The 116,453-nt window shown below is 39.6% G+C and overlaps 2 protein-coding genes and 1 pseudogene across 5 annotated transcripts; 2 read left to right on the top strand and 1 right to left on the bottom strand.

Moving 5' to 3' along the window:
• The first annotated feature begins 18,686 nt into the window (after positions 1-18,686).
• Positions 18,687-64,214, top strand: LOC101017040 (serine/threonine-protein phosphatase 2A 55 kDa regulatory subunit B alpha isoform). Of its 2 annotated transcripts, none has more exons than XM_009212729.4 (9): positions 18,687-19,698; positions 31,838-31,935; positions 47,292-47,457; positions 52,594-52,706; positions 53,398-53,575; positions 54,909-55,073; positions 55,962-56,131; positions 58,557-58,648; positions 62,167-64,214. In XM_009212729.4, the coding sequence occupies exons 5-9, from the start codon at positions 53,416-53,418 to the stop codon at positions 62,444-62,446; spliced, it is 867 nt and encodes a 288-aa protein (XP_009210993.1). In that variant the 5' UTR covers positions 18,687-19,698; positions 31,838-31,935; positions 47,292-47,457; positions 52,594-52,706; positions 53,398-53,415; the 3' UTR covers positions 62,447-64,214. The 2 variants fall into 2 exon arrangements, with proteins under 2 accessions (XP_009210993.1, XP_031517741.1); XM_031661881.1 differs by lacking the exon at positions 18,687-19,698 and adding an exon at positions 32,848-32,918 and having other exon boundaries at positions 29,914-31,935.
• Positions 64,215-70,168: 5,954 nt separating this feature from the next.
• Positions 70,169-74,022, bottom strand: LOC116272965 (annotated as a pseudogene). Its single transcript, XR_004181483.1, has 4 exons — positions 73,905-74,022; positions 72,856-73,388; positions 71,326-72,784; positions 70,169-71,199 (listed from the first exon to the last, which is right to left on the bottom strand). The product of XR_004181483.1 is annotated as a protein SDA1 homolog (transcript).
• A 400-nt stretch (positions 74,023-74,422) lies between these two features.
• On the top strand, positions 74,423-98,275 carry LOC101017749 (BCL2/adenovirus E1B 19 kDa protein-interacting protein 3-like). Of its 2 annotated transcripts, none has more exons than XM_003902563.5 (6): positions 74,423-74,755; positions 82,706-82,889; positions 86,684-86,756; positions 93,157-93,260; positions 93,382-93,531; positions 95,514-98,274. In XM_003902563.5, exons 1-6 carry the CDS (start codon positions 74,656-74,658, stop codon positions 95,560-95,562), a joined length of 660 nt encoding a protein of 219 aa, XP_003902612.1. In that variant the 5' UTR covers positions 74,423-74,655; the 3' UTR covers positions 95,563-98,274. The 2 variants fall into 2 exon arrangements, with proteins under 2 accessions (XP_003902612.1, XP_009210994.1); XM_009212730.4 differs by lacking the exon at positions 74,423-74,755 and adding an exon at positions 81,723-81,980 and having other exon boundaries at positions 95,514-98,275.
• The last annotated feature ends 18,178 nt before the right edge of the window (positions 98,276-116,453 follow it).

Below are 116,453 nucleotides of genomic sequence, written 5' to 3'. Positions count from 1 at the left end.
TACAGGCGCCCACCACTGCGCCCGGCTAATTTTTTCTATTTTTAGTAGAGACGGGGTTTCACCATGGTCTCGATCTCCTGACCTTGTGATCTGCCCGCCTCGGCCTCCCAAAGTGCTGGGATTACAGGCGTGAGCCACCGCGCCCGGCCTACTGTGGCACTTCTTAATGAGTGCCAAATGAAGTTTGCTGCATCAGTTGACGAAATATTTCTCTGTAGCATGCAATGCTCTTTAATAGCATTTTACCTGCAGTACAAGGTCTTCCAAAATTGGAGACAATTCTTTAACCCTACTGCTGCTTCATCGACTAAGTTTATATAATATTCTAAATTTTGTTTGTTTCATTTCAACAGTGTTCACAGCGTCATCACCAGCAGTAGATTCCATCTCAAGAAACCATTTTGTTTAATTAAAAAGAAACTGGTCATCTATTGATGGTATCATGAAATTGGAACAATATATCTTTAGGTTCCATTTCTAATTCTAGTTCTCTTGCTGTTTCCATTACATCTGCAGTTAACTTCCTACGTGGAAGTCTTGAGCCCCTCAGAGTTATCCATGAGGACTGGAATCAGCTCCTTTCAACTCCTGTTTATGTTGATATTTTGACATCCTGACATGAATCATGGATGTTCTTAATGGCATCTAGAATGTTGAATTCTTTCCAGGAGGTTTTCAGTTGGCTTTGCCCAAATTTAAGAGGAATCACTGTCTATGGCAGTTACAGCCTTACAAAAGGAATCACTGTCTATGGCAGTTATAGCCTTACAAAAATATATTTCTTTTTGTTTGTTTGTTTGTTTGTTTGTTTGTTTTGGAGACAGTGTCTCGCTCTGTTGCCCAGGCTGGAGTACAGTGGTGTGATCATGGCTCACTGCAGTCTTGACCTCCTGGGCTTGGGTGATTCTCCCGCCTCAGCCTTCCAGGTAGTTGGGGCTTTAGGTGTGCACCACTGGCTCATTTTTAAATTTTTTGTAGAGTCGGGGTTTCAACATGTTGCCCAGGCTGGGCTTGAGCTCCTGAGCTCAAACGATCCACTCACCTTGGCCTCCCAAAGTGCTGGGATTACAGGAGTGAGCCACTACGTACAGCCTGTATTTCTTTAATAATGTTCACAGTTGTCTTGTAAGTCAGAATCACACCTTGATCCGTGGGCTGCGGAATGGATATTGTGTTAGCAAGCATGTAAACAACACCTCCTTGTCCCTCTCTATCAGAGTCCTTGGGTGAGCAGCAATATTTGGAAATGAGTCGTCTTTCCGAGCAGTAGGTCTCAACAGTGGGCTTAAAATGTTTAGTAAACAGTGCTGTAAACAGATGTGCTCTCAACTAGGCTTTTTTCTAGAGTGCAGGCAGAGTAGATTTGGGCCCTAGAATTCAGAATGGTCAATGAGCATTGGCCTCAACTTAAAGTCACCCAGTTGCATTAGCCCCTGACAGAAGAGTCAGCCTGTTCTTTGAAGCTTTGCAGCCAGGCATCAGCTTCTCCTTTCCAGCTATGAGAGTCCTAGGTAGTATCTTCTTCAAATACAGGACTGTTTAGTCTACTTTGAAAATCCATTGTTTAGGGTAGTCACCTTTATCAATTAAATTATCTTCCTTTCACTTGAACACTTAGAGGCCCGTAGGGTAATTGGCCTGATTTCAATATTGTATCTCCAGGAGGCCGGAGGAGGGGGAGAGATAGGGATAGGGGAACTGCCAGTAGGTGGAGCAGTCAGAACATACAGCATTTTTAAGAATTACATTTGCTGTCTTATGGAGGTGCTTCATGGCATTCCAAAACAATTACAATAGTAATATCAAAGATCATTGATCACAGATGACCATAACAGCTATAGTAAAGATGGAAAATTTGAAGTTTTGCAAGAATTACGAAAGTGTGACACAGAGACACAAAGTGAGCACGTACTGGAAAAATGGTGCCTTTCGGCCGGGCGCAGTGACTCACGCCTGTAATCCCACCTCTTTGGGAGGCTGAGGCGGGTGGATCACGAGATCAAGAGATCTAGACCATCCTGGCCATCATGATGAAACCCCACCTCTACTAAAAGTACAAAAATTAGCTGGGCATGGTGACACGTGCCCGTAGTCCCAGCTACTCAGGAGGCTGAGGCAGGAGAATCATTTGAACCCGGGAGGGGGAGGTTGCAGTGAGCCGAGATCGCGCCACTGTACTCCAAGCCTGTGTAACAGGGCAAGACACTGTCTCAAAAAAAAAAAAAAAAAAAAAAGTTCCTTTCTAGCAAGGTTGCCTCAAACTGTCTTCTTTTTTTTTTTTTTTTTTTTTTTGAGACATAGTCCCACTGTGTTGCCCAGGCTGTAGTGCTGTGGCACGATCTCGCCTCACTGCAACCTCTGCCTCCGAGGTTCAAGTGATTCTTCTGCCTCAGCCTCCTGAGTAGCTGGGATTACAGGTGCCGACCACCACGCCTGGCAATTTTTTTTATATGTTTAGTAGAGACGGGGCTTCATCATGTTGGCCAGGTTGGCCTCGAACTCCTGATCTCAGGTTATCCGCCCACCTCAGCCTCCCAAAGTGCTAGGATTACAGGCGTGAGCCCCTGTGCCTGACAACAAACTTTCGGTTTATAAGAAACAGTGTCGGCCGGGTGCGGTGGCTCACGCCTGTAATCCCAGCACTTGGGGAGGCCAAGGAGGGTGGATCACGAGGTCAGATTGAGACCATTCTGGCTAACATGATGACACCCTGTCTCTACTAAAAATACAAAAAAAATTAGCCAGGCGTTGTGGCAGGCACCTGTAGTCCCAGCTACTCGGGAGACTGAGGCAGGAGAATGGCGTGAAGCCGGGAGACGGAGCTTGCAGTGAGCCGAGATCGCGCCATTGCACTCCAGCCTGGGCGACTGAGCAAGACTCCATCTCAAAGAAAAAAAAACACAGTGTCTCTGAAGCACAATAAAAGTATGCCTTTATAATCTCACCATTTTTATGTCACATCTGTTAATATTTGGGTATAGATCTTTCCAGCATATAGTTCTTTTTCCACTGCAAATATATATTTTCAAAATTGTTATCAGACATACAGTTTTGTATTATGTTTTTTTGCAGTTAACATATGTGAGAAGAAGATAAATGGCTGTATATTTAATTGGATCTCTAGTGTATTTCATTTAGACATTTTGGTTGTTTATAATGTTTGCTATTATAAAGATCATGATGAACATCCCTGTGAGAATCTTACTGCTTTAGGATACATTTCTGGAAATGGGATTGCTGGGTCGAAAGGTGTGATTTTTTTTTTCTTTTTTTTTTTTAAATGGCTTATGGTATTTATTGCCAAATCACCATAGAAAGTTGGTGTTGATTTTTCACTTCCTCCAATAGTGAATGGGAGTGGCCATTTCCTGACCTCTTGACAATACCTGGCACAATATTCACCATTCAGAAAAATCTTTTCCAGTTATTTGTTTGAGCAAATAACTGTGTTGGAGCCTTTTTGTGTTCTTTGTCTAGTTTTCTTTGGTGATGCTTTTTTAAATTTATTTATTTGTAGTATCACAGCCCTTTTCCCCTTTTGAATCATACATCGTAGTGGAGGAACGTTGGAGGGAAGCTCAAAGAAGAAATAATTTGGATCTGCATTACATGGGGAAGACTTCCTAAATGAAGTGGATTTTTTTCCTTTTTCTTTTTTAGACAAGCAAAGGAAACCAGAGAGTAAGGAAACAAACATTTGAGAATTGCTGTGTTTTAGTTTTCTTATCTGTAAATGGGAATAATAGTACTTGCCTTTTTGTTTAGAGGATTAAATGTACATGAATGCTTAGTTTTGGCACATAGTAAGCCTCAGAAAATTTAATTGATATAGTTATTTTGCTGTCTGATGCCCGATAAACAGAATTAACAGTTTGACAGCAGAAGAATAAAAGCCTGTTCCAGTCCACAAATTGAGATCAACTAGTTTTTGAGGTTTTGGGCACATTTTAGGCACTTCCAATAAATATACGTTACATTAATGACTAACAGTTCAGCTTGGTTGGGTTAGGCATTTGGCAAAAGCTAGGGAGAGATTAGTTTCCCAGCTTCATCAGAATTGGGATTAGTTTAGGGTCTGGTACTTTGACTATTAATTTGACTAATTTAAAATTATTGTGCTGAGCCGGGCACGGTGGTGCGAGCATGTAATCCCAGTTAATTGGGAGGCTGAGGTGGGAGGAGCGCTTGAAACCAAGAGTTCAAAGCTATTGTGCACAGTGATGCCTGTGAACAGCCACTGCACTCCAGTCTGGGCAGCGTAGCATGACCCTGTCTCTGAAACAATGAACGAAAATTAATGTGTGGCAACAGAAGTTCAAGCTTGTTTCTTTTTTTTTTTTTTGTCTTATTTTCCCTTTTTTCTCAAGTTCCTCCAGTGTTTTATTCTTCCCTATAGTTATATATTTTGCATCTTCACCCAAGAGTAATATAATTGGGTGGGGTGGGGTGCACCTAGAACATGCAGGAGGGTCCAAAGCGCCCTTCCCTGGTGGTGTCTGTTTCTCATAGCAGGAGGGATGGAGTTTGAGAACATCTGAAGGGACGGTGTCAGGCACACTGAAGGCTCTAAAGCATCCTGTTATTGGCTACCCTTGCTACCTAGGGCCACGTTGTAAATAGTATATTCTTTATGTTATAAATATTTTCTCTTTCTCCTCGTTCTTTTACTTAGTTGTTTGTATCATGATCTGAGTCTTTTATCAGAGTCTCAGGTAGGCTGACAAATATATTTAGAGCCCTTGGAAAATTCTACAGAAGTCTGAATAGAAATAGAAAGCAAATGTTATTGTACCAGTGAACACGCTTAATTCCCCACAATTCCTTATTCAGAAGTATGCTGTTTTGTTAAAGAAGAGTTGTATTGGCCTGATATCAGCACTTATCTAGCTTTATGTGCATATGAATGTCCTGGGCGTCTGGTTAAAATACAGATGATGATGGTACATTTGGGTCTTGTGGGGGAGCCTGTGATTTTTGCATTTCTGATAAGCTCCCAGTGATGCTAGTGTTGCTGCTGCTGGTCCCCAGACTACACTTTGAGCGGCAAGGCAGCTTATAGCCTCTTTTTAAGGGTAAGAGAGACCTAGTATCTTGATTTTTTTACTCAGCATTTTTGACAGAATAGATAGATCTATTGTGCTGTTGTCACATCAGTTAACGTTTGTTCTGTAAATGAATTAAAACACCTCCTTGGGAGTTTTGCACTAGCTCTTAAAAGAGCAATTTGCGTCATACTGCTACATGTTAGCCCTCTCTAGTTGTTACTTTAAATTTGTATTTGAATTTCAAGTTTGGCTCAGGCTAAGACCTTACCATACTTAGCAAAGGTGTGCTTTTTGCTGGTAATTTGCCTTTAAATTTTTATCTTTGTCATTTTTCTGTTTGGTTCCTTAGCCTTGAGGCACCTGTTCATCTCAGATCAGGATTTCTCTCCCTTACCAGCTATCTAAGTTTAACGTTGTTTTAGGTTGATTTTTATTTTATCCATGTAGCTCATGTATATAGTTTTTTAAAAGTCCGTATTTCAAAATACTTAGAAGGAAAATGAATTTTCTGTTTCTGTCACCTGTCCTCATCTTGAATCCACTTTAGCTATTTCTTCTGGTATTTTTTCATATTTCTTTTTTGAGACGAAGTCTTGCTCTGTCCCCCAGGCTAGAATGCAGTGGCACCATCTCGGCTCACTGCACCTCCTGGGTTCAAGTGATTCTCCTGCCTCAGCCTCCCAAGTAGCTGGGACTACAGCTGTGCGCCACCATACCTGGCTAATTTTTTGTATTTTTAGTAGAGATGTAGTCTCATTATGTTGGCCAGGCTGATCTCGAACTCCTGACCTCAGGCGGCTTGCCCGCCTTGGCCTCCCACAGTGCTGGGATTACAGGGATGAGCCACCGTGCCCGGCCTATTTTCATATTTCTAAACTAAGTGCTCATACAGCTCTTTTTAAAAGCAATCCACAGATGGAAATGGTAGCTAAGAACTAACGTCCCCTAGGCTCTTCCTACTGCTCCTCCCAGCGTTCTCAGTATTGTTACACTGTGTTGATTGTTTAAGCCAGTGTTCAGAGTTGTAGTAGACTGGATAATGGCCCCCAAAAGAAATCCACGTCCTAATCTCTGGAACCTGTGACTGTTACCTTATATGGCAAAAGGACTTGCAGATGTGAGTAAATTAAGGATTTTGAGATAGGGCGATCATCCTAGGTTATCCTGGTAGGCTGTAAATCTGTAAGCACAAGGATGCTATAAAAGGGAGGCAAGAAAATCAAAGGGAGGAAACAAGAGACAGGAGTGATTGCAAGGAAAGGGTCACAAGCCAAGAAGTGCAGGTGGCCTCCAGAAGCGAGGAAAGGCAAGAAAATGGATTCTTCCCTTAAAGCTTCTAGAAGGAACCATCCCAGCTGACAACTTCACCTTAGCCCAGTGAAACTGATTTTTGACTCCTGGCATCCAGAACTGTAAGAAAAAAAAATTAATGATGTTTTAAGCCACCAAATGTGCACTAGTTTGTTACAACAGCGATAGGAAATGAACGCAGGAGTGGACATTGTGCATATGGCTGCTGTATAATAAATTCTGATTTTTTTTCTATTATAACATTGTTTTCTTTAGGGTTAATAATTACTTTATTCATTTGACTTTTAATCTCCCATCACTGTTTTCTTTCTGCACCTTTCAAAAGCCTTCTAATGTAGTTTTCCACATGATCAGGAAGAATCAGATTATGTTCTTCATGGAGTTCTCCATCATGTTTCAGTCTGGAGTACTTCGTTTCGTTTTCTGTGAATCTATCACTAAATCATCCTCAAATCCTCTTCGGAGACTAAATCCCCTCTTAATATATTGAAGCACATCAGATGTTCTATGAGTTTTACTTTTGCCTTAAGCTATATCCCACCAGCCACTTGCTTCAGTCTGGGCAGTCTGTAAGTCTGGTGCACAGCTGTTGTCCTGGGATTTTCCTTCATCATCATCATCGTGATCATCATCATTGCGGGAATTCCTTTTGCCTCTCCTATGTTGGAGCTCCGTGTTCTTGGATCCCACATCTTTTTCTTTCTTGTTTTATGCTGTTATTTTGGGATGGTACACAGTGTCCCGTGCTTTATGGGAAAGATTTCATAGGACGTAAAATTTTTGAGATCTTACCTGACTGGAAAAGATGTCTTTATTCTACTTCACACTTTGAGGTTTGGCTGGTTAACATTTTCCCTTAGAATTTGGGAGGTGTTTCTTTTGTCTGTTAGCTTCCGGTGTTGCATTTGAGAACACTAATGCCCTTCTGTTAACTGATTTTTCCTTTCTGGATGATGTGCTTTGGTGTGGGTCTTTTTTATTAATTGGACTTGTACTCATTGGACCCTTGCAACTTGTAGATTCATTTCCTTCCGTTTTTTTCCTTCTCTGTTTTATTTGTTCTTTCTGGAACTTACCTGGATCTTGAACTTTTTGTGCTGGTCCTCTTCCCCGCCCACCCCTCCCCCACTATTTTCCATTTCCTTTTTGTTTTACTTTCTGGGGGAGTTCCTCAGTTTTGTTCTCAACTCTTTCATTTATTTTTACTATTGTATTTTTAAGAGCTCTTTTGCCCTTTGGAAATAGTGTGGATGGTGGTAGTTTTAAGCAGCCCTGGTTTTATAAATGGAGTATCTTGTCTTTGAGAAGATTAATAGTTTTTTGGGTTTGTTTTCCTTTTCTAATCTGAGCATCTATTTCCTTTGAGTTTCTTTTTTCTTATTCATATTGGTAGACTTTGGTATCTGGTGATCCTTGGTTGTCTGTCTTAGTTCTTAAGAATGAGGTACTAAAAGTAAATTGGAAGCTTTGTGTCCACTGGCAGAGATATTCAGCTTCTCTGTAGGGTGATGAGCCAGGAACCCACAGGTCAATATCTCAAGATGAGAAGGAACTTCTAGTGTCTTATCTCGGGGGAGGTGGGGAGGTGGGATGGGTCACATCTTAAGCCTGGCTGCCGACATTCTGGGAGCCAGTAAGATCACCGAGCAACTCATGGATTAATATGCAGCCTTTCAGTTAATCTTATTTTTAATTTGACCCCTCACCACCAGCTTCCTCTCAAATTGATACCTTTCCTAGGTCAGGTTCAGTTTCTCCAGGAGGTAGTCTTGTTCTCTATTTTAGAGTCTAGCTTCTCTGCATCTTGCATAGATATTTCACCCAATAGCTGTTTTGAATTTCATGCCTCACTGCAGCCCTCCAAGGTGCCTGGTGCTTCTGTGTCCTGACTTGGCAACCCCTTTTGCATGCTCAGAGGTTTCACTTTATTTTGCTGAGTTTTTTGTTTTTCAGCACATTGTTGTTACCTTCCTTCTGCTGTTCCCTTGCATTTTCTTTGTTCTTATTTTAGACTGTTTTTATTAGTTTACTGTCATTTTAGTGCAATTTAGAAGATAAATGCATGTTTTACATCTACATGTTTAACAAGTGTATCAATAAAATGTTTATAGTTTCTTTTCATTCACGTCTAGAACACTCGGTAATCACTTTCTATACAATAGAAAAGGGGAATTCACAGAATTTATGTAAAAGTAGATTTGTTTTCTTAAATCTAAATTCTGATATTGTGTACTTTTCTTTTCTTTTTTTTTTTTGAGACTGAGTCTGGCTGCTGTTGTCCAGGCTGGAGTACAGTGGTATGACCCCGGTTCACTGCAACCTCCGCCTCCTGGATTAAAGCAGTTCTCCTGCCTCAGCCTCCTGAGTAGCTAGGATTGCAGATGGCTGCCACTATGCCTGGCTAATTTTTTTTTTGTATATCTAGTAGAGACGGGGTTTCACCATGTTGGCCAAGGTGGTCTTGAACTCGTGACCTCAGGTGATTGACCCGCCTCAGCCTCTACGCTGGGATTACAGGCTTGAACCACTGTGCCCAGCTTGTGGACTGTTTTTAATGGCCTTTCCTTTCTTCAATTAATAGCAAAAAATGATAAAAATTAAAATAGCTTTTGTCTAAGATACTAACCTGCATTTTTAGACCTAAATTTCAGGCAGGAAGCAGTCAGCCAAAAGCAGTGAGGTTTTAAACAACTTAATATATCAGAGAAAACTTTAGCCTTCTTAGATAAAAATCAGTTTATATTTTTTTACTCCTGAAATAATTTTAATTAATACATACGTTTGTCTTAGAATGAAGACATTTGTCATAGACCTTTTGGGCTGCTGTTAACAGAATACCACAGACTGGGTGGCTTACAAACAAACAACAGACATTTGTTTCTCACAGTTCTGGAGGCTGGGAAGTCCTAGATCAAGGTACCTGCAGATCTGGTGAGGACCTGCTTTCTGGTTCAGAGACAGCTGTATCTTGACATGGCAGAAGGGACAAGGACTTTCTCTTAGGTCTCTTTTATAGGGACACACTTATCCCATTCATGAGGGCTCTACCCTTATTACCGGATCACTTGCCAAAGACCTCCCCTCCAAATACATCATATTAGGTATTAACGTGTGAATTTTGTGGGGGACGAACATTTAGTCCATAGCAACATAAGGTAGAACATAAGATTATAGTCAGTTACTGATTGCAGGGCAACTAAAATATCAATTTTCTATTGGGAAGATCATTTGTCTTGAAACTAAAACACAGGATTAAGGGAGTAAGGGCTTTCTTTGTTTTTCATCAGGAATACTCAGACCCTGTTACTAGTAATATAACATTTGTATTGTAGATTTAGTACTATGCTCCCTCTACCTACCCCGCAGGTCCTTCCTGTCATTCTCCCCTTGCTCGCTGGTAGGTCTAGCCATAGGAGCTTTCTTGAGGGCTTTGAACTTGCCCCTTTTATTCTGAAATAGACCTTCCTTCGTAATCTTGACTACCCTGTGTAAATTAACTCATTTCCATTCCAACCCCAAAAGAGATGTACATTTAATGTTACATGTTTTTAAAATACCTTTACTATTATTTGAAATGATCTTACTTATTGTTTGCTTGCTTATTGTATGTAGGCTTCTTTCTCTCCAGTTTGTGAGTTTCACATATGAGGAAATCCTGATTTTTTGTTCTGAGATTTTCATTCTTAGCATCTGTAACACTTTTAGGCACATGACAGTATCTGGCATTTAGTGGGCATTTGTTGAATGGATAAATTCTGCAGTGTGTCATTTCATTTTAAAATATATGATAACTTAGTTTTTTATTTCACTAAATGTACACTTTGTTGTTTAAAATAGGGAAATGGATTAAGCTAACAATTAGTAGCGCTTCCCAGTTTTTTGAACCAGTAAAAGGAGACCCAGACAAATCCCCACAGTCACACAAGCTAGTATATGTATTATAGACCAAACTACTTTAAAGACCCACATACATAGTGGTTCAAAAAATTAGCTTGTTTCTTTCTCATGTGACCATCAGTGGTAGAGAGAGGTCTGAAGTGGGTAAGCTGGTTTTGCCAGAGATCACCCAGGATTGCTGGTTTGTTCTGCTCAGGGTCTGGGTGTATTGCTCTTGTGTGCATGGTCAGATCTGGCTCAAATCTGTGTTCTAGCCCATGGGGGAGAAAAAAGAGAGAAGGGCAAGTAGCTACTTTTTAAGGATGTGACAGAAATTTTATTCACAACCCATTGTTTAGAACTTGGTATTAAAGAACCATGCAGCCTCTAATTTCCTGTTAAAACTCTGTGTGTGTGTGGTTTTTTGGGTTCTGAGGGTGAAGGTGCCAGGATGTACCATTACTAAAGGAGACAGGGGGAAATGGCCACTCTTAGGGACGATTAGTCTCTGCTACAGCTAATAATTCTTAGAACTTTTACTCAGGACTTTGTTCGATCCTCTTTACTTCCTCCTTCCAATGTTATTGTAAAAGCCTTATAGGATCCTAATTCAAATAGTTTAATGTTTTTTATGACATGAAACAATTGGAAATTTGAACAGTTGCTGGATATTTCATATTAAGGGAGTGCTTTTGAATTTTTCAAGGTATGGTAAGGGTGTTTGGTTATATTGAAAATGGTGGTCTTTTAGAAATCTTTCCTGAAATATTTATGGGTGAAATAATTTGATGTCTGGATGTACATGAAATAATGTGGCATGGGTTTATAGATGAAACAAGACTGGCTATGAATGTATAATTGTGGAAGCTGCATGATAGGTACACAGGAATTCCTATGATGCTCTTCTACCTACTTTTGTGTATGACTGAAATACTCTGTAGTGAAACTTTTAAAATATCAATTTATGCTGATACCTCCAATTTAAATTGATACCGCGGGGTTATTCCTTACTTCCCTCATTCTGTATTTGTGCCTTTTGGCTCTCACAGTGAGAACCTTAGTTCCCAGCCCTGTAACTATTTTTTTGTCGGAATATTAAGATGGACAGAACCTGGATATTTGATAACATTAAGCCAGTGAATTAACTAACCCTGAGTTTATTTGCCATACCTTGGGACTTTTTATGTGAGATGGCAGTTTTTTTTATTGTGGTAAAATACACATAAGGTTTACCATTTTAAAGTGTATAGTTCTGTGTCGTTAAGTGCATACAAATATGTTGTGCAGCCATCACCACCATCTATCTCCAGGACTCTCTTCATCTTCCCATACTAAAACTGTATACCCACCAAAACATTAACTCCTCATTCCTGTCTCCCCAGCACCTAGCAACCCCCATTCTACTTTGTGTCTCTATGAATTTGACTCCTAGATATTTTATATCAGGAGAATCCTATGGTATTTGTCTTTTGTGGCTGTTACAGCGTATGTTAGAATTTTTTTTCTTAAGGCTGCATAATCTTATGTATGTACCACATTTTGTTCACTCATCTGTTGATGGACTTTTGGATTGCTTTCACCTTTTGGCTGTTTGAATAGTGCTGCTATGAACACTGATCCTCAAGTATCTGTTCAAGTCCCTGCTTTGAATTATTTTTGATATATACCTAAGAAGTGCAGTTAGTGTAGCATATAGTATTTCTATGTTTAACTTTTTGGGAACCATCATCCTGCTTTGCATAGTGGCGGCATCATTTTACATTTTCACTAGCAATACACAAGGGTTTTAATTTCTCATTAACACTTTCTACTTTTTTATAAGAATTTTATACTTCTAGGTCTTTAGCTCTTTGATCCACTTTGAGCTAATTTTTAGTATGATGTAAGGCAAGGGTCCATTTTTTTTTTTCTTTTGTGTGTGGATATCCAGTTTTCCTAACACCCATGTTTTGAAAAGACTGCTTTCCCCATTTGTTGGTCTTGGCAGCCTTGTCCAAAATCATTTGACCATATGTGCAGGGGTTTACTGAGCTCTCTATTCCTTTGATAGAACCCATTAGGGGGGATTTTTTTTTCTTTATACAAAAAGTGCTTTAGGGATTTTGTTAGGAATTAAGTCTTCCAATCCATGAACATGGAATGTCTTTTCATTTATTTATGTCTTTATTTTAGCTGTGTTTTATAGTTTTCAGTGTAGAAGTCTTTTGTCTCCTTGGATTAATTTATTCCTTAGTATTTTATTCATTTGAATGCTACTGTAGGTGGAATTGTTCTCTTAATTTCCTTTTTGGATTGTTCATTGTTAGTGTATAGAAACAACCGATTTTTGTGTGTTGATTTTATATCCTGTATCTTTGCCAAGCTAAGTGATTTTATTAAATAAGTGCAGTGCTAAAATGTTTGAAAATCGCCTTTCTTTCAACACCTCACCTGGAAATCTGGTGAGATCAGGTTTGACCCTTAGGCACTGTGTCTTACATGTGCTGTACAGGATAGCTGTTTGTGTTGGTTATATCCTGTACAGTCATATGTGGTAGACGTATGTGTGTGTCAACTCTCTTGTTCTCTTGAGTATTCGTCAGCAGAAGACAAAAAAACAGAATCCTGATTATTTGGCAGAGTCTACACTTTGTACTCCAGGGTATCAGATCAGAAAATATGTTGCTGCCTGATTCAGTTTTGGTTGATTCTTCCGCTGCAATATCATTATATGTTCTCAGGAGATAGAGTGAATAAGCTATTGGGAGACGGTAAAAAAGATACATGATGTAGGGTAAGTTTTTTTAATTGTTAAACCAGAAGTGGGTATATTTTGGTTTGTGAGTTAAAATACTGCTGGTATTCTAACTTATGATTAGTCTTTAAGTATTATGTATGTTCCACAGTGCCAGGTGCCCACTGCTGGGCATGCAGTTGTAGGTACTTCTTTATAACTCTTGTTAGTTTATCCTCTCTGTGCGATTAGTTCCTACTGCTGAGCAGCTGTGTCTCCCTGCCTTTTGAGATTGTAGGTATATTGTTAGTGTTGCTGTGCTTACTAAGTTTTGTAATGTTTTAAACGGTACCAAGTTTGGTGGCATTATTACTTTTTTTTTTTTTTTTTTAAAGAAAGCAGCAGTTACTTAAATTAACATGGTAGAAAATATCCTGGGGTTTGATGGTGTAGATTAAAATATCTTTGTTTTACCCAACAATAGAATTGAATTATATGGCTAGAACGCCAACAAGCACTTCCTGTCACGTTTATCAAACAGTCTTTTAAAGAATGTGTAGAGGGCCTTACTTAAACAAATAGCTTGTATTGACTTTGGGAGGAGGATGGTTACCTAAGCCCATGTGTTAAAACAGACAGATGACACACTGAAATGACCAATGAGCATAATAAGGAGAATTCAGTATCCTTGGAAACCCTGGAAGGGTGCCATAACTAAACTAAAAAAATTTAGCAGGAAACAGTACAAACAAGAAACATTGTGAGGGAGGTCCTTAATGTTCATTTCTGTGGTTGTGAAGCACGGGTAGGAGTAAGTGACAGGACCTACTTTGAATAGCCAGAGTTAGAATTGAAGGGGGAGCCACTGGACAGTTTTTTCATGTATTCTGTACTTCGAAACTGGGATTAAAAACTAAATGACTCTTACCAAGAGAAGTATGACCAGCAGAGAAGGAAGAGACTGGACCATGAAGCACAAAGTTGAAATTCTGCCCCCAAGCTGCCTTCTTTGTCAGGCAGCCTCTTAAGGTGGCCCCAGTGATCCCTGGCTTCTGGTGTTTATGTCTCCGTGTAACCTCCTCTCTCTGAGTGTTTCTGGACCTCTCGTGACTTGCTTCCACAAGTGGGGCAAGATGCTGGGATGCTGCTTCAGAGGTTAGGTTCCAGAAAGGTTTTGGCATCCATGTTGGACTGCCCTGTTTCACTTGCTGAGGGAAGCCAGCTACCATGTTTGTGTGGTTCCCTGTGGAGCTCACGTGTCAAGGATCTGTTGTCTCTGGCCAACAGCTAGTGACCTGACATCTGTCAGCAGCCAGGTGCACGAGCTTGGAAGTAGATTCTCCTCCTCCAGTCAGGCTTTAGGATACCTGCAACTTTGTGAGAGACCTTGAACTCAAGGCCCCCTGGCTGAGTCACACCCAGAGTCCCAACCTGTTGTGAGATAATAAGTGTTTGTTGTTTTAAGCTGCTAACTTTGGGACAATTTTTAAGGCAGCAGTAGAGAACTTATATAGAAAGTAACAATGTCAACATTTCCCCTCCTAGGTCTGAGATTTGAACTTGGTTCTAAATGTGTTTTCTGGTTGAACTCAACACAGTTCCCAATATTACATAAACAGGCCTTTTTCTTTAAAGATGCATACAGAAAATGATAGACACATACAGACTCAGTAGGTACTGTAAAAGAAGTTGACCAGTGTGAGCAATAACTTCCCATGAAATAGACTTAGTGCAGGAAACAAGAGAAACTGTTGAAGTTTAAAGAGCTACTAATTAGTTGCTCTGGGAAACTGATGAGCATTTGAAAGAATCAGAGAGCAGGAAGGAGTTCTTAAGTGAAATCTGTGACTCTTTGGAGTGAAGTAGCAGCAGGGTTTTAGAAATATTCCCTCAATGCAATGGGGAAAAGAAGTTGAAAATTGTAACAAAAATATAAGGAACACAGCATTTGTTTTCATTCATTTTCTCAGTTGCATTGTGCACATTTCAGGTGCTCAGTAGCTGTGTGTGACTAGTGGCTACTGCGCTAGACAGTGCAGAATGGAACATTTCTATCATAGGAAGTTTTGATGGACAGTGCTGTGGTAGAGTGTCTTCCAGAGAACTCTGAGGAAAAAACTGTGATAAACTAAGAATCCTAAATGGATGAAGTTATCCTTTACATAGGCAGTGCAACAAGATGACTTTTTATAGGTGTGCAGGAACTCAAAGTATATCACTCTGACTACTTGAGGGGGAAAAAAAAAGACTTAAACACACCCAGCTGAGTAGTTAGCATCTCAAAAGCATGATAAGTCAACTTCAGCATTGTGTAACTCTGTATCCTGTTTCCCAGAATAACCCAACAGTTACGTATAAAAGTAGGGGAACATCTTCATCTTTGGTATCTGTTGAGAGGATGCCCTTCATAAGCCAAACTTCAGACTGTCAGAACGGTGGTTTCAACTTAGTTCAACTCCAGAGCTTCTCCTCTCCTTTTGACAACGATAAAGCCACAGGAAGCAGCAGTTTTAAAGACATTAATCCATTGAAACCACTTTTGCTGAAATCACTAAAAAGTCTCCAAGTCACCAAAACCAAGTTTCATTCTCAGCCCTCACTTTACTTGATCTTTAAGTACCTTTGGATGCAATTCATCACTGCTTCCTTTTAAAAACACAGTCTTTGCCTAGCTTCCAGAAAACTTCTTCCTACTCACCAGTAGTTCCTGTGCAATCTCCTTTTTTACCTGGGCTCAAGGCTTAATCCTTAGCCCAGACCTCCGGCTTTCTTTATCTATACTTATTCACTAGGAAATCACATTTAAGTGTCATGTGACTTTAAATGTCTTCTCTGAGCTGATGATACCTAATTATATCTCCTTTTCCCTAATCTGCTGTCAGATCAATCTAGCTATGTAGAAAACACAGTTTCTTGCACAACACACTTCTGATAACATATATTAATATGTAAGTTTTTCTCTGTACATGGAGCAAGCAATCAGTTTTGCAGCAGACACTGGCTGGATGTCCTCCAATTCAGTTCCAACACTGTCTACCTGGAAATAGCATCATATTCCCCAGGTTGAGGGGGTTCAGTCCCACAAGACTGCCCCCACTTTTTCCAGTGCCAGTTGGAAGCCCCAGGTTGTTTACCTGTGCTTCTGACCAAGTGGCCATACGTAGAGGTTACCAAGACCTCCTTCTTGGGTTCGATTAATTTGCTAGAGTGGCTCACAGAACTCAGGGCAAACATTTACCACTTTATTATGAAGGGCATTTTAAAGGATGCAAATGAACAGCTACATGAAGAGATATGTAAGACAAGGTCTGGAAGGGTCCTGAATGCAGGAGCTTCCATCCCCGTGGAGTTGGGGTGCGCCACCTACCCAGCTCCTGGATGTGTTCTAGTTTACCTTCCTGGAAGCCCTCCAAACTCCGTGGAGACTTCATTATGATTAAGTCATTGGCCATTTGTGATCTGCTCTGTCTTCAGCCCCACTCCCTTCCGCTTCTCTATGGCTACCACCTGAGTTCTGACTCTACTTTTTCTTAGGCTACTGCAGTAACATAGGAACCATTTCTTCTTTCTTCCAGTTTTCATACAACAGATGTAGAACCTCTTCAGTGACTTCTTACCACATGTTAGGACAAGTCCACTGCCCTTCTACCGTGGCCTACAAGGCCAGTGCCACCATTTTTCTTACAGATTCTACATTAATCTTACTGACTTTCTTGTTTGCATCAAGTTTGCCAGCCTCTTTTCTCATTAGACCAGGCCCTCTGGGATGCTTTCCTTCAACAAGTTTGGATGGCTTATTCCTATATCTTCATTTTGGTTTCTGCCTGAGTCACCACCTCAGAGAGGCTTCTTTGACCACCCTACCTGAAATAGTATTCGCCACTCCATTACTTTTTATTCTCTTTTAGGGCTTTATATTTTTAGACCACTGAGCACCACCAGATATATTTTGTTTATTTGTTTATAGTATATGTTCATCATAAGAATGTAACATCCATGGGGGCAGGGATTTTTGTTTGTCTTACTCTTCTTGTACCTAGAAATAGTGTCTAATACAGCTTCCACATGGTGTTGAGCCTGTGGGTACACAGAAGTCAAGAATTGAAGTTTGGGAACCTCTGCCTAGATGTCTGATGTGTGGAAATGCCTGGATGCCCAGAGAGAAGTTCGCTGCAGGGGCAGGGCCCCCATGGAGAACCTCTGCTAGGACAGTGCCGAAGGGAAATGTGGGGTCGGAGTCCCCACACAGAGTCCCTACTGGGGCACTGCCTCACTGAGCTGTGAGAAGAGGGCTACCGTCCTCCAGACTCCAGAATGGTAGATCCACCAACAGCTTGCACCATGCACCTGGAAAAGCTGCAGACAGTCAACGCCAGCCTGTGAATGCAGCCAGGAGGGAGGCTGTACCCTGCAAAGCCACAGGAGCAGAGCTGCCCAAGACCATGGGAACTCACCTCTTGCATCAGCATGACCTGGATGTGAGATCTGGAGCCAAAGGAGATCATTTCGGAGCTTTAAAATTTGACTGCGCCGCTGGATTTCAGACTTGCACGGGCCCTATAACCCCTTTGTTTTGGCCATTTTATCCCACTTGAAATAGCTATATTTACTCAATACCTGTACCCCCACTGTATCTAGGAAGTAACTAGCTTGCTTTTGATTTTACAGGCGTGTCATAGGCAAGAGGGACTTGCCTTGTCTCAGATGAAACTTTGTACTGTGGACTTTTGAGTGAATGCTGAAATGAGTTAAGACGTTGGGGGACTGTTGGGAAGGCATGATTGGTTTTAAAATGTGAGGACATGAGATTTGGAGGAGTTGGGGCAGAATGATAAATGGTTTTGCTGTGTCCCCATTCAAATCTCAACTCGAATTGTATCTCCCAGAATTCCCGCATGTTGTTGGGGGGTACCCATGGGGAGGTAATTGAATCATGGAGGCTGGTCTTTGCTGTGCTATTCTCGTGATAGTGAATAAGTCTCATGAGATTTGATGGGTTTATCAGGTGTTTCCACTTTTGGTTCTTCCTCATTTTTCTCTTGCCGCCACCATATAAGAAGTAACTTTCACTTCCCACCACGATTCTGAGGCCTTCCCAGCCATGTGGAACTGTAAGTTCAAGTAAACCTCTTTTTCTTCCCAATCTTGGGTCTGTCTGTAACAGCGGCCTGAAAACGGGCTAATACAGTTGTATTCCCTGTTTAGATGCTGTTTAATAATATTTCATGTAAGATAAATATCTGCCTATTAATGATATTATGTGCATTCAGCTGCGTAAGTACCTGGACATTATTCTTGGCTATCGTCTGTAGCTGTCCACACTTTATCAATTATCAAGCCTTGTTTTATGTACTTTGGAAATGTATCTTAAAGTTTGTTCATGTATGACCCCTCTTTGGCCTTGGCACTTTTCTTTATTTATTACATGGGTATATTGATACAGCCAACTTAATAGGTTTGTTGTGATGATTAAATAACTTACATATAGTATGTAAATTTTACTAATTTTTATTTTTATTATTATTTTTTGAGACAGGGCCTCACCTTGTCACCCAGGCTGGAGTGTGGTGGCATGATCTTGGCTCACTGCAGTCTCAGTTTTCTGGGCTCAAGCCATCGTCTCATCTCAGCCCCACAAGTAGCTGAGACTACAGGTGTGCACCACCACGCCTGGCTAATACTTTGTATTTTTTGTAGAGATGGGGTTTCGCCATGTTGCCCAAGCTAGTCTTGAACTTCTGAGCTCAAGTGATCCTCCCGCCTTGGCCCCCCAAAATGCTGGGATTACAGGTGTGAGCCACCATGTTGGCTTGTTATGTAAATGTTACATGTTGCTGTCTAATAATAACCATATTTTACTATTACTGGCTCAGGTCACTATCGTTGCTAAATCGGGATTTCTGGAGTAACTCCAGATTGGTCTCCAGTTTTCCCTTTGCTTACGTTCCTCCCAGTTCTCAGTCTCCTTCACTTCAGTTTGAGCCGTCTAAGGTGTATGTCTGACTGGGTTGCTTTTACTTAAAATTCCCAAGTGGACTCCTTTTTGACATTGGAATAAAATCTGTAAAATGTTTTGTAACATACCTTGAAGACTCCAACCATTTTCTCTAAATATTCTGCCTCTTTGTTTTCAGTTTGTGGGTGCACTGGAACAGTTCTGGTAGGAAATAAACTGTATTGGATGTGACTCTACCAAGACAGATGGACAGTGAAGTGCTTTCTGATTCTTATAGCATGGCCATAATAATCATACTTTGTAACGATTTTAGGGAGATACTAATAGCCAGATACCCATTCTAATTATAAAAATACCTTAATCAGGCATACATAGATGCAAGAGTTTCATGCTCTACTACATGTTTGTATAATCTCCTTGAGAAACTATTTACATTATACTTAATAAGACCACTGAATGAGGTGGTTTGCTTTTGTGAAGTTAGTTAGCCAGTTGGGGAACATCTAATGAAGATGATAACTAATTTGAAGTCCAGAATGCTCAATTTAGAGCTCTTCTTTCTAACGTATATAACAGTTATATACCAAGGCTTATTGTCTGTTTAAAAAACCACAATTCTAGACTAAATGTATTAACAACTGTTTATCTTTCTGTTCTTGGTTACAGTAGGATATGGTTCCCTTCCATTTTATGCAAACAGGATATCAGATTATCCAGGAACAAGTTACAAAGAAGGGAAACTGGTTCCAGTACACGTCTTTGGAAGTTACCTTGTGGACCCTGAGAATGTGTTACAGGTGTGCCAAGATCCCTCAGCCCTTGTTAGCTGGTGCCTGAGTGGGGTCTTAGGTGACTAGAGTGCCTGGGCAGACAAGAGCAGCTCTGTCTTCTCTTTAGAGTGTGTTACGTAAACATGAAATCGAGGGTGTGCCGTGACGTGAGGAAAGTAGAAGCTCACCTGCCTGCTGCACTCACGTAATAAGCAAGAGGGAGCATTTGCTACTCCGTGTCTACTGCCTCCCTGCCCTTCAGCCTCAGGTTACAGAAATAAATAAGTTAATTAATCCCAAGTGGGGAGAGAGCGTTTGAAGAGTATTGAAGGGAGAGGAAGGAATGGTTGGAACCTGTTCAGTCAGGAACAGATGAGTAGGTCAAGCCTTATTCACTTTTAAGGAGGAAGGGATTCCTAAAGGACAAACTGCACTTGCTCTTCAGGGCGTTACAGTGAAACGTTCTTAAATCCTGAATATCTCACATTGCTGGGAGGAGTGTCCTGCCCTTTGGGAAAAATAGCAAGAACTTCAAGCTCCCTCTAGAGGCCAGCGGTGATAAAAGAGCGTCATAGTGGTCTGTAGGGAAATGATCGTACCTAAAGCTAAGCTACCTTTCAGCAAGAAACTATCATTTTATAGATGTATTATCCAGTAAAATGTTTTCTTGTATTGGGAAGAAATTGGTACCTTTGAAAAGAAATTTGGGTTAATCATATTCTAATTAGCTATGGGGGACCAATTGTAAAGTTCATTTACTGTGTAGAAATACAGCTGAGAAGATCATGAAGATGGGTCATGTAACCTAACAAAATAGTATATTCTAACCATTGGAACAAACCAGATCAAGATGAGAACCTGATTTCTGTGCTGTTTTGGGCCGGAATGTTTTGACAGTAGACCCTTGAATTGAACAGAGGTAAAGGTGATCTGTAGTACCAGCTGTGTTCTCACCTACTCCTCCCCTTCATCTGAACAAAACCAGTGAGTACCAGAAGATTAATATTAGGAAATGCAAGATGCAGGCATATGTTAAAACCTCTGAGTAAGCTGACATATACAGTTTCTTAACTTTTTTAGAGCCTCAGTTTACCAAATGATTCATCTATTATTGCAGGATAGACATTTTAGTCATAACCATGTATGTCAAGGAGTTAGTTATGGGTTTAACCCTTTGTTGTATTTAGTCCTTTTGTTCTCAATATATTTATACTTCTTTATAGAACTCACTGAGAGAGTTCAATTCTAAAAACTTAGTATGAACTATAGAATGACAGAGAAGTGATTTTGTGGTAATATTAATATGTAAGAGTTGCATTCCCAGCAGAAATATGTGAAAGTAATTGCCCAATACCTGCACTAAGTATTGCCTCTTTCTAAAAAATCTTAATCATTGCAGTGGTGTGTAGTGGCATATCATTTTTCCACCTCGTAGAAATCCATCTATTATCAAAGTTTCCATGGTTACTTTTCTGCATATGGCTATCACATATCTGTTACCTGGTTTCTCTTTCCGAGTTCTGGTAACTATTCCGTAATTCCTTGATTGTTTTATTTAATTTATACAAACGGGATCAAACGTGCTTTGTAACTTTTTAAAAACTCGGTGATACATCGTGGACTGTGTTCTTAGAGACCTGTTATTTTTTTTGTACTAGGCATGTGCAAGCACACATGGCCGGACAGCAGAGGAATATTTACTAAAATAATAGTGGTTCCCTCAGAAGTGGGGCTAAGAGTGATGATTATCCTTTTTCTACAAAGTAGTTTGTGAGATTAAAAAATGAAGTTAATTTTAATTAAAAACCTATGTTACGATAATCTCATTACTACAAGTGATCTTTAAAAATCATATTGTATATAAACACATCTGATATATAATTTGCAATTTGCATGAGTCTGCTAAATGACTCTTCCAGTGGTGGGATTTCAGGGTTTCTTACACTTTATTTTTTGTGAATTGGTTAGTTTATAGTGATCATCGTATCATTTTTTATGAACGTAATGCTATCTTAAATATTTACAGGCCGGGCGTGGTGGCACAAGCCTGTAATCCCAGCACTTTGGGAGGCCGAGACGGGCGGATCACGAGGTCAGGAGATCGAGACCATCCTGGCTAACACGGTGAAACCCCGTCTCTACTAAAAAATACAAAAAAACTAGCTGGGCGAGGTGGCGGGCGCCTGTAGTCCCAGCTACTCGGGAGGCTGAGGCAGGAGAATGGCGTGAACCCAGGAGGCGGAGCTTGCAGTGAGCTGAGATCCGGCCACTGCACTCCAGCCTGGGCGACAGAGCGAGACTCCGTCTCAAAAAAAAAAAAAAAAAAAATTTACATATTTAGATTCCTATAAAACTTTTTAAATTACCTTTATTGCTGTACTAATTTTAAGGTTACTAAGTAGTTGATTTAATCATTGGCTGTTAATCTTCAGCTATTTTATTGTGGTTAGACAGTATGGTGTTTATAATTTGATTTCTTAGAGTTTCTCTGTGACTTGGTGTATTTAATTGCATACCTTTTTAGAAGAAGTATATACTTTTAATTTGGTGTAAGTTTCCTGTGTGTGTATTTGTCAGTTATATTTTTTAGGTGTTTATCCCTTCTCCCTCCCAGCTCCCATCCCTGTTCCTATCCTGTCTTCTACTACATTTTTATCAGCTCCTTATTCCTAGTAACCCTGAAATTGTAAAGTTAAAATCTGTGTTGGGCGTTGGGCATAAAAATTTATGACTGTTACATTTTCACCATACCTTTTATCTACCTACCTACATAATATAAAACCCCTTTTCCTGTTTAATTCTTTTTTAAAAAATTGGACCAGACACTAGGGACATCATCTGTATCTATTAGGCATGGGCCAAGTATGCTAGCTATTTGGCAGTTTGCAGGACAGTTTTGAACAAGAAATATTGTTCCATGGTCTGCATAGCTTAGAATATACTGCCAAATATTCATGATGCTGGAAAAAAGCTTGGTTTTTTTCGGGGGATAGAGGCCACAACTTTTTGTACCAAGGGTTACTATGTAAATCAAGGGAAAGTTATACTTTGAAGTTTTGGGATTTTTTAAAAGAATTCTTCAAATTTTGCAAAGTCACATCACTACTGCAATGCTGCTAATGGATTTTGAGTTGTGGGTGCTATATAACCGAGTAAGTCTACATTTATCACTGAACCCTTCGTGTTGAGTACTCTGCATACAGTGTCATCATGTCTTGAGTATTTACATTTAGTCATCATATTTTCAAGTAGTCCCGCCCTGCCCCTTCCCAGGACTGCAGTGATAGTTACGTTAGAACACTTGATGTTATCCCACAAGTTAGGTCCTGGTTACTTTTTCCTCCCTCTCTTTGCTTTATTTTGTTTTGATTATAGGGTAGTTCTTCAACTTCTTGATACTTTCCACTACAGTATTTAATCTGTTAGTCCTAGCCAATGTATCTTTCACTTCAAATAATGTTTTTTATTTTTAGTCACATTTTTGTCTTTCGTTTTTTATTTCTCATCATGTTGATTTATTCTTTTTTCTTTTTTTGAGACCTAGTCTGGTTCTGTCGCCCAGGCTGGAGTGCAGTGGCACAATCTTGGCTTACTGCAACTTCCTCCTCCCGGGTTCAAGCGACCCTCCCACGTTCAGGCAATCCTCCCACCTCAGCCTCCTGAGTAGCTGGGATTACAGGAGCACACTACTGCGTCTGGCTAATTTTTTTTTTTTTTTTTTTTTTTTTTTTAGTAGAGACAGGGTTTCACCACGTTGGCCAGGCTGCTGATCTCAAACTCTTGACTTCAAGTGATCCACTCACCTCAATGCTGGGACTGCTGGCGTGAGCCACCGTGCCTGGCCGATGATTTATTCTTGATCATACGGAGCATATTTACAAAAGCTGTTTTTGGTCCGTGTCTGCTAGGAGCTTAATTCTTTCATTTTTGTCACTTCTGGCTCTGTTTCCATTGGTTTTTCTTCTGATTATGGGTTGTATTTTCCTGCTTGTTTATATTCCTGGTAATTTCAGATTGGAAACCAGAGAGTGTGAATTTACATTGTAGAGTGTTGGATTTTGTTGTAGCACATAGTTAAGATACTTGGGATAGATTTGATCCTTTCCAAGAATCAAATGTTTAGGACAAGTTTAGTCTTTAGTGCTGATTTAGCCTGATGACTAAGGTGTGACACTCCTGAGAACTCTGCCTGCTGGTGGGGATTTCTCTTCGATGGCTGGTGGGAACCCTAAGTTTTCAGAGCCCTCGTATGTCACTTCATAGATGCCCAGATCAGTATTCAGCCAAAGATTCTAAGTGAGCTGCCTGTAGATGCCTTTTTTGGGGTACTCTGCGTTTACCTTTTAGCTGCTTTAACTTTCTGGCCTCTGGATTCCTCATAACTCTCACCATGCTGTCTTGGTCCTTCCAGTCAGTAAGCAAGAGCTATACAGGGATCACTTTCTTTTCCTTTTCTAAGAGTTAACAGTTCTCCACCCCACACATATCATTGTCCGTTGTCTGAAAACCAGTTTCATATACTCTTTTCAGTTTTCTAGTCTTTCACAGCAGGACAATAAATTCAGGTTATCTTAACTCCTTCGTGGCCAGAAACAAGACCAGTTACCAGATTTTTAATTTTTGATTTTTGTCTTTAACCTCTTGAAAGTAGTAGTAGTAAAAATTACACTTTTTTATTGGGTACTTTTTCTGAGTGCCTTTGTTTATATAGTCTTAGTGTTCTTTGTTAATTTTTGTATTTTTACTGAAATATAACAAAAATTTGAGGAGACTGATTACCTCGTAGAGCTTTATGGGAAGTCAGATGTTATTTGTGGAAAGAGAAGATACATTATAGCCAACTTGATAAGAGCATTTTCTTCCAGGTATGAACATTTAATTTCTTATTAGAATACTACATTGGCAGCCCCGTTTGTTTGCAGATACTTGCTCTTTACACAAATGCAGCACTTTGTGACTGTATTTGGAATACAGAATTTTAAGAGATAGTGGTTACTCATAGAATTTTCGCGAACCTCATGGTTATCTTAAGATTTATGCTATTTTGTGTTGTATTAAACAGATATTTCTGGATTTTCAGTGTTCCTTATTTGCTACAGCAATGTTTAGAGTGTTTTATGAGTTTTAAGCTTTTAAATTGTTAATGTTTCACTGTAAAGCCTAATCATATTGAGGGAAATAACAGAATAGGGTTTGTCAGCATCTTAAGGAATGGAGCCTAGATCAGCTGTTTCAAATTGCGCTTTCAGGAATCTGTAAATCGATAAATCAGATGGTTAAAAATACTTAAACAGGTCAGACGCAGTGGCTCATGCCTGTAGTCCCAATACTTTGGAAGGCTGAGGCGGGAGGATCACTTGAGGCCAGGAGTTCAAGAGCAAGCTGGCCAACATAGTGAAACCCTGAAATACAAAATACAAAAAAATTAGCTGGGTGTGGTGGTGCACACCTATAATCCCAACTACTCAAGAGACTGAGGCAGGGAGAATTGTTTCAACCCGGGAGGCAGAGGTTGCAGTGAGCTGAGATCCTGCCACTGCATTCCAGCCTGGGTGACAGAACAAAAAAAAAACAAAAAAAAAAAAAAAAAAAAAAAAAAAAGGTACAAATTGATATCAAAGTATCTTTTGAAAAAAGAAAAAAATATTTAAGCAATTCCTCTCAGTTGTTTCCTCCCCTCCTTTATTTTTATTTTTTAAAAACAGGCATTTACATATTGACTTGGTCTTTATGTCTTGTAATTCATGCTGTAATTGTTTGTTTTGCCTTAGGATACTCTTTGGTTTTCTTAAACATTTACTCAATCCTTTATTGGTTAATGCTTCATCTGTAGGGGTTACAATGTTTTCTCTTAGCCACATTAGGGGGTGGAATTTAGAATGTGTTATCACCCAGTGCCTTGAATGTAGCAGGTGCTGAATAAATATTTAAAAGTTTGGTTATAGGGACAAGCAGTAACTGTAATGTGGTCATTAATAAGTAGTATAAAGTTGATGTTGTTTGGCTCTAAATATTTTACTTGACACAGACATTTTGACAATGAAAAAGAGGCAATAAACTGAATACTTACACATTATCCCTTTTATTCATCATCCAGAGATTTATAGAATTCTGTGCTGCCACCTTATCCCTATGGTGCTAAATTTGAACCCCGACTCTGACAGTTGATCACTGTGTGATTTTTCTTAGGCAGGTTAATCACTCTAATTTGTTCTTCTATACATTCAAAATGATACGCATATTACACTGATGTTATAAGGATTAAGAGAATAAATGCCCACTTAGCACAGTGTTTGGCACATTTTGATTGTAACCTCTGTATATGCTTTGGCATTAGTTTGATATGACTTTGTGTTATTTTAATGCCGGTATCCAGTTAATATAAAGCAGAGTTTGGCAAACATTTTCTGCAAAGGGCCAGATAGTAAATATTTTCTGTCTGTGCCGTCTGTTCAACTTATGGGCATGGCTGAGTTCCAATAAAGCATTATTTACAAAAACAGGTGGTGGGCCATAGTTTTCCAACCTGTGACTAGAGGTTACTTTTGTATTTCTTTGTCTTTTTTGTGTGTTTTTGTTGCTGTTTTCATTTGGCAGCTTTGGTACAATGTATTTCTTAACTAGAGTATTTCAAATACCTTCAGCTGTATTAAAAAAATATATAGGTAATACAGTTATAACCCTCTTTGCACTAACTTTGATTAATTTCTTTCAAATCACTTGAGACATAGTCCTCAAGCGGAATTATGAAATCAAAGAGAGACTCCATAAAGTACCTCACAACACAAGAGCTGAGGTATTTAGAGAATGCCAAGGCTACTAATAATTTAGTCATTTAATGGATAGTAATTATTAATTACATCCATTTATATATACTATTTGAATTTCCCCTTGCTAATTTTTATCCTGAGAGTTGCATTTTTGAACCTTTGGCTGTATGTGTTCTGTTCTGTTTATTATAGTACATAAGAAACAGAAGAGAGGTGACAATAAGGAAACGGCCTTATGAAGTGAAAACCGACCAATGACACTGTTGTCATTCCCACTACCAATTGCTCTTCCACTCACAAAAGAAAGCAATTATTTCACCTTCTGAGAGTGAAACCTGCCTGGTTGCTGACAGTTTGGAAAGAGGAGGTGGAAAAAGTCAGAATTTCATGCTGTATAATTACCAATCCCTTGGTTTGCTTTAGTAGTGTATAAATAAAATTTAAGAACATTACAGTACTTTTTTTTTTAACAAAAAATATTCTTATGCCTTTTAAATACTGTCTTTATGTTGCACAATTTGGAAATCAATGTGTGTCTAAAATTGCTGGGTTGACTTAATGCATAGTAGGGCAGTGGACTAATATTCTGAAAGGTCCTTCTTTTTATTAACAGAATTTCTTTTGTAAGATTAATACAGGCATTTTTCATTGTAAAATAACATTGTAATTGGTCATAGGACAGATTCTTTTCCTTTTAAAGAAGTGGTTTGTTCTTTGGCATTTTCGTGGTGGTGGTTTGTGAGAATATAACTCAACTGAGGTACTATATACTAAGCCATGTACAAATTCAGTATGATAGCTCTGACAGTGATGTCAGTTTTTGCTTTTAAAAAACATGATAGAGTGCATTGTTTAAAGGTGCAGAATTCTCTTAGTTCCAGCATTCTTGGGGTTGCAATAAAAGTCAGTATCCAGCTGGGTGCGGTGGCTCACGCCTGTAATCCCAGCACTTTGGGAGGCCGAGGCAGGCGGATCACGAGGTCGGGAGATGGAGACCATCCTGGCGAACACTGTGAAAACCCGTCTCTACTAAAAATACAAAAAAATTAGCCGGGCATGGTGGCGGTTGCCTGTAGTCCCAGCTACTCAGGAGGCTGAGGCAGGAGAATGGCATGAACCCGGGAGGTAGAGATTGCAGTGAGCCGAGATCGTGCCACTGCACTCCAGCCTAGGCAGCAGAGCGAGACTCCATCTCAAAAAAAAAAAAGGCAGTATCCACTCTGTAATGTTTTAGACTTGTGCTGTCCAGTCTGGTAGCCGCTAGCTACATATGGGTATCAGAACATGAGAAGAATATTTTCTAAGAGTAGATTATTTTCTAAAACCTGGATACCAGTATTTAGCCAGCCCTGTTTGGGTATAGCATGAAATGGTACCCCTGTTTGCAGGACTGTGCTTCCTCACTTTTTGCATGTCATGGCATTCCTAAAAAGCAGTGATGTTTGTGTGGCACACTGGGATACACAGCGGAGGGTGCTTATAACTAGGGCTTACAGATCTGGATGCTCTGCAGCACCAGGCAAGACCGTACCTCATTCTTGGCACGCCAGTATGCAGTGGCACATATGGTACAAAGCTGCTTCAGAGTGCTCCCTGTAACTCATTCCTGGATGTTTTTCTTGGTCTATGAGCGGAATTTGAATGCATTCTCCCTTCTTATTTCATCATTTTTATATGTCATATTCCCAGTGAGACCGTGAGACATTGGCATTTCACAACTTAGAAAACCTTTCAAAGCATCATCCATAAACTTAGAGATTTAGTGAGTAACTGTATATATGATCTTTCTTTTCTTCTCTTTTGTTTAAGGGAGAAAGGAGGAAGGAACACCATGATGTGGTGATATATTTAAATTCTGTTTTACAAACCAGGAAAATACTTTTCCTACCAGAAATACGGTTACATTAAATATATGCAGTATAAAAATCTCAGCAAGGAGACCATGAATCTGTCCATCTACCCCTCCCCGAAATAAAATTACACTGTTCAGATAAAAAGTGACTTGGGGCCGGGCGCGGTGGCTCAAGCCTGTAATCCCAGCACTTTGGGAGGCCGAGACGGGCGGATCACGAGGTCAGGAGATCGAGACCATCCTGGCTAATGCAGTGAAACCCCGTCTCTACTAAAAATACAAAAAAAAAAAAAAAAAAAAAGTGACTTGGTTGGCTGTTTCTGAAACTTTCTGTTTATTGGCTTTTGGCAAGATAAATAGTAACAAACACCAGTGTCTTAAGAAAATCTAAAAATTGGTAATCCATTCACCCAGTATTTATTTCCCTCAAGGATTTTATAGTGAGTTGACTTTTATTGTGTAAATCTTTGGTTCTTGTCCCTTTCCTGATGTCCAGCCACTTGCTGTTTGGGCCAGTTGTTTCTAGGATTCCTCACCCTTACACGAGGGCCCCTCTTAAAATTCTTTACCCTTGCTACAAAACTAGTTCACTGCTAAACACATACCATATAACTTTACGCTAAAAATGTCATCATAAAATAATTGTTCCTGCCATAAGAAGTGATACATTATTGGAGCAAATGTCTTGTTTCTGTTGCATCTTGCAATCAAGTCTTTTTCTTCTCCCCATACACCCTTCACCTTTCTCTTCCATTCGCATGTTCAGTGATTACATTATAACTGGTTGTGTGAGTCCCGTCTTCAGTTTGGAATATTGTACCTACTGCTTTATTACTTGATTCTTGTTCTGTCTTATAATAAAATAGATAAGGGCCGGGTGTTGTGTTTTGTGATTCATACCTGTAATCCCAGCACTTTGGGAGGTCAAGGCAGGGGGATCGCTTGACGCCAAGAGTTCAAAACCAGCCTGGGCAACGTGGCAACACCCTGTCTATAAAAAATAAAAAAAAATTAGACTGGCATGGTGGTCCACACCTGTAGTCCCAGCTACTTGGGGAGCTGATATGGGAAGATTGCTTGAACCCGGGAGGTCAAGGCTGCAGTGAGGTATGATTGAACCACTGCATTCCAGCCGGGGCAACAAAGCAAAACCCCATCTAAAAAAATAATAAATTGGCGTGGGATGTGCCTTCCCACTCCACCCCTCAGTCTGAAATCTCAGTTGTTTTACTGTAATGCTGTCCTTACTGACTTAATCATCTCTAGGTTTTCTGTATTCAGTTCACTTAAGGAATATTAAGGTTTCTTCCTTAGTAGAGATTGAGCCCAGCTAGGTATGGTGGCTCTTACAAACTTCCCGCAGTTTGGAAGGCTGAGGTGGGAGGATCACTGGAAGCCATAAACTGAGACTACCCTGAGCAACATAGCAAGACCCTGTCTCTACAAAAAATTTTTTAAAATTAGCCAGGCATGGTGGTGCAGGCCTGTAGTACCAGCTATTCAAGAGAGTGAGGTGGGAGGATCACTTGAGCCCAGGAGTTCGACTTGATTGCGCCACTGCACTCCAGCCTGGTAAACAGGCCTTTTTTTTTTTTTTTTTTTTTTTTTTTTTTTTTTAAATCCTGCACCAAACCTACCCATCTAACTTTACTGCTTCAGGTTAGTCATGCCATGGTCATTGACATCTCCCTTACTAAGTGATAGTTGTAACAGCTCATCAACCTGACCAGGAGTTGTGGTTAAGTGGATGCAACAACTTGGTTGAACAGGAGAATGAGTCTGGTATTGGTTTCAGATGTGAGCATTTCACCAAGCTGAGAGCATATTTTAGAGATCAAAGATAGGTATTTTTGGTACAGCATGGTTTTATATTCAAATTAACTAGTTCATTTGATGGTTAGGCTAAAAAACAGCAAATTATCAATGCTGTAGGGAAAATTGTCTGAACTGTATTACGGAAAAGAATTTGTGTCTTCGGAGTGTCTGTGTGAGGGATTTGAATTTAAAGATAATCTTGACTCTGTATGTTTGTATTCTTTGATTTTAAAGCCTAACCCTCAAATAAAATTTGATTCAGTATTTTTTGTCTGCTACTCTTTGCTCCTACTTAATCTCCCCAAGTTGTACTCTAATGTGCTTTAAGTGCAGGGACTTTGTATATTTTTAATCCTTTATTTGCTGTAGAAGTCAGTAGTACAGTACAGAACTCCTAATCAAATGACTTCTCAGTACTTACTGGTGTTTGCTTTACTTACTAGCCTGGTATATTCAGTTTTACGCCTTGTGCGTTAGGTAAGCAGTGAACACATTAAGTTTATTCTTTCCTGGTAACCACTGTGATGTAGCCAGGGGTTTTTTAACCTGGTGGTGAGGTATTGTCCAAACAGTCTGAGATAATATGCACATTTTTATGAGCACTTAAATATGTGCAATTTCGTGGGAGAGCATTTGTAACTTTTGGTAGATTCTGAAAGAGTTCAAAAAGATTAAATGCCTTGGACCTAAACAATGGAGGAAGCAAAGAAACCTTTTCAAAATCTGAACTTAAAAAATTGCTAAAAGAAAATTATGAAATGCAGTGCTGGAAAGGTTATTGGTAAAATACATGTCAGTAAATTTAAAATTTTAAAGTATATATATCGTCAGATTCTTAAATTCTTAACAGTAAGCTACTGTAGACCAAAGGATGGCTGTTCTCTTATAAAACTGACTTGTTTTAAATGTATATGATAGGAGCTTTTCTAATTCAGCTTAAAGCTTTATAGTGAAGAACTTGTTAATAACACAGTGATGAATTGTACCGTGTTATTGCTTTATCTTATGCCCATTTCTGTAATTTAGACTTTTTTTCCTTAGGAAAAGGGCTCTAGTGTGAAAAAGCAAGAAAAAAAACCTGACAGTTTTATTTGATTGTGACTGTGAAGTCAGCACCGAGTTGGTAGAATCCGTGTGACATGCCTGATCCTAGTGGCCCTGTAGTGTGGTGGAGCTGGAGGAGCCGTGCGCATTGCAGGCACATAGCACGAAGCATTTCTGCTATCAGAAAGCGGGATCCATTTGCAAACATTTGTTTGAAGCCACGATTTTGAATTTATGACTTAAAATTCCATCTGAAAGTATTTATACATTTAAAATTCCCCTTGTTAGTAATATGTGCCTTTATTATAGATGATTATTTGCATTTGCATAAGCAAGCTTATCAGAAGTATTTAAGAAAATTAGCAGGATGATGTTTAAGGGTGCTATCAGAATGTTTCACAAATTGTTGATTTCTTTGCATTCACAAATTTAGTGAAATATTAATAAGCTATTATTTGTTGTATTCTCTGCTAAAATAGTTTCATACTGGTTTATTCTGAGGAGAATTTTTTTAGTGGATCAAAATATGAAAGAACTTTAGATTCATGTTATTTCTGATGGGTGGTTGATGTACTTCAAAGATACACTTCATAGACTTGGAATGTTTGGAAAACATGCTAAGTTCTGAAACTAGTGAGTCAGGAAAAAAAACTAATATCTTTTTTGTTTTGTCTCAATTATACAGCAGATATAATTTCTACAGTAGAATTTAATCATTCTGGAGAATTACTAGCAACAGGAGATAAAGGTGGTAGAGTCGTCATCTTTCAACAGGAGCAGGAGGTAAGTGTTCACAGTTTATTGTCTAAATTTCCGTTTGATCGTGGGACTAGAGCTTGGGTTGCACCGAAGAATCTCATCAGAGGATGTTGGAATTTTTAAAGAAGTGTGTGTTTATTGAATACAATGTCCAATATATAGACAGCTCTGGTTCTCTTAGCTTTGTATGTGTGCATGTGTGTACATGAGCGTATGTTGTTTTGGTTTAAAAACATAACACTAATTGTAAAAATACTTGATTAGAGAAGGGGGTGGAAAGTGATGGAATAATCCAAGATTTTAACGGTTTTGAAGTCTTGGCCCTTCATTATAATTTTTCCTTTAAAACTCCGTAAAGCAAAGTTGCTTTGACTTCTTCTCAATGCTTGGTTTACTTTGTACAACTGAGGGGTGAGAGGCTAGTTTAAAGAAAAAGCAGCTCAATTTTTTTGATGTCAGTTCATACTAATACTGTTACAGTGATTTAAATGTAAAGGTTTAAATGACAGTTGCATGTACATGCATGTAAAGTAACTTAAAAATGCAGTGCTATCTTTTTGAAGAAAGAGGAAATTGCAGAATCTGTAATTAAAGTGGGCTTTTGTTTTTCTTACAACTTAGGCACACTTCTAAATTTAATTGACTAGATTTCTCACTAAAAATTTTTTGCTAAACAAAATTTGTCACACTTGGTTTTTTCTTATTCATTCTCTCCTTCCATTTGTAGATCAGAGTTTAACCATTAAAATCAGTTGCTTTGAAACATTCTGCCCCTATTTATAATATATTTTAAAAGTTTAAAGTAATGTGGATAAATTGCAGGGTTTTACAAATACATGTCTAAATCATAACACGGAGTTAGGTTTTAAAGGATTGTGAAATTCCTTCAATAAGCAAAGAATCTAGTAATAATACTACTACTTTGCACTTCTATAGCGCCTTTGACCTGAGGATCTCAAAGTGCTTTACAAACACTAATGAATTAATCCTCACAACACCCCAGTGAGGTAGGTAATTTAATTTTAAAAGAAATGGTTAATAGTGTCTGATTAGAAGATGCACAAACACTAAATATGTCTTTTATTATTTTTTATTTTTTATTTTTGGTTGGAAGAAAATATGAAAATAAGACTCAAGCTTTGCTTGACAAAGAATGGTCTCGTGGGAAGGGGGGGGGCTAAATCAGTTTTCTGTTTTTAAGTAGCCAAAAACTTGACCATAAGAATCTTGACATACTTAGAGTTGACATGGAAGCTTACATTAGAATTTCATTATAATTTCCCTTTATTTACTAACGGGAAAGCCAAGATATAAATAGATTATTACTTAGTGGCAGAACTAACAAGCAGTACCCAGAACTTTTGACATGTCGTTTTTCAGTGTTCTCTGCTGTTTTTCATGCTGGATAACCAAAATGTGAATGTTTTTATCGGGAGTTTAGCACAGGCCTTCCCATAGGTGTTCTCTGCCCTTGAATGTATTTTTTCCTGAAAGTTAATGACTCTCCACACTTTACTTTTATTTTAAAGAAAAGTATTTGAGAAAAACTTGTAAAAATTGATTTTGCCCTAGGCATAACATTCTGAGGCTTTCAGAAAGTCTTCATTTTTAATGAGGGCATTGTATCATTGTCACAAATACAAGTGTGTCAACTAAAAGCTAATTTGGAAGTATTTTACCTGAGAATGAAGTCATTTTCATCTCCTGTGGTCGTCGTTGTCCAAGTCAAAATCAAGTGTGGGAAAAAATGGCTGAAAATTTTTTTAATTGAGGGAAATGTTTGCTTTAATATGGGTTTGGTAATGTAGTCAGAGTATTAGTATTTAGTATTTTCCTAAAGGCTGTTAGTAATACATTAATTTGGAATTAAAGGTCTAACATATAGTTACTGAAATTGCTCATTTTACTTGTATTAGAAAATAAGACAAAATTATTTTAAAGATAATCATTTCCCATGATTCTTTTCTGAAATCCCACTGAAGATTCTAAAGTGCTAGTATTTTAAATACATATTCTTGTAAGGAGAAATGAGCAGAATAACTGTTTGAGAAGGGCCATCGGTAGGAAAAAACAGGACCTCCTTTTCATGTGTCATTCTTCTTAACCATATTTAAGAATTCAAAACGGAGAATTTTGTAAAAACTCAGTAACATGTCTTTTGAGAATTACTTAGTGGTGTAAATATCAGTATGTTTTTAAGTGATAAAGTAAGAATGATGATGGTGATTGACTTTTCACTCCTGAAACCTGATCTTGACTATGAATTTGGTGTGTTTTGCCTATTTAATTTTCTACATTTTAAAGCCCTGTCTTACATTAGAGCTTCTAATATAGTGTTGTCTTCAGGATCTATGTCACTGGTCATAAATATGTATACTTTACACTTAGAGGCACCTTTATTTCAATACCTAATGTAATTGGATGAGATTTTATGAATTCACATCTATGTATCTATAAGATAGTGTTACAGTTTGAAAAGTGAAAAATAGTCTTTTCCTAATTTGTAGATAAAATCTCAGAAAAAATTATTTAACAAAGTTATATTACTTCATTTAGTAGCAAAATTCAGATTAGGATTTGAGTCTCTGATTTTCAATCCAACTATTATATGTTCATTCCAGAGTACACTGGTGCCTAATGTTTCTTAGACTCTGATAATGGTGCTAGCCTTGTTTGCAGAACACACTGGCATTTGATCTATTGTAGCTTTATTCTCTTACATAGTGGCAGGGTTTCTTCTTAAACTTGACTTTACTGGGGGACCAAAATATCTCCACCCACTCGTTTTTATTGTCTTTACTTGGAAGAAGAAAAGATCATATAACAGCAGCAGAGAACTTGGTACGTCAGACTTTGACATCTGTAAACCCTCATGTCTGCTTCATTTATTTTACCCTTCAGAAGTAGCTAGTCTCCTTGCTGGGATCCAGGCGGGTATCTGTGTCCTCTTGCTGCCTGTCCATTTATTCCCCAATCATAACATGAAGAAACTGAGTAGTCATTCAGAGGCTCTTCATTTGGTTTGAGTATATTTGAGACTGATAATTGTTGAATATTTTTAGCATCATTTAATAGCATTTTTTATAACTAATATATTTGTATAGGTATTCTGCTACACAGAATCTCTGTTGTAGAATCAGGGCACCTAAAGAACTTGAGGCACAAAAGTAAAGTGATTTTCCTGATGTAATCACAGCTATCATGTGGTCAGTAAGACTCTAAAATTCTGATAGCAAATCCAGTGTTCTTTATAGCATGACCTGCTATAAGTGACCCATGTTATTTTTACAGCTTCTAATAGCTTTCGACAGCAAAGTGAATGATAGGGTATATTCTTTTTGTTAATGAAAGTATTAATACAGGGTTTTGAGGGGAAGTCAGAACAGCTATTAAAGTGGATAATGATGTTCTCTAGGTTTTAGGGACTTTTGTTGTTTCCATGGGTGCTCAAATCAGGTGATTAGTGGTTGTCAAAGTAGCTGGTTTCCTACTGACTTTGGGTTGTTCAGACCTTCAGTTTCTCTGAGACTTTGTGATGTAACCTGTAAGGTAATGTGGGGGCATGGGTGCTCCGTTAAAGGGACAGCTAAAGCGTAAGGTGAGGAGGGAGGTTGTACCTCTTTCCACTTCTTCTTATAATCTTTCTAGATTGGTATGGGGCCTTTGATTTTTGTTTTCTAGGGCTGCTGGTAAGTTTCTTGGATTTCAAACCCTCGGGCTTCTTTTATTCTTAATGTGGTATTCCCAAAACTCCATAACAGGATACAGAAGAAACCTTAAAAAGCATGCTTTTCACAAAAGAATGGATAGTATTGCTAATATGATGGTATTCTCTTTCTAAATTACATAGGGTTCAAAATGTTTGCATGTATTTAAAATGCAGATTTCTGGGTTGGGAGCCACAGCTGATGCCTGTAATCCCAACACTTTGGGAGGCTGAGGCAGGTAGATCACTTGAGGGCAGGCTGGCCAACATGGCGAAACCCTGTATCTAATAAAAATACAAAAATTATCTGAGCCTGGTGACACATGCCTGTAATCCCAGCTGCGTGACTGAAGTATGAGGATCACTTGAACCCGGGAGGCAGAGGTTGCAGTGAGCCGAGATGGTGCCTTTGCATTCCAGCCTGGGAGACAGAGTGAGATTCTGTCTCAAAAAATAATAAAAATAAATGAAATGCAGATTTCTATCCTGCTCCTCAAGAATGTGTATGTATATGGTGCATTCATAGAATGTAAGAGCTAAAATTTATAGGGCTTTCTAGGGATTCTTAAGTTTTTTTGTTGTTGTTGTCCCACGAATTCCTTTGATAGCCTGGCAAATCCTGTAGACTTCTCTGAATGTGTTTTGTTTTGTTTTGTTTTGTTTTGTTTTGTTTTTGAGATGGAGTCTTGCTCTGTCGCCCAGGCTGGAGTGCAGTGGTGCGATCTCAGCTCACTGCAACCTCCGCCGCCAGGGTTCAAGCAGTTCTCCTGCTTCAGCCTCCTAAGTAGCTGGGACTACAGGTGCACACCACCACACCTGGCTAATTTTTGTATTTTTAGTAGAGATGGGTTTTCACCATGTTGGCCAGGATGGTGTTGATCTCCTGACCTCATGATCCACCCACCTTAGCCTCCCAAAGTGCTGGGATTACAGGCATGAGCCACCGTGCCCTGCCAGAATGTTTTAATTGCATAAAATATTTGAGATCATAAAGGTTGAAATAATTTACCAAAATATTCATAATTGAGTAATGTATGTTTTAAGTGGATAACAGCTGGATTATGATATTAAAATGTCATTTATGTGTGACAAAGTCACAAGAATTGCTAATACTGTATGCAGTTTGTTACCTGTGCCCATAATCAAAAGAAATGCTGAAATTTAACTGGAAGTTAGTGAAAATAAATGTGTACATTCTCTGCCCTCCCCCATGCCCCACCCCCATCCAGGCTTACAACATCCCTGGGTTCTGTCGTTTGACCCTTGTGTCCATGAGCCCCCAAGTTATAACCCCTGGCAGTGCAGTTTCCTTTTGCCAGCTGGGGGCCCAGGTACCAGATTACCCATCCAAAGTCATACAGTTAGTAGGGAAGTGATCCCCTACTGCAGAAGCCACATATCCTGATTTCCACCCCATGGCTTTGCGCACTCTGACCTGGATATAGTAGCAGCAATTTTATGTGCTAGACCCTCTGCCAAAATCCCTCAATCTTACTTGTCACAGCAAAATAACAAAGATGTTTGTATGTTTACTATATCCTGATGTATTACAAATTTATAAATAAAATGAGACTTAGAGAGGATACATAACATTTCCAAGATCACCCTGCTAGGTAAGTGGGTAAAAGCTAATTTTGTATAAATTGAGATGAGTATTCACAGTGCTGGCTATTGATTTCAAAATGAAAAAATCTTTAATCCTGTTTGGTGTAATGAGCCTAATTGTTAAAAATCACCCAGGAAAATCAGTCTCATTACTTTATACCTAATGAGGAAAGTACATGATCTTTAGACTTTTTAACATGAGCTATTAATGAGTGATCTGTTTTCTGTCATAGGCATTAGAGGGGGAAATGGACTGAGAGTTGAACGAACCGCCTTGGTTCTAGTCCTGGTATTCATTCATGCATTTGCCCAGCCATCTCTTCTTGTTCAGCCTAATTTTAGTGTCCAGATTTCTGTCCAGACTGCCATCAGATTCTTGTCAGCTACCTGTTAATCTTTTGGGGCTCCTTAGGGTATTACATTTTCCAAAAGCAAAATGTCATGTATTTTAAATATTTAAAATACCTGCTCAGTGGGTACCTTTTACCCATTGAGCAGAAATCCGAATTAACCGTGTTTCTTGTACAGGTTGAGTATCCCTTATCTGAAATGCTTGGAACCAGAAGTGTTTCAAATTTCAGATGTTTTTGGATTTTGGAATTTGCGCATGTACATAATGAGATTTATTTGGGGTGGGAACAAAGTCCTAAACACAAAATTCATTTGTTTCATATACACCTTATACACATGACCTGCAGGTAATTATACAACATTTTAAATAGTTTGTGCATGAAACAGTTTGGACTGTGACCTATCACATGAGGCCAGGTGTGAAATTTTCCACTTGTGGTGTCATGTTGACAGTAAAAAGTTTCGAATTGTGGAGCATTTTGGGTTTCAGATTTTCAGATTAGGTATGCTGAACCTGTCCCCAAGAAATTCTCCACCAAAAACAACTCCAAATCTATGAAATTAATAATGGCCAGTGATTTTGGAATTATTAAATTAATTAATAAATTTGGAATTTATTTACCTTTCCTCCTTCTTCCCCTGCTCTCCCTGGCCTCACCCATATAAAACATTTCATTGTATTCTTCTTCTTAATAATTTTTCCTTCTTAATTATAAATTCATTATGCTTGATGTAGATAAATTAGTAAATATGGATAAGTGGCAAAGAATGCATATATAACTCTGCCAAACAAAAATAAGAACTTTTGATATATACCAAAGGCGTATCTTTCTAAATATCTGATTATAAATTTAGGGTTGTATGATTTTTTTCTCACATACTGTATAGTGAATACCTTTTCATGTCATTAAATTTTCTGTATCATCATCTGTGTAATGACATGACATGACATAGTTGTTTATTTGATCTCATCTCTGTTGTTAGATTCCTAGATTGTTTATTTCTGCTTCTTTTTTCAGGGTCGGGAGGTGAGAGACTGCCCCTTTGCGGTTACTGTGTTTTTCCCTCTTTCTAAAGAAATAAAAGTAGCAACTTGGTGATTGAAAATACATTATTTCATTGGATTTTGGTTTTACTTTACCCTTTAATACTCCCAATAATTAAAGCATCTTGTTCTATTCCCTCTTTTTCTAGTGGTGTATTTATTGAATTTGGATGGGCCACATGTGAGAGAGAGCGTCAGCTCTTCTTCTCAGGCATTATGTTTTTCAGCTTTTTTGATTGGCTGCCTTTAAATTTTATTTTACTTTTTGTTTTTCTACCCACAGGTTATTTAAACATTCTTTTGTTCCCTTTTAAATTTATTATTTAGTTAGACTTTATTACCCTAAGTCATGTGATGAAGTGATTTTCTTCTCTTCCACCTTCCCCACCCATTCTCAGATTGCCAGGCAGGTTATTGTTGTTAGTAGTAGTAGTAGTATTTTATTTTTAGAGAGTCTCGCTCTGTCACCCTGTCTGGAGTGCAGTGGCACGATCTCAGCTCACTGCAACCTCCGCCACCCGGGTTCAAGTCATCCTTATGCCTCAGCCTCCCGAGTAGCTGGGATTACAGATGTGCACCACCATGCCTGGTTAATTTTTGTGTTTTTAGTAGAGGCAGGGTTTTGCCATGTTGACCGGACTGGTCTCAAACTTCTGGCCTAAAATTATCTGCCCACCTTGACCTCCCAAAGTGCTGGGATTATAGGCTTGAGCCACTGCACCCAGCTGGTTATTACATTATTTATTTAAATTTTTTCACACAGATTTAAAATGCTCATTAGATCAGTCTCTGCAGAGTTGTGTCTAGACTTCACTGTGTTTTAGCTTTTCAAAGTCTTATTCAAGGATAATGAACTCTACTAGTCTTTCTACTTTATTTGTCCCTTCTTACAGTTGAGTTGTGTAGATAAGTTTTGAAATGTATTGAAATTGGGTTCTTTCTCAAATATGTCTCTATACCCGTTCAAAGTAAATACTTGATCAGAGTAGAGGTTGTTGCAGGTTTCTTAGTATCTAGTTATCAAGGATTTGACTTGTGCCTTTGCAAAGGGGAATTTTCTAGCGAACTTCATCTGTAGTCAATTTATCGGGGGTAGGAAGGCCTTTCTTATTAGAATGTTAACCAGTGGAAAGGACATTGAAGACCATCTGGTCCAATCTTATTTGTTATTTCTCCAATTTGAGGCACAGAAAAGAGTCTGAAATCGGGCGCCTCAAATGCCAGGGCGTCATGCATTTACCTGCATCATGTTGTTTCTAAATGATAGAATGTGCACTGATTGGGCTTGATCCTTGTCTGAAAGAGAAATTAATATTTGAACTTTACTTGCTTTTGCATTAAATTTCCAAAACTATCCTGTCCTGAGAGAATAAATTGTATTTAACGCATGAAGAAAACAGGATCCAGGGGATTGTTACATTTTATGAACTTCAAAAGGAAAGAGACACAAGTAGTAAAAAGACTTTTTGTTGTTGTTGTTGTTACATCTAATACCATTTGGGGTTCATCTGAATCTTCTGTCAGAGAGAAACCAACTCCTTAAGGGTCCAAGTTACATTGAAATTCCATTTTGAGAGAAACAAGGTTGGAGAGCCTTGAGATCTGCCTCCATTCCTTGGTTGCTGATAGAACTGGGAAGAGCACCAGCATCTGAGCAAGGCAGTTTTCGTGTGGGGTGTTTGTGTGTGTCCACGCGCATGTGCGTAGAGGGTTTGTTTTTTTTCCATTCCTTTCAGTAATGTGTAAAATGTAGAATAAGCATTCCTCCTATGTAACTTTATCACTTAATCTGTAGCATAGTCTGAAACAGACATTCTAGCTAGTTTGATAATCTGAGTGAAAGCACATTAACAACTTTAGGTTTTAAAACATTGTATTAGTTGTATTTTATGCATTTCCTTTAAATTTTATTTGACTATCTTATAGACAAATAATAATGCTGTTGATTTGATTCAACCAGGTATCCTTCATTCAGATTTCTCTCCCACTATATTGTTTTTTTGATAGGGTATTGTGACTGATATGCTTCCAAATTGCACTTAGTATATAATACATAATAGGCACTCAGTGAATGAGTATTAGCTTACTGAATATAATTTATAATAAGGCCTTGCAAAATCTTGAAGTGCTCCATGACTATCATTAGTTTAGAGAAAGTTTTGAGATTTCTTTTCCGTTTATTTCATCGAATGACTTGTGTTTTGCTTTATTCTAGAAAGTTCCCCATATTTTCTGAATATGTTGAGAGTAGTTATCAGCTATCATTTAATTTTGTTTTGTACCATTTCTGCCACTATCCCTGAATGGCCATTTCGCAAAACACTGACTCTTTTAAAATACTTTTATACTGCTGTAAAATATAAAACAAATGACTGCTTACACTACATAGAAGATGAACATTAATAAACAGTAAGTTTTAGTAGGGTTCTATTTGGAGGCTTAAAAATATTCATTTATTTTCTGTTATATGAGATCAAAGTAAAATACATTTAATATTTTCTTAAATTTTTAAATTTTTTTCATGGAGCAAAGTAAATATGTCCTACATTTTTGCAGAGTTTCATTTAAGGAAGGAGAAAGTTAGGACAGGTTGAACATTCCTAACCCCAAATCCAAAGTATTCCAAAATTGGAGACTTAACTGAGTGCTGACGTGATACCACGAGTGGAAAATTCCCCTGGCCTCATGTGATGGGTCACAGTCAAAACTTTGTTTCATGCACAAAATTAATTAAAATGCTGTATAAAATTACCTTCAGGCTATAATGTATAAGGTGTATACAAAACAACTGAATTTCATATTTAGACTTGGGTCCCCTCCCTAAGATAATATCATGTATATGTAAATATTCTAAAATATGGAAGAAAATGTGAAATCTGAAACACTTCTGGTCCCAAGCCTGTAAAAGCACAGTGGAGTTACTTACATTTAGAAGTAGCTGTTGCAAAATGTTAAGTGAAATTTTTTTGGAAGTTGCCTTTAACTCTTGACTATTCTTAGTATGTTTAATGTAGAAAATATGAAAAATGTGTATCATTTTCCACAAAGAATAAAATCAAAATCATCCCATAACAGGAATGAAGAATGAACACCTGTGTGTGTGTGTGTGTGTGTGTGTGTGTGTGTGTGTGTGTGTGGTTTTCTCAGGGATTTTTGTTTTGTTTTACAGAATGAGACTCGTGTTGTACATATCACTTTGTAATGTTTAGTTTTATGTACTGTCCATGTTTTCTCAGGTTGAAATATTGCCTCCCAGTCAGGGAGATGAAGAGACTGTTGGAACCACTGAGTAGAAAGGGTTACTTGAATAGTTGGGAAGAACATATTCCATCTTATAACTTAGCTGACAAGGTTCAGTAAACTTGTGGCTTGTGGGAATAGCTTATACTTCTACCAGTAGTATGTGACTTTGTCTTTTTGTCACTAAAACAGTGGTCATTATCACATTTTTAATTTTTTGTTCATTTAAGAGGAAATATTATTGCTTAGTTTTGGTGGTGGGTGGGGGGAATGTGTGTGTGTGTGTGTGTGTGTGGTTTTCTCGGATTTTTGTTTTACAGAAGGAGACTCATGTTGTACATATCACTTTGTAATGTTTAGTTTTATGTATTGTCAGTGTTTTCTCAGGTTGAAATACTACCTCCCAGTTAGGGAGATGAAGAGACTGTTGGAACCATTGATTGGGTTACTTCCACCTTTTGGCTCTTGAGAATAAAGCTGTAATGGATGTGGCTGTACAGACACCTCTCTGAGGTCCCATTTTTCAGTTCTTTGGGATAAAATCTGGAAGTGGGATTGCTGGATTATATGGTAGTTCTATTTTTAGCTTTTTTGAGCAATCTCCACATTGTTTTCCGTAGGGGCTGCAACATATGTGTGGTATATAGTTTTAAATCTTTATTTAAATATACACTGAATAGTACATAAAACACTAGCAGATTATTACATAGCATACATTTATTTAGGTCAAGAAATAGAACTTCCCACGCTTCCACAAACCTTTCTCTTTTCCCTTCCTCTCCTTTATGAGCCTGTCTTCTTAAAATTATTTTGGCCTGTAGTTTTAGAACTTTGAATAAATGGAATCCACAGTTTATCCATTATGAATAATGCTGCTGTGAACATTCTTACTCATGTTTTTTGCTGTACAGTCATGAGTAGAATTACTGTGCCATAGGATAGGCATTCACTGTTAGCAGACATCACAGTAAAAAGTTCTGCTAATTTTATTCTTGTAAACAGTATATAAATTTTATGGCTGTTCTACATCTTTGCCGGTGCTTTGTGTTGTATTATCGGTCTTTTAAAATTTAACACTTTGTGGGTGTGAATTAAGTTTGTATTTACTGTTTCTTTTTTTGAGACGAAGTCTTTTTACTTTGTCACCCAGGCTGGAATGCAGTTGGTGCAATCTTCGCTCACTGCAACCTCCTCCTACCATCAAGCGATTCTCCTGACTCAGCCTCCCTAGTAGCTGGGATTACAGGCATGCACCATCATGCCCAGCTAAATTTTTGTATTTTTAGTAGAGACAGAGTTTCACTATGTTAGCCAGGCTGGTCTCGAACTCCTCACCTCAGGTGATCTGCCCGCTTCGGCCTCCCAAAGTGCTGGGATCACAGGTGTGAGACACCACATCCGGCCTTATGCTTATTTTGTGATTCACATTGAGATTGAGTTGTTGTTGTGTTGTTTTGAGACAGGGTGTTTCCGTGTTGCCCAGGTTGGAGTGTGCAGTGGTACGCTTACAGCTCACGGCAGCCTCAAACTACTGGACTCAAGTGGTCCTTCCCACTTCAGCCTCCCCAGTAGCTGAGACTACAAGCATGCACTGCCACACTTTGACTAATTTTTTTTTCTCTTTTTTTGGTAGAGATGGTCTCACTGTGTTGCTGATCTTGAACTCCTGGCCTCAAGCAATCCTCTGTCTTGGCCTCCCAAAGTGTTGGGTTACAGGCACTCCTGGCCAGAGCTGATTTTTATATTGGCTATTTGGATATTGTCTTTTGGAAGTGACTGTCAAAATCTCTTATAATTTTCTACTGTGTTGTGTGTCATTTTTCTTACTGATTTGTAGACTTTCTTCACACTTTTTGCAGATGAACTCTTTTTCAGTTACATTTGTTGGAGGAGCCAGGGGCAGTGGCACACTGTAATCCTAGCACTTTTGGAGGCTGAGTTGGGCGGATCACTTGAGCCCAGGAAGTCGAGACCAGGCTGGGCAATAGAGCAAGACCCCATTTTTTAAAAAAAAAACACACACGCATTTTTTTAGAAGTATTTTTCATTCTGTGACTTGCCTTCTCATTTTTTTGAATAGTATATTTTTATAAATAGAGATTATTAATATAATACAGTTGATCAGTATTTTTCTTAGGGTTACTGGTTTTTCTGTCCTGTATAAGAAATACTTTTCAACCCCAAGGTCCGGGAAATTATTCCCATTATGTTTTAGAACTGGATGATTCGTACTGTAGCCACTAGATCCATGTGGCTATTTAAATTAATGGGGAATCGAGTCTGTTCTCTCTCCCCCGCTGCAAGACCCTGTTGCAGTGGTCCCTGTCTCCATGGCCCTCTTTAAATAAAGTCAGCCTTACCACCTTATAAATAAATAAATACATTTAAATTGTTAAAAATAAATTGTAGAATTAACTTCCTTAGTTGCAGTAGCCACATTTTCAGTGCTCAGTGTGTGCCTAGTGCTCAACTTGACTAGTGGCAAAACCATACTGGACAACACAGATACAGACGATTTCTATCATTGCAGAAAAGTTCTCTTGGGTTGTGTTATCCTAGGACTTGATTATTGTACCTTCACATTTATATCTCTTATTCATCTGTAATCACTTTACGTGAGTGGTTTAGGGCAGGGGTCGAGCTTCATTTTATTTCCTATGAATAGTCAACCTATTCACTAGTCAACACCATTTAGTGAAAAGACCATCCTTTCCCCATTGCCCAGCAAGGCAACCTTTGTCATCATTTAGGCCTGTTTCTGGGCCATCTGTTCTGTTTCATTGGCACATTGGTCTATCCTCGTGCCAGTACACAGTCTTTATGACTTTGCTTTAAAACTTGGTTATGATGCCCTTTAGTGAATTCTCTTTGCATCTGTGTTGAAAATGTGTGATACTGGTTTTGTGTCCTATGTTTGTAATGTATGTAAAGTATGTGACATACCTCATTCTAAGTCCTGCTTTGAAAATCTTTATTGAATGCCTGTTACATGTGCCAGGTACTGTTATAGGTGCTGGGGAATAAAGCACATCTAAACTTACCGTAGAAACTTTCATGCAAATAGATTGTATGGTTAGGAAGATGATTCTCATAGTGATCATAAAGGCAAGCAAGAAAAGAGAGGGAGGTGAAAATGCTGTGCAGGTAAAGCCAGTATAAATTGTTGAAGGATGTGTCACGTTTCTGTATGACTGTAGGAGAGGTTTTTAAAACAAAAACGTTGTTTGATTTTGATGCATTCTCATTTGAGTGGCTCAGTGTTGAGTATATGGTTATGTTTCTTTTATTTCAGGCTTGCTCACTGTCCTTTGTTCGTGCGGGGAACAATGCTATCATGGTCATTATAATCTAAACATCTCCTCCCAAAGTGTTAGGGAAAATCTGTTGCAGCTCTCTGCAGTCTACTGTCAGTTACCACTTGTACCCATGTTTTATAGCCTCTTCTGTTTTGTTACTGCTGCTGTCATTTCTGCCATTACTCTTTGTCCTGTGGACTTGTTTTTAAAAGTTCTGTTATGATAATTTTAGTAAAGTTTCAGAGGAGAGGGGAGGCTAGTGCATGTGCTTAGCCTGGCATCTTGAGCTTTTTAGACAGAATTTTCTCCTTTTATGATACATATATTTATTTCCTGTTGCAAAGAGATGGAACTTCTTGCAGTCTATTGAAACTGCCATATATCTCTATGATTTTGTTTTTGGATTCTGTAAGAGATCATGTTTAGTAGACTCATGTTGTTGTCCATGAGTCTACAGGAAGATGTTCATGTTCTGTTTCAGAAAATATTTCTGTAGTTTTTTGCTTTTCCTAACTCATCAAATACAATGTGTGGCTCGCCCTTGGCCCTTCATACTGCTTACCTTAATTGTGTAGACCGTGACCAGTTTCTACTTTGACTGAAGTTTGACGTACACAGGTCACTTGAATGTGGGGATTCTGTCTATCCCTCTACGCCCTAGTGTACAAGGTGCTATATACTATAGTCTCTTTAAGTGTTAGATGAAAAACCAGTCTAAAACGCAGGGTTTATATTAAAAATCGAGTTGTCTGCTTAATGGTATTGTGTTTTCCTTGTAGAGTGTAATGATAAACTTTGTGAGACTGGGTGAGTCATTTTAGGTAGAAGGTATGTGGAGCTTTCAGGTGACACTGGAGTATTTATATATGTTAATGGAATAGGCTGTCTAATTTGGTGTGTGGGTATGGTGATGAGACCAAGGCTCTGAGTCTGATTTTTACCCCTTGTGTGTCCCCAATATGTGGATCATTTTGTGGGACACTGCGTTCTTAACACTGGCAGACTTGCCCTCTAATAACTGATACTGCTGTCCAAAGGTTTAAATACAACCATCCATGAATGAACAACCCAGATCATCAGGCTGCTGGAAAAAACAACCCAAAACGTAGACTTTCAAGATGATTCAGTGAAGTTTCCTTTTGATATGGAGAATAGTAATAGGCTAAGAAGTCGTAAACATTTCATTGGATAACTCACTTTTACTTAAAATAGTTGACAATAATAATCTCATTCTTTTATTTAAACTTTTTCCATAGGTGGTTCTCTGAACTAGTTTTAAATTTTTTTATGAAAATATTTTTAATAGTGTGATAAAAGATGAAATTCTGAATATTACAATTCTCACTTTTGCTGAGATATTAATGCTAACCAAAGTAGTTCATAACTAGTCCCTTTACGAGATAGCTTAAATTATATTCTTTCAAAGTAATACTAAATGAAATTAATCATCAGTGTGTGCCAGGTTCATAAGATGAGAAAGCAAATTAAAGGCGAGTAAGTAGTAGTTGATGGGGTGCATGGGGCTATTGCTGGGTGGTGCTGAATATGGACTTGATTGGTGACAAAGCTGTCTGGAACAGCAGTCTTGGAGTGTGGGAGGCAGGGGTCAAATGGGATCCCTTCATTTATAAGAGCCCTTTTTTTAAGCTTTCAGCAGCGAAATAACCAAAAGGCAGGCATCAGAAAGGAAAAGGAGACAGTACATCATATTAAGTAACAGATTGGGGAGTTGACCCTAAAGTGGGCAGAGAAAGAAGGTGTGCCTCATCTAGCTCTTTCTGGGCAAGCCTTTCTGTAGTCATTACTCTTTAGATGAACTCCCTTATTATGGGTGCTCAGTTTTTTTCATCGGTATGCCTCTATACCATCAAAGCAATCAGATTGATCCATATTTAACATCATTATTTCCCTAATGAATCGAGCTTATTTATTCAGTGTTATTTAGCCTTTTTTCCCCTTTAAGTTTTCTCATTTGATCCTTGAAGGCCTTTAGAAATATAAAAAATAGAATATAATTGTATAAAGACACAGCTAATGGGCTATCGAGAATTTGCAGGGTCCTTTGGAATTGATTACATATTTGATTATTTTGAAATATTTTTCAACAATGGTCCATATATTTTTGTTTTCATTTTAGAACAAAATCCAGTCTCATAGCAGAGGAGAATATAATGTTTACAGCACCTTCCAGAGCCATGAACCAGAGTTTGACTACTTGAAAAGTTTAGAAATAGAAGAAAAGATCAACAAAATTAGGTGGTTACCCCAGAAAAATGCTGCTCAGTTTTTATTGTCTACCAATGGTAAGTATATGTATTTTCTTTCCATGTGCCCACTGTGAGTACTTGTTGCACATAATCCTGTAGACTAGGAGAGGAATCATTTAACAGAGATAATTTTAAAAAGGACTTTTTTTCTGTACAAAATATAAACTCTACTTTTTTACTGTTCGCTTGCAGTTTTTAGATTCTCTGAAAGATTCTCAGATAGCAATTTTTTTGTTTACTACACCCCCAATTTGTAGCGAAAAGAATGGGCTGCTCTACCATTGGATTTAGGTCAGGTACTATTTCTGCTATTTCTCAGTCTCCTAATCTTGGGCAGGTTACTAACACTGAATTGAATTTTCCTCAGCAGCGAAGTAGAGATAGTAATTTTTTATTATAGTATTATGAATATTAAGTAACTCTTCACATATGTCATGAGTGCAAGTGCTCAATAAATGTTAATTTATTCCTCCTTTTTAAGTGTTCCTGAACTCTACACAGAGTATTTCTAACTGCAGATACAAAATAATACTCAAAGGATGGTCTCCATTCAGAGCACTCTTCTTACTTGACTACCTATTAGCATATTGCCTTCTTCCCAGCAATCCACATGGCTGGAAGGAGATTCCTCTCCTACTGTTTTACTTGCCCAGGGAGAGGTTTTTGTTGTTTTTTGAGACAATGTCTGTCGCCTAGGCTGGAGTGCAGTGGTGTAATCACAGCTCACTGCAACCTCGATCTCCCCACCTCAGTCTCCTGAGTAGCTGGGACCCACAGGTGCATGCCACCACACCAGGCTAATTTTTTTAAAACAGTTTTTGTAGAGATTGGTCTCCCGATGTTGCCCAGGCTGATCTTGAACTCCTGGGCTCAAGCAGTCTGTCCCCCTCCTCAGTCTCCCAAAGTACTGGGATTACAGGTGTGAGCCACCATGCCTGGCCCAAGAAAAGTTAAGTGAGGATTAAAAGTTAGTAATGACTCTACCAGAATTTGAAATCCTTTGTGATAAGTTGGGTTCTTTTTCTTTGTTCTTATAAAAAACTTTTCCCGTGAATTGTTTGGACTTCGTTGGAGTCTTGAGTCTAAAGGGAATCATTAGAGTGACTGAGGAGATACTTTAGTTTCTTGGTAGCTGTAGTCTATAAAAATTTGTGATTAAAACTTTTTTGAGGTTGGTGCTAGGGTGAGGGGAAACCTCCTCCTATTTTCTCATTCCCTCACTATTAATTTAAAAAGCAAATTTTAACACCTAGACCATAACGATTTGCAGAATATAAACTTAAATGACTTTGGGGATGAAATAGGGGAAGAAATTCAGCACTTCCCCCATCTAATTGATGCCCTTGGTCCACAGTATGAGTTCTTAAAAATGCTGTTCACAAATGTCTGATGCCATCAGTGTTGGCCGCCTCTTGGATGCCCAGTTTTCTGATCATGAAAGCTCTCCCCAGCCAGTCCATTGGGATTCGTACCCTCTGCCTTCTCTCTTTCCACAATAAACTGCATTCCCCTCTCTTGTCCTTATTAGAAGAACAATAAACAGAAGTAACTATTTAAAGCCTGTAACTCACAGCAGCATGGGTGGAGGGAACAGTTTACTCCTATCATGTGCTAGCTTCTAGTCTGGGGTCAGTTTTAATTTATATGGTAAACTAAGTTACTTCAAATAGCTTCAAATATTTTGTTCTTTGACATCAGATGATACATAACTAAACCATTTATATAATTTCTACTTATAGAATAAATGTTCCTAGGGAAGTGTGTTGTTAACATTTTATATATTGGAATGTTTCATGGCAGTTTATTTCTTACAGGGCTATGTCAGCTTTTTTATAAAGAGGACTTTTTAAATGTAGGCTGAGGTCAAGAGAATAGTATAGTGAAGCCATGCATGCTCATCATCCACTTCCAACGCTCCTCAGTTCACGGTCAATTTGTGTCTCAAATCCTTCTCCTTCCTCTTCTCCTCAGTGTTATTTGGAAGCAAATCCCATTTCAACTTGTGTGGATTAAATCTTATTTAAAGACATTAGAGAATGCATTGTAGATTTTTGTCTTTTGTTTCTTAACACTAAGTAAAATACAACTAACTGGGGGCTGCATTTTTTAATGCTAAAAATAGTGCTTAATAATAGGGTCCAATGTGGAAGGATAGAGCAGATTATGACAATCATAGGAACTGTTGTGTCTGGGTATGATGGGAAAAGGATGGGAGGAGTAGGACTTTAACTATATTTGAAAAACTAGAAGGAAATTTAGAGAAAAATGTCAACATCTGTTGATTCTGAGTGATATCTTTTATATTTTGTGTGTTTTTCTCTGTGAGTTTTTTCTGTAAGCTTAGTACCACCACCACCCTCCGCTCTGCGTCCCGCACCTCCCCCCTCCACCAGTGTAATGGGGTCTATATAAAAACTACGACTACCAAACTTTCCAGGTTTGATTAACCAAAATTAATCTTATAAAAATCTTTGCATTGGCAATATAAAGTACACTCATAAATAGGATGTGTCTTAACTGCTTGATAAGAAGTTTTTAGGGTCTTACATAAAGCTGCATTCCCACAAAGGAAACGGCAGCGTGGTTTTCCCTGCGTATACCCTCTGCTTGTGGTGAGAGGAACTCTCTTCTGCAGCTTCTCCAATGCCTTTAGTTATTATTGTTGATAATTCAGGGGAACACCACAGAGTGGTCGTTTTGGAAGGAACAGATCTTGAGAATCTAATAACCCCTCCACTGAAAACTGTGTTTTTACATAATCTTACATACAGTTTTATGGAGTTTGATTATTCTCACATACCTTGTCTTACGAGCCAGTAAAACATCACTGCTATAGAACATAAGGATTCAGATTTTTTTTTTTTTTTGAGACGGAGTCTTGCTCTGTTGCCCAGGCTGGAGTGCAGTGGCGCTATCTCGGCTCACTGCAAGCTCCACCTCCCGGGTTCACGCCATTCCCCTGCCTCAGTCTCCCGAGTAGCTGGGACTACAGGCGCCCACCACCACGTCCGGCTAATTTTTTGTATTTTTAGTAGAGACAGCGTTTCACCGTGGTAACCAGGATGGTCTTGATCTCCTGACCTCGTAATCCGCCCGCCTCAGGCTCCCAAAGTGCTGGAAATACAGGCATGAGCCACCGCGCCCAGCCTTAGGATTCTGATTTAAAATTTATGTCATATTTGTTAACATACTAATTTATTTCCTGCCTGCTTTGTCCCCCCGTACTGAAAAATGTATCCTAATTCATTATGTGTCCTGTGTTTGTGTTAATGGAAAAAATATTTTTTAAAGAGCTTTCTTCCTGTAAACAATATTAGGTACCACAAACCAATTTCATCTCATCTGAAAGTTTAATAAGTACATTGTGGTTTCTTTATTTGGATCTTTAATAAGGAGGATGGATTTAAACAGGCCACAAGACAACTGGACGAGGGGGTGGGGGTGTTGTCATCCTCATCACAAATACTTTGCAAGTATTTAGAACAAATACTTCTCAAAATACAGATTTAGGCTAGGCTCATATCTATCTATAAATTGTATACATATATAAACTAACACATAGAACATGTATGCCTGAAGTACAAGAAAATTATAAGCAAGATCACATAGGGCTTAGAAGAAATAGTAGATTACAGATTATTAAAGTTAGCAGCTTTTCTCTGTTTACATTTCAACATTGGGAAGGGCATCCTTAGGGGCAACTATCATTCTTCTCTACGATACAGAGACTACCAGGCTAGAGTCACTGGCATCTCTCTGAGTTGTTTTTAACTGTTTTTATAAAATGGCTTTATATACTGTTTTAAACAATTTTGTTATACCATTTTGCTTATGAAAGATCATTAGGAATATGATACTTTTCTATAAGAATGTTATTTTACGATTATAACAGTTTTAAATCAACATGCATGAGCTTATAGTGATACAAATAAACAATTGAATGGATAAATGGAGAGAAGGGATGCTTCCTGCAGGAGAATTCTAAATAAGACATGGATACATACTCTTCCCTACAGGGAGTATAACTTACTTCTCCCTTTAAGTACAGGATGGATTTAGTGACTTACTTCTAAAGAATAGAATATGGCAAGGGTGAAAGAGTCATTGTATAGTGGAGAAGCCTGGCAAACATTGTCTTAACCAAATGACCAAAGTTAACACCACCAGCTGTAAGTCATGTTGATACCGCTGTATCCCCTTGAACAGTGCTGTGAGAAGTCACTTCACCTCTGTGTTCTTTTCCTGAAAACCCATGGTCTCAATCTGATCATGAGGAAACAGCAGGCAAATCCAGTTGAGGGATATGCTTTCTAGAAAGTACCTCACCGCCAATACTCAAAACTGTCAAGATCAAGAAAAACAAGGAGAGCCTGAGAAACGTAAAGGCAGAGAGACTGAGGAAACTTGATGACTAAATGCAGTGTTGTTTCAATTCTGGAACAGAAAAGGAATGTTAGTGGAAAACCTGGTTAAATCTCCAAATGAAGTCTGTAGTTGAGTTAATAGTAATATACAAAGTTGATGTCTTAGTTTTGACACACGTACCACGGTTGCGTAAGATGTTGACAGAAGAAACTGGGTAAAGGATATATGGAACACTACAATTCTTGTAACTTTTCTGTAAATCTAAACTTAATTGTAAAACAAAAGTTTGTTTTTAAACAGATGCCATTTTATATATCCTTGATACCTAGGAATTTGGTTTCTTCTTGAAGGACTTGGGAATATATGCTTTTAATCAGTTTTCTTCAGGCCCTATTTCCTACTTCTGAACCCTGATACGAAATTCAATACTGAGCGTATATGTGTACATGTATGTACAGACATACATGTGTTTGCATACACCACACATGCATATCAAGTTTTTCCCTCTAGCTTTAATTACTTTTAAGGGATAGGGATAGAGACCTGTGACTTGATTTGACTATCACATGGAATTTATATGAGTGCCACTAATGTATAAATTTGTGATCTTTGTACTTTATGTGTGTGTGGTATTCAGCTGTTAATAGGAAATTTTTTAGTAAGTCAGCTTAGGGTTTTTGTTTTTTTTTTTTTTCCATGGAATCCTTTTAGATGAAATGTGAAATAGCATATTTTAAATGCCTTAAAATGTTTTTCTTCTTCAGTACTACCCTTTTATTTTAAGGACTTGCTTTATTTTCTTCCCAGATAAAACAATAAAATTATGGAAAATCAGTGAAAGGGACAAAAGACCAGAAGGGTATAACCTGAAAGAGGAAGATGGAAGGTATAGAGATCCTACTACAGTTACTACACTACGAGTAAGTACATAAGAATAAAATGTCACAGATAGTGTTTGTATTCATATTATATAGCCCAAATCCTGAGCAGAGCTTGAATAGGAATAATTATAGTCTGTCTCCCCTTTCCCAATAATTCTGTAATCAGGTAGAATATTGAGTAACTCATTTAAACATAGAAACTGACTTACATAGAGGTCTCACTTTGGCCAGGGACAGAAGCAGGACTCAAACACAAGACAGTGTTTTATGCCATCAGACTTCATCTCTGGTTTGTCATGTTAGCTACTACAAGGTCAAGTTTCAAGATAAATTTTCTTTGGAAATCAAAAAAGTAGATATAGATCAAATCTTCTAGTTGTAGCTAAAAAATACCCAAAGTTAGATGTTATGGGTTAATTTTTTTTTAGCCTCTTTAATTTGAACCATAAACATTTATTAACTTGGCATGTCTTTCAAGCAAAATATTGGAACTAAGAACTGCAAATTGTAATAGTATTGCTACCAGTAAAAGAAGATATATTATCCACATTGTTCATTTTTCTTCAGCATTTTGAAAGGATCAACATCAGTTCCTTTTTAAAACTAAATCTATGTAATATTGTTCTATTTTATGTTCTCAAAAACTAAAATAATGAAGTTTTGTGAATCTTAATTGCTATTTGAAACTGAACCTTTTGTAACTTCTTTTTTTCATGTGTCTTATTGACAGGTGCCAGTCTTTAGGCCTATGGATCTAATGGTTGAGGCCAGTCCACGAAGAATATTTGCCAATGCTCATACATATCACATCAACTCAATTTCTATTAATAGTGATTATGAAACATATTTATCTGCAGATGATTTGCGGATTAATCTTTGGCATCTGGAAATTACAGACAGGAGTTTTAGTATCCATTTGGTTTTCTTTGGTGTTTGGTGAAGAGGCATGTTGTGCCCATATTGGATTTATTTCATCTCTCCTTAATGAATGTGATTCCTTCTTTTTATAGTCTGTATACATATACGTATGGCAACTTACTTTTTCTTTGTATATGAGTAGTGAAATACTGGAAAAAGTTATTTGCTAAACATAAAGGGCATAATGTATTATTTTAAAATTGGATTAATGGAATTTTAAGGAATTTGTCTTGTATCTATGGAAATAGGAATTTTTAAAAATCAAATTTGTGAGGTCTGTGCATGGTAGCTCATGCCTGTAATCCCAGCGGTTTGGGAGGCTGAGGTGGGAAGATCACTTGAGGCCAGGAGTTCAAGGTTACAGTGAGCTTGATCTTGCTTCTACACTCCAGCTTGGATGACAGAGTAACACCCTGTCTCTAAAAAATTTTTTTTTTCTTCTAATCAAATTTATGGAGTATTGTGTTTGAATTTTTTATTGTAAAAATAGTCTCGGCCAACCGCAGTGACTCAGCCTGTAATCCCAACACTTTGGGAGGTCAAGGCAGGTGGGTCACCTAAAGTCAGTAGTTCAAAACCTGCCTGGCCAACATGGTGAAACCCCATCTCTACTAAAAATACAAAACATTAGCTGGGCGTGGTGGCGCATGCCTATAATCTCAGTTGAGTTAGGAGAACTGCTTCAACCTGGGAGACAGAGGTTGCAGTGAGCTGAGATTGTGTCATTACACTCCAGCCTGGGCAACAAGAGTGAAACTCTGTCTCAAAAAAAAAAAAAAATATATATATATATATATATATATATATAGTCTCATTAAGATTAGAAAAAGAAATTCACTCAAGTCATGATGCATGATTGGGTCAATAAAAATACTCTATTGAGGCCGGGCACAGTGACTTTGGGAGGCCGAGGCGAGGCTGGTAGATCATGAGGTCAGCAGTTCGAGACCAGCCTGGTCAATATAGTGAAACACCGTCTCTACCAAAAATAGAAAAAAAGATTAAAAATTAGCTGGGTGTGGTGGTGTGCGCCCGTAATCCCAGTTTCTCGGGAGGCTGATGCAGGAGAGTCGCGTGAACCTGGGAGTCGGAGGCTACAGTGACCCGAGATTGTGCCACTGTACTCCACCCTGGGTGACACAGTGAGACTCCGTCTAAAAAAAGGTTTTAATCCCTTTGGAATTTATACTCATAAAAACAGTGGAGTACAATTCAGAATTAATACTTTTGCTTAGGTCCGTGAATGGGTTTTAGGTTTGAGAAATGTAGAATTATATTTGCCCTTTTTTCTAAGTGGAAATTCCTTAATAAAATGTTATCTAGACATTGTGGATATCAAGCCTGCCAATATGGAAGAGCTGACAGAGGTGATTACAGCAGCAGAATTTCATCCAAACAGCTGTAACACATTTGTATACAGCAGCAGTAAAGGAACTATTCGGCTATGTGACATGAGGGCATCTGCCCTCTGTGATAGACATTCTAAATGTAAGTTTATTGTATCTTTCCTTAAAATGATTACATATTCTGTTTGTCTGAAATAAGCCTCAGATATGATAAGTACAATTACAGAGGTTTACAAGTCTTAAACCTGTGTGTCCAGAGCCACTTGTACCCTTGGTAATCTGCCTACCTCCTCATGAGGCCTTCCAGGTTATTCCCTGGAAGCACGTATAGTCAAGCTCTCTTGGGGGGCATGTCTGTTGATAATATAGACAAGGAATGTATTTCTCGTGGAATGCTGCTGTTCTTTGGTAACTTGTGGTTGGGCTCTCTAACCTTGTGTTCAAGTAGAGCTGCTCCTTTCTTTCCCATCCTCCCTTCCTATTTTGAGCTTCCTAGGAAGATTTCTTCTGAGAAGAGGTTTCCTTGGCTTTAAAAAAACAAAAACAACTTTGGTTTAAAAACTTCAGGATACAGTATTCTTGTCTTGTTGAATATTAACTCATGAAAATTGATACATGCCTGTTAGCAAAATAATTTTACCTGGCTACTAGAAAATAAAATCCTGGTATGAATTTGGGATGGGCGAGGATGGTGTGTTTCTCATGGTGAATATAGGCAGTGAGTGAGGCATATTGCAGGAATATACCAATAAACCTGGTGCACTGAAGTCAGAAGTCCCAGGTGAGTCTGGTTCTAAAGTAGTCATGACTGGAAGTATACTGAATACTTATACATCTTCAACTTCAATATTCAATTATCCTAAGAAGCTTTCAGGAGAAAACTAGCCAGAGAGATGTTTTTCAGTTCTTTATTAGCCTGGTATTTTACCTCACTTGTAGGGAGTTTGTGAATGGTTGTTTAGGAAATGCTTTGTCCAAGCCAGAATATTGTACACCTTGCCCTTTTTGTGTTGTTTTGTTTTGTTTTTAGTGTTTGAAGAACCTGAAGATCCCAGTAACAGGTCATTTTTTTCCGAAATCATCTCCTCTATTTCGGATGTAAAATTCAGCCATAGTGGTCGATATATGATGACTAGAGACTATTTGTCAGTCAAAATTTGGGACTTAAATATGGAAAACAGGCCTGTGGAAACATACCAGGTATTTGCAGTTTTTTCTTTCAATGAGCATATACCCTGTTTACTTTGAAGTGTTTATAGAGAAGGATTTTGTTACTAGGTTTTAATCCCTGTATGGTGTTGGTTCACCATTAGGCCTTTTCCCTCAGAGATCTATGAGTATGTTGCTTTTCCTTATGTTAAATGTATGTATACTTACATAGGTTGTGTCTTCTCTTGAGTTTGCAGTTAAAGTGTGATTTACCCATTTGGTTCAGTATTGACATTTTTTTTTCCTGCCGCTATGTACATTTAAAGTGAGAAAGGAAGAGCACCCCTCATTAAGGTCTGGGCAGGAAGAGGATTGGGAAAAATGACCAGTCCTAGTAGAGGTGCATCTGCTCAGGTTGTGGGAGTAGTTCAACTAGAGATTAAACTTGGTGTGCCAAGTCAAATGGACTGGTGTTCTGCCTTTTGGCAGATAACTGTTGTCTTCAGCTAAAGGAGAAGGGCTTGAAAGCCTTAGCAGATGGCTTTAGGAGTTGCCTATCCGTTGTTGGGTATCAGTTCTTGATTCTCTTATCAGCCAGCCACTACTATTTATCTGTGTCCACTACATCAAACAAAAGAGAATGAAGTACACAGTCTGGAACAGGGTGAGGGCCAGCACAAACCTGTACTAGGCCCTAGACTGCAGTGTTGAAATCACTTAACTCTATTTTATATATACACTTTCTTTATGTTATATATTCTCAATAGACTTGGAAGTATGTTTCTCAAACTTTTAAATCCTCTGACAAACATAAACCAAGATTGTTTTTGATATGTGAAATTTCAAAATAAATACTGCACTGAAACAAAAGCCAAAAAGACAAAATCCTGCTTTGCTTTTCAAAATACAGTTCACTATTGAGCAACACGGATTTGAACTGCATGGGTTCACTCGAACAGATTTTTTTGTTTTTTTCAACCAATGCACATTTGAAAATACAGTATTTGAGGGATGCAGACCCCTCAAATATATGGAGAGCCAAAACTTCATGTGTGGATTCCGCAGGGCTAACTGCAGATTTGGGCATCCCTGGGGTTCCTGGAACCAATCCCTCGTGTATACTGAAAAAAGACTTATGTTTGTGTAACTGCCAAGATTGATACATCTCCTAGTTACCCTCACCACCATTTCATTCCCATTGAGAAGAATTGATTTGAACCTTAGCTTCATACTGATGTATAGGGAGAAACCCTGTAACATGCATTCTAAAATGTTGCTAAATTATGAGCTACCTAATTTTACCTGATTTGCTACTTTTCTACCTATAATCAATTTGAGTGATTAAAAGTAGTCACATTATAGGCAAACGTATCTTATATAGATAAAACTTATTTTTATTGAATTTGTACCAGCGTCTTCCCAAGTTTTGTGTGATTGAAGGGTATTTTTTTCTTACTGATTTTTTTGTGTTACATGCTCAGTTTTGGTCCTGACCCCGCATGAGTTGCTATTCCTCTGTATTACAGATTTTCACTTGATGTCACAGAGACATGGCCTGAATCATTCCGCTATATTTAAAGTTAAAATGGACACTGAAATAAGTTTAGATTGTTTCATATAGAATAGAGAATTTTAAGCATTTAGAAAGTACCTACTCATTTCTGTCATTTCTCGTTAAGTAGCTCCTTAAAAAAAGAGGGTGAAATATAGACACTTCTTTTTTCCTTTGAGTTACAAGAAATACTTGGGAACTTTTCTTTGTAATTAATATTAATGTTTAAATATGTCATATTTCTCAGGCTACTTTTTAAATATGAGATTTATTTCTAGTTTATCCTTTTTTGACATTAGTAAATACAGAATTGTATAATTCAAAAAACAGGCACAGCTTTGTTTGCTTTTGACATTGTATAAGTAATATATGATACTATCAAATTTTTAATAATATATGCCCAGGATAACCATATAATTTATCATCAAACCAAGGCATGGTTACACTATGGATACATGTGCATTTATAATTGGAAATAGAGGCTTCAGTCAAATTTATGCCCAGAAAATGGTATTTAAGAAAGAAATAGGCACAGTTTCAGTGTTGTTATCAGTAGTTAATGGACTGAAAGCCAAGAATAGTGATATTGAGATATTGCTGTAATGTTCTTTTATTAGTCTCTTAACTGTGCCATTTTCAAGTGTTTTTGGCCTGAATGTTTTATTCAGGCTTATAAAGGTTATGTGTGCCATGCCCAGAATGGAGTTTTCCTTTGTCATACCAGTAGGAAAATGTGCCTCCCTGAAGGGCTTGTGTGTTTTGTAAAAGGACAAAATGCCTTTATTGTTACTGAGAAGATTGAGATTAATAGGTTTAAAAGGTTTGTTTGTGTGTCTGTATATGCCCATTTTTTCTTTTTAAAAATACGGACTTGTTAAATCATTTTCCTAATTTCAGTGTAGTATATTTGTATTTTTTCCCCAGGTGCATGAATACCTCAGAAGTAAACTCTGTTCACTGTATGAAAATGACTGCATATTTGACAAATTTGAATGTTGTTGGAATGGATCTGACAGGTAATTGATTTTAAGTCAAACCTCTCAAATATGAATTTTATAAAGAAAAGAAACTTAATTATTTCATTCCAGGTCCTAACTTCATTTGTCTCTAGGGATTCCTTGAAATACATTTACTAATCTTAGATATAGCACGGCAGTACTGGCAGATAAAAATTAAGCATTGTATTTCACTAGTAAATATAAAAGTACACAAATTCTAGGTAATCTAAATTATTTAAACGTCTAGAATTTTTTTTCTTACATGAACCAGATCACATTTCTGACATGCTAACCATTAAAACAGTGAAGCTTCAGCTTGGTTGTGATTCTACCATTAAACTGTTTTAGAAACATTCGGGCGGCAGATAATTCATTTGAATTGTTAGAGACACCAGGTTTTCCAGATGCTACATTAACACCTCATAGAAGTGGTCTTTCATATGTATGTTATGTATGATGTTAACCATAATATATATGGTTAAAATATTAGGAGTAGTTTTCCTTTGTTTTTTGTAATTTCCAGTTTTGCTGTAGTGTAATTCCTTTTTAGTATTCATTTTTAGTAAAATGTTACCGTTATTTAAAGATAAAGTAAGTCTTTGAGTCTTTTAGTTGTCTATTTGCCACTATGTTCCAGTAGAACAGAAAGTAGTAAAACATAATTTTTGGAATTAAACTGACATTTAAAGTAATTAGAGATACTTTAACAACAGTTTTATCACAGAGCTTAATGTGATTCCGATTTCATGGTGTTACGTGTTACAAAGGATAATAGAACTTACAGAATGTCTTCTTTCATCTGGCTTTTAAAATTACCTGATTTTTGACATGATGAGAGGACTAGTAAACTATTACTACTAGTAAACTAGTAGAGCTCTATTGGTAGCAAACATTGCCTTTGAGTGCCACTACTAAACCTGAGGCATCAAGAAAGAAGGAAAGGGAAGAAGAAAGAAGGAAAAGGAAGAAGAAAAAAAAACATTAACAAATTTGAAGAGTAAAGAGATACTGAACTAGGGTGTGGCACACAGCTACAACTAGTTCTTCCTTGTATTGTTTAAGCAGATAATTAGCAGTTGTATGTTCTATTACCAGAAAGAAACTATTTGTTTTCCTTAATATTAAAAAATTTTTTTTAATTATTTCAAACTTAGAGAAAATTTGTTAGAATAACACAAAGAACTCTTGGCCAGCCTTGACCCAAGTTCCCCTGTTGCTGTTTGCTGTATCACGTGGTCTATCCTCTGTTTGTTTATAGCTATATTTGTCCACATAGGTACATGCGCACGTGCTCACACACACAACTTGTGTGCTACAAGGGAATTTACCCTGTTTACTCTAGATGTGATGCCCATAACCCTAAATTGTTGAATGAGTATTTCCTGACAAAAACACTTCCCAACATAGTGCAGCATCCAAAGCAACATTCACAGCGATGCAGTACTGCCCTCTAATCCGCAGACCCACTAAAACTCACCAGTTACTGTAACTGTGTTCTTTATGGCACAGAACAAAGTCAGTCTGGTTCAGTATCCAACATTTAGTTGTCATCTCTTGTTAGGCTCCTTTATTCTGAAACAGTTCCTCAGTCTCTCCTTGTCTTTTGTGATCTTGGCATTTTGAAGAACACAGGCCAATTATTTTACAGAATGTTTCCTCGTTATTAGATTCAGGCTATACATTTTTGGCAGGAATACCACAGAAATGCTGACCTAATGATACCTTTTTAAAGTTTCAAATAGCCACAGACTAAATGTCCTAACCCATTAAAACACACAGATGATATGGGGATGTCAATCTAAATTACATGAGCCATTTTTAAAGAAATACAGTTTTATCATGTTCAGGGGCATGCATTACCTTGAGTTTGATTAAAGTTGTCGTCAAGTGTTCTTTGGGAATTGACGTTACTAAATAGATAATCATTTGTACTCAGTAGGTGACCTTTGTATGTAAGTATTACTTTGAACAATTCCCCAGTATCCTGTAATCCTTATTTACAATAATAATTTGAACCATGTGATAAGCAGTGGTAGCAGACCCTTTCCAAATTATTAAGAGCTTCAAACTTAGGAAGTTTTGTTTGTGAGGATACTTAATAAATGTCGAGCAGTAATGGCTGGCAAATAGAACTGACAGGGAAGTGTCTTGGGCAGCTTAAAAATTTTGCCACCCCTTTAAACTGATACTTCTACAAATATTTGCTTAAAATGTTTTTAGTGGTAAAAGTAAAATGATGTTCTGTTAATAAAATATTACAGCCTGGGCAATGTAGCAAGACCCTATCTCTACAAATTATTTAAAAATTATCTGGACATGGCAGCGTATGCCTGTAGTCACAGCTACTCAGGAGACTGAAGTGCAAGGACTGCTTAGCCCAGGAGGTCTAGGTTGTGGTTGCGGTGAGCTGTGATTGTGCCACCACATTCCAAACTGGGTGACAGAGTGAAACCCTGTCTCAAAAAAAAAATATATATATATATACACACACACACACACACACACACACACACACATTATGTACCACTTCTCAGGAGCAGATTATAAGCCTTTATTAAATGTGATTATCTGAACCAGACAACACCCTGAGAAGATAATTGTTTATTTATTTATTTACTTATTTATTTATGAGACAGTGTCTCACTCTCACCCAGGCTGGAGTGCAGTGGTGCGATCTTGGCTTACTGCATCTCCGCCTCCCAGGTTCAAACGATTCTCCGGCCTCAGCCTCCTGAGTAGCTGGGACTACAGGCACGTGCCACCACGCCCGGCTAATTTTTGTATTTTTTTGTCGTCGTCGTTTTGTTTTGAGATGGAGTCTTACTCTGTCGCCCAGGCTGGAGTGCAGTGGTGCGATCTCGGCTCACTGCAAGCTCTGCCTCCCGGGTTCACGCCATTCTCCTGCCTCAGCCTCCCGAGTAGTTGGGACTACAGGTGCCCGCCACCACGCCCAGCTACTTTTTTTGTATTTTTAGTAGAGGCAGGGTTTCACTGTGTTAGCCAGGATGGTCTCAATCTCCTGATCTCGTGATCCGCTGGCCTCGGCCTCCCAAAGTGCTGGGATTACAGGCATGAGCCACCGTGCCTGACCCAAAAAATGTAAATCATAAGATAAAGCATTGGTTTCTTGTGAACAGCTACAGCTACTTCATGCGGGGTTCTTTCATTTTAGAACCTGTGAGTTCCACAGATAGTTGCTCCTTTGAGAAGCTGCCTGACCTGGTTGATCACATAACCTGTAGTTGCAAAACTATTCAACAAAGATAATTCTGCACTACTAAGAAGTTTTACTTGAGGATGCTGTCAACTTCGGTGATAGTTTTGGTAGCCATGAAAAGGAATAATAAGCAGAAAACTCAGTTAATTAGTACCATATTTTGGTTTATTCCGGTGATTGAGTTGATGTCAACAGCCCTGTCCCTTACTTTAAATCTGCTTGAAGTAGCTGTTTCCTATGGTTTAATCACTGAATCATTTTACTTAAAAACAATTTCTTGTTCTGCTTGTTTGACTGAGTGTACTGTCTATTTTCACAGCGTTGTCATGACTGGATCTTACAATAATTTCTTCAGAATGTTTGACAGAAACACAAAGCGAGACATAACCCTAGAAGCATCGCGGGAAAACAATAAGCCTCGCACGGTTCTGAAGCCTCGCAAAGTCTGTGCAAGTGGCAAGCGAAAGAAAGATGAAATAAGTGTTGACAGCCTAGACTTCAATAAGAAAATCCTTCACACAGCCTGGCACCCCAAGGAAAATATCATTGCCGTAGCTACTACAAACAATCTGTATATATTTCAAGACAAAGTGAATTAGGGTTGGCATTCCTAGCAGAAGAACCCACTTCCTGCTTAGTTGAGATAGTTGAATCTAGCATTCGTTCCTATAAAAGAGAAAGGTCCATTGTGGCGCCCCTTTCCAGTGTTTGACAGTGTGCCATTCGACAACACATTGTTATAGCTACATGGAGAAAGCTCTGTGGATTCATCACTGTGGTGTTCTCCATGTCTGCTAGCCATTTAGGTAAGGGTAGGGCACTTTTAATTTAAATGACTTCTTGCACCATCTTGCCTAATGGACTAGATTGGACTGTATCAACATTGATTTACTCCACTTTTTATGCCTTCCATTGTGATGACGTCAAACACAGTGAAAGCCTTCAGTCATGCTATGGGATTTAATTGTGTATCCTCATTACTGTATCATTTGTGGGGTACACCCCTTCCCCCTTTTTTTAAATTAAATACAGCTCATTCTTACTGTGGCTTGTAGCATTCCTCCTCTTCTGGCCTCCTGGACTCCTCCCCTTCATCTCTCTTACCCTTGCCCCCTCCACCCGGTCTTGGTGGTGGTATATTAAAAAAAGAAAGAATGAAAGCACACAAAATGAGTCAGTTTGGGGTCAGTGGTATAAAGGGGGTATATGTTGCGAACAAATGTTTTAATAACAGTTGGCTGTAATCACTCCTCGCCGTGTCTGGCACTGAAAATAAGGAAAAAAAAAAACCTACTACTGAATAAAAGTGACAAAGAATGGAGAATCTGGTTTTCTTTTTCTTTTTAACCTACCTCTTGTAGCCAATATTTTGTGTCATACCTTTGGGCACAGTGAAACAAAGTGGGTTTTCATTGTTTTATTGGTATTTTTGTTAATTATTTTTAACAAGTGTTCTTTTACATGCAGGAGGAGAGGTATTGGTTCTCTATGAACATATTTTGAATATATATTGGTTTTATTAAGGATTTCACAATCTATAAATGCTTCTAGTTGTTTTTTTTCTATTTACCGTCATCATGAGGGTATTGGATACGTTGTATCTCTATTTAACTCATTATCTGTTAATGAAATTGTTGTAAATGGGAACCAAATTTGTAGAACTTAATTTCTACTTTTTACAGTGCTTAATTTCATTTTTGCCTTACTAGTCAAAGACTTATACAACATTTTTAACAAGTTAGAACTTTTTTTGTCATTCAGTCATATAAAATAGCAGAAAACTAACATCAAGTGACAATGCACTAAATACTTTTTTTGTATTTTACTGCTATCAAATCAGAATGAAATATACTTTACCATAGATATTTTTCTTCTATTTTTGGTTTTCCAAAGCTATATTAAAGACAAATTTTTAAAGGTACAGCATTCAAAAAGTGCTTAATGAACTCCAACAGCTGCCTCAAAAATCTGTATATGAGTACATTTTCCCTAAGCAGTGATACATTATCCAAAGATGAAGAGTGCTCCTATTTTTAATAGGTAGAATGTACCTTTGTCAGTCTTGCAGAAGCTTTAATGGAGAAGAAATGGACTTTATTTTTGAAAGGTGAAATGAACAGGCATTTATATTATTAGAGAATGGTAGTTTTATTTTGGTTGAACGTAATGTAACAACCTTGAATTTCAGAGGACTCTGAGTGCTTCTATGTCCACTACCTATTGTTCTATTCTTCAGTAATGAAAAAGAATTCAACGAGCCGACCGTGATTCCCTCTATTACAAATATTATGTCTTGTAAGTTAGCATTTTTAGCACACAGGAGAAATTTTATGTAATAAAATTACTGTATCTCTTGGATTTAACAAATTTGTATTTGAACACATTCTATGTCTGATAATTCTTAATGGCACTTTTACTAATTTATTTGGGGATCTTGGGTACATTCTTAATTTGTGTTATTTATTCTTCACACTTGACTTGGAAGTGGGATATTCCCCCGTCACAAGTGTCCGACAGTGATAGACTTCCTGTGTTGTGACTGGACAGTTTTCCAGATCTTTTTTGGGAGATTTTCCTACAGTTTGGTTGTATGTCTTGAGATAACACCACTAAACAGCTCTCAAATTCTTTTTTGATCAGTAGCTATGATGATTCTCCTCCATGACACTAAGGATTAGTTTATATATTTAAGAGAAATAATTGCTAAAATTAAAATGCCTCTATCAAGGAATGCTATTATAAATTATTGTTAACATTCTCAAGTATTAATTTTTTAATCTCATTGGTGTAGCAAACTCTAAGCCCAGCCACTCATTTTACATGGCCATGGTTAATCTTTTTATTAATAAAAATTATACTTAGAAGAAACTTAGTCTTGTCAAGTTGCTTGTATTTCCTATTCTCTTGCCACTAATACATGCACATACTCCATCTCTTAACCTTTTAGAAGAGATTGTGGTAGGAAAAGGACTTTCATTCTATTAACCTCTTTCGATCTTTACTTAGTGGCTGGGCAAGAAGAAGAATTATTTTATAAACCTATCTAAATACATGTTTATGCAACCATTAACTGCTGGATGGTAAGCTTCTGTGCAGCCCTCTGTCTCTTGGGATTTAAGAAAAAAAAAGAAAAATGCGTCCAGTCTGGCTCGGTGGCTCACGCCTGTAATCCCAACACTTTGGGAGGCCAAGGTGGGTGAATCACCTAAGGTCAGGAGTTCGAGACCAGCCTGGCCAACATGGTGAAACCCTGTCTCTACTAAAAATATAAAAAATCAGCCAGATGGTAGCACGTGTCTAATCCCAGCTACTCCGGAAGGTGAGGCAGGAGAATTGGCTTGAACCTGGGAGGCGGAGGTTACAGTGAGCCGGGATTGCGTGACTGCACTCCAGCCTGGGCGACACAAGAAGACACCGTCTCAAAAATACATCCATGCACTCTTTTCCTTTCAAAATGAAGAGAATTTTAAAGCCTTAAATGTGAGTTATTCTGGTTAGAGAAATGTCTACAGAAAGCCAGAGATAGGAAAGCAGCTTCTTTGATTCAGTGTGTGACTATTTTTTGAGTAAGGTGTTAAGAAATTGCACATAGGAAAGCTATGCAGTACTGATAAAGAATTTTTAGTGATACTTAAACCCTTCTAAGGGAATATTGCTTGAGCATCTTTACCACACATAAATTCAAATGTAGATAGTATTGTGCACTTCCAGAAGAACAAACCCATCTCCCCCTGCCCAAAAGATGGAAAAGATAGGCATATGCAGTGTAGTCAAGAATCAAGTCAGTTTACTTGTGCATTTGAGAGCACCTGTATTTTGGTATCTTATCTGTTCAGATGGTGATAGTTTAAGCTCTGCGTGTATGTCTTACTGTGGTTAAAAAGGGGGTTTGACGCACCTCCTCTTCCCCCAAAAAAAGCCTTGAAAAATGACCCTGCTTCATTTTGTAATTATGCGTGAGGTCAAAACATTACAACTCTTTTAGTATTAATCAAATGCTTAGCGATTCTGCGGTCTTGAGGTGTTTTCAGATGCCAAAGATACTGTTTGTAACTGAGATTGTCTCAACATTTTATTCCATAGTGGTATTAGACTGGAACCTCTTACCTCTGTATTAGAATGAAGAAACACCCACTTTACAGGCTTAACGTTAATAAGTCTCTTGCTAGCTCAGTGTATCAAAGAGAAGGCACTACAAAGCTTAGTTTCCTCTAAAAGGAATTTGGCAAACAAACTGGCATAAAGGGAAAAGCTAATATTTGTGTTTTTTCAAATGTTCTATCATGCTCCTTTGTAATCTGAATAGCAACAAGTTCTTCGAGGACTTTCCCACTAGAGGGCAATGGTGGGGAGCATTGGGTCATGCCTGTAATCCCAGCACTTTGGGAGGCTGAGGTGGGAGGATCACTTGAGACCAGCCTGGGCAACAAACCAAGACCCCATCTCTGCAAATAGAAAATGTATTTTAAGAAATATATTTTAAGAAACCACTAGGGGGTGATCGTTAAGTTTTGAGCAGCAATGATGGGGTATTTTTAAGAATGTAAAAACGGGAGTCTTTCTGTACTGGAAGAGCTTCATTATTAAAAATAAAATCAGGGACCAAATACAGGATATTGTGTGCCCCAAACCACTGTTCACTATGACCCTCGAGTAAATATTTGAGAAATCAATGATGGAGGGGAACACAAATGCCAACTGTGAAGTCATTACTTACATTGTACTACAATAAAGTCATACAATATACAATAAAGTAGTACAACATAAGTAATGACATCACAGTTGGCATTTGGGTACGCCCAGCTAAGTTTTGCATTTTGCAAGTGTTTTGTTGAGTAGTTTGCATCAATGTTCATGAAGGATACTGATCTACAATTTTTTTATATTTTAATGTCACTGTCTAACGCTGATCTCATAAAATGAATTTTCCTCTCCTGTATTATTGAAGAATATGGACAAAATTGGTATAATTTCTTCCTTCAGTGTTTGGTAGAATTCACTAGTGACAAATTATTAAATACCATTCTATCAAAGGTCACATCACTGAGTCACTCTGTAAGGAGAACAACATTTGTCTCTTCAGAATTGAAATGTATTTCTGCTCTATTCACTAAATCGATTGCCTAGCAGTTAACAGAATGAAGCATCGTAATTTGAGTTTGTCAAACACCATTTTGCTTTCTTACAGTATCTTTGAAAATGTTAATTTGTTAGCCCAAATCTGTATCAAACTTTTGTTGCCCAACACTTAACTTATCAATGCCTAAAAAGGTTCACTGATCAGGTAATACAGTTGTTAAGTAACACAGAGCAAAGTGGTTAGGATGTGCTGTACTGCCACACTAGGAATCCTGTGAGTTTAAGAAAATACAATGATGATCATTGCTTTTTGAGCCAGGGTCTCACTCTCACCCAGGCTGTAATGCAGTGGCCTGATCATGGCTCACTGCAGCCTCAACCTCTTGGGCCCAGTCCTCTCATCTCAGCCTCCCAAGTAGCTGGGACTACAGGTACCTGCTACCATGCCCAGCTAACTTTTTAAAAAAGTTTTTGTAGAGATGTTGCCCAAGCTAAGCTTGAATTCCTGGGCTCAAGCGATGCTCGCGTGTCCACCTCCCAAAATGTTGGGATTAGAGGCATGAGCCACCCCTGTGCCCAGCCTAGAAAATAGAAACCTCTCTCCTCCTCTCCCCTTCTTCCCTCCTCTCATCCTTACTTCTTTCTGTCCACTGGCAGCCAAGTGCTGACCTATTGGTAGACAAGTTTATCTGGTCATTGGATGACAATGCCTCTCAACAGTCACTCCACAACTCAACTACACTAACTCCCCTTCCTTCTGTAACCATTTGAGTTTGTGCCTCCTCTTTTGCTTTAAAATTACAACCAAACCAGGCGAAACTACTTGTAATTGGATGTGGTATTACGGAATCAATGCTCAAAAATTTAATATAATTAATAGTAAAACATATTGCAGAGCACAGCATCGTTCCTGTTTTTCTTTTTTCTTTTTCTTTTTCTTTTATTTTTGAGACAGTCTTACTCCATCACCCAGGCTGAAGGGCAGTAGGCAGTGGTGCGATCACAGTTCACTGCCACCTTAAACCCTGAGCTCAGGTGGTCCTCCCACCTCAGCCTCCCGGGTAGCTGGGACTACAGATGTGCACCACCACGCCCTTTTGTATTGGAGATGGTGTTTCACTGTGTTGCCCAGGCTGGTCTCCAATGCCACTGCACTCCAGCCTGGGCGACAGAACAAGACTGTCTCTAAATAAATAAATAATTGGTAGGGCAAGTATATTACCTTATTTCTTATCAAAATTAATCATCTTAATAAATCAAGAAATAGTATTTGTATCCAGTAGCTATTGCCACAATCAAGTAAGAGAAGTACAACTATATCTAAAATGAGAAAAGTAAATATTAAGTGGGGATATCAGCTGGGCATGGTGGCTCATGTCTGTAAGCCCAACACTGGGGGAGGCCAAGGTAGGTGGATTACGTGAGGTCGGGAGTTAAGACCAGCCTGGCCAACATGGTGAGACCCTGTCTTTATTATTAAAAATACAAAAAAGCTGGGCATGGTGGTACATACCTGTAATCCCAGCTACTCAGGAGGCTGAGGCACAAGAATCGCTTGAACCCAGGAGGTGGAGGTTGCAGTGAGCTGGGATCCTGCCACTGCACTCCAGCCTGGGTGACAGAGTGAGAACCTATCAAAAAAAAAAGGATATGATCAACTAAAAAATGGGTAGTAGAGGTAAAGGTGGAAGAAGAGGAATTATACTAATTTCATTACTGTTCCTTGCTGGGCATTAAAAGAAACTAAGGAAGAGAAGGATTAGGAGGATTATATAAATATATAAAGGTAACTAACTGAACAAAAATTAAAATTTCATCAGGGGAATACAACTAAGCAACAATAATAATAGTAAAAACCCAAACCATGATCTTAGTATCGAGACTGAACTGAGGACAAAATTATGACCACTTTATAGTGATAAACAGGGATAGTTATGAATATCTGTGCATCAACTATAAGGAATGAAGATACAAGAAAAAAGAAACAGGAGTAGCGGATATTAATTTACCTCTTGAAATCCATGACATGTAAAGGGAGGAAAATAATCAACTATATGAAAACTTAAATGACATTAAGGTGGTTCCAATAGATACATCAAACCTGATTTTGTGAACATAAACTACATCTTCTTTTCAAATATGGAATAGTCACCAAAAGGAATCATAAGTTAGGCCCCAGAGAACACCTTAAAAAAAAAAAATCCCAAACTAGAAATGGTACAAAAACCAAATCTGACCAGGGAAAAATTCTTAAGTACCCAAATTAATAAAGAATGAAATAAGTATCAAAGATACAAGAAGCTAGGAAAGGATGAGGGTGACTGCAGTGAGTACAGGGTTTCACTGGGGGGGGGGGGGGGGGCAGTGTGACAAAAGTGTTCCAAAGTTAGACTGTGATGGTTATGTAACTCTGAAAACTCTGAATATATAAAAAACATTAAATTGAACTTTAAATGGATGAATTGTATAGTATGTGAATTATATTTCAATGGGGCTATTAAAAAACAAGAATTAGAAATAATACAACTAGGAAGCAGGAATTCAATTTAAGAGTCAATAAAATAAATGATTAGGTAATATAATCAAGAAAAAAACAGAGGACAAACAACATAAAATAAGAAATAAAGGTAACATCCTATAGAAATAGAGATAATCTTCCTAAAAGCACCAGGCCCCAATGTTTCCATAGGGAATTACAACATCTCCTTAAAGAAAGTAATTTCAATGTCATCTACGTAAGACCAGAGAAAAGGAAACCTAACTATCTTCAGTAAAATGAGTATAGTAAGCTGGACAAGGTGGCTCATGCCTGTAATCCCAGCAGTTTGGGAGGCTGAAGCAGGGGGATCCCGTAAGACCAGGAGTTCGGGACTTGCCTGAGCAACACAGGAAGACTCGGTCTCTACAAAAAATACAAAAAAATAGCTGGACATGATGGCAGGCACCTGTAGTTCCACCAACTGGGAAAGCTGAGGTGGGACAATCACTTGAGCCTCAGAGGCTAAGGCTGCAGTGAGCCGTGATTGTACCACTGCACTCCAGCCTGGGTGATAGCGTGAGACCTTGTCTCAAAATAAAATAAAATAAAATAAAATAAAATAGCATATGATTAATAAAAAACTTTTTTTTGAAAGTTTAAAACCTTTTAAAAGGGGCACCTAAAAGGAAAATAGAACAAAGTGGGATCTCGTAGTCCTGACTGGGAAAACAATTCTATAAATATGTCAATAATCCCCTCAATATTTTTTTATTTGGCATTAGAAACCTTTTATTGAGACAAGGTAAACAGTGGGCTGAAAATAATACAGGGTGAAGGAAGGTTGAGGAAACCAGTATGAAGTCATCTCAAATGATGAACTAAATACATTCCAAAAAGTGAGGTCTTAACCAAAAAGCCTTTAAATGGCATTCCAAAAAGAAAAAAAAGGGGGGGGGGGTCATTTAAATCTCTTGAATTGACTAAAAGAGCTCAATTATGTACCCAAAATCTGTACAGCAGGGGCCTGTTTTCAGCAGGTAAGCCTACATACAAGTAAGAACCTCTTACTCTTGTTACAATTGTCCTGTTTTGTTTTGTTTTACAGGAATACATAACCCCCATCCCCACAGTGTTAGTCCATAAGGCCTCAGTGACTGCATAGAAATATGGACCTACCTCTACTAGAGAACTATTTACACTGCACTGCAAATACACATGTATGTGTTCACCCCTACAACTAAGCTGTCAAGCCTTGAGTGAAGGGGTAGTTACAACTCATTCATTTTGTATCTACAGGGACAACAGGCATTCAATACTTTTGCATGAATAATAGTGACACAAATTAGCATTCTTCTTGGAATGGAAAACTTTCTGGGAAGTTCATTCTTTTTCTCTTTTTCAAAAGTGCATCTCGCAGCGCCAACTATTTTTCTCGGAAGGAACGCTTATTGTTTGACCAGACATTCTGGCTATACAGCATCATCATAAAGTTCTTCTGTTTTTTCTTCTCTTTATTTTTTGAACTGGAAAATGGATTCATTTTGGTTTTCTTCCTCACAAATCCTTTTCAGTCTGTCTTTCCAGACATTGCAGTTGCTATTCTTGTCTCTTTGTCAGACTTTGGCTTTGGCTTTTTATGAAGGCGTTCAACGTCCCGAAGAGAAAGTAATTCACTCCTGGGCTCTTCGTCACTGTCGATTTCAATGTATTTCCTCTTCTGGGATTTCTCAGGGGCCAGCGTCAAGTTCTTTTCTCATTTGGGCAATGCGGATTTTCTGGAAGTCTTCCTGACGCTACTCGGGAGGCTGAGGCCGGAGAATGGCGTGAACCCGGGAGGCGGAGCTTGCAGTGAGCTGAGATCCGGCCACTGCACTCCAGCCTGGGCGACAGCGCGAGACTCCGTCTCAAAAAAAAAAAAAAAAAACTCTACTGGTGCTGATGGCTGCTGCTTTGGCTTTCTGCTCTTCCATGGGCATGCTGTTCAGCTTCTTAGAAATTTCTTGCTGTTCTTCATCGGAAGAGTGTTGAACATCAACCCATTCCCCATCGGCATCCTCCTCCTCACTGAGACTGGTACTTCCCCATCCATCTTCATCATTTTCAGCATTCTCCTCTTTCTCAACTTCCAGAACTTCTGCTCCTGGAATGTAATCTTTAGCATCTAATTCTCCATATTACTATACTCTTGCTTCTACAGAGGCTTCTGTAGGCTTACCCCAGAATTTCTTCTGCAGCATCTGAGGATTCAGTGTTCGGAAGAGCTGAATCAAAGTTCTACCAAACATCATTACATTCTTATTCTTGTGTGGTTTATACTGAGCCAGGCCAGGTCTTGGAGAAGCTCTTCAGTCATGGCCAGAGGACACTGAGCTGTTATCTCTTTTATAGCATTGATTCCTACCGTCATGGCTTCTCCAGAGTTCTTGTCAATAACAAAACTGTTGGCCACAGTCATAAGCAATGATTGAATAATCGCTGGGTGTACTAGGTGATGAGATGCTTGTGCAGCAAACAAGGATCTTTGTTACTTCTCTTTGGTGGGCTGCAGAAACCTTTGCAAAAAGTGACAGAAATTGAAGAGGAAGAGCTCATGAATTCCCACCAATCTGGAGATGAGGTTCATGAGCATCATCTTCACTATCAACCTCTCCTTACAGCATTCAAGCTGCTTTAGTAGTTTTTCTGCAAAATCTTGGGGATCATGAATCAAGTGAATAGCTAAAAAGTTAAACACCTCTGGTTTTTTCTTCTTCTTTTGTTTCTTGAGCACTTTTATTGCCTTTTCCAATGTTTTCTTGTTTTGGGAACTTTTCTTCCCTATAGCATATTGTGCTAGCAGGTCTCTTGCTGTTGGTCTGTCATCCTCAGATTCGGAGTCACTGTCCTGTATTTCATCTTCATCTTTCCCAAGAAAGAATGTCATAGCAGCAACTAATATCTTGGTGACCTTAGAGAAACAGGCAGTTGTGATAACACTGACAGTTTTGGTATCATTCCAGATGTTCCTTCCGTAGTGTTCAGTCATAACATCTAAAGACATCTTGGCTGTGGTTGCATTGCTATCTCTTAACATGGTGTACATGAAATTTTGCAACACTACATCCACTTTATTCTTGTGTTTTGTGTTTGCATTCTTGATATCAGTCACGATATGTGTGTATAAAGTCTTTTGCAGAAGCTTATCATGGCAACATAGAAGTTCAAAGAAGAGCTCTGGTAGGCTTGATGGATTGATGAGATTCTTATTTCTCAGCAAGATCAAAGCTTTGCAAAACGTCATTCGAAGATCTGGATCCAATACGGTATGATTACAGGACAGAAGATCTTTCACCCCTTAGGAAAATTACTTAGATACCCTGTGTAGCAGAGACTAATCTGTAACAAAGCACAGGCTCTTCTGAAGTTTCTTTCTCTCCTATTATTCAGATGCACATATCTAGGATGTTCTGTGCCATAAACATTACCAGTTCTGCTAGTTCTTTGCTGGGTTTATTTGGTTGCAATTTGAAAATCTCCACACTGGATGTGTAGTGATTATACTGCTGTAGAAACTCCTCGATGTAGGGCGGTGGGTCTCGCTTGATCAGATTCTGTAACTGCGGCAGGTTGCTGGGCAGCTTGTTGTTGTTTCTGCTGGACATTTTGGCTGCAGACTAGCTTCACGGCAAGCAGTTTTTTAAAAACTCAGATGGCCAGCAGCCGCCAATCCCTACCAGCTGAGGCTTGAACTCCTGCTTCCAGGTATGACTGGAAACAGCACTCAATCTATTAATAGAGTTCATTTCTGACCAAAATCTTAAAATAATTTGCAAAGGGATTTGACAAATCAATCCTTAGAAAAAACCTTTTAGCATGGAATTTTTCAAATATATTTAAAAATTAGAAGAATAATGCATTACATAGCTTCAATAATTGCCAATACATGGTCAATCTTGGACAAGTCCATTTTTAAGTTCATCTGAAGAGTAACTAGTCATTAACATCTGAAAAAGACAAACGAAGAGAAACTTTAATAGTTATCTAACAGAGGTATTGTAGATAGCCCTGAAACAGACTCACAATTTTGTGGGCATTCAGAGAGTGACAAAGGTACAATTTCAAATCAGGGTAGAAAGGATGGCTTAAAATTAATATTATTGGGTCAATGGGCTACAAAATTGAGAATTGAATTTAAATCATTTACAGCATATGGAAAATAAATTTCGGATGGATTAGAGCTCTGAATGTAAATTTAAGCCTATAAGAAAATTAGAAAAAGTTATAGGGGAATTATAGATTAATAATCTTGGTGCGAAAGTCTCCCCAAGTCATGTAAGAATGATAAATCTGATTACATGAAAACCTTACGCTTCTACACAGTGAAAAAAAAATTAAAAGACAAGTCAGAGACTGAGAGAAACATATGTGACTCATAAATCAGACCAAGGAGACAGGGCGAAGACATGGAGACGTGAAGTAGGAGGTGTGCTCAGGAAAATAGTTAAATGTCATCCACGTACAGGATAAACGGCTTCCCACGTCATGTCCCAGAAATCGATTAGTCGATGGGATTTGGGTGATTGCTTTCTTCTGTTTTTCCTGAATTTTTCTCTTTCTTTTTTTATTTCTTTCCCTTTCTTCTTTCTCTCTTTCTTTTTTACAATGATGGTGTGTTTGTAATCGACATTTTAAAAATTCTATAACAATTAAATTTGGGGGCGGCCTTCCCTTGTTTCCCGTATGGAGTGTTGATGTTTCAGCAGCTTTATTTGGAGTTTACAAGTGGAAGCACCTGGGTTTGGGGCTTCCTTTGTGTCCCCAAGACACCTATTGCAGGAGTGAGTCCTAAGCAGTAGAAAACAGATGCATGTGCAGGGCTGGATGAAGCACTATGGAGCCTGTGTGAGAGGAGGCACGGGCGCTAACACAGGAGCGCACTTCCTCATTCCGCTTCTTCTCATCCTCTCTCGCAGTGCCATTGGCATCACTCATCCCATCCGGTCATCCCAAGTCACACGCAAGAGTTCGTTCCCGGCGCGCGCGTCACCTTGACTCGCGCGTCTCCACGTCCCGGACCCGCAGGGGAACGCCCCCGCCCCGTCCGGTCGCTTGTTGTGTTGTCATCACGTGGCCTGGGCGGACCCTGACGTCAGTGGCAGGGGAGGGACAGCGCAGGCGCAGAAAAGGGGGCGGGGGACTCGGCTTGTTGTGTTGCTGCCTGAGAGCCTGAGACGGTCCTGCTGCTGCCGGAGCCCTGCCAGCTGTCCGACGATGTCGTCCCACCTAGTCGAGCCGCCGCCGCCCCTGCACAACAACAACAACAACTGCGAGGAAAGTGGCCAGTCTCTGCCGCAGCCGGCCGGCCTCAACAGTGAGTGAGGGGCCGAAGGCTTGGTGAAGGGGATGGGGGAGGAGGAGCCGCCCCGGCCGCCGCCACCGGCGCGGCGCGGGAGGCGGGAGGAGAAGGTAGCTCATTGGCCCAGGCCGGTGATGTCCGGGTGACTGACAGCTCCCGTCACCTGTCAGGAGGATGGGCGCCTGCCTTGCTCCGGGCCTCTCTGTTGCCTCCTGGGGTCGTGGGCCGGGGGCCGTTTGGTTTCGCGGTCCGGGAGCGGCGCGGGTAGCGCGGATCCCCCTGGTGCTGGGGGTGGTCCCCAGCAGCGGAGCCGGGCGGGGCGGGGGCGGGCCTGGGGTGGGGGGAGGCCGGGTGGGCGGAGCGGGCCGCGGAGGGGACGTGGGCCGGAATGGGGACGTGCAGCGGGGACGCCGGGGGATGGACGCGCGGGAGCGGGGCGGGGCGGGCGGATGCCGCGGGACGTGTCTGGGATCAGGTGTGCGGGGCCCGCGGGCGGGCAGCGTCTGGCGGGCTCGGGAGCCCCCAGCGAGCATTCCTTTGTTGCCACATGTTTGTCAGGAAAATTCATTTGCTGGTCTAGGGGTGGCTTCAGTCACGTGTGGGGTGAGAGGCTGTGCCTTGCTTCTCCTTTTTCCTTTTTTTATTTTTTTTTTATTAGCTTTCTCGAAGTTGCCCAAGTGATTTTTTTTAAGCGATGAGGTTGTGCGCCCAGTAAACCTGAGAGCAGCCTCCTGAACCACCCGGGACTGCACACGTCAGGGAGTCTGGGGCCATGCATTTAAAGAAACGGAATTCAAAACGCACTCGGGCAATTGAAAGTTAACGGGCAAGGCTGATGGACAACCCAGGCCAGGGTCTTTTCATAACATTCCACTGCCCAGACATCTTGTCCTCAGATTGTTCCTGGTCGTGAGAACCGGGAGCCTTCTTGGAAGGGTTCTTGCCTAACCTTTCTTTAATTCAACTCTTGGGAAAGAGATAATGGGGGTAGCGAGCATATGGCCAGATGAAGGCTTTTCAAAACCGCTTGGATGCTTAAAGGTCATGCAGTATCTTTCGTAAGAGGGAGATGCTTCCAGCGTGGCCTGAAGATTATTCTAGGGAAGAGAGTTTCAGCCCTCACCAGGTAGCAACGGAGTTTGGAGATTTTAAGACGGATGCTGCTGCTCCAGTTTTTTTGATGGGTTAATACCCAAAACCTTTAAGTGTCCTACATTCCAGAATGTAAGATGGTTATGTTATTTCCCACAGTAAATTAGGATGAATGTCTGAGTCATTAAACGTTACTCGTATCACATATTCCTATGCAATTTTAAGTTATTTGCCCATGTTTAGCATACTGTCTTAGATTTGAGAATGGGAAGAAACTTCAGAGCTAGCTAACTGCCTCCTGTTGTTTACCTGTAGAGAAACAGGTCTAGAGTTAAGAGCCTGGTCCAAGTTCACAACTGACTGGGAGCAAAGCGGAGGTTGTCATGTTCAGCCTGTCTACTGCTGTTTTCAGGGCTTTTTTTTTTGAGATGGAGTCTCGCTCTGTCTACAACCTCCACCTCCCAGGTTCAAGCGATTCTTCTGCTTCGGCCTCCTGAGTAGCTGGGACTACAGGTGCTTGCCACCCGCCCAGCTAATTTTTGTATTTTTAGTGGAGACGAAGTTTCGCCATGTAGTTGGGATTACAGGCGCCCGACACCAACCCAGACTAATTTTTGTATTTTCAGTAGTGAGGGGGTTGGTCTCTCACCATGTTGGCCAGGCTGGTCTCAAACTGCTGACCTCACGTGATTAGCCCGCCTGGGCCTCCCATAGTGCTGGGATTACAGGCTTGAGCCATCGCACCTGGCCTCTTTTCAGGACTTCTTTTCAGTGGTCCAGAACCTCCTGCTGGTCTGTGTGTCTTATTTTGTCAGTGTGTTATTCTACCTAATTCACAAAGGTGGCCCACCTTTCTGTTTCTTTTTAGTATTCTGTTTCTTAATTGTGCAATTTTCTTATGAGTGAAGATACTTGGTAGGTGTACATGATTTCACTGAAATCTAAGGGATTTTCATCTTCCTTTGACCTTTTAACAACAACAACAACAATAAGGGCTGAGCCAGGCAGGGCGTGGTGGCTCATACCTGTCATCCCAGCACTTTGGGAGGCCGAAGCGGGTAGATCACTTGAGGTCAGGAATTCGAGACCAGCCTGGCCAACATGGTGAGAGACCAACCCCCTCTCTACTGAAAATACAAAAATTAGCTGGCCTGTTGGGCGCCTGTAATCCCAGCTACTCAGGAGGCTGAGGCAGGAGAATCGCTTGAATCCGGGAGGCAGAGGTTGCAGTGAGCTGAGATCGGGCCACTGCACTCCAGCCTGGGTGACAGAACGAGACTCTGTCTCAAAAAAAAAAAAAAAGGGCTGAGCCATATGTCATTGTTTATCTTGGAGTCTGACAGACCTATGAGGAGTTTGATGTCTTTGGCCAGTCGGTTCCTGCTTGGTTGACATCAGCTCTTACAGAGGTGGAAGTACTCAGCCTGCATGGGATATCAAAATGTTGCTTTGGGAAATCTAGATAGAAAATATTTTACGTGGGATAGGGTGAGCTTTCTGAAAAGCTTTAGATAATGCCATATTTAATTACTCCCCTCTTTCCTCTTAACTCCGTTCGTTTTTTTAGCTCATTACACAACACTGCACTGAACAAAACAAGAAGCCTCGTTGATTCCTTGAAGTGATTTTTGGGCATTGGGCAAAACAACTTATTCAGGCGCCTAGTACTATCCAAATTGCGATAAGTTGAAGGACTTTGTTGGGTAAAGTTGCACAACTGAAAAACAGGAGATGAAATGTACAGATTTTCTTGGGTTTGGGACTTTTTATCTTTGGTTCAGGGAACAAAGCAGAGTTTCAGTGGCAAATTATTGAAATATTTGAATAATGAAGTATTTCTGTGATTTTTTTTTTTTTTAACTTTACCGCTGTGGAGAGACTGTTCACTTTCATTAAAAATTACAGGGCAAATACCCAAACTCCTTCCAAGTCAAAAGGATGTTGTCCAGTTTGTTTTATTGTTAAGAAAACTATCAACTTCCTTAAGAATATTTGAATAAGCGTCAATTGGTCAAATAAGGAAAATCAAAGTAGTAGTATAAGTCGTAGTGTAATTCTTGTTATTGAGAAATACAGCCTTTTTTTCTTTTCAAATTTTTTCTTTTTTTTTTTTTTTTTTTTTTTTTTTTTTTGAGACAGGGTCTTGCTCTGTCACCCAAACTAGAGTGCAGTGGTGCAGTCATAGCTCATGGCAGCTTCGACCTCCTGGGCTTAAGTGATCCTCCTGCCTCAGTCTCCTAAGTAGCTAGGAGTGCAGGTGCACACCCCCACACCCAGCTAATTATTTTATTTCTTGTAGAGTTGGAGTTTCACCTCGTTGCCCAGGCTGGTCACTAGCTAACTTATTTTTTGTAGAGATGGAGTTTCACTTTGTTGCCCAAGCTGGTCACAAACTATTTTTTTTTTTTTTTAAATAGAAACACGTCTTCAAGCACGATGTCCTTGCTTTCCGGTTTATGAATAGTGCTGTTAAGACCTTCATGTATTGTCACTGCCTCATAATGTTTTGAATACCTATGTAATTTGTGTGTAAATACATACTTCTGCAAAAAGACCAACTTTTTTTTTTTTTAAGAAGAATGCCAGTGACTCTTGTTGGCCTGGTCTGGATTCCTTTCAATAATGAATGAAAAGCTTTGAGGAAAGAATGTAAACATAATGAAATTTGAAAAGAGTTACATGTGGGCCTTTAAAAGTTAGGGGGAAAAATGAGGAGAAATACTCTTCATTCTCTCTTCCCCTTGTCCCAAAGCTCCTCTCCTCTTCTTCTTGAGAGAGGATTGAACTAGTGATTATAAAACTGTAAAGATTATGCAACATACAGCAATGAGTATAATCACAATTATTGGACCACCCTTCACGATCTATTATATTAGAGAATGGAGAAGCATTCACAGAAGTTTCTCTCAATCTCTTAGTCATTCCCAAAAACCCAAACCAGAAAATACCTCATGTCATTGCATATTATGTACAAATTGGTGTAAGGAACAGCTCTTAGTTTGTAAAGTCTTTTAAATAATAGAGAAAGCTTTCCATCTTTTAGTTTTCAAGCTTGATTATTAGGAAGAGAATTCACTCTGTGGTTGTTTTCTACTTTGTGTTGCTTGGACAGCACAAACCTCTTATCTAGCCTTGTTTCCTTTGCAAGTAAAAAGGGACTTTGTGAGGATTGGTAGAGTTAGAAGACTAAGAAATTCTGAGGCTGTAAATCAGAAACGAATCAGGTGATGGGAAACGGATGTGTTTTTCATCTATTGAGGAAGACATGTTTGTTTTCTTGTATGTTACTCAAAAGATTAATATGTAGCCTCTTAATTAATGCCTATGTACATAACTTTCTCTGCACCCACTATGTATTTCCATAGATGATATTTTTGAAAGAGAATTACTGAGTTAAAGGAAATCTACCCTTTTAAGGCTGTTAATACATATTGTCAAATTATTCTCCAGAATGTTCACTGAAGCCCTGATTGTAATAACAAAGTATTAGAAACAACCATCTGAGTAGTGGTTAACCATTGCCATTTAGATAATGGTTAAAGTATGGTATATCTTTATAAAAGATGAGATGCAATGCAGTTGTTCGAAAGAATGAATGTCAGTATATATTGAGAGGGAAGACATCTGAAAAACGACTTACAGAATATGTCAGTATGTGTGTATGGTACAGTTCTATTTCTTTATAAAAACAAAAGCAAAAACAGACCTATATTTCATTGGAAAAAACTCTGCAAGTCTCCATGTGAAACTGTGAAAAGTGGCTCTTTTGGGAGAAGGAATGGGAGGTTGGGAGAGATGTTAATTTTTAATTTCATGTACTGATCTTTACGTTTTCTAGCAACACATTTTTCCAGTAAGGAATGCTTTTTCTATGATACAGAATATAGTTATAGTAGCTAAAACTTTCTTAGGGACTTTTCTCATTGTTCTGGGTGCTTTATTCATTTAATCCTCCTAACAAAGTCTTCGAGGTAGATACAATTATTGTCTCTGTTTTATAGATGAGAAAACTGAGGCACAAAGAGGTTAAGTACCCTGTGCGAGGGTAACAGCTGTAACTGAGAGTGGGAGCCTGGCTTCAGTCTCAGCCCCTGACCAAACTATACCAGTGTATGCCAAGTACAAATTGTCTGCCTTAAGTAGAAGTGCTTTCAGTTATGCTACAGGGTGTGGAGGCCACAGCACAGATCACTTTTACTAAGCTCTTCTAGGTATGTCTCTTTCAAGTTCCTAAAGTATATATTAGATTATGATTGCTTATGTGTTTTTAATGAAGAAAATAGGATCCAGACATTGATTTGAAAGTCCTTCAAAAAAGTAAACACCAGGCTGGGAGCAGTGGCTCATACCTGTAAGCCCAGCACTTTGGGAGGCTGAGGTGGGAGGATTGCTGAAACCCAGGAGTTTGAGACCAACCTGGGCAATGTAGGGAGACCCCGTCTCTACAAAATAAATAAATAAATAAATAAATAAATAAGTCGGGCATGGTGGCATGTGCCCTGTAGTCCCAACTACTTGGGAGACTGAGGTGGGAGGATTGCTTGGGCCCAGGAATCAAGGCTGCAGTGAGCTGTGATTTTGCCACTGTACTCCAACCTGGGTGACAATGCAAGACTGTCTCAAAAGAAAGACAAAAGTAAGGAACGGAAAACCTGATACTGTTTGTTACACCCTTTTTTCTCTTTGATCAGCTGCTTCAAGTGAACATTAATTGTATTTTAGGGAAGACTGGCTTCCACAGAGACCCATCTGGAACTCCTGGTTCCTTAGCTCTGCTTCTGTCAGAGCAGCTCTGGGTTTTGGTTTGTTACTATTGTACGCATTAGGCTTCTATACAAGAAGAACTGGTTCCATTGGTTTAAAAATAAGTTTGAAAATCCTAGAAACAGTGAGAGTCAGAAAAAAACTGTTTTTATATACATATTATCTCCCCCACCCCCTTTCTCTCCAGTTGAAATATTTTGCAGAGCTCTAAATTTAGGGATGCTTTTGGCATATTTCTTATACACTCCAGAGGCACTCTAGATAATTTATCTTCAATGTTAGATCTCTCTTAGCTTTGCTAGTTGTATTTGTTAATCCATTTTGAGTTACCTTTAGTCTGCGTCCATTTTATGTGTGTGTAGAATGAGGCCATGGAGATGTACAGCTCTGTCGTTTGGCAGCAGAGTCCTAAGGAATTGGTGGTGATTATGGGATGGTGGTAGCCACTGGGGCTGCCTCAAACGGAAAGGAAAGGGTTCTAAGGACTTATAAATGTAAATTCTAGTGTATAACTGAGCATCTTCCGTTTACCAGCACTTGATACTACTAAATCCTCACAGCACCCCGGTGTTGTTATTATCTCTGTTTACAGATGAGGAAGCTGAAGCTCAGGTCACAAAGGTAGACAGGAAGTGATGGGGTCAGATTCCCGGCTGCATCTGCCTTGGAGCTTTCCTTCTTGTGAGGGCGATGTTGAATTCACTCTGGAACTGGTGTAGCCATCGCCACATTTAGAGTGCATTTTAGAGTTTGAGCCAGTTTTGATGATTTTACTTCAACTTACTGACGGAACTCCTTGTTCATCCCTGGAACTCTCGAACACTTCTGCTGGGAGTTTAGAGGGATGACCACACCAAGCCGCTTGGTTACATTTTCTAAAACAAAATTTATTGTAAGAAATGGAAATTATGAACAAAATATACGACTATCTCTTTTTACGGTGAAGTTAGTTTATTGGCTACTGTTAACAATTTATTTATTTACTTACTTACTATTCTTTTGTAGAGACAGGGTCTTACCTTGTTGCTCAGGCTAGTGTCAAACTCCTGGACTCAAGCAATCCTGGTGCCTCAGCCTTCCAAAGTGCTGGGATTACATGTGTGAGCCACTGTACCTGGCTTCAACTCTTATTAAAATTAAAGCACCTTAATATGTTTAGCAAACTCATTGGACCAATAAATATTTTTAAGACCTATGCAGAGTTACCAGTGGTACATCCCCTTTTTCTGTGGCTCCACCCCTTCAACTTTGTGTCCAAGAAAACTTTTCGTGTTTGCCTGTAGCTGATGTGCAGTTGTTTCTGCCCCCAAATCAACAGGGTTTAATGAAAACCCTAGAAAGTAGAAACTTGTGGGAGAGAAGAGAAAAAAGACAAGTTCACAAGGTATGTTTAGTGTATAAAAAAGGAGAAAGACTAGAAAGCGTGAGATATAAAGGAAATGAAGAAACTAATCAGTGAGATAGAGCTAAAGCTTTTTTCTGAATTTTTAGCGTTATCACCTGATTTAGTTAACCAGCCACATTAATTTTATGCTCCTGATTTGTGTACAAATTGAAATTTTTGCTATTGGATTTAGGTTCCCTCTCTAGGAGTTTCCCAGTTGTTTGCACTGAGTAGGATATAGTTGCTAACTTACTTAGATGACCTTTTATGAAATTTGTAAGTGATGTATTTATTTCATTTCTGGAGCAGATACAGCTGAGTAGCTTAGGTAGACTATGAAGAAAGTGTGTGTGTATATATACACCAACTAAAATATGAAAGGTAAGTAGCCTAAAAGTAGCAATTTTTTTTTTGAAAAGCAACCTCAGAGTTTTTGGTAAAGTGTTATCATAAATTAAACTTTACCCAGAGAGAATATGGACTGGAAAACACATTTTCTGAGTTGTTTTAGAGTTCGAGCTGCTTCTCAGTTGATGGCATGAGCTGTTTCAGGAACAGAACTATATAGATATTTAGACTTTTATTCTTACTTATTTTCTTCAGAATACTTTTGCCTTTGGTTTGAGGAGAGTCAGAATTCTTATCTGGATTCACCATGTTCACATCTGTGTGCACATGACAGATTTCAGTTCTGCTGTGGTTAACTTATCTGACTTGTCCAACAGGTTCCTGGGTGGAGCTCCCCATGAGCAACAGCAATGGCAATGATAATGGCAATGGGAAAAATGGGGGGCTGGAACACGTACCGTCCTCATCCTCCATCCACAATGGAGACATGGAGAAGATTCTATTGGATGCACAACATGAATCAGGACAGAGTAGTTCAAGAGGCAGTTCTCACTGTGACAGGTAAGTGAGACGCATGTTTTGGTGGAATTCAGGAAACGAATGGGTTATAGGGCTCATTCTCTCTAGGAAAAATGTATTTGCCTAAATCTTCACTTAGCAAAATATGCCTTCTGATACATTGCAGTGTAATATATATTGCACAGATATATATTGTGTTTATATGAGACAGCTAATTAACAGGTGCTTCAGTGCCCACTGTTTTTCCCCAGATTGTCATTTTTCTTACCCAGATTATATTGTTTTTAGCAGTTTATCAGTTTAAAAATTCAGTGGCGTAAATGCTAATTTATAGAATTAATATAATTTTCCCCCATTTTCTTTTGTATCCCTGTTTTACAGATAACAGACTGCCTTGAATTAGTTACCTCTGTATATATCTGTCTTCCCTTCTAGATCTTGACGTTTCAAAGGGCAATAGCCATGTTTCATTTTTATTAGCTTCACAGTAGTGGTGCTGGCCCATAGTAGACCCTCAGTAAATGTTTGACTCATAGGACCTGCAGGTCGTTGCACATTATAGCAATATTTGCACAGTTGGAAGCACCAACCAAGGTCTGTGAAGATAGTTTTGAAGGCTCTTCTGCTTTCTCAGAGGATGTTTTGTTTCAGACCTCATTTTTCTGTGTTTGACCTGAAGAAACTAATTCCATGGATTAAGGACTGCTTATGGTGAAAGAGTAAGAATACAATGAGATATGTGTGTGGAATGAAACCAGGTCATTATTTTTTAGTAAAAACTTTTCTGTTTTTTCCCAAAAAGGCTAGATATTAAATGACATTTAAAAAATTCTTGTTTCAGTGACAGCTACACTGTTAGCGTTATGGGTCACTGGATGACCTTCTGGGTAGTTGTTAACTGATGTTAACCATTTGGAAAATGCAAACGCACAGGAAGCAGATTAAGGAAATGTAAACAGTGACTATCTTTAGGAATGCAGTATGGATATTTTTCTTCTTAACATTTTTGTATTTTCTAAAAATTGTGTATATTGCACATATTATTACTTATCAGAAGAAGTGAAAAAAAGGAGAAATGAGTTAAATCGTGTCCAGCTTCCTGAGTGGCTTATGATCCACTCATGTTGCCAAGGCAGCGGGGGGACTGGCTTGTTGGCTCTGTGGCACACTGTGCACCCCCGCCACCCCCGTGTCATCCCTTACTTGTCCCTGTGTTTCTTAGAGCCTGGGATGGCTCTTGTCATAAGCGGAACCAGAACAGATGGCTCTCTTCTGAACAGCTTGCCCTTGATTCTAGTAGCTACAGCATTAGTCTGCCTTTCCGAATGAAGATTTGTATTTATATTATGGAACTCGCTGATGGGTTTCTCAAGTTTTCTGCTTGTTATGGCCTGTCAACAAGGCTTTCACTCTAAGTTCAAGTGTGTGGGCCTTGATCATTGATACCACGGTGCCCATGAGCCTGTTGTTCACATGGTGCTGTCAATGAGCAGAGAAAAGTCACCTGCTTACCTGTCTGTTCATCTTATTACATGTGACTGAATATGCCTTCACCCTCCCATGATCATGTTTCAGTTTAGGTTGTGAGAAGGAGGCATGGCAAGTGCTTTTGAACACTTTCCTACCCCTCATCTTATGTATCTCCAGGCCCTAGATTAGTGATCATCTTTCAGAGAATGCCTAGAACCTGAGTGTGCAACAGTACTCTTCTGGGATATCCGACTAACACGCTTTACCATTAAGGAATGTCTTCAAAACTCACGTCATTTGAATTGCCATGCGTCTCTGTATTTGAAAAGTCACCAGGAAGTGTTTTTTGTAGGGGGAAGAGTTTTGGGGTTGTTGGGTATCAGTCCTAGAGCTGATTTATGTATATTTTCAACTTAAAAATTATTGCATAGAAATATTTACGTCGCTGCAGGGATTGTTAGCTGGGAACCCCAGCGTGTTCTGCTTTGCCTTCCATCCTGTCACAGGGGTTTTCACCTTGACGGCACGCTAGATTCACCCAGGAGCTTTGAAAAATGCCAGCACACGGACTGCATCTCAAGAACTTCTCATTTTGATTGACAGGGGCAGGGTAGAGACATCACAATATTTTAAAAGCTCCCTAGCCGATTCTAATATATGCCATGGGTGAAGCTCTAATGCATTCCAAATTGTTAGGAGGAAATAAACAGTTTAGAGAAGAGGTTGGTGCCAGTGTGAAGAAGCATATAGAAGCAGAGCGACGCTTCCATAGGATTCTTGACTTTGTCACCCTGACTGCCTTGACCTGGTCAAGGCTGTGTAAGGCTGACCCTTAACCGGATGTGTAGCTGTGAACCCAACAGTGTTATGAGCACAAAGATAGTAAACTGAGGCCACCAGGAGTGCCCAGTTCTGGTTGACTCCTGTGCTAGTTCAAGACAAAAATTTCCTAAATATATATGACGTTTGTTTGATACAGAACCAGCTTTTCTCTTTTCCTGTCCCCATTTAAGAATCTTCTATGTCAGTTATACCAGTCTAAAAGACTCCTAGGCCTCATCTGTCTGATAAATTTCTGACGATCTTATTTCTGAGTCAGTCTCACCAACATTTCTGTACATTAATTAACATTGTATACATACTCTTGATAACTTTTATAGTTAATATCTATTCCTTTCAGCAAGTTAAGCCTCAAATATTTTTTATTTCTATTTTAGATTTTGGGGGAGGGTTTGTGTATGTAGTGAAGGATCCCCAGTGACTTTCAGTTTTTACACAAGGAATCGTTGATAAAGCTGAGAAATTAACTTAACACATTCTGTTCATCTCTTGCATCAAGTGCAGTTTGTGACCATGTTGTTTTTGTCTAAAAACTTATTTGTAAATTTTTACAGTTCTAAGAATGTATTTTGTGCAATTATAAAGGTTTTATATTAATATATAAGCTTATATAATTCACTCTGAAATATCTCAAAGCAAATATTTCTGAAATAAGTAAAATAGTAGTTCTCAAAGTTTTCGGTCATTATATACCTTTACATTCCTAAAAATCATTAGGGACCCCGAAGGACTTGTTTGTGGGTTCATATATTTTGATATTTACTATATTAGAAATTAAAGCTGAGAAAATACATATTCAAAAATAATACATTGTAACATAAGTAACTTTTTTTAGTGAAAGTACCTATTTTCTATAAACCCTCCAAGTTAATAAGAATAGTGGCATTGTTTTACACGTTTACAAATCTCTAACACCCAGCTTAATACAAAACAGCTGGTTCTCATCCACGCTTGCATTCTAACTGTTGTACTATCACACATCACGTAGCCTTCGGAAAACTCCACTATACACATGGGAGAATGAGAATGAAAAAGGCAAATAAATCCTACTAGTATTAAGAAAGGAACTTTAACCTCAAAGACCATCTGAAAGCATCTTTGAAAACTACCTTATGCACTTTGAGAAATACTGGTGAATTATTTAATGATGAGGGAACTTTGAGAAAAAGAACTCTGAACTAAAGTTCCTGAATTTGAAGATTTTTTTACCTTTAATGGACAAAAGAGTAAATATAAGAAAATGTGACAGTTTGTGTCTGTAGGTAGTATTTCCTTTGCAAATTTATCATTTTGAAGGAATTTATTACTACTGAAAAAGTACAGAACATTTTGGGAGTAAGAATGCTCAATTTCATTTAGCCATTTAATATCACATACATTTTTCTTGTATGGGGTTATGATATATTTTCTGATTTGCTTTTTCAAAGCCATACTGTTGTAACTTCTAATTTTCTAATTTCTAGTAGAGACTAAGTCATTTGACAAAGTGAGAATTAAAACTGATAGCTAAATTCCTTCTCTTCTAGCCCTTCGCCACAAGAAGATGGGCAGATCATGTTTGATGTGGAAATGCACACAAGCAGGGACCATAGCTCTCAGGTGTGTGGGGGGGATTCTGATTTATAGTAAACAAGAAAGATGGAAATTCTGTAACTATATTTTGCTAAAATAAAGAACATGAAGACTTTTAGGAATAGTTTGAAGCTATTACTGAATTTCTGATTTTGGAATTTATTTAGGACGGTATAGTTCATGTTGCACTCCTTTACAATTAAGGATTTGGGGCCCTGTCTCTCTAAAATAATTGGAAAATTATTGCCCATAATGAATCATGCCAATACTCCAGGCTAGTTTCTTGAGTTTGTAAGTAGAAAAAACTGAGATAGATGCTTTAAGACCACAGAATAAATGAAGATGAAGAACTAGACGTGAAGACTTTTTTTTTTTTTTTTTTTTTTTTGCATCTGAAATCAAAGCAGTGACTTTTGAGATAAATTTCAAGAGGTAGACATAAAATTTATCTAAATTATGCAGGATTCCTTGAAGATAAATATTGTTTACTAGGAGTTGACAATGTTGGAAACAGGGATATAGTATTAAAATCTTACAAATGTTTGTGTTATAAAACTTAAAATATGGTAAGTATATAATTGTTGCTAATGATTTAGAATACTTGTAGTCAGCCTTTAACTTTATTGATATGTAAGATCACCTGAAAGTGTCGTTAGAGTACAAATTCTTGAGGATGGGAACCATTTTCTTTTTCTCCTGTATTTAGGGTGCTTGAAAAATATTGAATGAACCTTTGAATGAGTTGCAACTAAAACCTTGTTTTGTAGGGTTTTCAATATGCTGTGTCCTGAGCACTAGAAATACTTTGTGTATCTTAGACCCACCCAGTATTCTTTCTGTTTCCGAAGGCCACAGCGTTCCTCCATACTTTACTATGCTCTATTTTTGCTTTTCTCTGAAATGTTGAAAATCTGTGGATTCAGCACAAATTTATTTTATGATGATGAGCTTTATACTGTAGAGAAGCTCACAATAGCAGGCTGTCATGTAGTAAGATGATCTGACTGGAGCATTTGAGTTGCTGGCTTATGTATGTCAGTTTGGCCACATGCAGTAAGTGATAGCTGATGTAGAAGAAAGCATACAAAGTCTCCATAGCAGAAAGCGTACCAAGGAATCCAAGAGAGAAATCAAATTCTTTGCTGTGGTCTTTCCTGAGAAGGATTTCTTCAATCTATATCACCTTTTATACAGAAAGCTTAAAGTTTAGATTAGCATTTCCCAAAATGTGTTTTCAAGAATGTTTGTTCAAAGGGAATTTCCATAAGATAGTCCTGAAGTCAAATAAATGGAAAGTAATGCAGCCCCAGGCTCCCCCACACTCTCACCCTAGTAGTTGCATGAGTAGTTCTGACCAGTTCCTGCAGTAAAGAAATGATTATAGTTTAAGCTGGACGTGGTGGCACTCGCCCGAGTCTCAGCTACTTGGGAGGTGGAGGCGGGAGGATCCCTTGAGCCCCAGGAGTTTTGAGTCCAGCCTGGGCAACATAGCAAGACTCTCTTAAAAAAAAAAAAAAAAAAAAAAAGAAATGAGTTTAATTAAACCAAATGTTTCCCAAGCTTATTTGACCTTAGACTTTCTTCCTCTTCTCTACATACATTTTTCCCTTAAGAACTTAATAACTCCGTGGAGCACTTTGGTAAGTGCTTTCCTGGCTCACAGAGTTGCAGATGTGCAATTAGGCTTAACTGAATATTGAATTTACACGGAATTCTAGAGCCGAATGCATCTCTCCTGGAATTCCAAAGGAATTCTTGAAATTCAGGAAAGAAAATGTCAGATTTTTGGCCTTTGGTAGGTTTGCCAGTGTTGATCCCTTTGCAGGACCAATTCCCTAAGAGAGCATAGGCTGTCATCAAGAGGAGGTACTTTATGCTGACAATCAGATCGGTCAGTTTCAACCAAGGGAAGAGTTTAGAAAGACAGTAACTCCTATGAGAGATATTTTAACAGTTGAGTAAGACTTAATAAGGGAGCTGTCAGTAGGTATAGTTTAAACTTTCAAAAACCTTTTACAGTGCCTTTTTTTTTAATGGAAGAAACAATAATTTAAAAATTAATTTATTTAGGTTTTGGGAACATTGATTTTCTTCCTGAATAAGAAGAAAGTTGAGGGTTAAGAAACTTAAAAAAACAGGTTAAGGACTGTTATTATACTTCATCTTACAGAATATTTTTATATGTGTTTATAAGGACTATATATCATTTTCAAGCTTTTCTAAGATGAGGAAGGAAAGTCACTAGCATTAACTAGTTATGTTCTAGTTGCTCAATTTCTTTCTTTCTTTTTTTTTTTTTTTTTTTGAGACAGTGTCTCAGGGTCTTGCTTTGTCACCCAGGCTGGAGTGCGGTGGTGCAGTTATAGCTCACCACAGACTCCAATTCCTGGCTCAAGCAATCTCTCTGCCTCAGCCTCCCTAGTAGCTGGGACTACAGGAACACACTGCCATACCTGGCTAATTTTTTATTTTGTTTGTATAGACAGAGTCTCACTATATTGCCCAGGTCGGTTTCAAACTCCTGGCCTCAAATGATCCTCCCACGTCGGCCTCCCAAAGTGCTGGAATTACAGACATGAGTTACTACTCCCACCTCTCTTTTAATGTTCTCAATCCAGTGAAAGCAGTGATATTATCCCCATGGACAAATGGAAAAAGTGAGGCTTTGTACTAATTACTTATCTAAGATCACAAAGCAAGTCAGTGTTAGAGCCAGGATTCAAAGCAGGTCTCAGTCTGTGGCCCTTGTTCTTTCTACTGAACTAAGTAAATGAATTTGATTAACAGGAGAGCTCACAAAGCCACGAGAATGAACTGAAAAATGTCTGCTGAGTTATGGTGTGGGGAATTTCCGCCTAAGGCAGTGTGCACTTAGGAGAAAGACCGTGAAACTGCTTTTGGGATGATCATCCTCAAGAGTCTCAGTTTTGTATCAGAAAACAGACCATAGATTGTTTTTTCACTTGATCTTAGCCAAAAGTCCGAGAAGCAATATAGATTATTTATTGAAGACATTTTTGCGTTGTGTTTCTGGGACCAAAAAATGCCAGCACAGTGTTGAGTGTTACTGAAAAATGATCCAAACGGAAAGTGTCCTCCTTTTTCTCTCTTGTGAAACTGTGATTTTTATCTGTACGTGAATCATGGTATACAGCTTAATATCCATATTTAGAGGACAGAGTGACCTTGAGGTGGACCAGAGAAGGAAAACATAAGTGATTAGAAAATAAAGAACTCCATGTGAGAGAACAGGCTAGAATGATCAGAATCTTCTTTGTTTTTGTTTCTTGTTTTTGAGACGGACCTCACTCTGTCACCCAGGCTGGAGTGCAGTGGCTTTGGCTCACTGCAGCCTCTGTTTCCAGGCAGTTCTACTGCCTTAGCTGCCCAAGAAGCTGGGATTACAGGTGTGCACTACAACGTCCAGCTAATTTTTGTATTCTTAGTAGAGACGGGATTTTGCCCTGTTGTCCAGGCTCGTCTCAAACTCCTGGCCTCAAGTGATCCATCCGCCTCAGCCTCCCTAAGTGTTGGGATTACAGGCAGGAGCCACAGTGCCCGGCCAGAATCTTCTTTGAATAGATGTAGGTATAGAGAGAGGATTATTGATTTTAAGAGCACAAATCTTACATAATTAGATTAAGTACATTTTTACCATATTCTGGAATTCTAAGAATTGGAAGGCAGTTTAAACCCTGAAAGTGGCAAATTTAAGACTAATAAAAGGAAGCACAGAGCGGTAGTAAATGGGGAAAGCTTACCACTCTTAAAGTGTTAGAATAAGTTGAGAAACTTATCTGGAGTTCTTTTTTGTTTTGTTTTCTTTTTAAAACACTTGTCCAGAGATAACTTTGCTTCACTCAACTGAGAAAATTCCATCCTCTTGAAAACAAAAATTAGAGCGTAAAATCTTACTGCGTTTTCATTCTGTCAGGAATTATGAAATACTAACTTGTTAAATCTTTGAGCAGGTTTAAAGAGAGACCTGTGAGGCCAAAGCAGGAAACTAAACAGAAACCACCTGCAGTATGTTGAGTGTAGTCAGATACTGTGTGCACAGCAACTGATCTGCAAGTAAATTGTAACCATTTATTGTTTTTGATTTGGGATGATTTCAGTGTTACTCCAAAGAGCCAACTCATGATTCTGAGTAATCTCAATAGCCAATGGAAAGAGCTTAATCCTAAATGCTACATTGTGTCATTCAGCGGAATTTGCCAAGTTCAGCAGAACTAGATAAGAATGGTACTGACAAGAGCAGTAGACAACGCACAGGGGTTTGACTTTGCCCCGTCTGAAGCTCCTGTCCTGGGGTAGCTATTTCACAGAGAACTAGACCTGTCAAAAAAGAGTCATGTGAATATGTCAGACTCTGCATTTCTTAGCTACCTACTGAAAAGAATGACAGCTTTGGTCAAAGAGTGAATCCTAGTCAAACAAAATAAAATGTCAAAATGCTTCTTAGTTTTGAGGCCCTTGGGTTTGGGGACATTCCTTAAAACTGAATATGGCCAGGCGCAGTGGCTCACGCCTGTAATCCCAGCACTTTGGGAAGCCGAGGTGCGTGTATCACTTGAGGTCAGGAGTTCGAGACCAGCCTGGCCAACATGGTGAACCCCTATCTCTACAAACAATATAAAAATTTGCCAGGTGTGGTGCCAGGTGCCTGTAATCCCAGCTACTCTGGAAGCTGAGGCAGGAGAACTGCTAGAACCCAGGAGGCGGAGGTTGCAGTGAGCCAAGCTCGCGCCACTGCACTCCAGCCTGGGCGATAGAGCGAGACTCCGTCTCAAAAAGAAAACTGAATAAATAATACTGAATCATTAAAACTGAATAAATAAACATTTTTAGGACTTTTTCCCTCCTTTTGGTTCTGTTAAAAGGGGAGCTATTGGAAATGTTAATTGTTCTTGGTCTGAAACTTTAGATTATCATTAGCAATTTTTTAAAATCACACTTTTTATTTTATGTGATATGACAGATGTTAAATTCTGACTCAACTTATTATGAATTATTCCAAAAACCTTTTGACTAACATAGTTTCGAAACCTTGGAAAATGTTTGCATAGCAATTTGTTCTAAAAATATAATCTCCTTCCGGAGCGTCAACCCTGGTGCTTAACAGTAGGACCTCTCTATACAGTGTTCTTGGGTTTGAATACTGGCCCTGCTATGTACTGGTTGTGGAACTTTAGGCAAATTATTTAATCTATGTCTCAGTCTCTTCATCTGTAAAATGGGATTTTAATAATTCCTATTTTTATAGGGTTGTTTTTTGCAAGGTGAAAGTTAATGCATGTGGCTGGGTGCAGAGTGTCTCACACCTGTAATCCTAGCACTTGGGGAGGCTGAGGCGGGGGAGATCCCTTGGGCCTGGGAGTTCAAGACCAGGCTGGGCAACGTAGTGAAACACTGTCTCTTTAAAAAATACAAAAATTAGCTGGGCGTGGTGGCACAGACCTATAGTCCCAGCTACTTGGGAGGCTAAGGTAGAATTAATTGAGACCAGGAGTTCAAGGTTGCAGTAAGCTATGATTGCACTCTGGCCTGGGTGACACAGGAGACCCTGTCTCCAGGAAAAAAAAAAAAGTTAATGCATGTAACATGCTTGGAATAATATTTGCCCCTTTAAGTGCTCAGTAAATACTATTATTTATTTCCTCTTCATATCTCTCACTTATTTTTGTTTTACTTCTCATCATTTTATTTTTAGCATATCCTTTTATTTCCTTTTATTTTTTTAATTATGAATTTTTTTTTGAGACAGAATCTCACCCTGTTGCCCAGGCTAGAGTGTAGTGGCTGGATCTCAGCTCACTGCAACCTCCACCTCCAAAACTCAAGTGATTCTTCTGCCTCAGCCTCCCAAGTAGCTGGGATTACAGGCACCCGCCACCATGCCCAGCTAATTTTTTTTTTGTTTTGTATTTTTTTAGTAAAGACGGGGTTTTACCATGTTGGCCAGGCTGATCTCCAGCTTCTGACCTCAAGTGATTCACCCGCCTCAACCTCCCAAAGTGCTGGGATTACAGGCACGAGCCACCACACCCGGCCTAATTACAAAAATTTTAAGTGCATACAAAAGAGAATAATGTAATGGACCTCCTTACAAGTATCGCCCAGATTTAACTCTTATCAAGGTTTTTCATACTTCAGTTAGCATTACATCCCAAAATACAGTCTTTTTCCAGTTCCTGTGCTGTGCTTAGATATCTCAACAGTAAAGCTTACTCAGGTTGTTCTGAAGATATTACATACTCTGATCTTAGATTATTTTTAAGCATTTTTTAGAAAAACAGCTTGTTTCTTATCTAAAATTGCTGAGACGCAACCTTATGAGTTTGGTATATTTCCTGTCCAGACTTGTCTTTGTATTAGGAGGAATTGGTCTTCCTTTTTTTCTTAAAGTTTGAATTATTCTTTACAGTCAGAAGAAGAAGTTGTAGAAGGAGAGAAGGAAGTTGAGGCTTTGAAGAAAAGTGCGGACTGGGTGTCAGACTGGTCCAGTAGACCCGAAAACATTCCACCCAAGTGAGTTTTCACATGTTTCTTGTCAGTGGACACAGTTGATCTGCACCCACTTATAGGCAATGGTTGGTAATCCCCGCGATATTTTCAGCAAATGACATCTGCCTCTGAATTTCTTTCTCAGGGAGTTCCACTTCAGACACCCTAAACGTTCTGTGTCTTTAAGCATGAGGAAAAGTGGAGCCATGAAGAAAGGGGGTATTTTCTCCGCAGAATTTCTGAAGGTCTTCATTCCATCTCTCTTCCTTTCTCATGTTTTGGCCTTGGGACTAGGGTAAGTGCTGGTCAACTCTTGAAGTTTTTTCCATTCATTTTATCCTATTTTATTTTCAGATTGAAGAAATGTATGTGAAAGCAGTTTTTACTGCTTTCCTTTTAATGTTTCAGTGCAAATAAGGCTAACTTAAGAATGACTAAAGTGGGTACACAACTGTTCTACAAATAAGCATTTTTAATAATAGTAGAGGTTTTTTTTTCTTACTTGAAAATAAGATGTTTGGCCTGGCGTGGTGGCTACTGCCTGTAATCCCAGCACTTTGGGAGGCCAAGGTGGGTAGATGACCTGAGGCCAGGAGTTCGAGGCCAGCCTGACCAACATGTTGAAACCCGGTCTCTACTAAAAATACAAAAATTAGCTGGCTGTGGTCGTGCACATCTGTAGTCCCAGCTACTTGGGAGGCTGAGGCAGGAGAATCGCTTGAACATGGGAGGCAGAAGTTGCAGTGAGCAGAGATCATGCCACTGCACTCCAGCCTGGTGGATAGAACAAGACTCCATCTCGGAAAAAAAAGAAAAGATGTTCATATTAATCCCCTAAATGATCATTTTTAACTGGACTCTTCTGTGGTTGATTTTTCTTTTTGGGTTTTGTTGTTTAATATTTAATCTTGAGTAATTTATGAACTAAACTAATCTTTAACATGTATATTTTGTGGTCAATGCAAAGACTTTTTTTCATATGGGAAAATACATGATTACATTGAGTGGTTTTTTTAAATGAAACTGGTAGGTTGATTGGTGCTCATTTTTTCCTTTTTTAACTTGGTAGTATTTTCATTTATTTTGCTAAAATCGACCTCATATTTACGTATGATTCATTAGTTTTTCAGCCACATCTTTTAAATAAATTGCTTTTTTTCCTTGATTTAAACAATTAAGGAATTACACTTCTGAAAGATTTTAGGAGTTAAACAGTAGCTGTTAATTTTTTTCAAGACATATGTTGTGCTGTAAGCATGCCCAATGGGTCGTTTTCATAGAAGATATGCAGAAGGTGGGTCATCATTTTCTTCCCTTTAAGGAGCTCAGCATATTGGAGAGAGATTCTCAGTCACGAGCTCAGAAACTTGCATACAGCTTTCCACACGCCCCTCTTGTCTCTTGGGTGTTTGATCTGCTTTTGTGAGGGCGAGGACAGTAATCACAAACAGCAACCTAGAAGAGGTTTGTGCAGAAGGGCAGCGTGTGACCGTTGCATGGGGGTTGATGTGGGGCAGGTATAGGAGTTTAATACGTTGCTACCTATACAGCAGTTCATTGCCCTTAAGCGGTTGGTTTCTGTACCTTGCCGTCTCTCTTTCAGTCATCTTCAGATTGTTTGTCTTGGCTGTAAGTATAACTGTTGCTATAGATAAATGTAAAAAGAGGGTTTAAAAAGTTGGTTGCTTTAGTTGCACTGGAGGTGAAGCTTGTTACATATTTTCCTTAACTTCCCTTCTGCTTTTGCTGTTGAAGAGGCCAAATACTTGGTTGGCCTGAAAAAGTATTGTAAGGCCCCTAATCCTTAAGAGTTATTAGTAAGAGCTGTCTTTAAAGCACTGACAGCTTTTAAGGGTTTTGTTTGTTTGTTTTTTTTTTTGTCCTACATAGAGCACCAAAATAATTTCACATATTACTATATTTTTGTGTCAGTAGAACCTTCTGTCCACCAAAGAGGAATATATTGAAGGAGTTGGGCTGCTTTATTTACTCTGTGGAGGGATCTGTTCTCTCTGGCTTTACTTTGTCTAATCACTACCCCTTTGCTGTGGAGCCCCAATTTAAAGAGTAAACAGAATCATATAAAACCAGTTTGGCTGGGCTGGTGACTGGTTTTAAGAAAGTCAGTGATGATTTCATGGTGTTTGGGGAGCGGTGCCCACAAATTTTTAGAGCCTTTTACAAAGGCTGAAGAGTTTTAAGTAGAGTTCAGACTATGGACAGGCTGGTATAGAACTGTTGAAACAGGTGAAACATGATACCTCTGCTTCCTTTCAGCATCTATATTGGAAAGCGACTGAGCACACCCTCTGCCAGCACCTACTGAGGGAAAGGAAAAGCCCCTGGAAATGCGTGTGACCTGTGAAGTGGTGTATTGTCACAGTAGCTTATTTGAACTTGAGACCATTGTAAGCATGACCCAACCTACCACCCTGTTTTTACATATCCAATTCCAGTAACTCTCAAATCCAGTATTTTATTCAAACTCTGTTGAGGCATTTTACTAACCTTATACCCTTTTTGGCCTGTAAGACATTTTAGAATTTCCTAACAGAGTTTACTGTTGTTTAGAAATTTGCAAGGGCTTCTTTTCCGCAAATGCCACCAGCAGATTATAATTTTGTCAACAAGGCTATTATCTCTAATTAGTACCACCAGAGTAGACCTGTATCATTCATGGTATAAATTTTACTCTTGCAACATAACTACCATCTCTCTCTTAAAACGAGATCAGGTTAGCAAATGATGTAAAAGAAGCTTATTGTCTAGTTGTTTTTTTCCCCCAAGACAAAGGCAAGCTTTCCTAAGTTTGAGTTGATAGTTATTAAAAAGAAAAAAAAAAAAAAGCAAGACATAAGAAAAAAATATCCTGGGCAATAAAAATATTATTTTAAACCAGCTTTGGAGCCACTTTTTTGTCTAAGCCTCCTAATAACGCCTTTTAATTTGTAGGAGGCAAGCTGTATAATGATAGGTATGAAATAGGATAAGAACTGAAATACATCAGCAGATTTTCATACTAGTCTGTTGTAATGCTGTCTTTTCTATGGTGTAGAATCTTTCTTTCTGATAAGGAACGTCTCAGGCCTAGAAATATATGAAATTGCTTTTCGAGATTTTTGTGTGTGTGTTTGATATTTTTTATGTTAATTAGCTGCATGTGAATTTTTCATGACTTTAAATTTTTTATTTTTTATTCCTTTTTTTTTTCCTCTAAGAAGAGGCTTTGGAATGAATTCCAATTTGTGATGTTAATACAGGCTTCTTGTTTTAGGAAGCATCACCTATACTCTGAAGCCTTTAAACTCTGAAGAGAATTGTTTCAGAGTTATTCCAAGCAGTTGTGCAACTTGGAAAAACAGACTTGGGTTGTGGGAACAGTTGACAGCGTTCTGAAAAGATGCCATTTGTTTCCTTCTGATCTCTCACTGATTAATGTTTACTGTACAGTCTTCCCAAGGTGATTCCTGCGACTGCAGGCACTGGTCATTTTCTCATGTAGCCGTCTTTTCAGTTATGGTAAAACTCTTGAAGTTCAGAACACTCAACAGATTCCTTCAATGATATACTTGTTCGTTCATTTCTAAAATGTGAAGCTTTAGGACCAAATTGTTAGAAAGCATCAGGATGACCAGTTATCTCTAGTAGATTTTCTTGGATTTCAGAACATCTAGTATGACTCTGAAGGATACCACATGTTTTATATATAAATAATTACTGTTTATGATATAGACATTGATATTGACTATTTAGAGAACCATTGTTAATTTTAAAACTAGCAATCTATAAAGTGCATCAGGTCAACTTGAATAAAAACACTATGACAGCCAGGTTTGCCAGTTTGCAGAAACTATCTAACTCTCTCTGTCACATCAACATTTGTAAAATTGATGTGTTATAGTGGAAAAGAACATACAGATTAAACAAGAAAATTTTTATCTTTTTTCAAGAATATAGCTGGCTATCTTTAAGAAAGATTGATATATCCTAAATAGTTTTGCAAGTAATTTTCTTTTTTCTTTCTAGCATTTGATGTCTAAATAATTTTGGACATCTTTTTATTAGACTGTGTTTCTGTCTTACTCTTAAACCTGGTAACACTTGATTTGCCTTCTATAACCTATTTATTTCAAGTGTTCATATTTGAATTTCTTTGGGAAGAAAGTAAATCTGATGGCTCACTGATTTTTGAAAAGCCTGAATAAAATTGGAAAGGCCAGAAAGTTAGGAGAACTGACTAGCCAAACTGCTACAGTATGCAATTTCTATTACAATTGGTATTATGGGGGGAAAGTAAAATTATACTTTACCTGAAAGTGACTTCTTACAGCTAGTGCACTGTGCTCTTTCCACGTTCAGCAGCAGTTCTGTCAGTAGTGCCATTGAACCTCGGTATATTTATGATTTCTTTCAATGTTAAAAATAGACATAGTGTTGCCCTTTTTCTTAAAGCCTCAATGAAATTATGGAAAATTGCTTAAAACATGAATACATCATCACAGTAGAATGTATTATGAGAGCATGTAGTATGTATCTATAGCCCTAACACACGGGATGAACGTTTTACTGCTACCCCCAGATTTGTGTTGAACGAAAACATTGTGGATTGGAAAGGAGAATTCAGCAATTAACAGTTGAAGTTGTGAGATTAATATTTTAAAAGCTTTATACCTGTTTACAATTTGGAGACAAAAAGGCAGGCTTCATTTTTCATATGTTTAATGAAAACTGGCTTAAGATATTTGTAAATAGAATCAAGAGCAAAACTGCACAAACTTGCACATTGGAAAGTGCAACAACTTCCCGTGATTGCAGTAAAAATACTTACTATTCTAAAAAAATGAGAATTGAAGACTTAGCCAGGCAGATAAGTTTTTTCATGAACCCGTTGTGGAAATTATTGGAATTAACTGAGCCAAAGTGATTATGCATTCTTCATCTATTTTAGTTAGCACTTTGTACCGTTATATACAGTTTACAATACATGCATAACTTGTAGCTATAAACATTTTGTGCCATTAAAGCTCTCACAAAACTTTCCCTGTCAGTATATCATTTTTCTGTCGTATGTGTTGTTTGGGAGTTTCGGGCGATGAGGCCTCCTCGCCTGCACACAGCCTTCCAGTCATCTGGCTCCTCAGCAGTGGAGTTGCTGACGGTGCTCAGGGTGTGAACGGTGTTCTGTGGGGACGGTCACCGCAGTGAGCATTTGTGAGTGCCTCGGGACTGTGGCATTCAGAGTGTTTGCCTCCAGGTGGTGGCAGGAGGGTGCTCACGGGGGGAGTGCTCAGGATGTACAGGAGGGATGCGGAGTGTACCCTGATGGGAACGGCGGTGGGGACACCTGCGAAAGTGGATCCAGAAGGAACTGGAAGTTCCATGTGCCTGGAAAACAGGATGGATACAGAGAAAACTGAAAAATGTAGGTTAGTATTGAACCCAATTGAAATGTGTGTGCCCTCCCAGGGGTCACACTTCATCAGGGATACCTTTGGGGGTTTACTTCTTTTAAACAGGGAGGTGATTTAAGATGTATATTTTAGACAGTCAAGCCATCTGGTGAGAGTACCAGAGGAGATCATTCAGTTCTCTAGGTGAGGAGCTAGGGCCTGCCCTGGGCTGTCACCCTGGGGTTGGCAGTGGTGGGCCAGGATACGTATGAGAAACAAAGCAGAAGCAAACTGGTCAGAAGGTGACTTAGAGAGGAAGGCATGTGTATTCCTTTGTGTGTGTGTGTGGCCTGAAAACATGGGTTGATCCCATTAGTTAAAGGAGGACGGGAGAAGAAATGGGGTGGTAGGAGCAAAGAGGGAGGATTTCAGTTTCGAGTGCATTGAACATGAAATGTCTGAGGGACTTCTGATTGGACACTTATTAGATAGAACTATAACCCAGGAGAAGGGTCTGGAGTGGAAGTAAAACACAGACCCGTGCATTATGTATTTATATGATGTTTAAAGATTGGACAATGGACAAGGAAGAAAGTTATTCAAATAACGGGAAAGCCCAACATTTGAAGGCAGAGCAGAAGAGAAGTTCGAGGTAAATGATATTGTTGGTATCACAGAACCCCCAAAGTAGGAGGTGACCATGTTTCGTGGTGAAGTAAGAGGAATCGAGAAGCTTTGGAATATGGCAGTTGGATCTGTGCTGATCTTTGCAAGAGCGTTTTCTGTAGGAGTGAAAGAGGGATCCTGGATAAGATTGTGTCAGGTCAGTGAATGAATAGCAAGAAGTGTTGGCTTTTCTGAATAAACTTCATGATTAAGAAAACAAGGGGGGAGTTTCTGAGGAGACAGAATTGTAGGATTGTTGGCTTAGGTTGGGAATAGAGAGGGGTCAATGCGTAGGCTAAGGAGAGAGAGCAGAGGCAAATATTAGAGTTGTGGAGGGAGCAGATCGATAATGGAATAGTGGGACCTACTCCCTCCCAGAGTGAGAGGAAGGAAATGTAATTAAGCACTCAGTGGGGAGTGAGCCTTGGAAAGGTGGAGTTTACACAACCCAGACATTGATGACAGGAAATGAAGATGTGAGAAGGGGTGAGGAGAGATCAGTTAGAAATGAAAAGTGAGGAAACCCGCCTCTGGTGGCTCCAGTTTCTCCATGTTTGAAGAGAAGGCAGAGGTCGATGATGAAGGAAGACAGAGTTGTTTCCCATCAGTATCTCCTTCTCTGGAAGGAGACGGGAACTAATGCTGAAATCCTCAAAGCCTTACAATGGCTTCTGCCTTCATTCCCCAGTGCAGCCAGAAGCACGAGGCAGGTGGACTGGGCTCTGCTGCTTCACAGCCTGGGCGACATGTTTTGAGCTTCAGCTGTCTCATGAGTCAAGCCAACGGGCTGCCCAAGGTGCTCTCTGTGGACCTTTTAATTCTACAGTTGCTGTTAGTAAATTATGGCTCAGGGTAAAAAGCAGGATTAGGAATGGGTGAATGATCGCTTGAGCCCAGGAATTTGAGACCAACCTGGGCAATATAGCAAGACCCCATCTCTACTAAAAATTAAAAATATTAACCAGGCATGGTAGCACACACCTGTAGTTCCAGCTATTTGGAAACTGATGGAGGGAGGATTGCTTGAGCCCAGGAGGTCAAGTCTGCAGTGAGCTAGGATTGCACCACTGCGTTCAGCCTGGGTGACAGAGCGACACCATGTCTAAAAAAAAAAGGCAGGAGCCAGGTGCAATGGCTCATGCTTGTAATCCCAGCACTTTGGGAGGCCAACGCGGGAGGATTGCTTGAGCTCAGGAGTTCAAGACCAGCCTGGGCAACATGGCAAAACCCCATCTTTACAAAAAAAATACAAAAAATTGGTTGGGCATGGTGGCATACAACTATGGTCCTAGCTACTCAGGAGGCTGAGGTGGGAGGATTGCTTGAACCCAGGAGGTTGAGGCTGCAATGAGCTGTGATTGTGCCATTGCACTCCAGCCTGGGCAACAGCGAAATCCTGTCTCAAAAAAAAAAAAAAGGTGAATGAGGAATAAACACTATGGACATTTTATAAATATTACTTTGGTAGTGGATCAAAAATGTAAATGGACCAAGATAATGGAACAGAATGCAGAGAAAAAAATGTAAATTCTGGGTTTAGGAGAGCTGAGATTCCACATCACGAAAGCTTGATCTTCAGGAAGCCAGTGGGCCGCGTTATTGATGTTTTTGCTTTTACGTATTTTAGCACTTGAATTATTTCTTGTACCACTGCTTCATGTGAAGTTCATAGTATTATGTGAAGTTCATAGTGTTACCACATTTATAAACTAATTGTAAAATGTAACGAAATCTTTAGAGGGGGAGGAAAGCGTTTGTAAAGATTACCACAGTCCTTTACTTCATCTATTACTATTTCTGACCTAGTGGTAAAAATACAAACTTTAAGGTCATGAAATTAGCCCATTTATAAATTCAAGTCAAGAGAAAATCAGTCTTGCCAAAGAGCTCATTTCTTCAGTTGGGACAACAGAGTCATCAGAAGTGAATGGACTATATAGCAAGTCCTATAAATAACTGAAATAACAGTCAAAGGGTTTTGAATAAGCAGTAATTGATTGTTCAGCTGCTGGTCAGTTCTTAGACTTTGAAATGCCAGTTTGAAGTTTGTCCCAACGAAATGGGCTTGGAAGCTTGGTGTGAGAGAAGAGGGGCTACAAATCCTACCAGAAATTATTTGGTTGCCGCTCAGGAAAAGATACACCTCCTCTGGGGCTTACGTCATTCTTCAAAATGCTCTGCAAAAACAAAAGTTCAATCTCAGTGAACTTGACCTCTACCCCACTTACACAATGTCCTGTCCGCTACTCCCACTCCTAGTAGAAGTAAGGAAAAATCATGGACATACTTGGTAAGGAAAGAAACACAGTTTTTAATAAAAGCTCCAAAAGTGATTGATGCACAGCCAAGACGCAGTTCACTGGTCCTCAGGTGTGGGAGAAATGATGCCCATGACTGTAGTCAACTCTGATCTCTCCTCAACTCCAGACCCATGTGTCCAGCTACCTGTTAGACATGGCCATTCAAACATCCATGGGCATTTCAAACTCTGTGCGTCTAGAACTCCCTACCTCTTGCTTCCTCTTTTCTTCCAGGTGCCCATCTTTTTATGGTGTCTGTGAATGGCGCAAGGGTGCCTTCAATTGCTCAAACCAGAAACTTGCCAATTACTCTTTTCCTTTCCTTCTACATCAGGTCAGTCACCATGACCTGTTAATTCCACCTTCAAAACACCACTGAGTGTCACCGACCTTTCCTACCTTGCACTACCTAATCCAGGCCCCAAAGCCCTTGATTGCCTCCTTCCCAGGGCTTCCTAGCTGAGTTCTGTGGCTCTGTACTTTTTTCTCAGCAGCCATAGTCATTGTCCTAAATTACAAATCTGATCATGGTGTCACTTGAAATCCTTACATGGTTCCCCGTTGTCTTGGGGACCAAGTTCAAGTTCCCATAGTGGCTGCCAGACCTGCTGATCTCCAGCTTCATTGGACCGTGGCTGACCTCGACTCCCACCCCACTGAAGTCAGCCTAACTTCATGTTCCTGTAACCCTGTTTCCCCTAAGTGCTGTTTTCCCTGCCAGGGATAGCCCTCCCCCCCGCTTCATTTTTCAGGGCTCAGCTTGGCAGTCACTTCCTCTGAGAAAACTTCCTTGACATCTGCCACACGTCCCTCCCCTACCTGGGCTTGATGCCTGTCCTCTGATCTCCCGGAACACCCAGCATTTCTCCCGTTGTGGCACCAGTCACCCTGAATGAGAATTGTCTTTGGCTCTTTTTTTTTTTTTTTTGAGACGGAGTCTTGCTCTGTCGCCCAGGCTGGAGTGCAGTGGTGCAATCTCGGCTCACTGCAAGCTCCGCTTCTCGGGTTCACGCCATTCTCCTGCCTCAGCCTCCTGAGTAGCTGGGACTACAGGCACCCACCACGGTGCCTGGCTAATTTTTTGTATTTTTAGTAGAGACGGGGTTTCACCGTGGTCTCGATCTCCTGACCTTGTGATCCGCCCGCCTCGGCCTCCCAAAGTGCTGGGATTACAGGCGTCGTGAGCCACCGCGCCCGGCCAATGTCTTTGGCTCTTTTGTAGTTCCTCTAGGTAAGTGCTGTGTCTTGCCCACTGTACTCCAGAATTGGCCCCAGACTTGTGACATAATGCATGCTAAAAATACCTATTGAAAATTAATGGCTGCACACAGTGGCTCACGACCGTAATCCCAGCACTTTGGGAGGCCGAGGCGGGAGGATTGCTTGAGGCCAGGAGTTTGAGACCAGCCTGGGCAACATGGTGAGACCCCATCTCTACAAAAGGTAAAAAAGCTAGTCTCAGTGGCGCATGCCTGTAGTCCCAGGTACAGGAGGCTGAGGCAGGAGGATCACAGCCTGCCTGGGAAGTCAAAGCTGCAGTGAGCTATGGATTTCACAGCATTTTGGATTTCAGATTTTCAGAGTTGGGATGCTCAAATGGTAAGTATAATGCAAATATTAAAAAATTCAAAAAATTTTTGAAATCCAAAGCTCTTCGGGTCCCAAGGGATATACCCAGCCTGTACTACAGGGCTGGCTGGCATGACATCAAACATGGAATGGTGATTAATTTTAGCCATATAGCATTGTCTACAGGCTGGGATTGCCTTCAATGACCTGAAATGAGATGGCTGGACATCGGAGGGGTTAGACTAAAATTCAGCCTTCAGAGAAAGGTGTGGAGAGCCTGAGGCTTTTTATCAGTGTTCCTGAGGAGTTATCTCCGCTGCCTGTTGAGAAAAACTGCATCTGTTGAAAACTTTGTACTGAGCATCAAAAGTGGCTATTAGTTACTAGCAGCCCTAAGGGATAGTTCCTGATGAAGGAACCTGGGCCCAGTGATATTAAACAATTCACCCCTATCACAGCATTAATAAATTCGAGTCAGGATGCCAATTCAAAGCAAAAGCACTTTTCAGGAACCAGCCTTTCTTTTTAAATCAAGCATTTCTTTTTAAATCAAGCATTTCTTTTTAAATTTTAATTCTTAATATTTCCAAAGGAGTACCTTAGAATCAGTTTATATCATGAAAATCACAGCTTCTAACCAAATCATTAACTACTGCAATAATTAGTAGTCTTAAAAATACTGGGCCAGGTGCAGTGGCTCACGCCTGTAATCCCAGCACTTTGGGAGGCCAAAGTGGGTGGATCACTTGAGGTCAAGAGTTCAAAACCAGCCTGGCCAACCTTGCGAAACCCCTTATCTACTGAAAATAAAAAAATTAGCCGGGTGTGGTGGTGGCACGCACCTGTAATCCCAGCTACTCGGGAATCTGAGGTAGGGAGAATTGCCTGAATCCGGGAGGCAGACGTTGCAGTGCGCTGAGATCACGCACTGGACTCCAGCCTGGGCAACAGAGTAAGACTCCATCTCAAAAAAAAAAAAAAAAAAAATAGCAGTTCTAATGGCAGATTTGAGAAATAAAAGAACTGAATCAAACACTAGACAGTGTTGTCAGTATGGCCTATTTTGTTCTATGTGTATTTGGCAATTCTAATAATCCTTGTGTGAAGATAGATTTTGAGCTTTAAAGTATCCATTTGGGCATCCCTAGGTTCAGCATTATGAATAAATCTGTAAAAGAGAAATCCATATGCATTTCAACCATTTCCAAAAGTTAATTTTCATATCATCTGTGCTTTTTTATAAGTGCTATAAATGTTCCTGCCAAAGAATCCATATTTTGGGGGCTGTAAGCCAGGGTGAGAATATATTGCGTGGAAAAAACTGTCAGTATCACTGGTTTCTTAAACATTGCTGTATTCGACATGTGAGTTAATAAACAAATCACTGTTTCGAGTGAGAAGGAGAAGAGGGAGGAAGGAAATATGGAAATGTTCAGGGAGCCCTTACCATGAGGCAGACCTTGAATTTTGAGCTCTTACATTCTTTAATCTCACCACGCCCATTTGCAGTAGGAGCTGTTTCAGTTTTACAGATGAGAAAATTAGTGTTCAATAAAGGAACCAGGTCTCTGTTCTGCATTCTTACAGGGCAGGTTTTGTTTTGTTTTGTTTTTGTTTTGAGAGAGTCTTGCTCTGTGGCCCAGGCTGGAGTGCAGTGGCACGGTCTCGGCTCACCATCGGCTCCGCCTCCCGGGTTCATGCCATTCTCCTGCCTCAGCCTCCTGAGTAGCTGGGATTACAGGCGCCCGCCACCACGCCCAGCTAATTTTTTGTATTTTTAGTAGAGACAGGGTTTCACCATGTTAGCCAAGATGGTGTCGATCTCCTGACCTTGTGATCCACCCACCTCAGCCTCCCAAAGTGCTGGAATTACAGGCATGAGCCACCTCGCCTGGCCAGAGCAACTTTTGAATTCCTTTGGGTTTGTGTCTGTAGCGAGGTAGCCCTCCCCTCAAAGTGAACCAGACTTCACATAACGCACTGTCCCTGGTTGCCAGGCCACCTTTTTGTTCTTTGGTGGATGTGGTTTTCTTTTTTATTAGGAAAACAAATCATATATTAATGCAGTGAACACAATCTTAAAGGCATTTCCAACATCAACTAATAGTGTTTTCTTTGGTTTCACATTTGTGATTTTTGTCATTTAAATGGAAGATGGGTGTGAGTTTCAAAAATTCGTGTAAGAATAATGAATCTTCTTCAGTCCACAAAAGCACCTAAGACCCCGTCGTTCAGTGCATTCTTTTAATCAGCAGATATTCATTGTGTACCCACTACATGCCAGGACTCCACTGTGGTTTATAGCCTGCTATTCTGTTATAGCGTGACCCTGATGCACATAAAGGCCTATTAAAAACTGTATTACAAGCCGATGGAATCATCGAGGGCTGGAGAGCCACTCTACTGAAGGTTACAGACCCCCAGACACCAGTTGCTACATTTTCCACTTTCTACTCCCAGGACCTCACTGTGCGGCCACTGCTGCTGCCAGCACCAAAGCGCTTCTCCCCAGGAGCTCACCCTTGAAGCACCCCCCTCCTCCTTCCGCCCGAAGGAAGGGAGTTTCCCAACCCTTTCCTCCTGTGTCACTGGTTCTTGAGCCCACATCTCTCTGGATGTGCCTGATTGGGGGCTTGCTGGTGTCCTGCCTGCAAGAGAGGCTGAAAAATGAGTGGAGCTGGGGGTGCTCCTTTGCCCTCCTGCCCTCCACCCCCACCAGGACTCATAAAGTGGTCGATTCTTCCAGCCTAGAAAGAAGTTCATATGCTCGGTTGCCAAAAGGAAAGATAAATGTCATCTGTGACTGAACCAAACATGGACATGGAACTTTCTGGCTAGCAGGGAAAGTAAACAGATAAATAATTGCATACATTATTAGGGTTAGTGTTAAGGAGAGACAGAATAATGAGAACCTATGAAATGGGGACTTAGCTGAAGTAGCCTTTAAACCAAGCCCTGAAATCTGAGAAGCTGAGAGCTGCCAGGAGAAAGGGTGGAGAAGAACTTCCCAAGAATAGGGAACAGCAAATGCTCTGAAAGTCAAAAAGAACAGGAGCATCGCTGAAAGACAGTCAGTGATGACACCAAGAGCTGGGAGAACTTGGAGAGACAACATACGGATTAGGAAGGGCCTTAGAGGCCACACTGACAATTATAGACTTTATTCGAAGGGTTTTGGGAAGTCATTGGAGAGTTTTAAATAGGGGAACAACAGGCTTAGGTTTTTAGGTTTGCATTATTAAAAGACCACTCTTTCTTTTCCTTTTTTTTTTTTTTTTCTTTGAGATATGGTCTTGCTCTGTCATCCAGGTTGGAGTACAGTGGCGTGATCTCGGCTCACTGCAACCTCTGCCTCTTGGGGTTCAAGCGATTCTCCTGCCTCAGCCTCCTGAGTAGCTGGGATTACAGGCACCCGCCACCACGTGGGCTAAGTTTTGGTAGAGACGGGGTTTCGCCATGTTGCCAGGCTGATCTCCAACTCCTGACCTCAGGTGATCTGCCTGCCTCGCTTGGCCTCCGAACGTGCTGGGATTACAGGTGTGAGCCACCGCACCTGGCCACTCTTTTAAACTTAGAGAATGAACTTGAGACAGACAAGCATAGGTATGAGATGGCAAGTTAGGAGGAAGAAATTACAGTGGCTTAAAACTAAATCTGTGGTGGAGATGGGGGGAAAAGATGGATTTGATAAATATCCAGGAAGTACAATCAGTAAGATGGGATGAATGATGGGATATGTCACCCTAAAGTGTCAAAGGACACACCTAGCTTGCTTTGGAATTACAGCTGCATTTCTTAAGGGACAGCATCTTGTGGTCCAGAAGGAGTGTGGGAGTGGAGTGTCAGGTAGTCATGCAGAAGCATTGACTACGCCGTTGGATACAAGAGTCGGGAACTCAGAAGAGAGACCTGGCTGAGACAGAGACTTTGGACTTAATCAGCAACCAGTGGTAGGTGAAGCCACAGAATGGATAACATGACTTGGGGCTGGAGGAGGGCGTGGAGAGAAAAAGGAAGGTCTAGGAAGAGCCCAGAGAACTCCAACATTGAAAGATTTGCAGAGGAGAAGCTAAAAGGAGGTTGAAAAGGCCAGACAGCAAGAGGAAAACCAGGCCCTGAGAAGAGCGTATTTCAAGAGCTGTAAAGCCACGGGTTTCAAGATCATTGGAAAGGAGGGACTGTCTGGCATGTATTGGTTTCATCAACATGGAAATCATTCATTTTAACAGCCACCGTTTTGGAAGCTTGCTGGAGATGGGAGTTAGACTAGGGTGCTCTGAGAGTGTGCAGAGGTAAAACAATAGGAAAACAGCAGCCGTTTCTGCAAAATGTGGCCCTGAAGGGGAAGGAAGAGAGACGATGATAAGCAGAGGGAATGGGGGCTTGAGGAAGGATTTTTTTAAGGGGGACAGATTTGAGCATATTTAAATACTAGAGGGAAGGCTCTGTATTGGGGTTCTCAAGAAACAGAGCCAATAGGACGTGTGTAAATAGAGAAATGTATTGCAAAGGCTTGGCTCACTGGTTACGGAGGCTGGAGACCCAGGGAAGATGCGACGGTGCAGTTCCAACCCGAAGGGCAACTGCTGCAGATTCCCTCTTGCTCCAGGGACCTTGGGCTTTTATTCCAGTGAGGCCTTCAACAAAATGGATGAGGCCCACTCCACCCATACTATGGAGGGCAAGGGGCTTTACCCAAATTCCACCAATTTAAGTGTTAATCACAATCGCATCCAAAAACACCCTCGCGAAAGTGACCAAATATTGCCACCATGGCCCAGCAAAGTTGACCCGTAAATTCATCATCACCGAGAGATGTGGAGGATACAGAAGAGGGAGGGAAGGGGCAGGGTTTGGTTTTGTTTTTGACACACAGAAGCACCAATCCTCCAGAAGCTCCCTCCGTACCCAGATGGCTCCATAAGGAACAACGAACACGTCCCATTTCAATACCATTCAGACCAACAAAGATGGCTTGTCACATGATTTTTAAAGCCATATTCGCGACCACATTTAACACTTGCAATTACGACCAGGCCTGGTATGTGAGTTTGAGAACACATCGCTAAGGGGGCTAAACTGTTCTTTATAGTCAAGGGAGAGGAATTTGAGGTTGAGTGTCAGATCAGGTTCCTGGGGAACTAGGAAGGAGACAGGGAGAGGAAGCAGGCAACAGATACTCTCTTTCTGAAAAGGCTCTGGAATGTAAATCTCTCCTCCTCTTTCTTCCAAACAAAATATCCTGTCGCAGAGACAGGGTGGATTATGTGGGGGGGCCCTCAAAGAAACTTGAGTTTCACACCTGGGTCAGAATTGTAACTTGGAGATAGCACATGAGAAAACTATTATTTTTCTCCACTTTTTATTTATTGTGTGTGTAGAGGGGGTGGCGGGTAGAGACAGGATCTTGCCATGTTTGCCAGGCTGATCTCAAACTTCTGAGCATAGGCAATCCTCCTGCCTTGGCCTCCCAAAGTGCCAGGATTACAGGCGTGAGCCACAGTGCCAGGCCCTCATTTTTAAAAATTTAATTTACATAAGGAAAAACGTACTGTTTTTAGTGGACCGTTCTGCAGATTTTGACAGGTAGGTACAATTGCATAATCCCTACCACAATCAAGATACAGAACAGTTCCATGCCCCGAAAATTCTCACATCTTCATTTTATTTTTATTTCTTAATTGACAAATAATAATGATACATATTCATGGGGTACATGGTGATATTTTGAAACCTTTAATGTATGGTGATCCTATCAGGGTAGTTAGCATATCCACCATCTCAAACATCTGTCATTTCTTTGTGTTGGGAACATTTGATATCCTCCTTCTAGCTACTTGAAACTACATATTATTGTTAAATATAGTCATCCACAGTGCTATAGAATAGTAGAACTTATTCTTTCATCTAGCTGTAATTCTGCATCCTATCTCCCCTTCTTCTACCCTTCCCATCCTCTAATTATCCTCTGTTCTACTTTCCTCACATCCTCATTTTAAAAAACAAAATACTGATTGGAGAACTGAAAACAACCTCGATGGTGGTTTTGGATGCTCACAGCAGTCATCTGACGAACTTGTTTAAAAAGGGGGTGGGGCAGACAAAGAAACTTAACATATATTTACTAATTATACCTGCAGTGTGACATCATAATTGCACATATTGCATAAATGCTGGATGTATGCAGTTGTAAATATGCCTTCAAAATTCATTTTACTGGCTGGGCATGGTGACTCATGTCTGTAATCCCAACACTTTAGGAGGCCAAGGCAGGAGGACTGCTTAAGGCCAGGAGTTAAAGACCAGCCTGAGCAACATAGAAAGACTCTGTCTCTACAAGAAAAAAAAAAGTCAGGTATGGTGGGGTGCATCTGTAGTCCCAGCTACTCTGGAGGCTAAGATGGGAAGATCACTTGAGCCCAGGAGTTGGAAGCTGCAGTGAGCTGTGATCGCACCACTGCACTCCAGCCTGAGTGGAAGAGCAAGACCCTGTCTCTTTAAAAAAAAAAAAAACACACACACACACTTTACAGGCAATATTTATTGGTTGAAGCAGTGGTGTAAGAAGCTCTCTCCAGCCCGTTCTAAGCAAAAGCAAAAAAATTTTTTAAAAAATTGTTTTAATTTGAGGAAAGTCATAGTCACACTTGGAACAGGATAAACATCTTCATAGAACAGAAGCAACAGGAACATAGAACCATGGGGTGAGGTGAACGCAATGGCAAGCACAGCCTTCTGTGCTCCTATCAGAAAGCCAGTGGTGCAGCTGGAAAATCAGGGCTCTCGGTGCCCACATGAGGTGGGCGCAGAGTCAGAGAGTGTTGATTCAACCCTGCCACCTGCCTGGAGCCTCCAGGCCTGGGCGAACACGTGGACCATGAACGGAGTGTCTGGCTTCTTCCATGTGACATTGTGTTTGTAAGGTTCACCCACACTGCAACACGCCGTCAGTTCCAACATGCTATCAGTTCTTCATTCCTTTTTATGGCAGTAGAACGCTCCAGCGTATGGCTATACACTCCCCAGACTTTTTACAATGAAATATTTTAGACACATAAAAAGATCCACAAAATAATACGATGAACAGCATGCGAGGAGTCCACAGCTTAGGGAGTAAAGCCTATTTGTCAATTACTCTCTGCCTGTGGGAAACACAGGCTTGCTGTCATGTTAATAGAATTTCAGGAGGCAGCAGAAGTAGATGGGTGGGTTTGAGCTGCCCTCTTCACTCAGAAGTCCTTGTTTGACCTTGTCGTACTGTAGGGATGTAGAACTTTGACAAAAATAACACTAAGTAAAAATAAAATAAGCTCAAATTTAGAAGCAATCAGGACGGTTCCAATTGAAGTGAGCATGAGTTATTACTTGGTACGCATCAGAATGGCAACATTTATTTATTTATTTATTTATTTAGAGATGGTTTTGCTGTGTCACTCTGTGTCACTCAGGCTGGAGTGCAGTGACATGATCTTGGCTCACTGCAACCTCTGCCTCCTGGGGCTCAAGCAATCCTTCCTTCTCAGCCTCCTGAGTGTTTGGGACTACAAGCACATGCCACCATGCCCAGCTACTTTTGGTACACATATAGTTTTTGGTAGAGATGAAATTTCACCATGTTTCCCAGGCTGGTCTCAAATTCCTGGGCTCAAGTGATCCATCTACTTTGGCCTCCCAAAGTGCTGGGATTTACAAGCGTGAATCACTGCGCCCAGCCAAAAATGTTTTAAAAATCCTGTCACTACAGGTGGGGGTGACAAGAAAGGCGGACTCCTATAAGTGCTGGTGGAAATGGGGAGCAGAAGCATCTTTTTGGAGACAGTTGGCAGCATTTATGAACAGTCGACATATACTCTGGTCTTCAAATCTGACTCTTAGGAATCTATCCCATGGAAAAAAACATACCACACTACCAAGTTTGTAATCATGAGTGAAAGAATGTTTGCCTGTAAAGGTCTCACATGGAAATGAGCGAAGCCTATCAGTAGGGCACAGCCGGATGAGGTCTGGTTCCTCCACATCAATGAATAGTGAACAGCCATTTAAGAGAATATGTGAGTCACATTAGATGTCTTGCAGTGAATTTCATTGTAAAAAAGCATGATGCAAGGAAGTCTGTAAAATATTTTTCCATTTATATTAAATAGGGTCTACCCTCATTTATACTTTAATATATGTATGTGCACATAGTTGTGTATGGCATTGTATGACTGTGGAGAGAAGTGACTAATGGGAAGTGTGGGGATGGGGCCCTCATATGGTGGTGGTGGTGGGGAGGGTAGTTGAGGTGCCCAAAATAGCACGTACGATATGGTCCTGTTTACATCAACTTACGTACATGGGTGTGTCTATTTAAAAAGAAAAGGATTTTGTCAGGGTCGGGTGTGCTGGCTCAAGCCTATAGTCCCAGCGCTATGGGAGGTGGAGGCAGGTGGATCACTTGAGCCAAGAGTTCGAGACCAGCCTGGGCAACATGACCAAACCCCATCTCTACAAAAAAATACAGATATTAGCTGGGCGTGGCAGTGTGCACCTGTAGTCCCAGCTACTCGGGACTGAGGCAGGAGGATCGCTTGAACCCCAGAGGTTGAGGCTACAGTGAGCAGTGATTGTGCCACTGCACTCCAACCTGGGCGACAGAATGAGATCCTGTCTCCAAAAAAAAAAAATGTCATTAATGAGCTGTGACCTATGTTGAATACCTTTCCTGCATCTATTGAGATGAGGTGATATTTTTTTCTTGTATATGTTAATGTCATGAATTACATTAAGAGATTTAATGCAAAATCATTCTTGCTTTCCTGGGATAGACAAAACCTGTCCAGGGCTTGTACAATTCGCACAGCTGGACTCAGTGGTACTGAGGGGGGTGCTGGTCTCTGACGTCTCACGACTCACCTGCCTTGCCTGCCCCAAGGCTGGGGGACCCAAGTCTCCCCGGGTCCGGCCACTCCTCCCTACCCACCAAAGGACCAGCATCTGCCACCTCATGGACAATCCGCTCTAATTGCAACGTTGGGTTTTCACCATTAAAACGCAGAGTTTCTCAGCAGCTTCTGAGACAATTCACTTGCTTATCAAATGAAGCTCTTATCCTGAAATACACTCCGCGCACACACACATATACACACGTGTGCGCGCAGACACAGAGCATCAAAGAGAACCAGATCTTTAGAAAAAGCAGAGTCCTGAACACTCATCTCCTCTCCCTCTTGAGACCCTGCTAAAATTACGGTAACAGAACTTAAAAAGAGAATAAACTGATCCTTATAAAGACAATGGGAGAGGAGCAGCAGCAGATTTCAGCACCTCATGCAAGAAGAATGCCAAGAGGTGTAGGATCTCACCGTCTCCTCACATTGCAGTGAGGACTGGAGCCCAGCAGCTGCTCGGCTCGCTTTCTCCTGATGGGCTCTGCTTAAAATGAGGCTGCTTTGGGCCAGGCATGGTGGTTCACACCTGTAATCCTAGCGCTTTGGGAGGCCGAGGCACGTGGATTGCCTGAGTTGAGGAGTTTGAGACTAGCCTGGGCAACATGGAGAAACCTCGTCTCTACTAAAATAAAAAAAAAAGTAGCGGGGCGTGGTGGCGTGCGCCTGTAATCCCAGCTACGCAGGAGGCTGAGGCAGGAGAATTACTGGAAGCCGGGAGGTGGAGGTTGCAGTGAGCCGAGATCGCGTCACTGCACTCCACCTTCGGCGACAGAGCGAGACTCCATCTCCAAACAAACAAACAAAAACAAAACAAAAAAAACCAAGGCTGCTTTGATGTCAACTCTTGCTGCGATCCTCAAGCCCCCTCCCGGAAGAAGTCTCCCTGTATCTTCCTGTGTCTGGCAGGAGGTTCGTTTGACTCTGGCTCAGCATGATGGCCAAAGGCGGGCAGGGGCAAAGGGAGGGGTGAGGGCAGGGTGAGGCCCTTCACAGAGAGACAGACAGACAGACAGACAGGACAAATTATCATTTCAAAGCTTAATGTCTCAGGCAAACTGGCAAAGCTACTGCATAAAGTCAGCTTTCTTAATTAGGATCTAACTCATCAGGATTTAAATTTATTTTACGCTAATATGTGGTTTTATTGAAATTAATTATATTTGCAAACAAATTTACAAATCTTTTCTCATGAAAGTCCAATTCTGAGTGTCTCAAATTAATGCATTGATTAGTCTCTCTGTGACTGTAGAAGTGTTTTGTTTTGTTTGTGTTTTTAAAATGGTGGTAAAACAAGCAGAACATGCAATTTGCCATCTTAACCATTTTTCGTGTACAGATCAGTAGTGTTAACTATAAGCACACTGTTGTAAAATAGGTCTCTAGCATTTTTTCATCTTGCAAAACTGCACTCATTAAATGACAAATCCCTGTTCCCCTTCCCCAGCCTCTATTCTATGACCACTCTTGTACTTTGTTTGACTATTTTAACATCTCATATAAGTGGAGTCATGCAGTGTTTTTGTCTTTTTGTGACTGGCTTCTTTTACTTTGCATCATGTCTTCAAAGTTTATCCATGTTCTAGCATAGGAGAAGATTTCTGTCTTTTTTTGAAGACTGAATAACATCCCATTGTATGGATAGACCACATTTTATTCATTGGAACACCGGTGGGCATTTAGGTAGCTTCCACCTCTTGGCTATTGTGAATAATGCTGCTATGAACATGGTGTACAAATATCTCTGAGATCCTGCTTTAAATTTTTTCGGATATATACTGAGAAGTAGGATGACTACAGAACCATTACAATAATTCTGTTTGATTTTTTAGGAACCTCCAAACTGTTTTCCATAGCAGCTGCGCTATTTTACGTTCCCAGCAATAGGACACAAAGGTTCAATTTCTCCAACAAAGGTTCAATTTACTAACAATTGTCATTTTGTTTTTGTTTATAGGGCCCATCCTAATGGGTGTGAGATGATCAAGATTTAAATTTGTAATTTTGACCTTGAGATGATTTATACCTAGTAAGATAAACATCATAGTTAAAAGCCACGTGTGTGTGTGCCTAAGAAGGAGGAGGAGGGAGAGAGGAGAAACGAGGGAGACTGTGCAGGTATAAAGTGCATATTTTTGCTAATTAGTCCTGAGAATATAACTGGAATTCTTTGGGAACGAAGGATTCAGTGCGACATAGTGGCAGACACCCAGGGAGTGGAGACAGACATTTTTTACTTTGCCATTGACTTGGGTTACTCTGCGGAATCATGTAAATTATCTGAGTCTCAGTCTCTTCCTAGTGAGGACTAAAAGAAATGTACACATAAAAGAAGGGGGCCTGGTGTGTATCAAACACTTGATTTTAAAATGCCAGCTAGAATAAATAAAGCAAGACAGCAAGCGGGGCGGGGCTAGATCATTGCCAAGTTCAGCAGGTAGCTGAGTTCTCCGCTTTGCAGATATTGCTGAATGGTTTTCTTTATTCTAAAATACAGATAAAGTTCACTTTACACAGTAGATGAGTTGAGATACTGTGCTTGCGGGGAATGCTTTGTAATAAAGCAAATAAAATGTTTTCTGGGAACTCTACATCAAGGAACCCCATGGTGAAGTTAAATGCGATTTTTTAATGTAAATAATGTATCTGATTGCTAACTGCACGTTTCGATAGTTAGCTACTTTCTTTCTCTCTCTCTCTGTCTTTCTCTTCCACCTTTTCTCCATCTTTTTCTTTCCCATCCCCTTTCAAAAAGGACTTCATATTGCTATATCAAAGATAAGATTAAAAGATACAGCAACCCCATTACTGGGTCTATACCCAAAGGAAAATAAATCATTCTACCAAAAAGACACATGCACTTGTATGTTCATCACTGAGATATTCACAATAGCAAACACATGGAATCAACCCAGGTACACATCAATGGTAGACTGGATAAAGGAAATGTGGCACATATACACCATGGAATACTATGCAGCCATAAAAAGAATGAGATCATGTCCTTTGCAGCAACATGGATGGCACTGAAGGTCATAATCCTAAGCAAATCAGTGTAGGAACAGAAAACTACATGCTGCATGGTCGCGCTTATAAGTGAGAGCTAAACATTGAGCACACATGGGCATAAATATGGAAACAACAGACACTGTGGACTACTAAAGGAAGTAGTTGGGTTAAAAAACTACCTATCAGGTACTATGCTCACTCCCTGGGTGATGAGATTCATACTTCAAACCTCAGCATTATATAATATTCCCATGTAACGAATCTGGACATGTACTCCTGTATCTAAAATAAAGGTTGAATTTTTAAAAAGAGATTAAAAGATAAATTGGAAGGAAAGGCAAAAAAGTATAGAAGAAAAATGTAAAGTTTGAGCAAATATTAATTCCCCAAACACAAATGTTATGACAGAGCTTTTGTTAAAGGAAGGGTTAAAAAAAACTTTGACCTGAGCATCCTGGTGTCCAGTGCAAAGAGGCAAACATGATTCAATCCATCAAAGCCCAAAAAACAGAAAGAAAACACACACACACACACACACACACACACACAGAGCCCAAAAAACTAAAAGCAAGCTGACTGCATAGTTTTGATCAGTGATGCCTGAAAAATTTTTTTTTCCTTAAAAGTGTTAAAAAAAAAAAAAAAGGGCACATCCTCAATAATATCCCTAAAGTAAATATAACACTGAATTTAAAAAAAAATCAGTGAAGGCAGCAAACCATAGCCTAGCTAGTGCAGAAAATAGAATATTTTGCCTAAGTTATTGTCGATCTCATCTTGTCCTTGTGAGTTCAAGATCTTGTGTGATTCTCGGAATTGACTCATAAAAAAACAAAGACAAAGGGGGCCTTATTGAACATTAGGAGCCCCATGCTTAACCTCAGAAATCCTACGGAAAATATTTGATTATTTAAATTTGATTACCACCTATAATCCCAGCACTTTGGGAGGCAGAGGCAGGAGGATGGCCTCAGGTCAGGAGTTCAAGACCAGCCTGGGCAACGTAGCTAGACTCCATCTCTATTTTAAAAAAATAAGTAAGTAGCCGGGCGCGGTGGCTCAAGCCTGTAATCCCAGCACTTTGGGAGGCCGAGACGGGCGGATCACAAGGTCAGGAGATCGAGACCATCCTGGCTAACATGGTGAAACCCCGTCTCTACTAAAAAATACAAAAAACTAGCCGGGCGAGGTGGCGGGCGCCTGTGGTCCCAGCTACTCCGGAGGCTGAGGCAGGAGAATGGCGTAAACCTGGGAGGCGGAGCTTGTAGTGAGCTGAGATCCAGCCACTGCACTCCAGCCTGGGCGACAGAGCCAGACTCAGTCTCAAAAAAAAAAAAAAAAAAAAAAAAAAAAAAG

This window comes from Papio anubis, unplaced genomic scaffold, assembly GCF_008728515.1.
Source record: "Papio anubis isolate 15944 unplaced genomic scaffold, Panubis1.0 scaffold284, whole genome shotgun sequence".
NCBI classification, from domain to species: Eukaryota; Metazoa; Chordata; class Mammalia; order Primates; family Cercopithecidae; genus Papio; species Papio anubis.
Note: the sequence above shows the minus strand (reverse complement) of the source record. Positions and strands in the feature narration are given on the sequence as shown.

What these genes read in the sequence shown, in the direction of transcription:
- LOC101017749 (XM_003902563.5), top strand. Translation starts at nt 74,656, where the DNA reads ATGTCGTCCCACCTAGTCGAGCCGCCGCCGCCCCTGCACAACAACAAC. An exon ending in GCAGCCGGCCGGCCTCAACA is followed by an intron (nt 74,756 to 82,705) that starts GTGAGTGAGGGG and finishes CTTGTCCAACAG; the next exon opens with GTTCCTGGGTGGAGCTCCCC. An exon ending in CCCGAAAACATTCCACCCAA is followed by an intron (nt 93,261 to 93,381) that starts GTGAGTTTTCAC and finishes TTTCTTTCTCAG; the next exon opens with GGAGTTCCACTTCAGACACC.
- LOC101017040 (XM_009212729.4), top strand. Translation starts at nt 53,416, where the DNA reads ATGGATCTAATGGTTGAGGCCAGTCCACGAAGAATATTTGCCAATGCT. An exon ending in CTGTGATAGACATTCTAAAT is followed by an intron (nt 55,074 to 55,961) that starts GTAAGTTTATTG and finishes TTTTGTTTTTAG; the next exon opens with TGTTTGAAGAACCTGAAGAT. An exon ending in TGTTGGAATGGATCTGACAG is followed by an intron (nt 58,649 to 62,166) that starts GTAATTGATTTT and finishes CTATTTTCACAG; the next exon opens with CGTTGTCATGACTGGATCTT.